Source organism: Acanthopagrus latus, chromosome 21 (assembly GCF_904848185.1).
Source record: "Acanthopagrus latus isolate v.2019 chromosome 21, fAcaLat1.1, whole genome shotgun sequence".
In the NCBI taxonomy this organism is placed as follows: domain Eukaryota; kingdom Metazoa; phylum Chordata; class Actinopteri; order Spariformes; family Sparidae; genus Acanthopagrus; species Acanthopagrus latus.
The window spans coordinates 5594073-5725825 of record NC_051059.1 but is presented as its reverse complement, the minus strand read 5'-3'; the positions used below and the strand labels follow the sequence as shown (position 1 = coordinate 5725825).

The 131753-nt window shown below is 41.9% G+C and overlaps 2 protein-coding genes across 5 annotated transcripts; both read right to left on the bottom strand.

Annotated features, from left to right (window-relative positions):
• Positions 1-12483: 12483 nt before the first annotated feature.
• lrrc24 (leucine rich repeat containing 24) lies at positions 12484-32044 on the bottom strand. 3 transcript variants are annotated; one of them, XR_005072004.1, is made up of 6 exons: positions 31563-32044; positions 19000-19194; positions 17781-18059; positions 17243-17411; positions 14797-16493; positions 12484-12654 (listed from the first exon to the last, which is right to left on the bottom strand). XR_005072004.1 is itself a non-coding variant. In XM_037082830.1 (5 exons), exons 2-5 carry the CDS (start codon positions 19159-19161, stop codon positions 15247-15249), a joined length of 1857 nt encoding a protein of 618 aa, XP_036938725.1. In that variant the 5' UTR covers positions 19162-19194; positions 31563-32044; the 3' UTR covers positions 14438-15246. The 3 variants fall into 3 exon arrangements, 2 of the variants coding, with proteins under 2 accessions (XP_036938725.1, XP_036938726.1); XM_037082830.1 differs by lacking the exon at positions 12484-12654 and having other exon boundaries at positions 14438-16493; XM_037082831.1 differs by lacking the exons at positions 12484-12654; positions 31563-32044 and adding an exon at positions 20824-20832 and having other exon boundaries at positions 14438-16493.
• A 13991-nt stretch (positions 32045-46035) lies between these two features.
• slc6a9 (solute carrier family 6 member 9) lies at positions 46036-122553 on the bottom strand. 2 transcript variants are annotated; one of them, XM_037085178.1, is made up of 15 exons: positions 122465-122553; positions 121521-121737; positions 110419-110707; positions 69159-69315; positions 64924-65055; positions 63732-64002; positions 61271-61403; positions 60899-61033; positions 60704-60807; positions 57694-57931; positions 56039-56173; positions 55854-55953; positions 54247-54347; positions 53152-53322; positions 51565-51813 (listed from the first exon to the last, which is right to left on the bottom strand). In XM_037085178.1, the coding sequence occupies exons 3-15, from the start codon at positions 110446-110448 to the stop codon at positions 51565-51567; spliced, it is 1956 nt and encodes a 651-aa protein (XP_036941073.1). In that variant the 5' UTR covers positions 110449-110707; positions 121521-121737; positions 122465-122553. The 2 variants fall into 2 exon arrangements, with proteins under 2 accessions (XP_036941071.1, XP_036941073.1); XM_037085176.1 differs by lacking the exons at positions 110419-110707; positions 121521-121737; positions 122465-122553 and adding an exon at positions 92945-93180 and having other exon boundaries at positions 46036-51813.
• Between the last annotated feature and the right edge of the window lie 9200 nt (positions 122554-131753).

Sequence of the window (131753 nt, the reverse complement as noted above, 5' to 3'; positions counted from 1 at the left end):
GGATTGATCAAGGTGTTACATATTCTTAATTTGACTGAGTTAGTTGTTCATGTGCATCCACTTTATGCACGCCGTAGGGCTGATTTCACAGCGTTATTCCCTGTCTTGGTTCAGGTACTCAATCACTGGTCCATAAGCTGCGTGGAGAAAGAGGCACAATTTCCCGCAGTGTTTCTATAGTAACGGTATGTCACAAACAAAACACAAACCAAATGAAATGGTACCCACTTGCCAGATCCTGCTCAGCCATAAGACCCTCTGTGACTTACCCTGCGTGCCTGCCGCCTGCTGAGAGAGCATGACGAGGCTGCAAATGAAGGGACCCGTCCTGCTGCGGTGCTGCTGCTCTGAACCCTCCTGTGTACATCACCGTTAAAGGTATATCTACAGAACACACATCCCATTAAACCCTCTGATGGGACATAAGCTTCGCCCATAAACATTTAATGAATTTAGATGAACTGCTATTTAACTCTGTGAATGTCAGCTGCCAACAGTAAACCAGCGGAACCAGAGGAGAACAAACCGAATGAATTTTTGAACATTGAACTATTTTCAACCAAATGTGTGCTTGCGTGGAAACTCCAACTGAGGACAAACATGTATTGTAATTCCGTTTGCTTGATTTGACCTAGTTTCAACAAAGACCCAAAGTACAGCCTTGATTTTTGAAAAGCAGTGCACTAATCCAATGTTGTCTTGTAAGAGCTATGACCACTGAAGCTGATACCTTGAGCTGCATTTTAAAGTGCACTCCGAAAAGGAGATCTGTTCATCTTCAGTATGCTACAGATGTATGATTAAATCAAACCAATGGATGAGTAGAGAGCCTGTGAAGGAAAGGCTGAATTTGGTGAAGGCTTTTCCTCCTTCTCTGGAAAATGGAAAATTTTATTCCTGCACTGTTACCTAGATTGATTAATTGATCCTGCTTAGAACTACACATCTCAGCCCAGACACCAGGATAAAATGTTGGCAGTTAACATTTCTGCAACCCACTGATATGTTTACGTTTTTCCATGGCATAGGCTACATACCACATTGACATTTCTACAAAATGTGTCATATACAGCTGTGTTTATGGCAACCAAAAAGTGTGTTTTAAGCATTTTAAGCATCATGTTCTCCCAGCCTCATCAAGTGTTATTTGTGCCTAGCCCTAACCTGAGAACAAGCCTCGCCTTGTTGCAACAACAAATTGAAAAGTGTACCTTGAAACAACTGAAAACTTGCAACATGAAGAAATAGATTCAACATATACATTTATTTTGGGGATTCATGCATATTTTTATTCTTTCATGGTTATTGTGCAGAAAAAGCTGTGGAGCATAGTGACTGTGTATAATTGTATTAACAGTGTGAATTAAAAGTTCATCAACAAACATCTACAGTATTTCTTAGCACACATTGTTGAAAGAGCTTTGAAGTTTGGCTGAACAAATCTAGAGAGTTTATCAGTCTGAGAGGGTCTAACATTAAACCCTGAGGTACACCACAAGGCACCTTGCACGTGCTAACATTGCTAACAGAGCCAGTAAATTAAAGGGGAATCAATGTTATCCTGCAAAAATACCAATATGCTTTTTTCTTTTGATACAATTTTGATTTGAGATCTATCAGTGTTTTCCGGCCGACCAGGACAAGCAAGAAGAAAAGTCACAGCCTAGATACTGTTTGTGTGCGTGTGTGTGTGTGTGTGTGTGTGTGTGTGTGTGTGTGTGTCTTAGGTCTCTTTCATGTTTTTTAGGCAAAACCAAGCAAGTATTACAAGTTCTGTAATTTTCAATAAGATCATTTGAATGTACAATATGTAATTTATGCCTCTGGGCGTCTTTCTATTTAAATAAAACAAAATACATTTGATGAGTGTTGTACAGGGACAGCTGGGCACATTTGGTTGACTGGCTGGCTCTGGAGGAGAGAGTCTGAAGAAAAGCCGGACCACCTGGAAGAAGAAACCTCCGGGATCACATCGGAGTCTGCTCTAATCTGGATTCTAATCCGGAGATTACCTTTTTAAACTTTTGGGATTAAAAAAATCGATTTATCTTCACTGCTGTTTGCTGTTGTTTGTTCATGACTGCGGCAGTGATCTGCGGAGGTGACCTCCATTGTCAAGCGGTAATGTTGTCTGCTGACAGGAGCAGGCAGGGACCCACTCCTCTCTGTAACACTAATGATACAGGGAGGAAGATCTGAATCCGTCTGTGAGGCACGGTCATGTTTTTGCCCTAAGGGCTGGACGTTTTAATGCAGAATTCTTACGTATTACATCTTAAACCAAGACAGCTATCTTTTACAGCAACACAACAGAACAGAAATGAGATAACGTCTTTGTTGTGTTATACTCCAGCGCCCGCACCTATCCGGACATTGACAACGCTGAAGATTGATGTCTGGCACTGCTGAGGTAATTTAACCAGTGAGTTATTGAAAAAAAAACACCTGAAGCAACAGATTAAGAATAGCAGCTTCAAGCATGCTACACACAAAGCTACGTCTTCTTTCCATAAAGATTCATAAGCACCTCGGAGATCCGATTATTAACAAAGATTCTAACAGTGAAGCGCATTTCTGCCTTGATTAGATTATAAATATGACTATAATGTGCTACGCTATTTCATTTAAGATTCATCTGGCATTTAATTGAGGTCAAGCTGTATTTCTTCAGGCCTAGCAGTCGCAGAATTGCTGCTTCTTATTGAACGATCTTGGGAAAATGCCAGACTGTTTTGACCATTCACTGATGGGGCTGCAGCAGGGTTCAGCTCCTTCAGCAAAGAGGATTGTGATTTTAAATGTCACTGTCGGCGTGAGGCGGCATTCCCGCAATGTGGTCCAACTGGGTCAAGAAGCATTGTGCTCACAAAGATAACAATGGGCAGCGAGCAGAGCGAGCTTATCAGGCATATGACATTGAATATCTCTACTTTCCTAAAAAAAAAAAAAAAAAAGTGAGAGAGAGAGACTGAGATTGACATATTCAGCATCTGTATTCCATAAATTGTCCGTTTACTTACACATCAGCAAATATGAACATCGGGAAACTTTTTCAACTGTTTGGCCCTCTTCCTCATTCTAGCAGAGGCACAATCTACGAAAAAGGAACTCAAACTGCGACTGAATAAAACATCAACTTTCAAATGAGCTGCTGCTCCTTGTAATCCTCATGAAAGAAACAAAACAACCGCTGAACTACTTTCAAAAGAAAAGAATCTGAAAGAGACCGAAACACACCAGAAGGATGTCTAGCTGTTTGAATGAGCAGTGCCTTTGATAACATAAATCAGTTATCCGAGTAATGTTTATCGTACTTTGGCGATTGCTGTTATCCATGTTGGCCTTGGAGGCTCGACTCTGACGGGTCTGATGTCCAAACAGCAACGACATTTGATTTTAGAATCCTATCAAATATATATCAATCCCTGATATTCGGCTATTTGCATATAAAAAACCTTTCTGCTCCAGAGAGAAGATTCACATGTTGAACACTATGCGCTGCAAACCCGTGCCAAATCTACAAAGTGTTAACAAACTGCTAAAATATTCTGTATCATGGACTGAATATCCAGGACAAACACATACAGCATGCTGTTTTTGATAAAGCAGACTGACCTTCCTCAAAACAAACTTAAAACAAAAAAAAAACAGTTATTCCTCATTTGCCATGTGAAAGTTGTTTGCTCGTACTTTGGCAGCAAACCGCAACGGCAAAAATCTCAAATCGGAGTAAATAAAAGTGGAGTCTGGTGGGAGTAGTACCCAAGGCTACAGTGTATGCCTAACATCTACAACCCCTGCCAGAGAGAAGATGCTGAAGAAAACAGAAGCACACGATGGGATCAATATCCATTTCATGCTTCTGTAGTACCGTTGGCACTGTACAAATTATTGGTGCAACAGCTCAATTCTGACCCGCTCGGACTGTGTAAGTGGATATTAAGCTGAGTTTGGTAATTCAGAGGCTGATCTTGCCTATTGTCTTTTCCTGTTGCACTCCAGAAAACAACAGAGTAATGTTGTCACGAGTACGACTCCGGCTCAGCAGGGGCTGATGTTTTCTGGGACAGGTCACTTTCTCTAGTGCTCCTGCTTCACTTTGTCACCGAGAAGCTACAGTGAAGCACACTTGGAAACATCATTGTGTGATTATCGAATTATAAGAGGTTGTTCTGCCTATGATGATTAAAGACTGTATGCATATGTGTATACGACACGAAATGAATCTCACAGATTAACCACCCACCCCCTTTGTCTCCGCTGCCTGAGGGATGCTCCCACTATGTAGAACACCGCTTAAAAAATACATGATCATGTAATCTATGCTGCCTTGAAAGCAGTCAGGCAGTGCAACAATTTCATAAATCCCTCAAAAAACTTTATGTAAGAGATTCAATGCAAAGGTCTAAGAATCAAAAATATTACATTGTTATGAAAGAGCTGTTCTAATTCCTGTTGTTTCGCCTCCACCGCAGGATAAACCCAACAGCCAGAATAAAGTCTGGCAATGTACCTTTCAAACCATGCATATGTTGGAACTCTATGGTCCTTCTTGTTACAACAGTTTTCTTTTTTTTCAACAACATTGTGCACATAGTCTGGTTACATTTAAGCTAACACAGCTCAAAAATTAAATTTCCAAGTAGAGACGGGTACCAAACTGAGTGGCGTTGGTTCATTGGCACTCCTAGGTACTGATTCATATGCAAAGAATCCTTACCAAATTTCTGTACCTGAGAGCACGTCTTTAGAGTGACATTATAGAAAGAACAATTGATTCAGATGGCATCCCTGCACCAAGTCCCGGTGAAAGTCAAAATAAAAACTAGAGCAGAACTTTACTTGAAAGCCAGATCGACCGCAGCCACCCAACTGACGCCAGCAGGCCTGCAGCCCACGCTGCGCTCGGTCACAGAGAGAGGAACCCCAAGGCCATTAGGGTTTAACCCTCCTCAACGACTGACGAGGCATCAGCAACGTCATCGACATCTTTATGTAATTAATTGACCGGTTGGAGAAGTTGTCGGAGATAACTGGGCTGTTTTTTTCTTCCGTCTTGGTTGATGTTATCTTAGCTTTTGTACTAGCGTGAGCCAAAACAAAGCCGCTGGCTGACTACAAAATTCCTTATCGGCGTGCTCCTAAATGCGCTAAAACATCAGTAGTAAGAGTAGTTTGCATACTGTTTTACGGGAAATGCTACAGTGTGAGAGCACTGCACAGATGATGCCAGTGGTCCTTCTTCTTTGGATTTGGTGTTTTGCTGCTGTTTTTACTGCTTGTCATTCACCTTTTATTCATATTCCTTTCAAACCATTATTTCTATCTTCTATACAGTCCAATACCGTGCTGGTGTTCCATCATTTTCTTCATTTAAGTCCAGTTATCCAGGTTGAGTAAAGTGCGCAGAGTAAAATCAGCTTCTCCAGCTGCTTCCAGGTCCGTGAACAGCTTCATCCTGTGAAGGAATGCTGAGCGTACTTGGTGACTTTTTCCAGGTCAATAGTTCATTTTCTTGTAATTGACTACATAATATTGAACAATAAAATGAAACTTGTAGTTCCTATGCTACACAAGAAAAAAAAAAAAATTCATGGTGGAGTGCTGAGATGACTTCTCTTTTATTACATAAAGAATACTGAAAAAAAAGATATAGCTGGGTGCTGCCACTAGAATTATTCTCTTCAAATGTGATGGTAGTAAGAAAATCCAGTGTTTTTTTTTTCATATATTGTAGAAGTTTTTCGGATGATGTGTATGAAAAGTACAAAATGAATGTATCCATGGTGAGCAGACACATAGAGTGCTGACATTTAACTCTGGTGACTGGGCTGGAGGATTATATGGTGCTCCGTAAAATGACACGATTCGTTTTCTATTCATACAAAAGCTTTTTTCAAATCCCATTAGAATTGGATACGTTGTAAAATGTGTATTATCCATATAAACAAGGCCAACAAGTCTTCAAAAAAGCTAACACTTTTTTTTCTACTTAACAACAGGGCATATATGTGGTGTATGACTGGCCATGACAAGGCAATTGCCTTCCCTCGTTAACCTCTCCTAACATATGGATTATGTTCTTGGCTACAGCCTATTTGCGTTGGTGTTCAGCATCAGACTGAGTGGAACAGAGGAAGGCAACATCACTGTTCAGTGTTCAGTGGCTCGACACTTAGCAGCTATCAAAAGCGCTGCCAAGGTCTGCAATCCCGCGCAGCCATTCACATTTCACTATGTGACACTCGCCTGCTGAGGGATGATGGGAAGGAAGCAGCCACCGTGACGGTGAGGGATGAAGGACACACACTGATGCTGGAATGTCTTTTCCATCAGCGTCACAAAGACAACCACGGCTTTCACCTACACTTTATTTACTGTCCACTGGCAACAATGAAGTGGGCTGGGGGGATCATTTAATCGCAGCCAGTTTTAGTCTTCACCAAACACAAGCAGTCCTTTACATGTGTTGTATTAGAGTGATTGCCAAGTTTGTCATACGTCTGTTAAGATTTTTTCTTGTTCTGTTTTGTATCAACACCGCCCATCATGTTCCAAATGTGTTCATTTGTACTTAGAGTTGATTTTTGTCCCTTTACAACCTGTCTACAACAGAAATGTAAATATGTCATGTTGTGCGTATCGACATCTGATACTTGCGATCAGCCTGCAGCTACATCTGAGCCAATATCTGCCATATTACACAGCGTGACAGTCTGTCACAGCTGGAGACAAATGAGACTTTCTTATATAGCAGTCAGACAAAACATGGAGACACATTTACATAGTGCCACTAGTTGGACCAGTTCTGTTGAAATAGTCATGGTGACTGAACATTGTTTTTGTTGTTTGTGTTTTATTACATATTTATGATATATAACTCAATAGGGTGTCTGACTGGTAGTTGCTGTATGCTTGTATGCTAAGATGCACCGTCCAGTGTCTCTATGACCTGGGGTCATGTGTTACAACTTAAATATTCAAAATTGTCTTCAATAAATGTGTTACATAGTAATTACATTCATAAGATAGTTTTAATGTATGTTAATGAAACAAACTTGAGACCAACCAAGTAAAAATCAGCTGGGTTAGTGATAGTGAAGAAGGCAAATAATGTTAATAATTAATATGCACTGACATACTGATAAGTTAGCTTCAAAACTCAATGCTAAGCTAATTCAGCTAGCTAGTTAAAGGTCTCATATTTTGAAAAATACATTTTATTTTCTGGTCTCTACATATGTAAACTGGAGGTAAAGGGTCAGTACAAAGCTGGCTTTGCCTCGACACTGACCCTCGTACCAGACCCAGCAACTGCACCCGAGCCACAGGTAAGTGTCGCCATGTTTTGATAGTATTTATAGTTGTCTACGAATACGGTGAAGTAGTCTAACTAGTTAGCTCTGCTTCGGTCCGCTATGCAATGGCGTTTGAAGCGAGTTTAATGTTAATAATATTACGATATTACGACATCATTCGGACACACTAACCATTCTGAAATGTCCTGCTGCAGCCGTAGAGAGATTCTGGGTCAAACTACTATGGTTTCATGACGGCATCTCGGGGAGCCAAAGCGATACATCCACAGTAAAACTTTAGCGTGTGCTATCGCTAGGGCAAGCACCATCCTCTCCCTGAGAGGGGCGTGTAGCAGGCAAGGCAGGCGTTGACAGATGGAGCTTATTAGCATTTAAAGGTGCAGGCGCAGAAACAGCCTGCTATCAGTATCAGCCTGCTCTTGAGCAAATTTTGGACAGCTGAAATTCAGGACCACGGATGGGTTTGGGGCAATGCATTTCGAATACAGTTTTGCTGGAACTCTGACAGCTGCGTGAAATTGATGAAAAACAGTATAATATGGGACCTTTAAGGCTCGGTGTAGCCTTGCTGAAGCTGGCATAACTATCTGCGGTGGATGCGGTAGCATTAGCTAACCATTTAAACCAAATGTGTTATACATTTAGCTGATTTAACTATTTATCCATCACTTTTACCCACTGTTATCATTTAATTCACCATGTATCCACCACTTTAACCTAAGTTCATTTAGCTAACCATTATCTATTTATCCACATACAGTAGATCAGGACCTACAGTGCCAGGAAATAAACAAGTCAGCAGCATTTGTTGCATGACTAATGCTGGGCACGTTAGCCTCAGAATATCATTACAAATACATTTGAGATTCTAATACAGATAACCGGCCAACATGATAATTTATAGTTAGCTGACTAGCTAACCATGATAGTCTGACCATGGGCAGACTATCATCAGTGCTTTGTTATACAGAATTATTTGTTTTATTTTTTATTTTGCTAATATGCAGGATTCATGTTAATGTGATTTCCAGACAGTTCCAAAAAACCCTTTCAAATTTTTATCAAATAATACTTACTTGCTATAACTCTAAGGACTTTTGTTGAAGACACAGGTATGAAATATTTAAACCGTCTATCAGTTACTTTTAGCAAACAGTCTGAACTATTGTTAATTGGAATTATTTCTACAATGGCACACTGGTCCTCTACAACCTACAAATAACCAACATACCTCTTAATGTACTCCCTGGCGACTCTCACCACGAAAGCACCCTTTGGCGTCCCTGGTGAAAATCTGTATATATGACAACTGCGACATGCTGAAGGAAATCAAATTCCAATATATGAATGGACAATAAGCACCCATGAAACATTGCACTGGCACTGCCATAACTGCGTGTCCACTGCGCTGTGAAAATCCATCAGTAGATGCACTCCTTTCCACAGGTGACCAATTACTGTGGTGTTTGTGTTGTGCAGAACTCAGATCCATTAGAGGAGAAAGCACAACGAAACAAAATGAAATTGCACTGCAGATATCAAGCAAGACACTCAAGTTCAGCATGATCCATTGACGTTTTTTCCGCAGGACTCTGACAGCCCTGTAGGCTTTCTGTGAGGGGGGAAAAGAAAGGGAGGCTTTTCTCAGATTTTTGTCTGTTGTCTGTTTGACAGACTTATTGTTGGTTTTAAAAAATATATACTTTTGACCTGAATTGATTTCCTTGGCTTTCGCTCGTCTTTCATCCCGGCAGTGAAATCACATGATGTTCATTCATGCTCTGAATAACAATTGCCATACGTGATCTATCTTTAAACAAAACCATACCTTCTCTTGGGAAGTGCAATCAACCACAAGAAATATAATAATAACGTGGGAGCTGAATCAGCCCACACGGGAGTTGATTGCAGTTTCTACTCTCTGTCTACTTTTGCTGCTCCTTCTCTGCAGGTACACTCAGTCCATTCCTGCTCTGATATGTATGTTTAAAAAAAATATATGTATCAACCTATTCCTCCGAGACAAAAATATGAGGAAAACGTCTAAGCTTGTGGCAAAGCACACATCAGGTAGAAATTTGTTCCATCCCATTCTTTTGGGAAAAGTCATTGTAGAAGCCATGCAGAAATGAATCAATATACACTCCCTATATAGCTCATATTTGACCTCATAAGAAAATTCATTCCCTTGTGTTGAGGCGAGCTGGAAGAGGGATGAGAACGGATAGTTGAAAGGAGGTGGACGAATTAAAAAAAAAAAAGAAAGAAGAAGAACAGCATCAGTATGAGAACCATGAGGTCTCACTCTTCTCCGCTCGCACCCTCGCTTCACATGTTGATTGATGGGATTGCGGACAACCTTCACCGTGAAAAAGAGAAAAGCGAAATCTCATTGGTGAAACGTCTCGGCAGTAAAGATCGGTATGCATCCGTCCTCTGTTGTGTCGAACATATATTTTTGATTGTTGCTTTCTTCTTTCTTACTATTTTCTAATGAAAAATCATTGGAATTTTATTGCTGACAGCTGTCCTTGACAGACCTTGAATGCTTTTAATACCCCGAATCTCCCAGACAAGCATATAAAACACACTCACATTTTGAAAACAGCTTTTAAATGTGCTTTCCAGAATCTTAAATATTGCATCTGTGGCCACTGACCACTTTCTGCATTCAAAATGTTTGAATAATGCACTGTGTTCATATCCCATATATGTGGCATTACAAAGTGTATTTTCGGGAAAGGGTAGAACAAGTCCAGTGTTTCCGACTTATTACTTTAATGCCTTGATTTTTCACATCGCTGCTATCATTAGTATTGTTTCTGCATAATTTTCCGGCTGCTCAATCAATTATGGAGGTCTCTAATCAGCAGCACATGCCTGCAGGTACACTGGCAGGGATCTCTGAAAAATAATATAAGGGTGATTAGAGGAGGTGCGCCCTGTATGAGAATCGAAACAACAGCTTAGTACGCTCAGCATGTAATCAGCGACGGAGGAGTTGTACAAAATAACAGGCACGCCTCAAAAGTGACAATCAAGCTGCCAGTCTCACCAAAAAAAAAAAAAACCTGGACATTCTGAGCTTGTGCTACTGTGCCCATGACAACCATTTTAAGTGAGGCTTTGTCGGACATGTAATGACACAGCCCGGGAATCGTATCACAGCAGACACAAAGGAAATCCATTTGCGACATAGGACGACCGGAAAAAGAGTATTTCACATTCCATTGTGCGAGATCAGGCGGCATAATGCATCTTCAGCCGTGATAAGAAGCGCTTGCGATGGGCTCCGGGGTCAGGACTGTTTTCTTTCAGTGTTTGGGAAATGTTCTAATTTTGGTCCTGGTATTAGCTCAGCTGGCGGCTGCGAGGCTGCCGCTGTTGAGTCTGTACATACGCTGTCATCTGACGTTCCCTGCCAAGTTTTTACAGAAATGTCACTCAGTAATTCTCTAAATCACTCTCCGTCCATCAAGCTAAATTCTGTCACAGGAGGCCTCTAGCCACAAACTACATATATAAGTCAGTGTTGCTGTGTTGCTGTGTTGTGTGTGTGTGTGTGTGTGTACTTTTTCATACTCAATGAAATGGATCAAGATCATTTTCAATCTTTGTGGACAAGTTTCATTACACTGTATTCTGCTTAGTTAATACCTATTATGCCTATTTAAAGCAACATTTCCAATTCCTCCTTTATATGATATTGATTGACTACTTTTAATCGGCTAATTTAGCTTGGTGTGAAGTAATAAAGTTGAAAACGTCCATCCAAAACGCATGAACGCAAACTACTATGTTACAACAATCTTGTGTTTATAAGGTGGTTGGGTTTAGGCACAAGGAAACACTCAGTTAGGGCTCAGAAAACATCATGTCTCGGCTTAAAATACTTACTCTGGTTGCCACAAGCACCGTCCTATTGTAGAAATGTCAAAATGGCACCGGGTTATCACTGTGGGCTAATTTGGGATTTCGACTGCCGAACCACGCAGCTCGCCCCGGTGTGTTCAGGGCACGTCCTCGGGGACATCAGAGGACTCAGTGACCTCAGTGGCAGAAAGACGGTTCATTTCAGGATGGAGCAGCTACCCATCTGATAAACTGCCACCAATAACACGTCCTCAGACATGGCCCAGGAAGAACTTCTCAACAAGAGAGACACCTGCATCTCAGATCCCAGGGTGGCTCAGCCTGTGTCAAAGCTAACCTTCACGCCTGTCTGTTAACTTGCACTACAGCCCCTCCCATTCTACAAGAAGAGTAGCAGCAATGATCCTTGGGTGAACAGCGTTTTGATTTGAATTCCTGTTTCATTTCACCGTGCCCTTTAACGATATCAGTGCATCAATACATGGCCGTATCTAACGCTAATGAGATGATTGCCACTCGTAACACTATCAAATAATGTTTATCATGTATTTCTGAATACACGATATCTTGTCTATTCATGTATTTGTCATTTGGTGTCATTGAGAAGCCGAGTTGCCAAGGTGCCAGGTTTTTAAATCTGTAAGCCTCAACCTCTTCACAGACTTTGATAACGATTTAATGAGAGTTAAAGTTAAAGGAAAGTTGATAAGAGAGAAAGGATGAAGCTCTCTTCACCTCTGGACCCCACCAGTTGTTGTGTTCTTGTGTTGTTCTTTGTTTAGTGATTTGTCACATAGTTCAGTTCAGTTTGAGTCACTGTTGCCTGATCAGTGAGAGGTTTTCAGTTTCAGTGTGTTCCTGTGTTCTTGACTATGAGGTCACATCGCTGGTTGAGTAATTTTCAGCAGTGAGTATAATAACTTTTATTCTCATTGTTGTAATATTCATGCCAACTATCACTGTTGTTGATCCCTACAGTGACAGGGATTGATGGCTTGCTAGCAAAGCACATCAATGTCATTGCTAACTGACAGCCTCGTATCTCACTCATATGGGAAAAAAAATCCACTGACGATTATCACAATGAGTTCTCACTGCTGTCAATCTAACATGTTGGCATTGTGAATTTTTGACTGCCCTACTCATCCACGAGCTAGCTAATACAGACAATAAATAATAAGTAGAAAAATTAAGACATGTTAACATCGAAGAATACAATGCTGTGGAAGAAATAAAACAAAAAGGCTTTCATTTGCATTCAAAATTAACCTCTTTAAACCATCCACCCACCTGCGCCCACTCACACATATGGGTAAAGCCAATGCCGTTTCAGTAAGAGGATTGGTGTAGGTCTAATTCTATTGGGAACTGCAACAAGGTCCACACAACAACTGTACTTCACAGTGAAAAGTAGCTTTGTTATATTTACACAAAACACTGACAAAACACACAAAACCAAAACCTGAAACAGAAAAAAAGATTAAGTATAAAATATGAATCATTGTGTCATGTCATGTCATTGTCCATAACCACTTATCCCTTTCCATGGGGTCACAGGGTGTTGCTGCTGGAGCCAATCCCAGCCTTGTCTCAGGGCGAGGGCAGGGTACTCCCTGGACAAGTCGCTAGCTCATCGCAGGGCCCTCACTGATGAGCAATGTGGGGTTCAGTATCTTGCTCAAGGACACTTCGACATGCAGCTCAGCCTTGCCCTGAGCCGGGATTTGAACTAGCGATTTCGATCTTTCGATCGCTAGTCGACCTGCTCTACCCACTGAGCTACAGCCGCCCCTATGAATCATTGTTTTAATCCGTATTGTTAGTTGCCTCTACGCGCTGCACAGTCTCAGCCTCTTCTGTGAGGATTTCAATTAGTCATAATTCTGAAAAGTGAGTTGCGTCAAATATGGTGGCTTGTAAATATAAGATATTATACTGTTACAATATTATTATTCATTCCCATGCACGCTGCTCAGAGTAAGCAGCGGAGGGAGAGAGAGCGGCCCACAGGCCTCTGCCTCTCCTCATGCTGTCAGTAGGTGTATGGTTATGGTGCCGGCAGGAGGATGCTGCACGCTGCACGAGTGGGAGTTCAGCTGTAGTGACATTCCGTGGTTATGTGGTACTCTCAGTGAGAGGCGCTCACTCTGACATTTTTCTCTGTAATGGAGCTTGTAAATATGTTAATAGTTTTTTTTTCTCCGTCTCTTTCTCTCCGAGTCAGGGTTTTCCAAAGCTTGTAAATATGTATCGTTCATCTCATCTCGTAAATATTTAAACGGGTGGTTTGATCTTCCCCCTTCCCTTTGTAGGTCGTTTTAGTCCAAATATACGTTGGCCTCGAAGTGCGAGGGTAAATATTTGGCCGAAGATGTCTGTGCTTTTTAAATGGCTTAAGGTGATCCTGCACCACCACTTAGCTTCATGCAAATGAGCGCATGATCGCATCATCGAGATGTAAATGACCCAATGACACTGGCAACTTTTAGCAACTTTGGGAGCTAGTGCTGAGTGGTTTCATTGGAAAATCAGTTGTTAAGACAGGGCGTCTTTGATTTTTACTGTATTTTTATGTAAGGGCATTTGATTCAGTTATTGCTCTCAGGATGTTTAGAGTTTTTCAATGAACATAACAAAAAACTCCTCTGAAATAACTTACAGATCCTGGAATGCCAACCCTAAAATGACCCTTTCTTTTTTGAGACGCATGCCTTTCAGTTGCGTTTCTTATTCAGCTAGCGTAACATGACCATGACATTTAATGCACTCATTGTGATGCAACCATTCAAACTGGAACAGCAACAGTCATCTTATAAGAGTATTGACTTGTTTTTGAATGTGAATTGATTTGCCCTCTCGGGTTTGGAATGAAGCACAGATTTCTAAACACTTTTCCAATAGCACTCTTCCATCTTAGTTCACAAGTAGCTCTGAAAGCACACCTGATGCTTCAGTGCTTAGCAGCAGAGGGAAAGAATACAGAGCGTATGAACCCGTGAACCTCCCAGACCTGACCTCTACATTGATTGAAAGCCTCAGTCTCTCTTTATGAACCACATCTTTCACACTCACACGCTCCATCCTGCAAGATGGGATAAGAACACAATACGCTCTCTTACAGTTCAGCTATAGAATATGGAATTAGCTGAATTGCCAAGCCTTGCAAGGAAAGAGACAATTAAACTTTTAAAATACATTTTATTATGTAGAAACTGAGGACAAAATGTACAATATTCACAGTAGAATGGTTCTTACAGACTGATGTTAATGGAATTAATTCTGCCAAAGATTCAAATACAGACAATAAATAATAAGTAGAAAAATTAAGACATGTTAACATCGAGGAATACAATGCTGTGGTGGAAATAAAACAAACAAACAAAAAGGCTTTCATTTGCATTCAAAATAAACCTCTTTAAACAATCCACCCACCTGCGCCCACTCACACATATGGGTAAAGCCAATGCCGTTTCAGTAAGAGGATTGGTGTAGGTCTAATTCTATTGGGAACTGCAACAAGGTCCACACAACAACTGTACTTCACAGTGAAAAGTAGCTTTGTTATATTTACACAAAACACTGACAAAACACACAAAACCAAAACCTGAAACAGAAAAAAAAAGATTAAGTATAAAATATGAATCATTGTTTTAATCCGTATTGTTAGTTGCCTCTACGCTCTGCACAGTCTCAGCCTCTTCTGTGAGGATTTCAGTTAGTCATACAAACCATTTCTGATAATGTTAGCAACTTTTAATTATCCTTAAAGGGGTGATTTTGAGACAGAAAGGTATGGTTCAGTTGTTATTTTCCCTTCAATTATAACTGTTCATCCCTCTCACCCATCTTAATGTCATACAACCAATCACACGAGGATCTCTGAGAGGCTGATTGTCATCCAGGTTTCCCCCAGCAACCGCTAACTCTCACTCTCTCTTCTTTTTAAGACCGCATAATAATCTGACGCTTCAAATCATTGCGCCAAGGTGATTCCCTTTAATGTCTTTAAATAAGTCCGTCATATTGTTTCACGTTAGAGAACAAGTAAAACCTCTTAGCAGTGGATCTCGTAGGCAACCTGAGATCCGAAGAGGAGGCTCTGACTGAGGAAGAGCTCCTCTGGGTCTGTTGTCAGGGGTCCCTCTCCTCCGTCTGCTGGGTTCCTGCGCAGCCCCATTCCCCCTGATCTGGTCAGAGTCTGCACCATTTCGTGGTCCAGTAGGGCCTCCTTCATACCTTTCTGCTGGACAAACCCGGTCATCATGGGACACCTGGATGAAGTGGAGCCCATGACAGGCTTGGTCCTGTTGAGTACGTACATCTCGTGGCCGTGGTCGTCGCGGTACTCCTCCAACTGCGCGAAGGTGGTGGGTCCGTCGGAGTAGTCGTTGACGTAGAGGATGCTCTCCTCCTTGCTCGTACAGTAGGAGCCGCCTTCTTCTTTGCGGTATTGCTGGTGACGAGTGTAGATCATGATCAAGAGGAGAATGGCAGTGAGTGCCAGCAAGGAGATGCCAACAGCAATAGCGGTCTGGGTAGCAGGACCCAAAGCGTTGAAGTCCATGCTGTCTTGTTCGTAGAGCGGCTCCTGGCTAACATCCAGAACCTCTGGCTGATAGAAGGTGTTTGATGAGGAGGAAACAAATGAGTGCGTGTTCACACGAGGCCAGAAATGGGATGAATAGGACGAAGAGGACATGTTGACGGCTAGATGAAAGGTAACCCTAGCGACACCACCGGGGTTCCAGGCTTCGCACTCGTAACGCCCAGCATGCGCTACAGTCACATTGCTGAGGAATAACATGCCGCTGCCCATGTCCGGATCGAAGCTGTCTCTCTCGCCGCCCTCTTCAGCCCCACGCACTAGACCCTGGACTCCTCCACCACCCTCGACCTTGATCCGTCCACTGCTGGGCAGGGCTGTCACCACTCCTCCAGTCCCAGGCCTGAAGAGCTCTCCGTTGGGTCCCAACTCTTGAACCAAGCCTCGAGGTGATAACTGGGGCTTGCCATGGGAGGCCTTTTTCCAGGTAACCTGCGGCTGAGGGTATCCTGAGGCTTGGCAGGAGACGCGGAGGCTCTCCCCCAGTCGCACAGTCAGGTGGCTAGGCTCGAGTTGCACCACGGGTGGGATGCACACCAGGCTGTTGGGAGCCACCTCCACCAGGCTTAGGTGGGAAAGGCGAGGCGGTTCAGAGCACATCAGGCGACGCTGTTCGGCAGAGCTCAGCAGACGCTGTCCATCTTCTCTGATCCAGGTTCTCAGCCAGCCCAGGGCACAGTCACAGCGCCATGGGTTCTCTGGAGGCAATAAATCAAAGTAGATTAGGGACAGGGATGAACCAAAGGTGTGATATTGTATGATGAAGACTTTTAAGTCACTTTTGTGCTCAGAAAGAACATTTGAGCAATTCCAAAACAACTGATCAAACACCATCTGCTCATAAAGATATCTGATAAGATTGAAAACACAGTCTAAAACACTGGGCTTAGTGGTGGGATAGTTTATGTCAACTGCTGTTTTCACCGTCAAGTATCAGATACAAGCCAAGATGGCTGAGAAGTCACTGAGGTAATCAGATTTTTTTTTTTCATTGAACATCTATGATTCCATGAAAACTGCGCAAAACTCCAAATAACCGAAAACCTAAAATGACTGAAAGCTCCTGAGCAGCTGCTGAACGGCCCTTGAGGTGACATAGTTTGTGCAGCTTTTCTTTTTTTGTGTATGATTTAAACTTTGTTTAAGCTCTTATTGTCCTGAATAGGAAGACTGTTACTTTGAGTTATGTATTTATTCTATTTTTTATTTGTGTCTTCAAGGGGTTTCTTTCTCATTAAATGTTATGGCTGGGTGAAACCCTTTGATGTGTAAAATATGTTTAAGGGCACTTCATTCTCACTGACACGAGCTTGTTTGGCTGTGGCTGTTGCAGTGCATTTTTTTGGGCAGCGTCAGTTCTTCAAACTCCTGCTGTTTCAGGGCACTCTGATGTCAATGAGTCTTGAAGGATCACGACATTAAGACATAATGCCTTCGCTCTGCATACCTGTGACACGGAGCACCTGCAGGCTGACGAGTGGTTTGAGCGACGAGGCACCCAGGGTGCGGAGGTGATTTTTGCTGAGGTCCAACAGAGCCAGGGATGACAAGCCAGACAGAGCTTGCTCCGCCAGCAGCTCGATGCTGTTTTCCTGCAGGTGGAGTTCTTGCAGACGCTGCAGACAGGGGGAAAAAAAAAAAGACGTAAAGCAGAGGAAGGAAAGTGTGAAAGTTAAAGTGGGAAAGAAAGGAAATGTCAAATGTGTGACTCATGTCCACCTGACTCAGTACTGTACTGTATTACTCTATGGTAGGGATTAGTCAGACATGTTGCTGTGAATTGGATTTACACTTGTAGGCGTCATTCTATATAATCCACGAAAAGGCATCCTATTTTGGAATAGCTTTAGCCTTCCTGGCAAATGCTTTTTTTCACTTAACCAAAAAGGATTACAGTGGAACACTTAAAATAAAATGAGCATTGAACGTAGCTGTTCATCCATCCATCATTTTGTCCATTCATTCCTCTCTGTCAGCTCGCCAACCTGCAGTCCCCTGAAGGTGTGATCTTGCACTCGGGTGATCTGGTTCCCGGCGAGGTACAGGATCCTGAGGTGCTCCAGACCCCGAAACATGTCCGGGGTGACCAGGTGGATGAGGTTGCCATTAAGCGCCAGCTCCAGCAGCTGGCTCTGGCTGAGAAACGCCCCAGGCTCCAGCGCTGAGATGCTATTATTCTGAAGATAGAGATAATGGAGGCTGCCCAGTCGAGTCAGGTCCTGAAGACGGATCTGCACTATGGCGTTGTCCTGGAGGAAGATGGTCTGAAGGCGAGACGAATGAAATTAGAAGAGCGGTCACGGTGCACAATGATTGCATTAGAGATGCAGAGGAGGAGATGCGGTGTTTGAGTTGGTGGTTTGTTTTGTATGAGAGAGCGAGCGTGGCCTGTTGCTGCGCCGTGCTCACCGGGTAGAAAAAAAACGTATTCTTGAGAGATTACATTAACAACGGGGCCACCTTTAGCGCTATCTGCACTCCGCGGGCTGTGCAGAGCTCTGGATATATGTTAATGTAGGCAAACAGACAATGTGGAATGAGCTAGTTGAGGATCATGATAATAAAGACTGACACTGCGGTTAGTGCAGCATTTTTTCCTTTTTATTGGTTCAGTGGTTCTTTTGCCAAATGCGGCAGAAATCACAGACCTTGTCAGCAAACATCTTGGAGAGAAAAACAGTTTGAGTGATTGGAGCAACACGCGAGTGTGTGTTTGATCCATAATGCATGCTTTGCTTGATTGGTAATGTGCATTCATTGGTGATGTTTTTCCAAAGAAGCAAACACAGGCCGTGAGGTAAAGTATGATCGACGAGATAGACCTGCTGATTGAGGTTAATGGAACAATTTATCCAGGACATGCTTCCCATTAATATTCATGAGCTGCGGTAATGTTGGGGGGGCCCGCACCCGAGAGGAAAAGACGGTGTAATGTTAAACATCTTCTCAGCAGATGATCAGAGGGTGTGCAAGAGTCACTTTCTGAGCAAGAATGAATAATTACACAGCCAGCAGCGCAGCCCCTCCCTCAGGCTTACATCAAAGGGGGTCACGGCGAATTGATTAACCACAATCATTTCAGCGTAATAAGAATGGATCAGAGAGGGAGTCAACTGATACAAAACCACTGAAGCAGGAGGGACGGGGTCGGCAGCAATGCTCCGGCAGCTAGCGCCCTAACTTAATGTCGATCGGCCAACTGACCTCAGTCACGGAGAGGACACCCTGTGGGATTTCTTTGAGCCCGAGGGATCCGCACTCCACCGTGAGGCTGTAGCAGCGGCAGCCGGACGGGCACCCCACGGACAGTTGAGGGATGAAGATCAGGAGGACTAGGGCGAGTCTGGAAAACCACAAGAGGGCCATGGTGGTTCCGCGGTCGACTGTCACAGACAAAACCTGGAGAGACAAGGTGGAGGAAGAGAGGAGAGTAAGCATCCATCACTCAGATCGATTACAGCGCCAGGCCTTTTTTCCTTCACAGCAGCATGGCCCAGTTGCGAGGATAAAACGTTGGCAGTGAATGGTGACAGTCCACATTTATACCTGTCATAGGCTACGTACCATATTGACATTTCTACATAGTGTGTCACATCATGTTAACATTACGACCAGACCACTTTAGATCAGGCGCTGGAAGGGAGGGTGGTTGAATTAAGTGAGAAGGCTGTTAAGCCTGTGACCATTTCAGCAAACCACAGTAACGTCCAAGGTTGACATGTGTGCCAAATGTTGCATATCACCTTCGCTTTATGTGCTTATTAGCCACCTGTCACAGAATAAGGTGAAGGGGAAGGTGGTGGTGTTATTACAAGCCAACAAGTCCCACCACTGGATACTGTCAAGGCCATTTCCAACTTAAGTGCTGACAAAACAGGGTGTGTTTTTAAGGAGTCGTCGAGACATTTCCATCTGTTTCCACGTCAAAACCGCGTTTTTTAAAAACTGCAGATATTTTCAGTGTTTTTTCTGATGACCAAAACCAGCCATTTTTCCCAGGATCCATCTCCATTCAACAGGTAACGAAGCAAACAAACAGAAAGTTGCCCCATAAAGAACCATCCAGTCTTAACTTCTCCGTGGTTTTGCAGAGAGGGACTTGGCTAACATTTACACTGGTGTTTGGGCTGATGCGAGGCATCACAGGTGATTTTCAAGAAGACCTTGGGACAATGTCCAGGTGTGTTTTTGGAGACAAAATCAGATGTTTTTGACAGGAAGTCGGCACATGTTCAGCTGTATTTTAAGCAAAGTCTTGATGTTTTCCTAACCCTAGCCTTTTCGTTTTTGTGACTCAACCTGGCCAGATCATAAGCACAGCAATGTCACAAGATGAAAAAAAAAAGTGATGGGATGTAAAAGCATCCTCACCGCAGCAGCCCAGGCTCCATTCCAGCCTGTGGCCCTTTGCAACAGGTGTCCCCCTTCTTTCTCCCTATGTCCTGTTACTCTTTGCCTGTCCTCTCTAAAAAAGCCATAAAAGGCCAATAATAATAACAATACTACTACCACTACTACTACTACTAACAAGAAGAAGAAGAAGAAGAAGAAATTACATTTTTCATCATGTTCATGGTTCACACAAACATAACATTTCCATCATATATTCTGGCAACTTAGTTTTGCATTGTGTTTTGTTGCCAAAGCAAAGATTGACATTAAGCAGACGACTGTGAAATGCCAAGAAAGGGTTGATTTAAAAACTGCAAGAGGGAGAGTATCTCCTCATCACAGCCCTTTTTTTTTTCTTCCATTCGGCTGCGTCTCTATTCAGTGGAATTGCAGCAGCTTCTATTATGGGCTTCAATTAATTAAAGATGTGATAAAAAGATGTGCAGGTTGCCTCAAGGACCTCTCTCTTGTCTTTTTAATGCATGCGCAAACACACACACACACGCACACACTCTGCCTCTATTTCGGGCTCTCTCTCTTTGTCTTTCGAAGACACGCACGCATGTGCAGATGCGCCGCAAAGAGGTTGATAGAGGCTGCTATTTAGACCCCCATAATCTCTGAAACCACACTTACCTCCTCAAAGCAAATCTCAAGTGGTAGCCAGCACTAATCATCTGATCAAAACCCATCAGCGTTGGCTTGCTCGCTGCACCTCGCAGCGATATCTCCCTTTGATATAAACCCATCACAGAGCAACTCACCCATGCACTTCTTTTTATTCCTATGCGGCCCGGAAGGGATTTTATTGTTCCGCTCGACTGTTCACATCAGACTTTGCTGCCCAGCATCATGTGGCCCGGCAGCGCTCAACATAGTTCATCTGCAGCGGATCTCATGAAAGATACCGCACGGCTGGAGATAGCACACGTGTCGAAATGTCGCACCGGATCCGTCACTCTGCTCCAGCGACAGCAGGTGGATTTACCGTGCTTTGCTGCTCGAGCGAGTCTCCATCCAGGAGAGAAGCAGACGTTTTACTGATCCGGTCTCAAGTCTCACATCGTCCCCATCAACATTCACGCGCGCCCGGGCCGTGCCTCGGTATCCCATTAAGCTTGTCTGTCTTGCGAAATCTCTAGTTTGCTTAAGATTGCGGAATCACCCAGACAGATAATTGATAGCATTTACACATCGCTCTGAATGATGGGGAGATCCTTCGAGTTTATTAATTGTTGGAATGCACACAGATCTCATTACAGCTAAGTGATGAAAGGGTCCTGCGTCTGAAATAAACTGTGGCTGATAAATATTCAGCTCGCTGGGTGTTTGAACTGCTCTGTCAGATTGATATCAAGCATGTCTCATTTACAATGTTCTAATCCAGAGCAGTAATTTAATGTCCAGGCGGGGGGAGAGAAGCCGGATCACTATTGCAGTCGCTCAGAAGTCATTCTGAGTGCAGACACACTTCATTATTGAGCAAATGAGCAATGAACTGGATTTTAATATGGCATGTTTGATTTAGGGCGCATTTAGGAGGATAGCCCACTAGATTAATACAATGTGACCTACATAAGCCGCTCAATCATCGGCTCTCAGCAAAAACAGAGAGACACTTATTAACAAAAGCATGCCATTTTCTCTCTGGAGCTCGCCAAACAGGCGTGGACTGAAATGATGTGTTCCATTGTTGGTGAGAGAAAGCAGCAGCAGAAAAAAAAAAAAAAAAAAAAAAAAAAAATGAATTGTGAATGAGGCCTTGGTCTGTCATTGAGCTCTCGTTACTTCTCACAGCGAGATGACTTTTAAATAGCTTTGACTTGAAAAGTGTCAGAAGGCAACCAGAGAGGGAGACACTCGCTCGCCCTCGGCTAAGAATAAACGCGAACAGGATGTTATTTGTTGTTAGAATATGAGACCAACATCAATGCAAAACGACACCCTGCCAGGTAGAGAAAATAGCTAATGCATTTTTCCCCCCCACCCGCTCGTCTCACTGTTACTTTGTCTTTCAAAAGCCTGAGCGGTAAAAAATGTGCGTCGCGTTCACTGTTGGCAAAAAAGCCTGACGAGACGTGGAGACGAGGACGACCTATGGAGTCATCGGGGTCTGCACGCCGAGAGGAGACGAAGACAAAAATACACCGCTCCTCGGATAGGCGGCTTCTTCAACTAATGCTGCTGACTGCGACTTCTCTCTTCAGACACAGTTTGCCCTCACGCTCATCTTTTGTGATGCTGATGTGGGATTTCAACAGTAAGAGGTCAATTTGTTCATTTCAGTCCCAGTAATCCTCTGCGGAACACGCGTAATCTGCACAATCAGATGCTTGTTAGTTAAGCCGCTCTCGGCGCCGTCGATGCTCGCATGGAAGTAGGTGGGGGGGGGGGGGGGCTTTGTTTGGTTTTAGAAAAAAACGAGGTCAGCAATATATCTCTACTGACTGTGTGAAAATGTGTAAATAGGATGATTAGGGCCCTAATGTTGTGTACATAGACTGGAGTGTTGAAAGGAAGCGACTGGGAGGACCAGCCGCGGCAGATGTCAGTCAACAAATGCCAAAGGAAATCTAATAAATTGCACATCACGCGGGAACCCGTTCAGCATTCAGAATCAGCCTCAGCCTTCCCTAACATCCATCCACACAGTGCGGCTCAGTAAACATCATTTTGCACCGGACTTCAGAGCAGCTCGGAGTTTGTTTATCTGGGCGTTCTCTGAAATTACACTGGTCTCTTTTATTCTTGACATAGTGCTTTGTTTTCACACCCCTCACAAATCATCCTCCGCTGAACAATCACAGCCCGGCTGGCCAAACAGTCGGGACACAGACATGACAGAAAAAAAAAAAAAAAAAAGAAGAAAGAAATCAGCATGGATCTGCGATGATTTTCTTCCATTCCATTTTTTTTTAAAGGAGGGTATGTGTTGATATGTCTGAGGTGCAGCAGGCAGCCAGAGTGCTGGAGGCAGAAGCAAAGTTCACATCCCTGCGCTGCCACCGGCACAGGTCGGCCTCATCCGTTGTTATGGTAACTCTTGTTATGAGGGAAGGTCTGCGCCTGAAGGCCGGGCACGGCTCCTGTGAGGTGGTGTTAGGCAAACAGCTCTACAGAAATAGAGGCTGTCATTTCCCGGAGGAAAATTGCTCACAGGGACTTGAGCTATGTGATCACCCAGAGCTAAATCGTAAATTCTCTTTTAGTCCAACTCTCTCTCTCTCTCTCTCCCCGCTTGAACTTTTTTGCCTCCGCTTTCTCCCATTTCCCCCACCCGCTTCCTCCACACTTTGTCCGTCAGCCTCCCATCATCCCCCCCCTTTCCTTCTCCGTCTCTGACCTCTTTCTTTTTCTCATCTCTCGTCCTTCTGCTCTTGACTGACAGGTGTTAAATCATTTGTCTCACAGCATCCTTTTGTCCGCAAATAGACTGAGGCCAAGGCAAAGGGAGAATGCTGTGGCACTAACCCAAGAGTAACACGCTGACTTTGAGCGATAGTCTCAAGCATGCACGCAGAAAACACACCCAGACGCGCACGCTCATAAACATGCAGAGCACGCTTACAAAGTAGCACTTGTACACGAGCACGCGTTCAGGGACACACACTCGCAGACACACACACACACACACACACACACACACACACACACACACACACACACACACACACACACACACACACACACATACACAGGCAGGAAGACACACACATGCTTATGCGCTCGCAAATCCCTCCAACAACCACCGGCAGCAGCCATCATCATTCACAGACGCAGACCGAGTAAGATACAAACTGGCAGCCGAACACGCACTCTTCACACACACGCTCACACATATTTTGGTGTCAGCGGTAAAGGAAGCTCTGCTCAGCTAATAAGCCTGCATTGATTTCTTTATTTTTCCACGACTACTTTGTCCAGCTGGGCTCTGCAGCCATTGATTTTCACCCATGAAAGCAGATGTGAGGGGGGGGGGGGTGGTCTCTCGTGGGGGCTGTATTTGTAAATGTCTGTGTTGAAGAGAAACAAAGTAAATGAGTGCATGTCGCCTCGAGCCAAGTTGCTTTTCTGTGTGTGTGTGTGTGTGTGTGTGTGTGGCTCGGTGTCAGGCTACTTCAAGCAGAATCACCCTGTGAGCAGCAGCAGCAGCAGCACTCCGCCACCTCTCTCTCTCTCTCTCTCTCTCCCCCCCCCCCAGCGGAGCATTTAGTGTAAAACCCTCACTCCGTCTCCCCGTGCTTAGACGAACTCGATAAATCTCCACATCTTCACATGACAAACTGCTGTGACAGCCCCGTCTGCGCTGTGGAGACTGTTGTTGTTGCTAATGTAAGCTGGCCGGCGCAAAAGCTCAGAGGTTATTGATATAAACTGCACGGAGGCTCACAGCAACCCAGAAAAAAAAAAAAAAGAAAAAAAAGAAAAAACTCTGACGTTGTCTGGGTCGACATGATGCTTCACAAGGCTTCACGCTTTTCATTGCGTGCACAGTGACCAGCTGAGCTCACACTGCCGCCATTAGTGCAACAACTCATGAGTGATTAAGAAAAATGAAACATTTTACAGCGAGGTTCGGCAAGTTTTTGTGTCGCCGTTCCCGGCACTCTAATTTGATTTGCATCTGATAATTGAGAAGTAAAAGCGCTATGGCAACTGCGCGACCGCACAGTCGATAGCCATTTTCCACACAGAATTTACTTTCCCGCACTTTTCTTTGTCCGGGTCCGTTAACGAGACGTCGTCAACGCTGGAAGGCCTAAAAAAAAAAGGAGAGATTTGAAACCTCTGGTTTGTTGGTCTGTGCTTCCTTTCCGCTAAAACGAGTTCTTTATCTGCACGACTAAGCAGAGGCAACACAACAAAAAGCTGTGTAAAAAATGTATGACTTCAAAAACAACTGAAGTAGAAACTACAGAAATCATATTGCTCTCTTGGAAAGGAGGATATTTGTATAGATAAAAAAAAAAAAAACAAAAAAAAAAAACAGGAGACAACATCTAATGAGGTTCCTTTTTTTTTTTCTTTTACAAGACACAATTTGTGAGAAACTGCTTGCCAGTCTGTTTGCTAAATGCCTGAATGGAATGAGAGGAAGAAGCCCACACAACCAGTCACATGTCTCGTACATTTTTGTTAGATCTCTAACAAGCTGCATTTTTGGAAACCACTGTTATTCCACATCCTTTACTAAAGATTTATAAATCGTACATGATGGCATTATTAAAGGTTAATAAGTCACTGACTAGAGCCTTACAGATCAATCAGAAGCCATTATTAAGGGCAATTATTTGGGTTGCGAGTTTATGAAAAATCCATCCGACCGATTGAACTGCATGACATTCACCCTCCAGAAAAGGGCTGCAGAAGATCTGAACCCAAATGAATTTGTTAACAACTCATTATATTTGTATCACAGGGCTCGAGACTAAGGGTGTCCCGTCGTCTCAGCGACGATAGAAAACGCGGATCTGATATGTATGAGTATTCGGTTGGCGAATGACAAACTGAACTGAGCGCTGTCACGTCACATGCTGTTGCAACAGTTACTAACACTGGCTGGCTACTTAGATCGGAAAATATGATGTGCTAAATCCGAAAAGGGTGCCGTAAACTCACCGACAACAGGAGACAGGAGGTGTTTTTTTCCCCCTGATAATTCTACATTGTGAACAACAAATCTGTGCTGACATTGGCTTGAGCAGAGCTAGTTAGCTGTTAGCTGTCAGCAGATGGTCAGCGGCAGTGACCCGTGTGGGTGTGTTTGGCGAAAGTACTAGCTTGAAACAGAGCTAAACACACAGCAGGACTGAGAGTGCTTTGGCGGAGTACGGTATGGTGGTAAAAAAAAGAAAAGGAGTGGTTATTAATGATAACAAACTACAGAAACAACAATTTGACTTCACAACCTGGCAACCCAGAATTCATTGTATGGATGTCTTCATCTATCTCATCAAATAAACATATTTACCAAAATGAGGATTTTGAGACCCCCCACCAAGAGGAATTTATAGAGGATTTATAAATTGTAAGTAATGGCATTATTAAGAGTTAAAACATCTTTTACTAATCCTTCTTATCCATTCCATTATCTATAACCACTTATCCTTTGGAGGGCCGCGGAGGGCTTGAGGTGTTCCCAGCTGACGTTGGGCGAGAGGTGAATTAGTCATGTGGCTACGCATAGAGACACAAAGTCCCACTGATCGGCAGAGTTAACCTAACCTAACCTAGCCTAACTCCAAAGAGAAAGGCTGAGAAAAGCTTCAGATTGAAATGACAGATGCATCTGTTGGCTGACAAATTGTTACAAGGGTTTTTAACAATTTAGAGTGGAGTCAGGTGGATTTTACCTGTTCACTGGCTCAGGATCACTGCTTCCCCTAGTTTCCAGTCTGCTGGTAACCTGCTGTCTGTCTGTCTGTCTGTCTGTCTGTCTGTCTGTCTGGCTGATAGATAGATAGATAGATAGATAGATAGATAGATAGATAGATAGATAGATAGATAGATAGATAGATAGATAGATAGATAGATAGAAAGAAACTCTCTTAACTTCCTGACAGCAATCGATGACTCAAAGCTCTGACAAAACAAAAAATAAAAAGTTCAGTGACTGTGGCTGCTGCAGTCCTCTTATAAGCCCATCCAATCATCTCATCCGGCCTGTGGGAAAAGACTGGACAGGCTAATTGCCTGTCTACCTATGTACCTTCTGCACGCACTCTACCCATTACTGGAGTCCTCCACAAAGCTCAGCTATATTGCTAAAGCTACTTAGTTAGTGGCACAAGAATGGCTCAAGAATTTCTCAATACTGACAAACTAACAATAACAATATCCATCTTTGTTTCGTTTACATTCAACATGATAATAATCGGTGTTTTCTGATCTGTACTTGGATGTGGTTAGTGATGACAATGCTGTGCTATGCTGACAGTGTGGTTAGCGCAAAGCAACCCCTGGCCCAGGCAAAGAACAAGCTGCTGCGGCAGGAGCAGACTCTAACCCCAGTCAGCACAAAGCGCACACCTAGGTGCTTCATTTTCTAACATGTGAGTGAGACGTTAGGAACTGCAGTAGGATAGGTGAGTGACGACAATGTTGGGCTGTGCTCACATTATACAGCCTCTAAACCTATTATTCAGCAGGTAGTTAACTCAGATGCACTAAGCACACAGTGCAGTGGGAGACTTTCGTTCAGCCGCTGAGTAGCACAAAGCACACAGCCCCCGAGTTAAAGAACTGAGCTGCTGCAGCTGCAACAGCCTCATTCAGCAGCCACTTTTAGCGACTAAAGAGTAGACTGTTTGGTTGTTTATTCATCTATTAATTAGACTAAGAAAGCTAAGAGAATGTGTCGAACTAGCCACAAACACGATCTCCTTGCTGGCTGGCGAGAGCTACAGAGAAGTCAATCTACACAGTGCACATGCATGTGTTCCGCAAAAGCGGATCTGGAGGGAAGCCTGAAGAGAAAAGGTGGTGGTGGTGGTGGGCGGTTTTCGGTCGGGTCCTTTCAAAATGTAGCTTGCTCCTGCTGGCTTTTACAATGTTACCATCCACCCCTTTAAACTGATAGGTGTGGATGGAAATTGAAATCAAAGTGAATGAAAGATCAACCAAGGTCTTTTTCACCTGTTTTATCCAGACCTACAGCAGAAACGCACCAGCAGTTTGATAAGAGGCTTCACCTTTTAAAATTGAACTGTCAGTGTTTCCTGCTCTTCAGACTTCAGAAGAAAGCTCTGTGTCAGCGTCACCTCGCTGACACTTAACCCCCCTCCTGTGTTCCCTGATGATTCCTTGCCGTCCCCCTTTTTCAAATGCCTATCTTCTCTGATCTCTTTCGAACATGCACACACGCACGCTGTCCATTCTTATTGTCAAGGTTGGTTGCTGCAATCGATCAGAGCCATTCCATTCACAGTAGCTTCATCTGACAGGCTGTGGGATTTATGAGTCAGTGGATTATGCCAAAGCAGAATGAGGGCTTTTATTTTTATATTTTGTTCGCTCCGTTTTCATCAATCTGGTGGCACCCCAGTTCCTGTTATGGCCTATATGTCATTGGCTGGCAATGGGGGACTGTTTGGAGGAAGCAAAAATGGACACACACACACACACACACACACACACACACACACACACACACACACACACACACACACACACACACACACACACACACACTCACATCTGATGGTTCACAATGGGATGGATGAATGAGAGCTGACAGGTTGGAAGATGGATGAAGGGGAGTCGCTTCCTCCTCTATTAAGAAGCAGGACAATCCCTTCCATTTTAATATTTTGCCCAGCTTTTAATAAAAGTTGCCACACGAATGAATTTGTATTCGATTCTGTTTTCTTTTAAGCTGTTGCGTTATTGTGTTTTCCCCCCAATGTTCCAGATGGGTAAATATTACTCCTTTTTTATGGCAGTTCAGCTGAAAGTGCAGGTATTACTCAGGCAGCAATAAATGCATGTGGGAAAGCGCGTGTGCGTGTGTGTCCAGAAATGAAATGAATGCTTTGCAATGCCTCGATAACGATTGCTTATCATCCCACTAGATTGCATTTCAGTTGTGAGTGCAGCAGTGTCTGCAGGAGTCACTGAATCCTCATAAATTACGTTTCTTTGTTGCCATGGAAGTGACGGGATCTGCTGACGGCAAAGTGATGGATGTCAGACGTATGTCAAATTACGCCCTGGCATGTTCCCCATATTGTGGTTATCTGTGAGTTCTGCCCTATAGATGGGAAATGGAGAAATTGCAAAAGTAATCAGTTTCGTCCTTTTTTTCTCATGCATTTCTTATTTCAGCTGATGCGCGCCGTCCCGCCCGTTTCATTGTCAGGTCAGGCCTAAATTAGGGGTGCTATACAATTACAGCCAAGAGAGATTTCGCTCATCATTGTCTGGCAGACAGTAACCAATGAAAAATTCAAGACTTCTGCAGGCATAAGAAGTCAACTTGTCCGTACGGATCCGTCCACACAAGACAGATACCCCACCCCACCCTCGGAGTTAAACAAACAAGGTCCTATCTGGGGGCTCAGTGCTGGTGCATGTGCAGAATAGCAATTAACAAGACTCTGACATTAAGGAAGAGACTGTGATGCTGAGAAGACGGAGGGAGAAAACATGACGCTCTAACTGCAGTGACACGTAGAATCCTTCCTGGCGTCTCCCACAGTGTCACTGTAGTATTCCTGCCAGATTCCCATTTGGAATAAACAGCAGCACTGCGGTGGTGATCACAGCCTTGCGTGCATGTTCACGTCAAGAAAGTAGTTTTCAAGACATAGCACTCATTGTTCTGACTTAATGAGTTTTCTTTGTAGTCAGTACCGACATTATATCTGAGAACTTGTTACAGGCCTGGGTTTTTTTGTTGCACTGAAAACCTTTTTTTTTTAACAAATGCATGCAGACAGCTCTTGAGCCCGACCGATTCTTGGCCAACATTATCGATACTGTCATAATATTATTACATTTTCATTTTCAAGTCCCCAATGAGCTTCCTTATATATGTCATCTCGCTTGCTTTACCTCCCAACCTGCCACCGCTGCAGATCACTAAACAGTGCTACCTTTAACTAATGTTTCTGTCTGCCACTCCTCTATTTTATACTTTTTTAACATTGATTCAGAGGTACCTAATGGTAGAGATTTGGAACATATAATGCAACCTCAATCCCTGACTATTTTTGAGAATTTCTAATTAATACTGACATTCATTAATATAGGGAAAAGAAAACTGTCACGGTGGCGGGTGACCTGAAATCCTCACTCGCCACAGCCAACATTTACCCCGTTTGGCAGGTTCGCAGGTACTAATTTGATTCCCCGGTTGTAGCACTGCAGTGTGTGGTGGTACACACAATCGCCACCGATGAGACACGGTTCATTTTCAAAAAAAGAAAAAAAAAAAAAAAAAGTATCTTTTGAATTGTGCGTTGATAAGAGAAACAGCAAGACCACTTAACACCAACACAGCAGCATGACTGGTTTGTTAACATTACAGGATGTGAGGCAGATACAGACCAGGTTGCCAGTGTAAAACCACTGCCTGCCCAAAATGAATGCAGACTAAAACAACAGCAACGTTAGAGATGCTTATAATGTTCAGGTTTTGTTACTGTTAAGCTGTTGAATCATGTACTATTACATGCATATATGCATATGTCCTCTTTATTGGGTCCACCTGTGCAGATGAGTGTAATCCAATGCAACAGTTATGCCATAAAAATCTACTTTTTAACATTCACTTTTGAGACACTGTTACAGACTGTAGATGCATAGACTGTGTAGATACACTATTTCATTCACTTCTATGTTGTAGCAGAGAGATTCTAGTCAGTGCTGTCTAACACTCTGGGCTGCCTAGGAAAATGAGAAAGACAAAAAAATGGAAACACCTTTCAATGAAACGCAGTCCAGTGTGCAGCACCATCTTTAACTGTGACCTTAATAATCCTATAACAATAATACAAAAGGGGGAAGACTGAGTCTATCTGCTTTATATCCTGTTACTGTATTCACACGCACACACATGCTGGATACACATTCACACGCACGCATGCGCGCGCGCGCACACACACACACACACACACACACACCAGACTATTATCAGAATAATGAATAATAACACAAGCGGATGTGCTGCTGTGGACAATCTACGGCAGTTGTCTTTAATTTCTGTTTTTTTTTTTTTTATTTATTTATTTTTTTATCTGCAGCCCTTGTATTTTATTGTAATTCTTTATACCGAGAGGCGTTTCGGATATTTTTGTCCACCCCCTTCATATCAATAAGACTAGACAAGATTTTACTTTAACACTGCCCTCATGTTCGACTGTTCACTATTAACCCACATCACCGTGACACAATGAGGGCAGTGGTTCTCAGTCCGAGGGCTTTTTCTCTGGACGCCTTCGGGGTTATCCGAGAGTCACGCGGCGACGTTTTCATTCCACTTCAACTTCTTCCGACGTGATTTTAATCCTCGCCGCAAATAAATAAATAAATAAATAAATAAATAAACAGATACATAAAAAAACACGTTCAGATCTTTTGTTCCACTCTCTCGTACTGTAATCTCCCAAAGTGCCTAGCGGCCAGCTCCGTACTTCAACAGAGGCAAACAAAAACAAATCTTCCTTTCATGCAGGATTAAAACATATCAGAGTTGCTGTGTGTGAGAGCGGGATCCCGATATTAGTACACAGCCTGTGTGTGTGTGTGTGTGTGTGTGTGGGGGGGGGGGGGGAGGTTCCCTGACAAACAACATTTTGGGAATGTGTCTCACTATCCCAGGCGCACACTGGTGTTTTTTTTTTCTTTCTCCCTCTAACGCACAACTGCAAACCTACCGTTTCTCCCCCCTGGCGTGCGTGGTGGACTTGATCCTGGCAGCGGTCTCCTCACTTGAAAAAAAAAGAAGAAGAAAAAAATACCAAAAAAATAAATAAATAAAAAATTAGATGAGAGAATCCCACTTCTGATCACTGCAGATAGATGATGAGCCGGAGCATTGTTGCCCCTCCGCTGCGCTCCGCTCTCTTCACTGGGCAGCAGCGCTTCACAGTCCGCTCGGGCTCAGCTCGTCCATTGTAAGTGGATGCTGAGCGCCGGGGAGAGGAGAAGAAAACACTGCTCGCATCTGCCAACGCCGGACGTCAACGTTGACGGTGGCCGACTCAGACTCAGATCTCCCCTCCTTACGATATTGTTGTGCGCCTTTGACGCGGTTTCCCTTTTCTTTCTTTCCTTTGTTTTTCTTCTTCTTGAATCTCCTCGCAGCGCGGATGTTATCTTCCAACAGTGACCCACTCCTTTAATTATCCCTGCTTGAACTGACTCCCTCCCCCTTCTCTCTCTCTCTCTCTCTCTCTCTCTCTCTCTCTCCCTCTCGCTCTCTCTGGAGCGAGCAAGAGAGAGGGAGAGGGAGAAAGAGAGAGAGATAGCACAGAGTCATATCTTCAACCCCGTTCATTCACTTTTTCAAAAATAAAAATCACGTTTTCCTCATCGCTGATCCCTATCCCGACATTTAACACAACTTATAGGCCCCCACACACTTCTAAAAGAAAGAAAAAAAAAACTGGGGTCACTTTATTCTGAAACAGTTCAAACCACCGTTCATTCGTTCGGCAGTGAGGCAGAGTGATTTCAGCACCACGGACAGCGTCGCCCCCGTCTTTTATTCTGAAAGGGTCAGGGGGCGCGTTGAGACTCGATCGCCGTCCAACCGCTTGTGTTGTGACACTGACGGCCGATCGTCCCCGATATTTTTTATATAATTCAATATTTTTATTTTTTGTCCCTGCGCGAATAAGCATGGAAAGAAAGGACAGAGTAGAGTTTAAAAAAAAAAGAAAAAAAGTACCATTTCCGTCTAGCCGAGGGGCGAGTGGATTCAAGCCGAGCTGCGGCGCTTCAATATCCCCCCCACACACACAAAAAACTATCTTGCTCAGTCATAGCGGGCGGCTTCAGTTCATTACCGCATGTGGAGAAAGAGGATGAATTTTTAGCAGAGGGTTTCATGCTATTTCGCTTGGGGCACCCTGTTGCTCGTCCAGCATTTGTTAAAAAAAAGAACTTTGTTGAACGGATTTTTCGGTCGGGCCACAATTTCCCATGTCTCTCAGAGCAGTGCCTTGTAACACAGCAGCAGCAGCACCTTTCATGTGCACAAAAGTAATTGAAATACAATGTTATCACAAGATTTGTACAAGTGCTGCGGTCAAGTCTGCATTCAGTGGCACTAGGCAGAGGGTTCACACCTTTATCCACGACGTCTAGACAACTGTTTGAACGGTTTTACACTTTTAACTAACAATTTCAGCCATTTGTAAGTGTAAATGTGGACATGTCAACTATGTTTCATCTCGTTTAGGCTGGCTAATTAGCTTGAAAAGGTAGGCTAACAGATAAAAAACGTTTTCAAATGTGTAGCCTTTCTGTCTTTTAGCTAACTGTTTAGCTTAGTTACTGAGCTAACTATTTCAACTGTTTATCTATTAGGTTTACCTAACTGTTTGAACCTTTTTTTAAATACGTTTTACTCGCACTGTTAGCCATTAAGTATACATGTAGCTATAACAACTATTTATCGGTTCATTTTAGCTGGCTAATTAGCTTGAGAGGTAGGCTAACAGATAAAAACATTCTCAACTGTGTAGCTCGATCTGTCTTTTAGGTAGCTCTCGCTTACTGTTACTGAGCTGACTATTTAGCCTACCAAATAGGCCTACATTGAAGCTAGGTAAGTTATAGCTAACTATTTCAACTGTCTATCCTTTACTTTTAGCTAACCATTTGACTGCTTATTAATTAGTTTTAGCTACCTTATTGAGATCGACCTTTTGCTAACAGATCTCCCTATTCCATTGCCATGTCTACTGAAATGAACTTAAGTCAAGTTGCCAGGTCTGTGTGACAAAGCCAACTCAAAGTCCAGTAAAACCAGCCAACAGACCTCAAAATGTTCCTCTGCTGCTTTTTGAAACCACCAGTTACTCTATCATTGACACATTTATGTTAATATATTCAAAGCATCACCTTAATATGTATTATGTGCCAGCATTAAAATCAGTTTTCCCTGAATATTTTCTTTCTGCTGTGGTACTGAAATGACCTTATGTAAGCAGAAACAGTGTATTATCATAAATAAAATATAGGCTAGCTTTATGTTTACCTTATTTCAGCTGTTACTATCCTGTTAATTCACAGCGTTTTAATAACATAGCCACGCAGTTGGTGTTTGCGTGAATAGGTTGTGTATTTGCTGAATTAACATTATCTCATTTAAATTGCAAAAAAGTTGACTTCACCGCCTTTTAGCAAAAAAAAAATGTTCTCTCTAGGGGTTGCTAGCTGGTTGTTAACGTATTTGCCTTCACCACAGAGGTTATAGTGCTGTGGTGATGGTATGTATCATGTGGCCTATTGTAGAAATTTTGATATAAAAAATGTGCCACAAAATGTATACATTTAACACATCCGCTGTTTGCAGAAATCTACAGTGCCAACATTTTATTCTTGTTACTGGCCTGCTAATGTAGTCTCGCCACGTACACCCTGGAACGTAATGAAATGCCCCCCTGGCTGTTGAACTATCACAAAGTTACGTGTCTAATGATGACATGATCACAGACTAGTCACGCGTTCAATCTGCCCCGACCCGCATTTAGCGCATTTGCCTGATTAACACTGTCGTTAGTGTGCATGCGCGCTGGTGCGTAGCTACGTGTGTGAAAAGGTTCCCATGCCTGAGCAGGTACATTAGTTTGTGTCTAATTGCGTGTCTTTGTGGTGCTGAGAGCACCGCAGTGTGTGTGTTTGAGCTTGGATTTTAATGATCTCCTCCTACTCCCTCTGGGCCAGCGTGGGCCTATTTCGACCCACATCAGGATAATTAACACCACACTCAAATGTCTGTAAGAGCAGAGGGCTCCTTTCACCGTCTTTCCTCTCATCCTGCTGCTCTGAAACTCTCTCTGTTTGGCTCACAGGAGAAGCAACAAATGTTAAATTACAACGCGCAGCCTATTTGTATGCACACGCGGTCCCATCCACATTTTATTTGCACATAAATTGGTCCATAAACTTTTCTAACAAGTTGTGTTCCCACTGCCATAAAGGCACAAAAGCACCTTATCAAACAATGCGAGAGCTGGATAGTTAGTCGGGCTCATAAAGTGGAGGTTGCCAGTTTGAATCTGCAAATCTGCAGGGAAACCAGTCCCTCTGCACCCGCACACCAAACCATCCAACTGTCTGAGTGCACTTGAAGTAGTCACAGCTCCATTAATGCTGCTCTGCGGCCATCCTTAGACGACTGAGGTTTTCCGGCCTTTTTCCAGGTGTGTGTGTGTGTGTGTGTGTGTGTGTGTGTGTGTGTGTGTGTGTGTGTGTGTGTACTTGAGAAAAAAAAAAAAACCTTCATCCCTATGCAGCTGCTCCCACAGGGATTGGCCATAATTAGGAATGCTCTCTTTCTCAACTCGCTTTGTAAATGAAAACACCTTCATATCAAAAAGGGAACATGTCGGGCGTGTGGCCCTCCTATGGATTTCCACCTCTAATGTTGAAATAATCTTTGTCGCCGCGCGCCTCCTTTTGTTGTGCAGGTAGCAAAACAAGAGCGTCTTTCTTTTGGATCACAGCGTGTAGGAAGAAGCAGTTTGAATTAAAAGACACAAGCTGGAGCATAAGTAGAGTGGAAGAACACGCTCCTTGTTCATTGTGAGAAATATAATTGTGACTGACTCATTTGTCTCTTTGTTGCTGAAATTGACAGGTTTGAGTCAGGGATAGAAGTTTGACGACTTGATTCCCAGTCAGACAGACAGATGGAGATGGAGTGATGTAGACTTAGCCAAATTACCAGCAGGGCAGTATAATTTTCCATTTGCATATCTTACGGTGCTGTATAAATGAGCACAATTTCCAGATAAATCTGTGAAAGAACCAAGGCGAGAAAATCAGGATCAGGATCAATAGCGTGTACTGGCAGATGCTGGCAAGATAACAGCGATTTAAAGCACACCTACACACACACACACACACACACACACACACACACACACACACACACACACATACACACCATGTAACATGATGATCTCCCGACAAAAAAAAGCATGCAGGAAACGAAAGCATTTACAAATGGCCGCCAGAACAACAGCTGTAATGCGACAGGCAGACATTTGTTCCACTAATCACCGTGCGGATTGTCAGATACAGCCGTATGGAGGCTAAGAGAGTCTTATGTTATTAGGGCCCTGCAACTGTGACTCCACAACACACACACACACGCACACACACACACACACACACTGCGGATGAGTTGGCTGTCCATCATCCCGTGCCTTGGCCCTCACACCTTGACAGCTGTCAGTGATTTTGACATGTGAGAGCAGAGCACAGAGGGATTACACTGATCTGTGGAGAAAAAGGCACGTTCCCCGCAGATATTTCTGAGGGTGTATGCATCAAGTAAACAACAGTGGCTTATACGCTAAAAACTCGCAGATTAAAGGGTAAGGTTCGTTCAAATTACCCCAAAACACATTTTCTCATTTAACACAACAGATTTTTTCTTTTTTATTTATTTCATTCGTGTCAAAAATGTTCTTTCTCCCACTGTGGCGCAACAGAGATTAATGGAATTTCATCTACAGTGCTCACAGTGTTGAAAAACGTCGTTTCTAAAATTCAACAGCAGCAGGTCCCAGAGACAATGTCCTGGTTAATCCTCTGACCTTGCTGTCAACACTTTTCAGTGGAACGACTTTCTAAGAAAGAAAATTGTTGACAGCATGTTTTATGGATTATCCTGGCAAACACTGCAGAGAGATATTGCTTTTCCTTTTCAAAGCGGCATTGTCAGTATTTTGATGTCATCAATGTATGACATCACTATGTATTATGTGAAATGGGCTGCTTACACTGATGGACCTGTACAGCACATGTGACAAACCTGCATAAGATTACAAACCATTCACCAGACAGGAACATCAGTATTGGACTGTTTGCATCATCACTGTGTTATTTGACAAACTGTTATTATAAAATATGATATGTAGCTACTTCATCATAGTAATGAACTCTGGTGAGTGATGTGGGTTGAAGGGTTTGGTGTAGATTGACCAGCTGAATCACACTTGGTAAAGGCATCACAGTAAGAGGATAAAACAAAGGTTCATGGAAGGTCTGTGACAGCAAATGAATGTACATTCCTTCAAATTATTGATATGTTAAAAATGTTGATTTGTTTCGGTTGCAACTTTACCTGAGGTTTAATTTTCAATGTTATGTTGCAAACAACCCTGTGTTCATGCTCTTGCCCTTGTTTTTTTTCTGTTCTGGTGGAGAAAAACACGGCTGAAGGACTTCCTGTCCAAAACTGTGGCACCATGCATGCAAAGTTGAAATGTCTACACGTGGTCTAAACTATCCAGTGGTTTCACGGTTACACATGCTGAAGCGCAGCCTCAAACTGCGGTCACTGACTTGGCAGCCCTCAGGCTTAATGGGCCTCTTAGAGTCTGAGTGTGGTTTGTGTGTGATAATCGCCCCCAAAAGTCTGATCTTGTCCTAAATGTTACTATTTCTCACCATTCTGAGCACTGCCGACACGGAGAGCGCAAAAATATTTTTTTGTGTTGTGGTGAACTGGTCCTTTAACAGCGTGCTTGTGCTCACCCTCTCAATCTGGACATGTTAATAGCCGAAAAAGTGCAAGCACACACAGGTCTACACAGATAACAAGGTGCTAACAGTCGGGGCAGAGGTGTCTCCCGCTTCCTGGATATCCCCCGATGGCTTTTCATCCGTGATTTCTCAGGAAGTCCATTACTATTGCAGACGGGTATCGTGCTTCTGCACCACAATCAATACTCTTCCATTAAGGTGATGAACGGTCCGTTTCCCCAACCCTCTGCAGTCAAGACAAATTCTCAGGAACCACTGATCCAAATCAGTCAGTGTGGGCATGACAGAGCTACACCCAGGACGATGTGAGGGGTGAAGAGAGTTGCTGACCAACCCCCCCCCCCCGCCCGCTGATGGACGGTTTCCTGAGGAATGCATGCTGTCCTTTACCTCACCCGCTGTCAACACAGGCGGTTGTATTCATTTTTCAAATTTAGAGTGAGGGAAAATCTTGTCTTCGGGGTAATTTCAGAACTAGATCTGAATTGATATCGCTCAGAGATCAAGTTATTTAGTCCGATATTGGGTGTTTTCTTGGGAGAGGTGAGGTGAAGATAAGACGAGAAAAGCTAATATTCGAAAAATGACACATCACTGCACGGATCAAAGTGTTGTGACACGATCAAACGATAAACACAAGGTGATTGGTGTCAGACGAATTTCACTTAGTTTCTTCCTATAAAACAATACATCATTTCGGTTTAAATGACAAATACGTAAAGGATGATCATTTTTCACCCCATTCTGGCACCAACAATGCGGCCTGCTAACCGACTTGGCACTTGAAGGAAAATTAAATACCAAGAGAACATAATTCCCCTCCGGAAACATTGGTATGCTTGCTTTACTGGCTGACAGAGACTCTGACTGTTAATAATTTATAGGAGAAATGCAAAGTCACCCTTCAGGAAACATGAATTAGCTTACTAATTTTTTACAGAGACGGACATGTTGTGAAAAGCTTGGCAGAGGCCGCTCCGTGTTAATTTAATAAAGTCAGCGCGCTTAGCTCCCTTCAGAAGCTGTTTTCCTTCAGTTCAACAGCTGACACATTCTACTATCTTTTTGTAATCTGAGGAGAAACGCAGAGTGCCAAAGCAATTACTGGGTGACTGACGGGCTCGCAGCCGAACAGTTAGTGAAGCCAACAAAGCAATTCCTGCATCACGTTCAAACAAAGTTCCCGTTTTTTTTTTCCCCCTGCGGAATGAAAAGAATGTCGTGAACACTGGTGATGAACAGTGTTGATTACTAAAAAGATGCACACTACATCACTGAATGAATCAAAGCGGTATGTGACTTGTTTCAGCTGTATCTGCTCTATGGAGTGGCCCAGTCGTTCGGCAGCTTGACCCATATTATTATTACCTTCTCTCAACTAAACAACTGCACAGGTCAGTTGCCAGTGACATTTTTAAATGACATATATGACCGCGACGACACAAATCCCACAACATCTATGTTGGCGAGTTCCAGAGGCAGTGTGATCCAGACTGGACTGTCATCGTCACGTGGTTATTGTTGTGGACCATCGCAGCTTGGTCAGGTTAAGGCACAAAAACAGCGTGGTTTGTTTAGGCTTACAATAGTGCTTGGTTAGGAAAAGTTTGGTAAAAGATCATGATTTGGGTTGAATTCAGTAAGCAATGTTAGTAACTTTAAAGATACATCACAAATGTGACTTATTTTAAGTACCTCTCTTAAGTTAAAAGAACTCACCAATAACTTTTGGTTTTGCACAGAACACGGACAGCGGAGTGGGAGTCCTGTACTCGTTTGTCCCAAACCAACCCCATCCTCCTCCATGTGTGGACTTTGTTCTCATACTACGACGCCTGACTTCCTCCTTTGCTCCCCTCAAAATGTCATGCGGTTGCTATGTTGCACAGACCACCTGTAGAGTTCTTACAGATGATGAGGACAGGCTGTAAAATTGGTCCTCAACTAACAATTTTATGAAGTACTACTTAATCGCTTAACCTTTCCAATGCAAAAGCCAACAACAAAAAACACATACCATCTGCTTGTGTTGACATGTTCTGGTCTTGCTCGTGCCTGTCAGAGTCTTCCAATCTTAATACACTTAGTTAGGTCCAGGGTAAATCGGTATACCCCGACAGCCACGCAACAGGTCACTGCTTTCACCACTCTCCTTGATAGGAAGCTTATTCTTCTTAAATCGACACACCCCTCCCCTCCTACTCGTAATAAATGGATTCCTTCGAGATGCTGCAGTGCATTAGGCTTAGAGGATTAGGTTCTCCCCGAGAGGTTCCCTAAAGAGCTTCCATAAAACCCAGCAACCCCTTTTGGAACACATTGACACCCTGGCTATCAGTGAAGAAATCAAATAAATAACTGAGCTGAATAACCCCCCCTACACTGACACTTATCTGATTTCCATTTCACCTCAATGATATGCTTAATGTGTTTTCTTTTCTTTTTATTTCTTACCCTGTTCTGGTTTGAATAAGCGTGAATCAGCGGATCAGTAACTGGTGTTGGTGGGGGTAGGGCCAATGAGAATGGCTGAGAGCAGATTGGAGTGGCAAGCACTTTCATCATGTTGAAGACTGAAACTGCCGAAGTAATCAATAAATGAGCGTTAATTGAGTTATGAATTACGTTCCCATTTAATTTTGCATTTAGTCTTTTTTTTTTTTTGATTTGATTCATTTCTAAATTTAAATGAGTTATTTCTGTAATCTTCTCCCTCTGCATTCATTACCCAGCTATTCATTTCCACAAACGTATCTATCCCTCCATCTAATGGCAATCATTAATTCATTTCTGTCTTATAGATTTTAGGGGAGGAAATGGTAGTTTGAGCTGCTAACATCGCATGCCACCGTGCACTGCATCCTTAGGTAATATGAAATGATATATATTGTCCTCTTAGACATCCTGGCATCATTCATCCATTAAAATACATTAAAAAAGCCAAAGTGCTTACATTCAGCTGTAATAACTGATGATGTTAATAAAACCAGTAGAAGTGGTATATTCCATAAATGTAGATTAACTACAAGATTGTACATGATAAAGTAAAAGTAAAAGCTGTGAAAGCCATAACTGCTTCTATTTAAAGCCTTGCTGGAAGACCGAACTCTCGACCAGAAGGGAAACACTGATATTTAGAGTGAAAGAGGCGTATGGGGTCATTCATTGTTTTCCAAGCCTCGCTGAGCAAGGACAATTCAATAAATAGATTGAAGAGAAGAGTTCAGGTATAAAGTTGACCATGGTTTTTGAAGCAAAGTTTAAGCGAGTTGGAATCTCGATTTAGGCATTCGGATTCATCCTCCGGGAATCATAAACATCCGTCTGAAATTGGCATCCACCATCGACATCCCTGGAGCGATGTGCACCTTACGTAAGTACCCAGGGCCCAAGGCGGCGACTATAGATGACATTTCTGGCCAGATTTACAATGAAAAGAGAGAGAGGCAACGTGGTGGAGTGGTTAGTGCTGTTCCCTCACGTGGTTCAAACCTGCCGGCCTGTTGGGTCCTTGACCCGAGCATGGTGTTCTGCAGTTTCATCCCACTGTTAAAGGATTTTTGTAAGGTTGAGTTCCAAAAATAAATATTCAGTCATTATCTACTCACCATGCTGATGGTCAGATCAGGTGAAGTTTCAAGTCCCTGAAAAAAATCTATTGGGCTTCACAGCAAAACAGCCTTGCGGCATTCTCCTAAATAACTGAAGTAGATGGGGACCAAAAAGAACCAAAACATAAAATGCCTCCATAGAGCTCATCCAGTGTGGTCCAAGTCTCTGCAAGCCCTGAGATCCCAAATTGCTGTCAAGCTTGCCCACTCACAACATGCAGGTTTTATGTTGTAGTGTAGGAGCTACAGTAAAGATTTCAGGGTGTAAATAATGTGCTGTAACGCTATTTTCAAGCTCCAGAAATGTTTTGTGGATTATGAAACTTCACCATCAGCACGAGGATCGGCAGATAATGACTGAATTTTCATTTAAGGGTGAACTTACCCTTTAATTGGGAAGTCCATAGGCCCTCCATAGGTGTGAAACTGAGTGTAAATAGCTGGCCGTCTCTGTGTGTGGGCCCTGTGATTGACTGGCGACCTGACGATTTAGCGACCTGTGTCGCCCAATGTCACCTGGGATTGGCTCCAGCCCCCAAGCGACCTTCAAGGTAAGTGGTTACAGCTGATGGATGGATGATATAAAACAGAGGAGTTGGAATTCCATACGATAAGCCGGAACCACAGTGTATGCTGTATGCTACTCTTGTTTGATCAATGACTTACAATTGATCGTCAAAAATGTTTCCGGTTAATTATCTGTCAATCAAGTAATCACACCGTATGTTTCTTTTTTGGAATAACTCCATGTCTTACAGGTTCTAGAGCACACTCCCTCACATTACCTCCTCATTAACCGAAACTTGAGCTTGAGCCTATGATGGTAAACCTCGCGGCTATGCCGGCGCCGCGTTGCATTTTGCATGACCACTCGGAACAAACAGATTGATCAACGATGGGCTGACACCAGGATGAAGGATTGCTCGGCGTATTCATGAATCTCCGGCTGGTGTCAGACGATCTGAATAGCAATAACAACTACTCCCACCCCCCACAACCTTATTAATGAAAGTATAACGCTGTGGTGTCATGCTGCAGACATGAGGTGTATTGCAGCTGACACAAGTGGAGGACCGGCAGCTCGCTCGCTGTGAAGTGGAGTGGAGGCTGTACTTCAGTTCCTGTAAAGAGAAAGGCGGTATTTCCCAGAACTGGAGTCACCTTTTCAAAAAAAAAGTGCAACAGTGGTGCTGCGAGCAGGAAAATTACTTTCTGTCAGAAAAACTCCAGTGTTGAAAATGTCCTTCAGCCACCCCTGACATCCAGGCTGCACCGCTCTCCAACAGAGTTGCTCTGAGGACTGCATGGAGTGCATTCGAGGACTGTGAGAACTCCACAGCTGTCCTCTGCCTGTCGCTGTTCGGATCACCATTATAATTCAGCTATTCTAAAAGGCAGATTCTCTGTGTCTTCTTGTTTCCTATCTTCCCCAAACAGCACTGTTGGAGCTGATGAGATCTGCTGATAGTGGGCTTAGGTAACAGCAAGCCAAGCCAGCACCGAGAATGAGACGTGCTGTGTATGTTGTGCTAACGCTGAACAAGCCCCTGACATACAGCCGTGTTCATTATGTTGCTTAGTCCTGTAACCTGGTGGCACCCATGATGGATGTTATTACCCGGTGCTAAAATGACTTGGCTGGAGGAGCCGGTGCTGTAAATAGAGGCTTTATTACCACAGTCATGCTGCCCTCTTCTGGTCCAACCTGGTAGTGCAGGACGGACCATATGGCTGTCACTTTGGTCTATGAGAAGGTGCCTTGAAATAACAGCTTTCTCAGTCCGTGTTGACATATACTTCAGTGTTCCTATTTTTATTTCCTTCTTTGGTTTTACTTTATATAGTGTGAAAAAAGAAAATCCAATATTCTGCGGCAGCTCATTCTTTAAAATATTGACAATACATGTTGAAGCAAAACATCTAGAATTTCAGTGGTAAACATTAAAAAATTGCAAATTGCACCTTTAATTACTCAGAACTAATAAATAAAATACTTTGATATTTGTTTATATATGTTCTAGTTTACACGTTGGTTGTGCATTCTTGTGTAACGACAAAAAATCTACATTGTGAATCTCGAAAATTATTACATTATTACAATTATCCACTGAGAACCCAGAGTGGGGTAATAAACATCACACAAAAGTTATAAAACTCATACATCTGGTTTAAGATGTGTTTGCTGGCTTGCTCGTGTCCACATCTGAAGTACTCTTCATGCCAGCGTTGCAGTGAAACCATGCCACGGTGCAGCTGTATCTGCAGTTAAACAAACTTTACCGTTTAAATAGTTGGACAGAAAACACAACATTTACTCGTCTGCTTTCTAAATTCAAAGAAAGTTGTTGTACAAAATTTGAATTAGACTAAAGCATAAATGTAAATGCTGGTATCAATGACATTTCCTCACTGACAAAAATACCGGACACTTGTATTTGTCTGGGACGAAAATGCATCAGCACATCAGTAATTGGCACACGTTACTTATTATCAGCAACAGCAGCTTTTAAACCATGACAGCCTCTTTCTATCAGTCCAACTGAAGAGAGCAGTCCTGTAATTATTGTCCACAAGAAAGCAGCTCATGAATTCTGGCTCTCCATCGCCATCTAGTGTGAAAGTCACTGTAAGTCATGACACTGTAACTACCTCCTGTGATCCACTGTCACACAGGGTTGAGGATGTGGAGCAGAAAAGTGCTCCGGTGCTGCAGCACATCTGGTCGAGCTTACACATCTGACCAGTACACTGTGCAATGAAACGCTGTAGTTTTCTTTTTATGAAGTCGTGTACAAAAAAAGTTTGTTGTGACCTAAAACATAAACTCCAGTGGGTCACAAGCTAGATGCGAGGACTTGGCAGATGGATTTAAGAAGAGGAGAGAAGAAAGATACTGTTCCGCTGCACACGTACAGAATAATCGGACCTTTTCTGGTTGGTAAAAATCCTTAAACCTGACCGTGTGAGTAGTTCTGCAGATGCTTTGTAAAAGTCATCTTTTTATGTTACAGGTGCCCTTCCAAGCCTTTTTTTTCATCACTCCTTTCTCACTGAAAGTAAATTAGAATTGTAATTTCCTCTGTACTGTAGGCCATCTGTATCGGGTGCCCTCTCGCTGATCTCCTGTGTGATTTCTGTGACCGTGTCCCCCTTTTGGCTCCCGTCTACACATTTTCATTTTCTACACGTCTTTCAGCTGAAGGTCTTGGGTGTCAGCCCTGCAATGTCAAAGACTTTTTATTAACCTCCGTCAAGACTTGAGATTGCCTTGAATATCAAATTTTTCCCGATCAGTTTCAATTCAAAGCACTTTTTTTTTTTTTTTTTAACCTTCAAATAACTGCTTTAGAATCATTCTGATGGTAAAAGAAAAATATTTTACCTTAAAATATGCCAGTAGTATTTGTCAATTCTTTTTTTTCCCCTCAGTTTATGTCTAGCTAATGTTAACTCGTCAGGAGGCAGGAAAACATCCTTTTATTTATTGGATATCTAGGTTCGCTCTGGTGCTTAATAAACAAATAGCACTACACAGCTTGATTTGTATTGACGACAGTGGTGATGCATTCAGAAAACTGTGGGGGGCACTAAATCTCACAAAATGCCAGTTTCTACATAATGTCGCTTTAATAACTGTACTGTAACTGCTGTAGATGCTGAGGTCACAAATGGAAATGAGTCAGTTGCTGTATGGATTCCATCATTACACAACACAACTGAACAGGACCGTGTTCGCAAAGGAAGTGTCACATGGTTACTTCTTGTTTTACTTTTTCAACCAAATTCTCAGACAGGCTATAAGTGGTGTCCTTGTAACATACCACAAGTAGTGTAGTCAGCAAACGGACCATCAGTAACATTTACATGTTTACAAGTCTGCTAACCTTAGCTAACATTATCCACCTTAAACAACTTGTCAGACCAGAAGAGCTAAGGCTTTAGCACCAAACCTCCCCAAGTGTGCTGATTTAAGTGTAAGTAATACGTTTAATTTGTTATGGCTTAGGGTTAGGGTAGGGTTTGCTGTTATGGATTCAGCTTTTAATTTGTTTTTTTGTTTTCCTTTTTTCAATAACTTATGTCGCCTCGCTGTATGGGGACACAAACCCGACAGGGCAGGTGAGATGCCTGCACAGAGCCCAAACAATACCTAAAGACACCACCAGTGTCCGTTCACCCTGCTGTCTGCTGAAACATAGACGCGTCCACTGCCGTACCACCAGACTACAGAGCTGCTGCTTTCTGCAAGCTGTACCTGAACACATCCTGCACACTGCACCAGAAATATTATTTTTTTTTTTAACTTTTACTTATCTGTTTATCATTTAATCATCCATTTATCTTTTTTTCAATTTATTTTACAACTAACATAAATAGCTGTGGTTCTTCATCTATCATCATCATGATTTAACTGATGGTGAATCTTGGTAAAAGTTTGGAATGGGACAATGTTGGTCCTGTAGAGTTCCATACTTCAACTACTACATTTCCATAGCACTGGTTTGTATTACGAGAATCTAAAACACAGCTTTACTTCTCACTCCTCAAACTAGCAATTGACTTTTTTTTCTGTTACCTTATCTTTCTGAAGTTAATACTGATTGCACAGCTAGTGGCTGTAGAAGAATGACACCATACACATATAGACAGATTGGTTCCCTCGTTCACCACCGTGTTTTATCTCTGGCCTTTTATAGCTCTGAGATCAGGGTTTCTAGGTCATATTGGGAACCGTATGGTGTTTTTTTTTTTGCTTTGGACAGTAGCCAGGCTTTTAGTGATCTGTAGGACAGCGGTGCCAACTGTAATTCCACAGGGTGAATGCAGATGTAGAGATGGGAAGTTGTCTGTTCCTGCCTTTTGATATGGTAACACACAAACCATCATAACAGAACCAATGAAAATAACCTGAAATAATACATTGTTACGAAATTCAGAAAATCATAATTATGCATTTTAAGTGGTATGAGGTCATTACACCATGAAACGAGACAAAAAGACGGCAGCACACTGATCTTTAAAATAGATTTTATTTACCATTTTGTAATTCAACAGTTTACGATATACAGCCGACAGGACTATAAGACATTTCAATGGATTTTGGCCCTAAAGGTTGAAGAACAAGAAGAACAGACATGGTTAGATAGATAGACAGATAGATATGATCGAGAGTACCAGAAGAACTGTGTTCTCTTTTCTCACTTGTGCTTTTCCTCTCCACTCCTCCCATGAAACAATTTACATTGGCATAGCAACAACACAGCATTTGTCCACTGCCACTCGGACAGCTTCTTTCAGCCTGACAGCTGTAAAAAACACATTTTCATTGTTTTTCTTTTTTTCAATACTGAAGTGTGGATTATTATTTTAATCATAGATTTTTTTTATTCCTGTTGCTTATAAAAAAAAAATGATTCCTTTAAAGTGCTGAAACATGAGATTATGCTTATATGAGCAGTAGTAGGAAATTCAAGAGGTAATGTTCTGTCATTTACAGAGAACCACAGAAACAAGGTAAAATCACAGTTTTCATTTTAGTACAGTGAAACAGTTGTGCTGTTAGTTTGTGTATAAAATGGTCTGGACCCCTCACCTAGTTCACGTTCTTCAACATCAGTGACTTTCTGCACAGCCACCTCAGTGTGAGATGATAGTAGGCAATAATATGTTAGTCAGGGGTCAGTCATTGACTTTTCTCAATTGTGTTTTTTAAGCTTTCCCAGAAGGAACAACTGGGGTCTCACTCTTGTGGCAGCCAGAAAATTTAAGTTTCACTTTGACAACAAGGGAATTAAATCCAAATATAATGGTAACTGGAGCCTGTCTGATACATATGCCATAAAACTGTTTTATGTGAATATTTCAGGCAATGTTCTGATATTAAGCATCAGAGCTGTGTGAGAATGAAAACGTGGTTAATGGGTCCTGACGCTTATTCGATCTTGGTTGAAGAGTAATTTTGGTGTTTTGATTTTAGCTGATTTTGTAACAACTAGACAGAAAAAAAAGCCAAACTGTTCGGGTTAAGGGCCACGGAAGATTAAAGGTCACAGCCATGTATGACTGTTGGCACTGCACCGTTTGTAAAACGTAGCTCTACGTTTATGCAATACTGTTCTTAAAAAAAAACAAAAAAAAACCCAAAACAAACAAACAAAAAAAAGCATTGTCAATATAGCTGCAGCTGCCATCTACGCCACAAACTAACCATTCTTGTGTAGTTCAAGTTTCGATCCAAAGCTTTTTGTTTGGAAATGCTTTTAATATTAACTGGCTTTTATCTTAATATTTTTTTTTCTACGAATACAACTTGTAAAACAAACAATGTCATTGAACATGGATAAACAATGATTAAAGTCTGAAGATAAAATATGTAGTTTTCTTTCTCTTCTTTTAGTACAAAAACATTTTTTTTTCTTCTTAAAAGATAGACTGTATATTATTAGCAGAATAGGACTTGGCTAGTTCTGATAGGTTAGAGGTACAATGACATCAATACCGACACTACACCTGCTCTACATGCAGGCTCAGCAGTAAGAGCTAATCCACTACACACAGAGTACACAGTGCACCTGACATCATCTACACTACACTACGAGAAAAATGACAAATCAAAAAAACAAAAAAAACAAAATCGAACAACACCCGCCCTCCCTCGACCCGCAAATACACACTTACCCACCCCCGGAATAAAAGCAAAAGGTAAACACACACATACGCACAGTCCGATTATATAGTTTTGTTTTTTTTTGTTTTTTTTTACATTACTGTACATAGGGAGGAAGAGTTGCGGGGTCAGCAGAGATGGTGAGGGCTGGGTTGTAAAGAGAGAGATAGCATGGTAACACGGTGGCTACGCTTCACTTACTACCACACTGAACGCACGAGACAGGCAATCACGAACAGGAGACGGTCTGAGCTACAAGCTGTCCAAATGTGCACTGAGAATAACAACTTCATATTCACCTTTATCAGCAAATAAACCTCATTTAGAAAGTCACTTAGAGTTCTACTCAGAGGAAGCGATGTGAGATACTCAAGAGTGTTTAGCAGACGGTGAGTGTATTGTTTCATAGAGCACCTGGTTTTTGCAGTAATAATAATAATAATAATAAAAAAAAAAAAAGATCACGACTGCAAAAATACGTTGTGTGTGATGGGAGTAGTTCAGGCGGTGGAATCAGAACGCTAGCTACCAGTCTCCACCAATGGGAGCAAGTATCTATAATCTTAGTTCCTGTAAATAAAAACACCTGGGTAGAACGGTGTGCTTGTTTCAGAAGGCTCACTGTGCTTGTCAGGAATATCTTCACTGTAGTCGAGCTTCTGTGCTTTGCATTGACCTCTGTCATTGTTACTTTTCTTAGCCGCAGGAAGTCTTGTCTCTTTGGCAACACTTCATAATAACCTTCATTAAAGGTGCAATATGTGAGAATTTAAGTTGAAAACCAAAACCGTGAAGAGATAGCAGTTTCAACGTTATGTCAAAGAAATCCATATGTCTTGTAATCCTTGCTAACCTCCTCCTCTTAGCGGTCCAAAGCTCCTGTGCTAGCCTCCGGTATTCTGGCTAGCTGTGTGGCTAACCGAGCTAACTTGCTAGCGACAGCTACAGTCGTGGGTGTGCGATTGCCGTGGTGATTTGCTGCCAGTTCTCACACTTTGCACCTTTAATAAATAGTACATTCACAGTTAATTAAACTCCAGTTAATGGTTATTTAACAATGACATTTTTTATCAACCATTTATTAAGCAATTGTTAAGTCTTATAAAGGCCATCTGAATAATGTTTATAGATGAACTACACAGTATTTATTAACCAACCAACTATCACTGCAGCTTTACAATACAATGCTTAATAATTGCATAATAACATTGCTTAATTTGCTTAAATAACTGGATAATAAAAGATTTATAAAGACTTAACCCATTGTTTGTGAAGTTTAATTAACTATAAATGTATCATGGGGTTAATGAGAGTTATTATAAAGTGTTAGCGTGTCTTTTGCATTTAGTTCACAGTTAAACATCTGTTGTGCCTTTACTACCCTGAGTGTCAGCAGCACCCCCCTCTTGTGGATTAAAGGAGCAACTTCACTGTTGTGCCAAATTCACTGTCCTCCTCCAGACATGATTGCGGGAATAGTGGTGAAAAACAAGAAGAAATGTTCAGATTGAGTCTAAAATTGTGCTTCAATATCTCTTAAAACTGTGTCAAAAAAAACAACCATGAACTCTTGGGATATCGGCCATGTTTGTATATTATGCTCACGCTGGTATCTCAGCTCTTAGTTCTCCAGACGTCTTTGATTTCACTGATGACCTGACAGCTCACAAACAAAGAAAACGTGAAACTATGATGTGAAGCAAACTGCACAGCCAGACCTGATGCAATCCCATGCCTGTGAAGCTAAAAAAAAACATCTCACTACCACCTGAGCGGGCGTCCAACAGAGAATCTTAGGATGAAAAGACAAAGAAGACATGTGACCTTCACGTGGCTGTCTCAATGACAAAAAAAAAACCAAAACAACCCACAACTCTTTTTCTTTTTTAACCTCTGCCGTCACACTGCTTTCCCGATCAGTTCCAGTTCCAATCAGACACTTTTGTGAAACCCAAACCCTGCGTGCTGAAAAAGACCCCTCTCCGTCCTGTCACACCCTCCAACGAAACAAATCAAATCACAGTCGAGGAATAGTAAACACGGTTAATCATGATTCTGTCGTTTTTATTTTTTGTACAAAATAAACATATGCTGTCTTTATAATTATTTACTAAGTTACTTTACAATAACGAGAGGTAAAAAGGAGAACTCTACCGAGAGAACGATACTATACAGCTACATTTAAAACTACGTAATTCATTTAAAATTGATTTTTTTTTTATATTCAGTTTTCTTCTGTGAAACAAGCCGCATCTCTCTGCTTCCCATCTCTCCACCAGTCACAGCACAGCTTGGCTCAGAGCTCTAAAAGAAATGCCTGTAAATACATTAAAGGTTCCACTGACTGTAAGAGACGCCACACAGGTCTCTCTGAGAAATACAGTATATATGTTACCAAAAACATGTGCAGGACTCAGGTAACTCAGGTACTGTTTTTGGTAACATGCCTTAAATGGGGCAGATTGCTACGACCCACGGGAGACACAGACTACAACACACCTACGATCCTTTCCGCCTGGCTACCTCCTTGCGCCCGGATCCTCCTTCATAGACCACGTCCCAAGATGCATTTCACTCAAAAAGAATGCCTGGAAGACTTATGAAGAGATGGCACTTCGATATACAGAGTTGCATCTACCTGTCTTTTTTTTTGTGTGTGTGTGCGTGTGGGAGTGTTTGGCGGTTTCAGTCCCCATAATCTTAACAGGCCACCTCGGTTCGAGACAAGGTTTCCATGGGCGAGAAACGACCATACGGTTTAACTTCGCTTGGACCCTGAGAAATGGGCACTGGGTTCACGTCTGTCCTAAAACTGGAAATAAATGCTTTGCGTGTGTGTGAATAAAGGCAGAGAGTACAGTAACAGTACAGTATCACTGATAATTTCTCTGCTGAGTTTAAGCAGCTTTAGTGGAAAAAAAAAAAAAGTTACAAATGGAGGAAACTTCCACAGAAAATCAGCCCTAAGTGTCATTCGCCATCTTGGGTGTTTGTTAAACATTTGTGCTCTGTGGAATATCTTTTTTTTTTTTTGTTTAAAAGAAGAAGCAGCATAAAAAACAACAGGCTTAGTCTTAAGCTGAGATCAACTATGGTTGAGGTCACTGTGTGCTGTCAAATGTACAATAGTGTGAGTGTATGAGTGTGAACGAGTGTATCCGCCTTCGTTTATTTTTTTTTCTGGCCAAAGGATTTGAGCCTCTTTCCATCTTTTCGGGCATCATCAAAAACTGTCAAATGGCCAGTTCAGGCACAGTTCGTCCTGCTCCTCTTTGTTACAGCACCACTGGGTATCACGTCGCAAACAACAAGTCTCCGGCTGTCACAACACTGCTGCTAGAAAGTCGCCAATCCCAAACCGAGCCAGCTAACAGAATAAAGTAGAACAGTGTGTGTCTCTATGTTGCTGCATGCACAAAAACAAAACACATGCAGCGTCACAATCTACCGTACCTCTAACTGCATATGAGGATGACATATACATGTTTTACAAAAAAAAAGGAAAGGAAAAAAACAAACTGCATTATTAAATTATGCGAAACAAATTAACAACCCACCCACGCACGCACATTGACATACACACAGATCTTTTGGATGATGACCCAATTTTTTTCTTCCTTTCGCTTTTTTTTTTTTTTCCTTCGTTTATCTAGAGTCGACACACAGATAGATAGAAGAGGTTAGGATAGATATAATAAGCCCTTACAATATGTAAAGGTCTCCAGTGAATGGGATCTCCCCCACAGAGGACTGTGGGAAAGCGGGGTGAGGATGGAGGAGAGGAGAGGATAAGGAAGGAAGAGAAGGAGGAAGATGGTGGGGCGCGACTGACGGGGGGCCGCGCCCGGTAGTGCTGACAGGGCAAGGTGCCGTCTATGCGCTGGGGTTGGGGCTGTTGTGTGTGTTGGTGGAGCCGTTGCTTCCCTGGATGGTGAGGCTGATCTCTTCCTTCCTCTCCTTCTCCTTCTCCTCCTCCTTCAGCTCTTCCTTCAGCTCCTCCTTCTCCTTGAGGGGGCGAGCCTCCACGGTGTCTTCAGAGGCCATGGGGGCGTAGCGGCCTGTCCGGTGCTCCTGCAGGGCGGGGCCCCACTTTGGATGTGCTCGGCAGGCGTGCTTCAACCGCTGATACAGGGAGAGACAAAAGGGGACGTCTGTCAGCAGGGGGGGAAACATTTCAACTGCTTTCACGGCTTACTCTTTAAAGGCCAGTCCAGGTCATTCAAATGTTTAGGTACCAACAGCCTCCAAACATCAACTGACACTGATTGTACTCTTCAACAAACAGCTCAAACAGGCATTTCAACTATTAACAGCACACACACTTCATGAAACGTTGACTTCAAATGACATTTCAACGGCTTTCATCCGACTGACACTTCGACTCATCCACCAACATTACAGCTGCTTCCAAGGCTGAGTCATCAAACAGACACTTCACCTGCTGTCAGCTCTCACTGTCCGACAGCTCTCGCTGTCAGTGTTTACATACAAAGTGACAATCCGCGTGCCTGCAGGGCATGGATAACATACGCTCCAACTTGAAACCCATTGTTCGAATTTTTTAAAGCAATTGCACTTCAATCACCATCTCCGCCAAGGTTTTCACCTTTTTGTCCATTTGTGTATTGGAGTGTGAGCAGTATAACACAAAAACTACAGACCAGATTTCCACACAACTTAGATGGAGGATGTGTCTCGGCGCAGAACAGACAGACCCCATTAACTAAATAATAATATAGGATGCATTTTGTTAATTTTCTCAGGGAATAATACATGGATCTAAATGAAACAAATCAGGTGTATTTAGGTGGCCGAGTATAGTAGTATCTGGATGAGACTTGATTGAATTAAACGGGACTGTAAGGTCTCGGCGGAGGTATGTGGTCTGATGAGTCACATTCTTGTTACAGCTGCCTTAATAGTAACAAAGTATTGAGAAAAAAGTGATTCCGTTATGCGATGAGAACTCCTGCCATAGTGTATATGTGAAGTCCTTTCCTACTAATTCATCTGTTGTTCCATGACACTACGTGTTAGTAAGTAATGGTACATGGATTCATATTTCTATAGCACTTTTCAATTCTACTGACTGCTCAAAGCTGCTTTTACACTTGTCAGATTCACCCATTCACACACACACACACAATCATACGCTGATGCCATTGTGCCATTTGGGGTTGACATACAGCTAGGGATTCGAACCAGTGACCTTCCGATTATGAGATGACCCGCTCTACCTCCTGAGCTACAACTGCCCCGTAATGCAAGCAGAAGAAATCATTCAATACAGGGAAGATACAAAGTGTGCAGATTAAATGAATGAATGAATGAATGACTGATGGTTACAGTTTAATGGGGATACTAGGTTGAAGTCCCACCATGTAAGCTCCCTGTATTTCAAAGCAGAAATGCCATAGGGTCTCTGTCCATTAGTAGAACCAGCTGTAGAAGGTACTGTACCTCTCTGAAGGTGGCTCCTGGGGACCTGGAGATCTTGTAGAGGGCATAGATAGGTATGCAGATCACTGAGGACATGGCCATGCAGAAGCCTATAGCCAGAGACCAGCCGGGATACACGTAGTCATTGTAGGTGATGGGTTTGTACTGGATCACTGTGAAGATCAGGATGAACTGCACAGACAGAAGACAGACAGGAGGAGTCAGGGCCTCATCATTTAGAGCAGTTGTTTGAAAAATTACCTTTGGTACCAAAGTCAGTGAAAATAAAACCTCATTTAAAAATATAGAAAGGAGGAAGAAAAGAAAAACAATATGAATTAAAAATATGTTTCACTGCATCCTAACAATTACACAATACTAGGTACAATATACAGCAATATACCACAATAATTACAGTCAAATCAATAACTGTTCCCCATCCAGGTTAGAATTAGTCCAAGCAACTGGCTGCTGTTGTGTGGTCAATACAAAAACCATTACTTCTTCTACAGCAGATCAGTTTTTCACAAGAAACCTACATCGACTCAGCACAGGTAAAATCATTGTAGCGGCACCGCCATCTGTTTTTGTTTAAAACTTCATCATAATTATGATTCTAAATCACGACTGTTCCCAGCAGCTGAGAGTTTAGTCACAGTTCTAGCAGTGGGCCTGCAGAGCAGGGCATTAATCTGTGTTGTGAAATGAAAGAGAGAACAAAAGTGGCTGAAATCTGACCAGTAATCCACAACAATGAATTTCTTGGTCGGCACAGCAGCTTAGTGAACTAATGCTGCCGCCTGCATGGGAAATACCATTGATAGCAGCTGCATGTGTCTGTTTCCCAGTCAGAAAGATTTGCTTTTAGAGGTTTATATTGGAAACGCAGCCAACAGTAGCCAAACAGATTAGCGGTGATAGCAGCTCGAATGTAGGTCAGGTCCCGAACAAATGTGTCAGCAACACAGGAAAAGTTTTGAACCTTGAACTGAACATCCATCAGATCAATACGTCAACATATATTTAGATGACTGCAACATGTTGTTTTGATTACAGGTTCAATCCCTCTGACCTGTGGAACCACAGCAGCAGCTGTGTTTGTCTACATTGACTTACAGAGATGATGACTGGGGAGATGAATCTCCAGCAGACTTTGAAGAAGAGAGGAGGAGGGAAGCCCAGCATCATCTCCACGTCTTTAAAGTAGTTCCTGTGACCTGTGATACAAACAAAGACAGGACTTAGGATGATGAGATGAACATCAAAGATCGAGCGCTCATTTCACATTTAAGTAATGACATACAACATTTATACCTTGCTTGTTTTTGGACAGGTACGCTTCATCAATCTGCGATATTGAAGCATTTCAGCAGTGAGTCTGAAGCTGACTGTTGTAACTAAACGTCCCTGGTTTCATTTATCCCTCCTTGTCGACTTCTACTACAGTTGAGGCTGCAGCTGATAGGCCCCAGACTGGCTGGACTGCTTTCAAAAAAAATCATCACATTAAACTAAGTGCCTCGTATGTGATTGGTTTTGAATATAGAGATATATAAATGATATCTCAGCAGCACTCACAGGGAGCAGGCTGGACTACGACTTTAATAGCCAGGGACATAAATCGCTGCTTGGACACAATAACATAAATCAAAGACAATCCCAGTTACCACTTAAAATACATAATGAGACTTGTGGAAAGTAAAAAAAAGAGAATTGACTTTAAATAACTGTGAGCTGTGTATTATTTTCAAGATAATATCAGCCCACTTATCTCCACTGCCTTTAAATGTTCCACTGTGAGCTTGTGTTAGTGTGCCTGTATCTGACCGCAGGCTAATCAACCGAAAAACTTCACGGGCGTAAAATTATTCTACGTTCGGCGATGGCGGATAAAGTCAGTAGATCAAACCTTTATTGCATGGTGTGCCGCTGTATTACAGGTTAATCTTCAGATCTCCTTTAGCAAAATGTGTCATAAGGTGCTGATCGTAACCTGTTCATATAAGCAGGAGACATCTGCCGAGGGGAAGATTCTCTCTTACAACCCTCACAGGGGATGCAATCTTTATGGCCATTAGAAGTAAGTGTTATTTTAGGACACCCCGCAAAAAGCAAAAAAAAAAAAAAAAATCCACTGTGCCATTTTGGGACACAAAGAGAAAGAGAAACTCTCGCATGTGTTATAATGAGGGGAAAGAAATGGAGATCAGCCGCATAGCCTTGAGTGTCGTCTGTCTATGCGTGTGCATGTTTGCCTGTACTCCCTGCACACATGATTGCCCTGTATCATGTTTCCAGCGGTGACACTAAATAGATGCCATGGGGCCCATAACTTTCTCAATCCACCACGCTAGGTATATTGACGAAAGAAAGAGGAGGAAAGGTTTTTTTTAGTCTCACAGCACATACTGAAAACATGTCCTGAGGCAGCGCTGTGTGCTGGCCTGTTCAGCTGCAGTTGGTGGAGAAAGATCCGTATCTCTGCTTCTGCTGTTTTTCTTTTTTGTGATGCATTTATTTGTGTTGACAATATTGCAGAAGCGGCTTTACTTCTTTAAATGAACATTCCTCTTCTATGGATCTGTCACCGGAGACACTCTTATTTGAATCAGACATACTGACATTTTGTCAGTTAAAAACATGAGGTTCTTGACAGAAATTCACACGAGGGCATTTTGAGAACACTTCACACATCGGGATAATCAGTCTGTTTCCCCACTTACCATAGACATACATGACGCAGATGCACATTATGCAGGAGATAATAACCAAAGAGAAACTAGCAGCGTAGTTGTCCATCAGCAGCAACCAATAGATCCCTGCCTGCAAACAGAAAACAGAGTCAAAACTGCATCTCCACGAGAGAAAACCACTTTAAACGTATGATCCAAATGTGTGTGGGACTTACCTGTGTTGTTAGTGGCACGCCCAGTAAGAATCCAACAATGGCCACTGACAGTGTGACCACAGTCTTGTTCCTAATGATCCAGTCTGTGCCGATCTCGTCGACAATGGCTGTCACCAGGGTCTCCAGCAGGCAGAACTATGAGAACAGGGATGAAAGGTTTCAGGATTCGATTACATGAGAGATGAAACTGGAAAGCTGTTGCTTAAATCTTGTTGCAGAATCTTGACACATGATTGAAGATGTTTTGTTTTTTTTATATTAACAGTCCACGGCTGAGTGATGATAAGCTATGGCTATTAGCATCATTGTGGGAAGGTTGAAATTTTAAAAAGTGAAACGTTTCTGATCTACATTAAATGTCCAGTATCCTCATGTTCTATGAGCAATTTACAATCCTCGGCTTCAGTATTTCCTGTGAGCAACCGCAGTTTTATCCAACACACTGGAATGTCCTCTATACACATTCATTGTTAAAACGGAAACAAAAATAACATGGAAATGCTTTGATAATCAACTATGGGTGGGTGGTCAGGAATAAAAAAAAGTTTTGTATATATGGCATGATACAGAAACATGAGAGCCTACAGCCATGCAAGCAGCCCTGTGAGGCTGTACTTGGGCAGAGCTACCAGCTAATGCTTCCATGCCACCAAATCTACAATGACGAGGCATAAATGTTGATGTTTAAAGGAATTATACGTATATTTCAATGTGCAAGCATGCACTGTACAGCTGACGCTTATGAGAAAGCAATACTTGTGCAGGTAATTGGACACTTAATAACTTTACCCTGCTTATGAAGGTGAATATTAGAACAAATTTCCCTGGAAATCCATCCACTAATTGCTTAGACATTTCACTGGATAAGTGAAAAATGTGACCTGTTGGTGGCGCTGGATGAAAAGTCAATGGGTCATCAGGAATCATGTTTTGGGCATATCTGTACTGAACTTCCTGGAAATCCATTCAGTGGTTGGAGATATTGCTGTCTGTCTTATGGACTGACCAACAAACACCAGCCATCCCTGAAGCCATGCTGCTCACATGGCATCAAATTCACCAATGTGTATCAGCACATTTGCTCCCCCTCAGTTGTCTTTTAACTTGACTCAACTCAGGTTGAAAAAAATCTTAAAAATGAAGCTAATATTAAAAAATATGGCAGACCAGTTGAGACAGTAAGCCTGTGTGAGACCTGGGAATGTTCATAACAGTCCTCAACTAAACCAGCACCACGTCATACCTATAGACAGACCTAGAGATGTGATCTAGATCAGGTCTAATCCTGAGTTCCTGAGGAATGCAATTCCTGTCAGTCAAATATGTTCACTGAGTCTGTTTACAACATTAACATAGAGCTGTGGATATTGAACAAAGTTACAGACTGAGGATTATAACTGCGCATCTTTTTACACAGATGTCTCACCAGGCTTAACAGCGTGGTATGAGTATCTGTGCAAATGATGACAGACATGTACAGTATGGAAAGTCTTTTCAGGACAGATTTTATCATCCATTCATGTCCATAACAGAGAGGCTGACCAGCTCCAAGACCAGAGAGTAATCATCCACTAATTCACATTAAAGTGCTGCATTAGTGTGGTCAGACATGATTCTATATTTGGGTGTTAACGCATCCTGTTTCCCAGCCTCACCTGAGTCCCCAGTCCCAGAAGGATAAGCATGAAGAAGAAGAGCAGTGACCAGAGGGGTGAGATGGGCAACAGGGTGAGGGCTTCTGGGTAGGCCACAAAGGCCAGTCCCGGGCCGTGGTCGGCCACCTCTGACACGGGGACGTTCAGGTTGTGCGCCATGAAGCCCAGGATGGAGAATATGACGAAGCCGGCATACACGCTGGTCGCACAGTTGGTGATACTGATGATGATGCTGTCTCTGTGTGCAGGATAAAAAGGAGAGAAAACATGTGGGGCATTAATTCAACTGGAAAACAAATGAGATACGTTTGCAATTTGACATCATTGTTGTTGTCCCTGCGCATACACAAAACTCCATTAATCCTCCATTAATTAATAAGTCATATGCAGGTTTACAGTACAGGAACTGCTGTGTGAGGAGTGATGATGTCTTCACAATGCAAAAGTTAGGTACCTGCTTTCGATCTGGCAACATCATAAAATTCGATGTCTTGAATTAAGTACGTTTTATTGAATACCACCTGACACAAGTACTACAAGGCTGGAGATGGGGGTTACTTACTTACAATCTAATTGTGTAATGCAAACTTGACTTGATCAAACAGCATCATACATTTTTCCTTTCAATGGCATTCCTTTCATTTTTTCCTTCCTTTCCACTTCAGTGCACTGGGGTTGTTGAGTTGTGAGAAATATGGCAAGAGAAAAAAAAAGATTCCAGAATCGAACATATATTTAGAGATTGGCTTCGTTAGTCAAGGAGAACCAACTGATTATCCCTCGTGACTTCAGACATTATTGTTTGATTGGTCTGTTCTGTGCTACTGAAGAATCATTGCAGACTCCCTGGACAAGCCTCTTCTCTCTCTGTAGATGTTAAAGGCTCATTCTACACGAAACACAAAACAGTTCCTAGTTTCAGTTCCTCCACATTTGCCCTTTAATATAAGAGACAGCTCAGATTCAGTTACACACCTTTGACCCTTGGATCAAATGTGAGCTGGGTTTACTCTCTGTGAGTCAAGATGACTTGTAGTGTGGACACATCGGTCTGTTTGCACTATTAAAGGGGGCAGCATTGCTCTGCTCCGCTCCTTTTCTCCCCTTGAAGATTGCTGTTCTTGTTCTGAGAAGCACTTGTTCCGTCTCTACTCTCCCTGACTCATACATGGACTTTGACTTTCTTCAGACGCAGTGAGGGAATACACAGCACTCTGTTTTCCCTGCACTTCCTGTTTGAGTTATCGCGGAGGATGTCTTTGATGACTTTGATGCCCTTTCTCAGCTCCTCACAAACTGCCGTCGAACCTACACTCGCTGCTCTTCTGCATGGGCACCGACTGGTGGTGTTACAGGAGAGCAGAAAGCGACTCCACAGGGATGGAGCTGCAGAACACAAGCTGATTAGGCCGCCATACAGCTGTGCGCGCAGATAGCCCAACCTCAAGCTCCTGGCAGAGGAACAAATTATATCTTCAGCTGTTTCCCTCGCCGACGCCCTCCCCTCCGTCAGCATGTGTGGACGAGCTCAGGAGAGCAAATGGCATCTCTCCTTCTCCTTATCTCCTGCTCAGTCCCCTCTCCTCTATCTTAACCTTCTCCTCGGCTTCTCGCTCGCTCCCCTGACATTCAAGCTGAGTGCAACCGGCTTCCTGAACACCAGTCGAAAAAACACATTATCTCTGTCCCTCCTCCTGTCTGTCCTACCTTATCGCACCTTCTCCCCCTTCTCTTTTTAGACCTGTAGCCTTGAAGATGCCTCCTGACTATTTTACCCTCTCCCTCTCACTTTCTCCATCGCTCTCTGGCCCTGACACATTAGGGGGGGGGGTTCCACACAGCCTGAACAACCTGAAACGACACCTCCTCTTCCTCTTGTGGTTGTCTCTTCCCTCTGTTGCACAAAGTTTGTTCTCTCTTTTCCTCTTTTCCTCCCCCTTCATCATCTCTCCTCTTCCCCCACACCTCCTCATCTTCGCTCTCCCTCCGCCTCGCTTCTCCGATTAGTGCAAATAATAAGATGCTGGTCTGTGTGGCTGAAACATTGAGGCAGCACAGCCCGACACACAATAAGCGTGGTAACATTTACACGGTCAGAGGCAGGCAGGACTCATTATAACTGCTGCAGCACTGCATTGTTTCTACGTACAATTCAACCACCTCTAATGTATGTTATTTCACTGCTGTAACAAGTTGAAGAGTTTCAGTGTAACTGTTTAAGCCTTGCACCGTGAATGCTTTGCAAAATCCAACAGCATGAATTCCTGCATGAGTGGTTATAAAGCTGTCTTTGTTTCTGGAAAGCCAACAAGTTTATTAACATATGTTGTACAGATTTTTGCTTGACTTTAGCATTAGTGTGAACACCATCATAAAATATTATGTTAAACGCAGATTAATTATGAGCACCATATGATAATATGATGAGCTATTAATCAGCTTTATTAAAAGTTGATGTTTGGTCATCCAACCTTGGAATTATAATCTACCTGATGAAGGCTGGAAGACCAAAAGATAAAAGGTGAGGAAGCTGATACGTAGCACACACACAGAAAAAAGCATTCCTTATGCAGGCTGCTGAGGTTGAGGTTTGGGGTTCAAATTCACCTCATGGCTTTTGCCGCATCAAGTTACATTTGGCTTTAAGACTTTTATTTTGAACCACAAGAACTTTTTTTTAGATATCTGTGATGGATTGAAGGATTTCAATTGGACATTAAAAGTGAATGCTGAGAAGATGTCACAGACAAGAAAAAAGTCTAGTAAAAAGTCTTGCTGTTCTCACATTATATGTGCAGGTATATAAACAAACTTTTACATCAGCAAGCCTCTTTGTGTGTTTGTAGACACTTCAGGATAGAGCCAGGCTAAATGTCTCCTGGCTCCAGGTACTTATTCATCGCATAAATACCAGATTCTGATCTCTTCTTCAGACAGCAAGAGAGCAAATAAGCATGTGTGACGAAAAAATGATCCTGTAAATTGTGTATCCCTTGTCTGGAGTACCAACCTGAAACAGTTGTTATGAAACTTGTTATAGGAAGCCATGGTGATGAGACCCCCCCAGGCACAGCCCAGGGAGTAGAAGATCTGCGACGCTGCGTCTCCCCACACCTACATCAAACCAACACACAGTCAGAAATAGCCAAAAGAAGGAAGACGTACATCTCTCTCTTTCCATCTGCCTGTTTATGTGACTGAATACCTTTGCATCAAGGACCTTCTGCCACTGTGGGGTCAGGTAGTACTTGATGCCGTTGATGGCTCCGTCCAGGGTGATGCCACGGATAAACAAGATGGTCAGAACGACATAGGGGAACGTAGCTGTGAAGTACACCACCTGGACACACACACATATAGATTCAGTCAAAGGATGTGGTGAAATCAGCTGGAAAGTTTCTCATTCAGCAGAAATAGTTTGAATATTATGCCTGTTTTGCATGTGATCAAGCGTTAAATGATAATGTTTGTGTGAGTATCTGTGTGTGTGTGTGTGTGTGTGTGTGTGTGTGTGTGTGTGTGTGTGTGTGTGTGTGTGTGTGTGTGTGTGTGTGTGTGTGTGACTAAGGTGGCTGACCTTTCCAGACGATTTGACGCCCCTGATGAGACAGAGGAAGACGACAAGCCAGGAGACTGCCAGGCAGCCAAGGATAGGCAAACGGACCTCTCCAAAGTTCCCGATGTCATCAGAGATGTTCAACACATAGTGTCTGAGAAAGAGACAGAGCCTGAAGTGAGGACTGGTGACTTTCTACGCTGGGGTTGGTTTTGATATTTGACATTTTTAAAGCAAAAAGTGAAAACAGTCTCAGCAGAAGAAACAACACTACTTCCTGTAGGGTTTTGGTCAAAGCGTCTGGGCCTGACCAAAGAAACCAACAGGGAAACGTTTTTCTTTGAGGTACTATTACTTATAGAATTATTAGTTTGTAATGCTGGCTTTTGGCCTGTGTTTCCCTATAACTAAGTAGGAATTAAACTAACAAGCATTAAATGTGTGGCTTAATGCAATGCTGGAAATTGGATCCATTGAAGTAACAAAAACTGTGCATTAGATTGCAAACATTGTTTTGCTCTGCAATCCCATTTAAAGCTGTCATTTGAAATGGAAATTATACTTAATGACAGTATGCCTGTGCGCGTGACACTGAGGATAATTATTAATAACTCTAGATTATACAACCTACACACCTTCTCATCTGCCTCAGTAATATTTCTCTTCCAATTATTTCAGTATTGTTGGTAGAAACAGAGAAAGACAGGTGAATGCATGCCTGAACAATGTGGCTAATTGGCGGTTCTATAGGGTTTTACTCAGGATTAGAACTTGTTACATGGGTGTCTGAAATGTGATGGTCTTGGTGGTATAAACGAATTATGATCAAAAACAGTTAGGTCAGTGTAGAGGGGAATGAGCTGCTAGCCAGGATTAGCAAAAACAAAAATTCCTCGACTTGTTTAATCTGTTCTGGCTTTAGCCAAAGAAAAAAAAAAAGGTCGTAGAGAAGCTGAATTGTTGTGTGTCCCTTACCAGAAATGTGATATTTGCTTGTGTTTGAAGGCGAAGTGATAAAACAATAACTCACAGAAGAGCAGTGCAACAACACTGATTATGTCCTGAACATGAAATGCACAAGACAAAACACTGGGGACAGGTGCATTAAGATGCGACAGTACATAGGGCATAGGGCTGCACAATGTATCGTTTCAGTATTGACATCGCAACATGTGCAACCACAATCTTCACACAGCAGGACTTAACAATGTGGAGGCAAGTAACTCAGCTCCTTCACATTTTAGATGTCTTTGTGTTTTTTTTTTCGTGGCACTCAAGCTCAATGTTAAAATTGCAGCACTTGACAGATAATGACAGTGTTGCCACTCACTGGTTGTAACCATGGTGACTTCTACTCATTGTGACATCACTCTCAATATGTATAACAGAAAACCAAGGAATTGCAGAGTCTGTTGTTTTCAATATCGTGCAGCCCTTGACGGGAATGTGCAGCAACTGAGACCTAACAGTGAAGAAGACACTTTTAATCAAACGCTCCATATACGGCGCACATTTAGACACAAAGGCAAGTTTAAAGCAAATAAAAAAGGCAGAGCTGTTTGTACTGAGCTGAGGATTCATGGTTAATTCAGAACGATATCAGCTGCTGCAACGCTGTAAGAACGCCTCCGTCTACAGTTGATTAAGTTCTTGCAGGCGGCTGCAAGGAGAAGAATGCATAGACCTTTTTCCATCTGAATGCACAGTATTGACTTTCTCTGAGTTCACATCTTCATTGCCAAGCCACCACCACTTGTGATTAAAATCTGTCTATGTGAGTCACACAGAAATGGTACAGACGAGGTCATTTTCGTTCACTTTATGTTAACGTCTTCTTCGACTTCCTTCCTCACTGTTTGCCGGAAGGTATAGCGATAGGCGAGCAAATCAAGCGCACCTCTTGAGTGAAATGATGGTTTTCCCAGGGTTAAAACATTGTTGGAAACATTTGGAATAAAGCGAGTGTACAAAACGACAATGTCAGGTCCGGCAGTTTGATGACTTTTTTAACGCAGAAATGTTACAGATTCTGCCTTTCATGCTGATTTGTTAAGTGCCATCAAAACAGCCCATGAGTTGACTGAACAACAGCTATCTGGGAAAACCTCCTGCATGTCACTGCTGATGACACTGTCAGAAAGCTTCTCAATTCCAGTCCAATCTAGTCCAAATATTTGGATGCCTTCTGCAAACACGAGGCATGTTTGATGCAAGCTTATCTCACAGGTGCAAGTCAATTTTAACCTCTGTGTCATGCACGATAAGCCTTCGGAACTGAGTCAAAAGAGGCTACTTGCATAACTTGGCAAAACGTACAAAACAAAGAGTGCTATGAAATGATTCTGGCGAAAGTAAAACTAAGGATTCTCTTGACTGTTTTCCTACATCTTCACTCTGGTGATCAGTACTGAAAAGAGTTGTAAATGCCCACCTGTTCTCACTTCGTCAATTAATCTAAAGTCCTCAATGTACTTTGACTTACTTCCAGTACTCCTCACTGGGGCTGGTCCTCTTGGTGCGGTTGACGACCTCAGTCACCCCCGCTACCAGGCTTGTGGTAGCGTTAGCCAGAGTGGCGTTAAGCGGGCTGCTGACCACCCCGCTGCAGTCCGGCGTGTTCCAGGGGTTGTTGCAGTATGTCCACGGCAGCAAGTTTGTCATGGACATGAAAAAGTAATAGAAGGCAATGCAAATGACCACGTTGTAATAGATCCCAATGTAGGTGGACACGACCATCATGCCGTAGCCCACACCTGAAGGCAGACGAAGACAGGATGGAGAAAAAAAAACAAAAAACGAGAGGAGACGTTAGAGTGTGGAGGAAATAGCCTTGTGCATGGTTAAGGCAACAGCTTTACAGTAGAAGTATCATCACAAGCATTGTGTAGTTGGGTAAATCATCATAGTCCTGTTGCTAACACATCTGGTCACAGGTGCATCTTATCAACCTTTCAGCTTCCTTCACCTCACACTTTTATACTCCCCATATCTACCAAGGGTGATCCATCACGACAACAAGCTGCTGAATATGGATCTATTATAATGAACACGCCTTCGGCTCACCTCGCACTTCAGCTTTTTATCATGCACTGAATCCTTCCACAGTAACAACACAGCTCTTTTTAGGTGTCCTGACCAAAGTAACCTCACAAAGGAAAAGCTGACCCACAAATGAAATTCCAGTCATCATCCACTCATGTTGATTGAATGTCTCTTGAATTAAATCCCAAGCTGATTTAAAAAGATGTCATTTTCACTCTTTTATAAAACAGTAAATACTTTCTGTGGCTACTAAGCTAAAAGCTCCAAAAAATGCAGCTATTATACATATTGTTTTTGTTTTTTTTCCCTAAGTTTTAAGTCCTAAAGTCCCAAACTACTTCAGTTGTTTAGGATAATGCCACAACGCTGTTTTACTGCGAAGCTTCAGAAACCTGACTCTCCATCATCACTGCAGTGAATTTAGCATGATGGGATTTTTGCTTTGAGTAAACTTGTCCTTTGAATCTGAACCATGGCAAACATTGTGATCTCTTTGTGTTGACACACTTGTGATTGTGATACATCATCACACGCGTGTGTGCCCCCGACCCTTGCCCTAACCAAAAATCTCAAATCACCATATTATGTATTTGTTCTCTGTATGCACTTTGCACAAACACACTGACACTAACCTTTGAACATGGGGCTGATCTTCCACACTCCCAGACACCCCTGGCTGGCGAACTGACCGAAGGATAGCTCGAGGAAGAAGAGGGGGATGCCGCAGAACACCAACATGATGAAGTATGGTAGCATGAAGGCACCTGAAGGGGAGAGACAAGAGGAAACAGAAAGTCACCCTCTAGGTCTGACTTGAAATTTATGTAAGCGTATTGCTTTACTACTGTAGATGTAAGGACACCTATGTTTCAGCTCAGAAGAAACCACAGTAGCTGAACAGGTGATACAATATAAGTAACATCCTGTACTGTTCTAGTGATCGGAAGGTCGCTGGTTAAAATCCCGGCTCCCCTGAGGTGGAACTGAGCTACGTGTCAAAGTGTACTTGAGCAAGATACTGAACCCCAAAATTGCTCCTGATGTTCAGTTGGCAGCTTGTGTGGCAGCCTCTGTCATCAGTAAGGGTCCTGCAATGAGCTGGAGAGTCATCTATGGTGTACCCTGGCTTTCGCCGATAGAGTTTACTGGATTTGGCCCCAGTAACCCCCGCGACCCCTTGAAAAAGGGGGATGAGCGGCAACATCCCTGCGACCCTCACAGAAAAGTGGAAGTGGAAGTGTCTGACAAAGAGTCTAACTCCTCCTAACTCCTGATTCTAATGGTAAGGATTTAGAGTAGTGATAATGAACTCAGTAAAGATATGATCGTTAGCTACACAAAAAATGTGTATAATCACATGCACGCAAGGCGAATACACAATGCTATCATTAGCGCAGTTGAAGCGCATGTCTGTGCAGACTCACAAAACAGAACATATCGCTATATGTTGCAACAACAATCACCTGAAGCTCAGCATCAGCAAAGCCAATGAGCTTGTGTTGGACTACTGCTGTACGTCGTTTATTGTGTGAGTTCATTAAGAGAAACAGAAAACAGTCAAGTTCCTTGTGTTCATGTCTGGCCAATAAAGCTGAAGCTGAAGAGGAAGAAATTGTAAAAATAGGATCCTTCACAGACACGCTCACTTCAGGATGGGAGTTCTGAGAGATCCACAGGAATGGGACGGACGGACGGACGGACGGACGGACGGACGGACAGACGGACAACCCAAAAACATAAAGCCTCCGGCCAATGCTGTCGCCGCTGCCGGGCATAAAAAGTAAACAGAAAAAAAAAACAATAAACCTCATCTGTGAGTGTAAGATCCCCTGAGTGAGCAGAGAGGTCACCGAATGTGCAGCTGAGTCTGTTCAGTGGTGCAGCAACTCTCTGGTGGCTCGGACTGGACCAGGAACCAGACAGTCATCTGTAGGGAATGTGTGTGTGCGCGTGTGTGTGTGTGTGCGCGCTTTTATATGAGTGTCTTTATGCGAACTAGGTCGGTGCAACCAGCTGATACTGCACAATACTAAAACCTTATCGCTGTGTGTGAGTTGCTGGTAAAGCTCAGCTCGCCTGTCCACTCTGCACTATCTGTAGCTGTGCGTGTGTGCGCGTGTGCAAATGTATGGCCTACTTATACTGAGTCCTTGTATGGGAATGCAGGTCCTCTACATGCATAACAGTAATCCAAATATTTGCAGCGTAAACATATGACCTGATGTGGGACACGGGTGGCGTGGAGAGGTCTGAGGTCCACACTCACAAGACTGTCACCAACCTCGCCACATTTCATTACACTTTCTAGTGCATCGTTTGTTTAGAGCACATTTTAGTTTATTTCATCTAGTGTCTTTAGACCCAATCTGACCAGAGGGAAAAAAGCCTCCAAAACAAACTGACAGCAGCGGAACTTGAATATTGCCTGCTCTCATCATATTCTTATACAGCGGCCGCTGAGCGAAAGCAGCACGTCAGCAGAAGAAGCAGGCAGCAGCTGGATGCATTCTGCTCACTCACACACATTTTAAACAGCATTCACACTTCAGTTACCAATAATGATGTTACACAAAACTAGATCTGACGCTTACAAAGATGTTTCGGATGATAGCTGCACTACATTCAAATAGAAGTTCAATTAGACAGATGAGTAAAAGTACAGGCTAATATGGAATATGGTTGTCACACTTGGCCTGTTTAATGATGCAAAATAATGCATTTATTTTTATTTTTTGTTTACAAAAACTCTTAATATATCTTAAATGACAATTTATCAAGCCAACAAACCAATTTAAGGCAGGTCGGTTGCATCCATCCAAGCCTATACTGGATGACTACAACTAACTCTGAAACACACATATTTCTTTTGTGTGCATGAGTACATTTCTATGTTGGCAAACGATGATTTCCACCCTTCAAGCTTCTGTTGCTACTGGAACCTCCAGTTTGCACAGTAGTTTATTGCATTTGACAGTGCGACAGATGTTTCCTATTGACTGTTTTACACATCACTAAAGTTTACAACCTGACACTTTCCTTTTTAAGTTTTTAACTTAATGCAGTAGGCTTGATAAATTAGATAGATATTAAAATAGCAATAAAAAATGCAATATACAAAAATGCATACAAATTTATAAAAAATGCATAATTAAGCAGAGTAATTGCAGTGCAAGATAAAATATAAAACCAAAAAGCGTAGAGACTATGTGTTATGACCAGAGTTTTAGCTGGTATTGTACAGTGTGATGGCATGTGGCAGGAAAGATTTCCTATATCTGTCCCTTCGACAGCAGAGCTGGTAGTCTGAGAGAGCAGGTACTTGGCTGTCTGTCTACTGTGTGATGGAGAGGGTGCTGATCATTGTCAATGATGGATAACAGTTTATTCAGCGTTCTCCGCTTCCTATATGTTGTGCCACTGTTCTCTTCAGGCTTAAAGCTGTACAGGAAACTCTAAACACCAGTGAACCAAAACATTACATTTGGTACAGGGAGCTTTAAATTCCTTCCTTCCTGACAGTTTACGGGTTTACCTGGCAATTTCTTCACTTTTAAAAGCTGCTGGACTGACAACATGCCCACTACACAGCCTGTTTTGACACATAATTATTTCAGGACTCAACTTAAAATATCCCCTCAGACGATGTCTTGTCGAAGGTAAGTGTATAAATAAAAAAATCCCCAAATTAAAAAACTGTATGTACCTCTCAATCTTCATAATTATCTTTCTACCTCTTATAACCTTACATTTACAAGTTAATGGAGACTGTTCAGTATTATGAATCAATTTCAGTTCATCTTCCTTTAATATACTGTAAGTATGTAAGTATGTATGTATTTATGTAGCATCCCTCACACACCTCATTTACATACTTACTTGAATCTTGTGTCTGTCTATTCATCTGGTTGTGTGTATCATACTATTGTTGTATATATTCTTACAATTTTATCTATTTTTCATACTTTACCATATTTTGTTTTCTATTCTATTCTATTCTATTCTATTGTCCATTACAAGCCTTTGTCACAACTATTTGAGGGATCATGGCAAAAAAATGTATATATCAGCTAATAAATCCAAATCTGAATGTTTAACTCTCTAATATCTCTATCAGCAATAGCCCCCAAAACAGAGTATGGGTCGGGCTCAAGTGTAATTGAAATGATGATAAATTATAAACAAAAAAAAATGTATGTATAAAATTCTTAATGACCTTTTTGTTCATGACTAATATTAGACAGTTACTCTGACTATGCTTACATGCAACTTTTTTGCAGAAGAACAGACTAAACTGTAGTTTGGTATGTAGACCACTGTAAGGCAAATACTGATGTTTCATCTAGATTGCAAGTGTTTTTCAAGCTGCAACTAAAAGCCGTACCTCCACCAAGGGGGTTGTATTTGTTCGTTGGTTGGTCTGTCAGCAGTATAACAAAAAAATGAGTCCAGAGTTATCCATGATACTTTGATGGAGGAAGTGTCCCAGCACAACATAGACCCCATCAGCTTTGGTGCAGATCTGTGTGAAGGTTTTTCCCTTACTTTCTACTTTATTAGTGGACAAGAAGTTTTTGTTTGTTTTTTTTTTTTTACATTTGTGTTAATTACTCAGGGAATAATACACACATGAATAAATGTGGACCTGGAATACAATTTGAAGTGGTTAAACGGGAACATTGGGCCTAGACGGAGGTATGAACTTCACTGAGTGCCATTCTAGTTCAGCATGTTTTTAGTGACATCAAAAAATTGTCTTTATTCGTCCAACACATTTACATCAAAATACATTATATTGTATGGTTATATGGTAAAGCCAACCACTACTAAATCAATCAAGATGAGCTCAGCTCTACATTGAAATGCTTACCTCCTCCGTTTCTGTAGCAGAGGTAGGGAAACCTCCAGACATTGCCCAGGCCCACTGCATAGCCCACGCTGGTGAGGACAAACTCAATCTGGTTGCCCCAGTTCCCTCTCCGGGAGTTTTCATCCTTCTTCACTGGCTCGCCTGGAACTGCTCCGTTCTACAACAAAGACAAAGACAGGGAGGTGACTTCAGGTGACAGAACAGTAGATGTGTTTCTGAGATAGCCAGGGAGTCCAACGACTAAAAGCACATTTAATCTAATAAAAAGGGAAGAGCTGATAGGCCTTATTTGCTCCATTTGGTCGGATCAGATTCTGACGTTGACTGTGTTTAAAGGATTATTTTCATCAGTAAATAACAAACATCTTTGAGGTGCATGTGGAGGTGAATTATTCATTAACCATGCTCACACTCATGGTTATTAAATATTTTCTTTAAATACTGTCTCCTCTACCCCAAAGACTAGCATAAGGTGGGTGCACTGGAGCAGACTGGATGTAAAGTGAAATCAGCGCCTTAAGAACAGCCGATAAGCATTTGGTCTTGTCGTTCTGATTTCGAGCCTCTCCTCTCCTCTCCTCCCTCCCTTCACCGCTCCATCTGCTGGCATCAGATGGTCCCTCTCTGCTGACCTCCTCCATAACCTCAGCTGTGTCTGTCTGTCTGTCTGTCTGTCTGTCTGTCTGTCTCTAACTGTCTGTCTGTCTCTGCGTGTTTGTGTGGAAGATACTCATGCTCTTGCAGAAAACTAAACACAGCTAATGTTGATTATTTGCACTCTTGTAAAGAAGACACATGACTTGACCTGTTGCTCTCTTACAAGCCATGAACAAACTGAAATCATCTAATTAACATGGTGACTTTACGCAAATGAGCCAGGGTCGGCACAACCACGATGTGAAATGATCCGATTGTGCCATCGCCCAATTAAAAATGGCAGATGATAAAAGCAATAGCAAAGGTATTTACATTTTGTGGAGCAAACCACAGAGCCCTTCATGGGCAAAAGAGCTCTGCTTTGTTTTAAAGGAGGTGGTTATAATGCACAACTACAGGAATACATTCTTGCAATTATAATTTGTTAAGTGTGAGCTCTTATTAAAGTTTAAAGAAATAGTGAAGAAAGAAAGACAAGTGAAAAAAGGACTGGGAGGGCCAGGCCATCAGTGGCATCATGGGAGATCTCTTTGGTGCACTGTCAGGTTGTGCTGGGGTGACTTGTGGGGTCCGTGCTGGCCCGGATGTGTGTGGTCATTCAAGTGGTAGGGTGAAATAATAGGGTATTCAGATAACCTGAGAAAACTGTATTCAGCTTCTCACTAAGATTGTTGAAGCGTTGTTGTCATTTGTAGTGAAGAGAGTGAGTGTTGTTGTGGGCGGATGCAGGGTGGAGCTGCTTTGACTGGTGACCTCAGACTTTTTGACCATATCTTATGTATTTTATTTAACTTTAAGCAATTTATTTTATGTGTGTGGTGTGTGTGGTTGTTTGTGTTGCTTGAAAAGTGTAAAACAAACAAAGTCTGATTGATTAATTATATAAGAGGTAAGGCTCCATGAGCTGACTTTACTAAATTATGTCCTTTCTGTGTGTACAGATTACAAAAATACAGATAATGAAAATTGAGCTGGTTGTTTCATTTTACATGTTAAAGTTGAATTCCTTTGCTGCAAATGTCTGGAAAATAAAGCAAGACAGACTATTTGACTGTTATTAACAGGACTCATTGTATTTTGGCTTATTTTGAATTTTGTTGTTGAAGAAGAAAGTGTGAAGACTTGATTGTGAAAGCTGGTTTGCTACTCATGGACTTTTTTATGTTTGAAATTTGACGATGAAGCACTCTGGCTCTGGCTTGTAAGGATTTATGGTGCAGTAATAACGACATTCACTCGTTCACACGGTCTACCGGTGCTATCTGTGTATAGCAGAGCCGGATTTTTCTGAGGCTCAATGAATAAACAGCTTCATATTTTTCAATATAAAGGCTTTCAACTGGACAAGAATGTGAATACTGGTCATATAAACACTTCTTCTTTGGCTTTTTAAAATGTTTCATGTGACAGAATTTGGTACAGAGTATGTGCCTATAGAAAGCGTGACATAGAATTATGAAGATTAACACGGAATGATCTGTGAAATGTTAATACCCAGCTGCCCATGATGTTGTTTGGTGTTAACAACATTTTCCTGTGAACAACGTGTTGAAGCAGAGTGTTCTAAGAGCAGCACAGTGACATTTATATTCAATTCTCCCAAAGTCCTGAGGATATTGTGCAGATACACACACACTCTGAGCACAACCTCTCCCAAAAGAGCGCACTGCCTCTGACAGTTAGTGCACGATCTTGTTCATCAGCAGAAAATGTCAACAGAAACAACCACAACAACTGAAAACAAAAAAACCTCCGCATTTCGCCCCCATGGTGCCGTAGTTCAACTTTGAGGCAGCGCCAAGCGTGACTAACGAGCGAAAGCGAAACTTTCGGACACCAAAAACAGCAACAACCACAGAAAACAAACAGCTGCCGTGTTTTCCCCCGGAGCTCCGTAGTTTGTCTTTGAGTCCGGCTGGGCTCGCATGTCAGGAGGGCGAGACAAAGAGCATTTCTCCAGCATCCTTGACCTTTCTTTGTGCAGGAGTGGAGGCCGCAGGTGGGACAGACAGGAAGATCAGCAAACACATGTGTTGTTGGCGAGGACGTGCTCAGAGTGAAGCCTCGGTCACAGCGGTGCGTGAGGAGAGACCCCCCAGCGGTGAGCCCGCCATCACAGCAGGCTGCACATTAAGACACGTCCGTCTGGAGTTGACTTTGGAAGGAAAATGAGCAGCGGAGACGCAGACAGCGTGCAGCTGTGTGTGTTCTTGTTGCAACCTGCTGTACATCTTGTACATCTGACTTTGCTATCAGTAACCAGGTGTGCGCCTTCAGACGATACACACACACGCATAAACAGGCAGGTTGTCAGCTTGACTGAGGTCTATAACCTGACAAACAGGAAGAAGAGAAAACACTGTGAATATCAATGACCCCTGAGTGTTTAGAGTACACTCTCTAAAGCTCAACCTGATGTTCAGTCAGTGTCAGATATATCGGACTTTAAATTCAGTGAGTGACTTCTAAAAAAAGGAGAATATGTGTGCAGGGGACGTTCACTCAAAGTGAAGAACAGGCACTGTGTAGTGTGCAGCGCACTTAATGCTGCATTTAAAAACACGTGTATTCAGCCTCATATCTAATCAGGAGAAATCTTTATTTACCATGAACCATAGCTTCTGCTAGCCCGACTGGATTGAACTCGATTAAGTCGACCACAACCATAATGCTACCGCTGGCATTAAATTGAGGAGAGGACATTGGTAACCATTAGAAAACTCTGTTAAGTTGTTCTCTTGTTTTAATTAAGGACTGTCTGTGCAGTTGTGCATCAAGTCAGTCGGCATGGAATGCTGCAGGCACGGAGTCAAAGGCCAGCACATGAAGCCAATTAAAGAATATTTCTTTTACAGTAACATACATATACCACTGATACACACTTTCAACTTAAAACCAATCATGATCATCATAAAAGCAGTTAATTGATTGAATGTGTATTAATATTGTTATAATGACGATGTTTTCTCACTGTCACAGACTGAGCCAGAATGTTTCTGGTGGATTGGATGCTGACCTACTTGAGTGGATCAGGTGTTGGACAGATGTGACCAACATCAGTTAATTCATTTGTTGACTGCTGATTGAACGAATCTTTCAATGATTTCAATGAATTTTCAGCAAGTAAATACTTTCGGGGGACATTTAGAACAGAGTGGGGAGGACAGAAAAACAGCAGCAGACATTCAACAAATTTGAATAAGATAGTTTAAGACTGCTGGGTTAATAAAAAAATAACTAATAACTGACATTTCTCACCTTTTTCTATTATTCAAATTGAATAATCGGGGAAATAGTTGCGAGATTAATCAATAAGGAAAACTGTTACTTGCAGCCCTAAATATAATTTTAAAATTCACATCATGATGTCTTATTCATCACTATCTATATGCTCCTCAAAGTGGGTTTGTACTCACTCTGAGTCATGCCGTTTCAAGATCCATATTGAAAGTGAATAAGTTGGGTGTGCGCATCGCTATTTTCCACCATAAATATGACCAATAAAGCACACTGATTTCTAAAGACACACACTGCATATTAAGTGCCAAATCTTAAAAACTCATTCCAAAAAACAAAGCTGTGAATACGAGCAGCCTCGTGGTACAGAAAGCAGCGCAGCTATCACAGTCACGTTGTAACTTGAAAAGCTTTCGCTGTGTTATTACTGTTGATCCATCCAGATACAGTCAGAAGATGATCCACACATTTTTCATAGCTTGTAAACTGGTTTTATTGGAAAACTAGTGCAGCGTTAAGTGGATAAAACAAACAAATTCACTGTCAGCAGAAAAGAATTCGTCGACAGAAATGAACGCCACAGATTAAAGATATTTAAAAGGAGTATCGGAGGTTTGAGGCTTGACTCCACAGCAGATCGACACGATCCAGAGGAAATCCGAGCCGTATCAAACAGTGTATTGGCTGAGCCCAAAACCATCCCTCTCTCCCATGACTGACCCCGATGTCTGCCTCTCTCCACCCAGGTGTTGTAGCCTTTGGTGTCGGCTCCCGCGAGCCCTCTGGTCAGTCAGTCAGACGGACAGACAGTCTCCTCTCCACATCCCTCCATTTCTCTCGTCACGTGCTTCTCTGGGACCATCTGGGCTTTATATAAGACCGCACATGCCTCCCCCCACCTCTCCTTCTATTTAGTTTGCAACTTTGCTCCCTTTCCAAGGTCTCTTTCGAGTCACAGCGTTGGGTTCGCTATGGCAGCTCCAGGGCTGTATTAGAGTACAATAAGACAGAAGAAGCGGCTAGAACACAGCGTTAGAGCAAGACGTGTTCCTTTCAAAGACTGAGTCATCTGGAGCAACATTTCACTGTGATTTTTCAGTCTGGCAGATCTTGAATGGCGTCTCGGTTCACAAATAACTGTTGCTCTGAAATTGCAGGTTACCTCGCGAGTCTGGTGCATGTTCATGTACAGGTTTAAGTATGCTATTATCAAGGTATCAAGGCGAGCATGAGGAGAAGAAATGATGTTGCGAAAGACTGCTGCCAATCAAAGCTGTGAGGGAAAAGTTAAGAATGGGGTCGCCTGAACAATGACAAAAGAAAGCCCACCACATCATAATTACCAGCGTGACACTGAGGCAGTTAAGTCGTCATGAGGTGACTCATGGAAACAGCAACTCCTTAATCAACATAAAAACTACAAAAACTACAACCAGAAGCAAAGTTTTGTGTTTAACAGCCTGACACCTGCGGCCCTGTGGCTCACAGCGCCTGTCTCTGTTTGCGCTATTCCGTCCTTCAATATGCAAAACTGATACAAGAAACGAGTTCTATATCTGGTTGATTAGAGTGTTTTTATTGAAGAACCACTCTGCTAATGAAGCAACACTTGCTTCGTGACAAACCCTGTGTATTTCCTTTAACTACTTCTAAAGCATATAGATAATATAGCTGGCAGTCCTCCAGTGGAAAGATCTGAATGCAAAGGAAAAGTTTGCATGGCTCTTTAGGAGTAACTCAACTTAGACTGGATGGTTGGAAGCATTAGTAAGTAAAGTAAGTCTGGAAGTACAAACAGGAGTCTGTACTACAAAGAAGAGCTGAACACAATCTCCTGTCTCCAGGACAAACACACAAGTTAAACTGCTGAAGACACAGAGACCAATATGTGTTGATCATGGTAGGGCCCAACTGCGCTGCTAGGCACAGAACGTGATCCTGTCACTTAATGTCAAAAAAAGATTCAGAAAAAAAATGGTATTCAAGTAGATAATTTGAATCTACACTACAGATGTAAAGGATTAATCTTTAATGGCTTAAGTATTTCAAACATGTATTAACTGACAATTAGAGAGGGGCATAAATACATCAGAAAGTATCTTGTTACAAATTATGAATACTTGTTTATCAAATATTTCAAACTGAATTAAAATGTACATAAAATTACAAAAATACAACCCATACAAACTGATATTATCATATTTAAACCAGATTATGTTGGACCACTTACTGAATAGCGAGAGGCAGAACTTAAACTTCAAGTCATTAATTACTGTTTGTCATTCAAATAACGTGGTGTTAACTTCATCTATTCTTTCAAAGTAGCCCACTCTGATTTTGCAGCACTCACTAGATCAAAATCGGTGGTTAAAGCCGTTTGCTAATAGGAAAACATTAAATATGGCTCATATTTTATTAATTATTAACCAATAAGCTATTGCTGAGGCAGCTCACTATCAATAAAACAAATGTGCATACCAAGTCTGCACAGTGGAACAGGTTGCATCACTCACCTTTTACCTTTTTGACTGCTGATAAATGTCAGTGTGAAAAAGCCTATGATAGGCTGGATACTCTTGTAGATCTACATTCCTCCGTAGATGGTAGACGTGTAGGGCTGGGGTTACAGGCAACAACAAGCATACCGTGCTATGAAACCTGACAGTGATCATACTGTGCAAATTTGCTAATATGACACATTGATTTCTGATCACTCAGTGATGTTAAATGTACATACATTCATTACATCATATTTTGTGGCCATTAAAAAAAGTTAAGTTCCTTTCAGGCTTGTTCTAATGAATATAGTAATTATATGAATAGTTATTGTCATCTAGTGTAACACTGCAACCCCAGGTAGGACTGTGATTATTTTGGTGCACTTTTCCTCATACTGAAAAATTGTCTTAGCAAAACTTTGTTCCTGATTTCTGATTATCACTACAGTCTGAGCCTACGACTACTGTATATTTAGCCCGAACAGTACATCCCTGCACAAAGCAGTCCGGTGGGCAAGTGATTCACTGCTCTGAAATCTTAATCTCGCAGGTTTGAGACCAACAGTCTGTCACAGTCCCTAACGCTTCCTTCTGCTAAGCTGAGCATCAAAAGACTGCCAGCTCAGCGCCTCGAGTGTGATTGTAAGGAGAAACACTGATCTGGGCTGTGCAGGCTCAAACTGGAAGTGACATAAGGTGGGATCAGTGCGATTTACCCAAAAGCATGTCACTCCACAAAGGCCTGCAGGTGTAATTTGAGGGGAATAAATGTACCTCGGTTTGTAGAACGGGAAGTTGAATGCACTTCCTTTCAAAAAACTATGGAGACTACTCTGATGGAGCTCTGACAGCACAGACAGTTCATATTTAAAAGTTTACTTCAAGTCAGTATCTTCGGCTTTGTTCAATGTGCCTCATCAGCGATCAGCAACACCGTGATATCCTATCGTGTACAGGTCTGTTAGTGGGCATGTGGACACAAGTCTGCATCAGTATTTCTAATCTGCCATGAATTTAACATGCCAATGATTGAAAGTTCATGCTTTTGCTCAGTTTATCCCCCTCCTGTGCTTACTCTCATCCTCCCTCATCTAACAGTCCAAAGAGGGCACTTCAGCTTCGGAGACAGACTGAGTTTGCACACACACACACACACACACACACACACACACACACACACACACACACACACACACACACACACACACACACACACACACACACACACACACACATGCACACACACACACCAGTAGGGGATATAAACACAATTTCACAAATGCATTAAAACACACACAGGACCAGTTTGACAGACAGCAGCACGGACCTTTCAAACGGGCGTCTCCTGACAGCTGCAGCCATGTCTGTAAGAGGCACTGTCCACTCGAGTGTAGCAAGACCCACAAACTTCCTTCCAGCTTACTTCAGCATACACACTGGATGTAACTTTCACTTCCTCTCCCTTCCTTTGATATTGATCTTTGAACTTTGCTGATTTCAAGCTTTGCATCACTAAAATGATTGTAGTATATGTACAGGAACAATGTTAAACTACACTGTTCCTGGATCCAGCAGAGCACGAACTAACAAAAATAGTAGGTGGAGCAAAATGTGTCACCTAAGGCATTCTAGGGCTGTTATTTCAACCAAATATTGATTTTAGTTCAGTTTTGCATTGTGTCAATTGTGTTGATACACCACAAACTAATATTATGTAACTACACTACTTAGCTCTTGTGTAAAATTGTCTCCAGAAACATAATTTATTGTGGACCATAATGGAAAAAAGGCTGTCATGAAGTTCCTATACAGAGAAAACTGGTGCTACAACTAATAAACAAAAAAGAAAGGATCATCCAAATTGCAGTATGTCATCCATCAACAGCAAGTGTTTACTGGTCCTGTGCTGTGTATTCTGGTTGTTGTAGGTTTTCTATCTTTTGGGCAAAGAATTCCACAGCCCTTTTTCTCTGGTCACAAAAATGTGTTTTGGAAATGATTACAAATGATTTGCATGTTTTGCACAGAGCATATGGCCATCTTTAGCAATTTGACAAAGGAATGCAAACGTTGCTCATACAACATCGGCATCCAGAAAATGTGACTTGTTAATATCATGTACCTGCTGACTGTGCGTGCCCTTTTTCTGTCTGACAGAATCTTATTTAACAACACCTCCTATCGGGCGATGACATTTTAATGACGTCTTACTGCGTGTCAGGGGAAGCTGTCTCAATGTAAATGCAAATCTCCGTTTGGCTTTGTGGGTGGATACACTGCAAAAATCCATATAGGAATTTAGTTGAGTCTATGGCTCTTTTGTCATTGACTTAATGTGAGTATAGAAGTTGTATTTTTTTTCAAGTTAATTACACACAAAACGCTTATTGTCAGACCACTTCAGAGCATGCAAACACATGCTCTTCTAACTTTAGGTCTTTTAGACTTGAGATGATGAGTTGGATGAATTAACTATGCAGATTATCATCTATTTATTAAAGAAACATGATCAGCATACTAGCAGATTTCCAAGCATGCAATGTTTAAAGGTTAAAACTCTCCTGAGAACCTTTTTTTAATAGATTTAAGAAAAAATGATGGAAACCTCTACGTGTCTCTACATGGCAACATTTCAAGACAAGTCAAAGTTTTTTACTTCTAAAATTGAAAAAATATTGCTAACCAGGAACATTTGAAGTTCAGACAAATACAATTGTACCAACATGTTAGCCGAAATGGGTCTAAAAAATTCATACATAGGAGTTGGAGAAGTTAAGAGAAAAACGATGTGATAAACAGGATTTTGCACTGAGGAACAGCAGGAGTGTGATATTTATATCTGAGGCATAATCACATATGTACCTCCACACCCGATTTCCACAGTTAATTACCCTGTTATCTTTAAACACGTCTAAGACATCTCACAGTTACTCTCTGTAAATACCTCTGAGGGCTCAACACACACATAGAAAAAGGCGTCTACACTTGCGCTTATAGATTTATGCACAAATGCACACATTCAAAAGCAACATTTTTTTATACTTAAAATTGCTCCTTTATTCTTAGAATCATCACACTTTGACTTTGAGGCAGTTTTTTGATGGAAATAATGATAACCTGCTCTGAGTCATGTCTGACAATTAATCCTAAAGATACACATCAGATGTCAGCTAAATGGATCCTGTTGACAGCTGACTCTCCCCCCTTTTAGCTGCTGAGTTAATGCTACGTTTCACAAATTTCACAAAATTTCCCAGACTGGCACAACTTGATTTTATTGGAGACAATTAGGGTCAGGGTGGTTTTAATGCGGTCAGTGTTGCAATGGTGTGCTCTGGCTCAAACCCTGGATCATCATTAGACACGAACAGCCAACTTTATAAACAGAGGTTTGCTATGTTTTGAGATAAGAATATTTATGATTAACCCAATGATCCATTTTTACTAAACTAAATCTTTTGACATATGACACTTCTGCTTATCTTCAGTGTTGTCCGACAATAGCTATAGCAGAAACTGAAACCATCCACAAACTTTATTTACTGCTATATCTGAGTTGCTAATCAAACACGTTAAAATAAGGACCAAATCATTTGTAGTTCAGTTTAGTTCCATTCTCATCCCTGTTTCAACCCAGGTTGCTCCTTTGTTTGTGTGTGTGTGTGTGTGTGTGTGTGTGTGTGTGTGTGTGTGTGTGTGTGTGTGTGTGTGTGTGTGTGTGTGTGTGTTGGGGTCAGAATAAGCGTGAGAGAGCGTGAGAGAACGATCACACCTGATCCAAAACCTTTTTGAAAAAGCATGCCTATCCTCAAACAAAGTGGGTTGTGTAACGTGCTATCTTGAGGGATAAATTTAAATTCTATTGAGCTAGTCACGAAAACACAATACTAAAACACTAAAATTTTGCTTTGGGCATTATTCAAAGTTCAAATGTAGTACATTAACGGGATATTGCTCTGCAAACATAGCATGGTAAGGAGAACATTTAGGTTGATCATATCTTGCAAATTCTGCTTATATCATTAATCATCAAGTACTACATTTAGCACTACTTGAGGTGAGAGATATAGTGACAGCATTAGGTACTTTTCTTAATACTACCTGTACACTTCAAAGTTGACCCTTTAATGCAGTCAGGGGCTCATTAACATTCACATGCTCCAAATGCAGCTCCAGCAATCTGATCTCTATGCACCCCTGATGCATTTAAGGTGCTGTATAGAGCTCTGCCAACGGTGAGACGGCTCACAGTTTGATGTTGCATCAGAGTCATGAGATTTTCTTGACAATATACAATAAACATAAAGGAGTACTGTGTCAAACATGTCAGGGTGAAGCAATAGTCTCTGCACAGAGGAAAACAAAAAAGTGGCTACATTCGGAAATGTTAAATCTGTCCAGTGTCCAATTCCTGCCTAGGAATGAGCTGTCCATGACAAATGTGTCTTTAACAGAGAAGAACTTCACAGAATGACCCTGTGTCTCTCTCTGACAGGAGCTCTCTGTGATACCAGATGTGAAAAATGACAGCAAATCTGGTTGAACGCACATGTTTATTTAACTGTCCCCTCCACACGAATACTCGAGGCGTAAGCGCCCGGCGTTTCACACAGCGCCATGCCTTTTGTTTAATGTCGCTCACTTTTCTTTCACCTCCAAACCACAAGACATGCAAATATATGTAATCAGAAAATGTGAAAACTCTTTTTAAAGGAGCCACCCATGAAACCGCCATGTCTAACAAACCAATTAGCTCAAAACAACACCCAGATCAAAGCAAAGATCTTTTTCTTGCAAGTCAAACACAAGAAAAACATGTTGTCATTTTGCAGACTTTCCCCAGGCAATAATCAGGCCCCGGTTATTCAAAGTGGCACACGTAATCTCCCTCACTCCACCTACGCAGAGTTTAGTAAACATGTCTGTCTGCAGTGACTGAATCCACTCGGCTATTATGGGACAAAAAGCCCACCGGATCCCCCCAAAAACAGGCCGTTCAAAGCTCTCTTTATGAGTGGGCTGTGAGGTGAGAGTAATAGGCCTAAAGACAGTGTAGACCGTGGCTTCTCAACCTGCTACCATTGGGGCCACATACCAAAGGATCCCATTGGGCAGTGACTGAATAAATCCCCCTCCACGGCTGATTAATTGAAACCAATGGATGGGGTGTCCGGAGGAGGAGAGAGGAGGAGGAGGAGGAGAGAGAGTTGAGCCCTGTCAGATGAAGGGTGGGAGAGATGGCCGTCCAGGAGCTAGGGGTCACGTACAGGTTACATCACTCCATACATCGAGAAAGTCGCTAAAAACAGGCATCTCCGGTTCTTACTTTAACCTCAAATGCAAATTAGAGTGGTGTAATGCATAAAGACTACTGTGCATTGTTGGCCAGGCACATACTTATGATGCTTATAGGTTACATCATTCAATACAGTGAAAAATGTCGCTCAGCAACACAAGAATCTCCAGTTCAGTACTTGAGACTGTGGTATGTAACTATGTCTACCAAACAAAGATTACTGTGCATTTTTTGTTGGGCATATACTTTGTGACTTAGGAGACAAAATGACACTGGTGTTATGGTGTCCTTGAGGTGTTCCATGAAAATTGGTCACCTCACTGAGTGTCCCTACATTTAGATGATTTCAATGTGCAACATCAGAAATTCCTGAGAGGAATATTCTTGCATGGTCCCCTGATGAATTTACCTTGATCTGCTCTCTGGTGGATGTAGCTTTTAATGCTTCAAGTATATACAAAGATAACATGCAAGTATATGAACAAAACTACCCAGGCTGCAGCTGTTTGTCGAAATGTTTGTAAAAAGAAGGTGCAAGTGGAGATCTAAATGCCGGTGTGATTCTACTCGGTGCACAGGTGGGATCTGATCGCTTAAGCTCAGTGGCTAGGGAAGCACTTGATTTGTAGTATGTTGTAGAGATAAAGGATGCCTGGGTGAACTGAACTGCCCCAAAGCAAATAAGTAGCGTGACAGTTCTCCCAAGCCATTAGTGCCCTTCAAGCAAAGCCGTTGTTGGATTGTCAAACATCACGTGAAATCCCTTCATCCAAAACTTTTCCAAGGGTTTAGGATTAGGGTTAGGGTCGCAAGTGGCTGGGGTACCAACAGCATTTATTTGCAGCTTTTAAAAAAAAAAAAACCCACAAATTGATGAGTATGCCCACTTCTAGTAGGGACTGGCCAAGCATGTACAGACAAAAAGTCTGTTTTGTTTGTTCAAGCGAGTGCAGACCCTCCAAGATGATCTACTTTATGACATCAGGATTTTCACCCCATCTTCCAGTGTGGTCATTTCCTGTGATAACAAGTGGACAGTGCTAACAATACATTTAAATGCAGCCCTTAAATTGCACTGATAACACATAGGGAGGTCCTGTTAGCAAACTGAACTGTAATCCATTTCAACTTGATCTATGCAAAATCCACCTTAGGCATTTAAGTCAATCAAGACAGATCCCTCAGACATCAAAACAACAGGTCAGTCTACCTGCATATCTTTAAAAGTATAGAATCTCTTGATTTTTTCTTATATTTTACCTCCAAGAAACCTACAACAGATTTTAAGGAAGCTACTAGCAGTCCGTGGTTACATTAAACAACTTCCAATCATTTATCATTAAGTGCTACATTTAGATCACTTCCACCACCTGTATAAACCTCATCCAGCTTCTTACCTTGCCATTACTTTCCATGGTGAGAAACCTGAAGCAAGAGCAGCATCAACCCTCAAACTGCCCCAATAGTGTGATGACTAACTTCTCTGTCTCCGTGATACTTATAGCACAAAAATTACCAGGCTGGAATCCTCAAATGCCTGCCTGGGAAGGAGGAGGAGGGGGAGGTGGACTAGTTTTGGACTTTGAAAGAGAGAAAGGGGGTGGGGCTCAGAAGGGCCAGGAAGGCCGGGTGTGGTGAAGGCAAATGGGAAGGGGTAGACATTTTCATGTCAGGAATCTCCAGGGATTTAAACTTTAAATTCCGGAGTGGACAAAGATATGGGTGTGTACCTGAGTCTCTTCATGTGTATACGGGTGTGAAGATATTTACATGTGATAGATTATCCTACTTATGTGTGAATGGACACATGTGCATGGAGGTACTGTGATCTGAGCGTTTCATTTTGGGAAAGATAATCACAATTCTAGAATTGTGGCTGGATTTTCAGGCCTGCTTGTGTATGTCAACCACATGCAAGATCCATGTTAATACCATGAATCAATTGTTAAGACTACTGGGAACAACGTAAAAGTCATTTTTACTGTCTTTTGTCTGTCAGCATAGGATGACAGCACCCTGTTAGTGCATCGTGAAGATAATCTCCCAATCCAATTCAGAAATAGGCTGTTCCCTAACAAAACAATGGGATTACGTGAGCACGAGCGCACGAGAGAGATGGAAAGAGACAGACTGAAATAGAGACGGAAACGGAGAGCTCTTTGAGAAAAAGATGCAGCGACAGGAAAGGGGAGAAGGAAAAGACGGAGGGACAAGGGGCAGTGATGGCTGATGTATGCAGACAGGCAGGCAGGTCTAGCTGGAGCTACTGCAGCCGTGTGAACCCCCCCTCCGCAACTCCACCCCTCCACCCTCCCTCGCTTGTTCACTCAGTTGCTTAACAAGTTCATTTGTGCGTAGGCCTTCATCGGGTATGGCTGTCAAGTGATGCGCAAGACTGGCCTGCGGAACTGTAGGCCCGCGCAAGCTGTTCACCTGCATCCCTCCCACCCCCACACACCCACACCCACACTAACATGTAGACTCACACACACACACACACACACAGGTGCACATATTTTTCAGCATACGCAAGGGCACACACGTAGCACTGGCATCCAATAAGGTCAGTAGTGAGAGCAAATGGTGTGTGAATTCTGAGCTCAAGCTGTTATATTTCCACGATATCAGCTGTGGAGATGAAATTAAAATGGTTTCACGGCCTGGTCTGTTTTCTTGTCTCTCTGTTTTGATAACCAACCGATTGTTTCAGTTATTTATCAAGCAAAAGTGCCAAATATTCTGTGTTTCCAGCAACAAAATCAAATATCAAGATATTTTTGAGCAAATATCTCGATATCCACACTGTGACACTGTTGAGAGATGTGCTCTCATTTAAGTTATTATTGTGCACCTTTGAATGAGTCTTGATTTATTTTTATGATGTAATGTGGTCATGTTCTGTTGATTACCTGCAGCTGAACAGAATAAAACCTGTGTGTGTGTGCCATGATTGCAGTTGCTCACACAAAGAGAGCAAACATGTGCAGTGCGATGTGACGTTAAAAGCTGTGGAAGAAGAACTCCGCAAACAGACACTATCGTTGGAATGACTCCTGGCAATCTCACTAAATATAAACACGATGGGTCCACATGTGTTTTTCAATTATAGCTTTCCTGGCTCTGTATTTCTGGCACACTATATACCAAGCTATTACTTGATTATTAACGAAAACCTCAAACGTTAATGATAATAATCGTTATACACAGTCCTATTTGATTTTGACTTTAGTTGTAGGGTTATTTAAGTGAAACAATACAGGAATAAATGATACTATTATCTACAACTGCCGCTCTTATTTTGTCCAATTACTATAGTATGTCAATTGACTGCTGATGTGAAGGATGAGTTACTGACATTTATTGTATCTGCATTACTTTCTTCTTTCTCCCAAATACGAACACACGTCAGACACCATCATCCGTCTTTCTCCACCTCTCTCGTTTGTCCTTGTTTCTCGTCATTGTTTTAGCCCTCTTCACTCGAGGCAGCATTAACAAGCGTCATCTCTGTGGAGTCGCCCTCAATCCTCACACTCCAAGTGTGCCGCTTCAACAAGAGTGGGCAAAAGCACACAAACACGCCACCACACAACACATATGCAGCCCTGACAAGCATTATTATCCCCCCCACACTCATTTTCCCCTACTAGCGCAGGGAGCACGCTGCCTCATCGAGCCTCATCATCAGCTCTTTTCTCTGCTGGTTTCTGCTTCCTACAAATCCATGACAAAGCTGATGAATAAGCCTCATCAGCCTTTTCTCCTCACCTCCTTTCACAGTTTTGCTTAAAGTTTCCCTTCTGTCAAGAAGGTGCACCACTGCACTTTAAACATGCACAGGTTGGAGCAGTACATCACATTTAACAACTGAAGAATGTCGACTGTTCTAACAACAGACTAACTAACATTCATTTTCAGACTAACAGTGTTTAAAAGCCATCGCTGACAAATGCGGACAAGACGTCGTTAGTGAATTCTGTTTTTAACCCTAGTTGCATAATGACTATAACTATATATAACCCAAACCCTAAAGACTGCCATTTTAGAGTGCAACAAAAAAACACCACTGTCAGTGAATCGACAAAAAAACAACAAAAGATAGAAACTCAGTTTGTTACAAAGTTTGGTTTCTCAAACCTGTCCTGAGTGAACCCTCTTCAAGCAAATCGATGAAGAATCTCCGGCATTGCCAACAGTTGTTCAGTTCTTCCCTCAAGAGTGAACCCTCTTCCCAAATAAATTAATAAAGGATCTGAAACATCTCTGAAGCTGTCAGAGTTACCTCCGGTACCAGTCAGAGATTGTCTTTGTGCACAGATAACTGTCTGGAAGTTATTTCTTTTCTTTTGGACACACGGCGGATGCATGTTACTCTGCGCCCATGGGTGGGGGACTGTTTTGTATTACTATTGCAGATTTTGAGTTTGATGATGGAATTCGAAAGCACATTGAAATTGATTTTCAATTTAGAATCAAAATGGTGACACATACTTACATGCGCACTAGTATTGTTCTAATTATTGGGTTTTTGTGTTGTTTCATAGAATGAAAGAGAGATACAGTGTAATGTATATGACCTCAACTGAAGCCACATATGAATAAATAACTTAATTTAGAAGCATACATTTTATCGTTGGTCACTTTATTCATCCATTAATTGCTAAAAGCCAATGCACGCACAATGGTAAGCAACAGAGGGCAGCCAGAAACTAAGCAAACTAAACTAACTCACTCAGTGCAGAAATGAAAACCACACCTCAACTGAAGCAGACCACAAGAAATCTGGATAACAAGTATGAATCATGTATCCCAAATATGATTTAAGTAAGGGAAAAAAGGGTTTTCACCACTGACAGGCAGCCAACTTCCTTTCACGACTCCAAAATAAGAAAAAGCTTGTAAACGAGACATGCCACTAACAAATTTGCTGATCGAAGCTGCGCATGACATGACAGATGCCATTGCGAAAATACAATTTACAATATGGAAATAAATATTGGCAGCACATCCAGAATAAATGAACCTATTTTATATTTATCATAATCCAGGCTTTTCCCAGTATTACCGTTAATATGCTGAAGGCTAAAAGCAAAGGCAATACAACAGCCAGCACACAGGATAGATGACTGTCTTTAAAGATGAACAAATGCTAGCTGTCATGAATCAGTCAGTCTCTGGAATGTCGGCAGAGTCAGTGGATGTGCCTGACTTGGAAAAGGAGCTGTCTCCAGCTGAAACTAACAAATGAGAGTAACACAAAAGCAATATATAAAATTGCATTCGAACTAAGAAGAGTGGGTCAGTAAGCCAGCCTGTTAGTAAAGACCATTCACTGTTACTTTGCAGCAAAAAACTTTAAATGAGGAATGCTTTTAAATAAATTTGCCTTTTCAAATTGAATTCTTAAGTGCACAAAATAATACATTTAAATCAATACATATTCATAACCTTGTAAATGTATATATTATATTTCATAAATTACTTTTGGAATTTAAAATAGGAAAATGACATTTAAGACTTGTTTTTCTGTGAATATTTGCCATTTGCAGATTCAAAACCTTGTTCGGGCTCTAGGCACAGTTTTGACTGTTGTATCTTTCATATGTGTGTACAAGTTTAAAATCTTATCTGAGTAAATTAACACTCTCTAAATTTGCCTTACAGGATGGCTCTAATAAGTAGGATGCATAAGCAGCACAGCATTTTTTTTTTTTTTTTTTTTTACAGCTGCTAGCATAACTTGAGCAACCTGCACAGTAAGTCATTTCAGTTACAGTAAAAGCTTGTGTCCATATCAGTACGGTAGGTAGGGTGACATTGACCTTCCATGCTTATATCCCACAGTGCCAGGGCTGCACTTCTAGCAACTCACTAGCCTGCATCTGAAGTGGCTTACTGCCATTTCACAGAGGAAGTAGATCTGAATTCACCACAATGGTCCAGTTAGTTCCGGTTTGTAATTAAGAGTCCCAGGAACTTAAAATGGGCAACCACTCCAGTGTGGCACAGTCAAAGGTCAAGGGCTTTTGAAAGCAAGCAAGCAAGCGGGCAAATATGGTTTTTTTTTTTGGAAAAACCCAAACTGGTTGATCTGGAAGTATCTGCCATAGCTTTTGGTATGTTTTTTTCTCGTTCTTCCTCTCTGTCTGTGTTTGTCTCATTACTGTTTCTGTTCTTTTGGCCCAAGGTCGGTACCGTACAAGCCTGCTCACACATGCTGGAATATAGCCTCTATCAAACCAGTGGCTAAAGGTTGGAAAATGTTGCCCTATGCCACTGAGGGCTTTGGACAGTTCAGCTTCAGTATGACCCCAACATTCTTCAATAGGGTGTTTTTGCCTGAGGACAGAAACTCTAGCTGGGCTAATAAACCACTGTGTCACCTACTCATATATACATCTTAATCATAGAGACTTACTACATGTGTCTGTGTATATTGATTCCATGTGGGGATGAGACACACTTATTTTTTCCCCCTTTTCTATGCATACATATAAACATCGGGTCAGCTTCTTATTCAAACATGATGGCCTCTTCCTAACACAAAACTAACCCAGTGACTCTTGACAGCCTTGGAGTGATACTGAATGAACAGTTGTAGCTGTTTCTACTCATTGTTGTGAAATGGAGTACTGGAGCATTATATAACTGCTTTTCATTGCAGGAAGACCTAAAATAACATGCTCAATGCTGAACCACCTAAAAGGTGAGCCCTTTAACCCCTCTCCTTTCCTTGTTGCCCCCAGCTGTTGTCTGAAACCCCATCCACGTCATTTTTAGCACCCCCATAGTAAGAAGCACATTCTAAGGAGCATTTTCTGCACAGACCAATTTAGTTATCAGTTATAGCACTTCAAAACCTACACAGATGACAAGCTCAATTCTAAAAACTAAAAGATATAAGCATGTCTGAATAAAAGCAAAGAAAAACTGAATTTCTCTGACATACTTATTTGCTTTCTTACCAAGTGTTAGCAGCCAGCTGTCCATTAGCTAAGCTTAGCATGAGGCCTGAAAATGGCAAAACACATATTTAAAACAACAGATTAAGTCAATTTGAGTGTGTTAGAGATGCTGGTTGACTGATTGGTTCACCTTCAGGCTCTGGTTGAGTTTTCCAATAATTTGGAAACTATAGCAACAGCAACAACTGCAACAGTAAAGAGGCTTCCTCTGCACAAGCTGAGGCTTATGGATGTTTTAGTGTTCTGACATACCAAACTGAATAAAATAAAATAAAATAAAATAATGATTTTGAAGTTCAAATGATACAAACTGATGACCATAGCATAAACCCATAGCATCATTAAATGTTCAGGTGGCAGATATGTTTCTGTGTTTCCATGAAAAATAATGAATATTCTCAGCAGCACCTCCAACTTCACAGCCCTGAGTCTGTAGCCATTTCTACAAAAACTCCCCCATTGGAGTATCTGCATATCTACGCCCATTTACGAACACAGGAGTTCATAAGCTACCAACTATGCACCTCTCCAGCCAGCCATTATCGATCATCAATTCTTCTAACTCGCCAGTCAACCCTGCAACCATCCGTCCGCCCAACCCTGCCCGTGTAGCTGTGCATTGTATGACCGTGTGCCTCTGCAGGCAGCTGTGAGCCCGCAAGCTTAAGTTAGTGAAGTCAGAGGGAGACTGAAGGTTGGAGTCACCACAGGGAGATGGACAAGGGGCACACATACACGAACACACACACACGCACACACATAAACTCTCTATATCTATTTCTGGCTCTCTATTTCCACATGTGTCTGTTCCCTTGCTTGCTAAGCCATAGCGCAGTGAGTAAACACAGCTACTTTGCACTTCCGCTCCATAAACTGCAACACCTGCCCCCAGATGGGCAGAGTTTGTGTGTGCGTGTGTGTGTGTGTGTGTGTGTGTGTGTGTGTGTGTGTGTGTGTGTGTGTGTGTGTGTGTGTGCGTGTGTGTGTGTGTGTGTGTGTGTGTGTGTGTGGGCCCCTGCTGGCTTCCTATGCAAGATGTAATGAATTGAAGTTTATATTAGCTGCTACCATTACAATAAATATGGCATCCATGGGTGTTTCACAGTCAATTCCATTTCACTAAGTTGCAAAACACTTTCCTGATGACATGTATATTTAAAAAATTCCTGCCAGAACTACACATGCGCTGTCACTGAGATATATAGAATAAGATAGAAGAATAAGCATAAACCTGTTAAACCCAAACTGAAACCATGACAGCCTCCAGGGCAGATGGGCTAAATATGTCTGCATATGTTCTTATAGGGGACATAAACAGAAAAGGTAGGTGTTTGAATGCGACAACTCTGGATAAATTCCACTACAGCCGAAGAATATGTACTTTTCTACATAACAGGCCTCATCAGCTTCTTGGCAAGGCACCCCGGGATTCATAAAATCTGCTTATATACAAAGAAATAATTTGGGTCAGTCTGCTGACGCCATTTCTTTGAGTTATGACTTTTTCCGACTGATAGTGATTGGCTAAGATTCAAAAATAAGAAAAAAGTAGTTCACTATCCAGCCTAATGGTCTCAAAGTGTATGGAGATAGCATGTAAATGTGCGGTTACCGTGAAATTAAAAAACACTCAAATATGTGAACAATGAAATGATGAAATGAATGAATAATTTCCCGAAATGTAACGGCAATGACTGCTGCTGTCGTCTGCAAATGGAAATGGTATCCGATCTGATCCTTTCTTTCAGTAAAAGGATGTCAAAGCCAATCACCAGCACTCACTTAGCAATTACCAGATCCATCTGAACTCCTTATTACTCCAATTATTAGTCAAGCATGCCTTTAAATCACACATGACCTCAGACTATTGTCCTAACACGGTGAGGTCGGTCTACTGCTGTGACGCAGGACGTGACCCGTGTAATGACAGAAGAAATGAAGGAGCGGGGCTTTGATTGGGCATTTTTTTTAATTGTGTGATTTTTGCAGTCAGACTACTTTTGAGGCCAGACACTGGGTCATTTTAGAATCAGGATAAGTATTTGTGATAAGGAAAATATCTGGGAGGAGTGGGGGCTAATGGAGGCCGGAGTCACCGAGGCAGCTACATGTTTCTCATTTCAGATCTTTCACAAAAAAAAAACTATTACAATTACAGTATCATTACTATTATTACCATTTTTACTATTTATTTTTTGTTAATAATAATAATCAACCAGAAAAAATCTCCATATAATAACTAGACTTTAAAGTAGATTCTGAAGTCAACCCAGCCTCAAAGCTGCAATTCAGCTCGTGCATCACTCCGTCAGGTGTCTTCAGGTATGTCTGCAATGTCTCAATTGCAGCTAGTGATTAAGTGAAGACTGTAGAGATTTTGAATTTGACGTGATGCCTAACATAAGCTTGACAACTAGCAACATTTACATTGATCGTCCTTCTTTTTCAATGAGTATTCCATCAGCTGAGCAAAGTCACATCCTGGAAAAAGGACAGTTGAGTGATAAATAGAATCAGTATTTGACAATCTGGGGCTGAGACCCAACAAATAACTTTCCTTCTCCAGGATGATACATGTTGTTGCTTTAAACACAAATAGGATGAACAATTAAAAAAACAGTTGGCAGGTGTTCAAACTTCAGCTTTTAAGATGTTTTACGGTATCTTTTCCACTCTGCAGTATAATCATACTTGTCATGTGTTATAGTTGTACAGCAGCATTTCATGTAGGTTTCTTTCTCTCAACGGCGACTCTGAAGTTTTATCGTCGCTTCCTCGCAGTTTAATTGATACTGTTTCACGCTGGTTTTCAGATACTGCTGAGATGCGTCCATCCAACACGTTTAAGCCGAGCAGAGGGGTTCCTTGCCAACAAAATTGATTTATAAAAGCAATTTGTGTTTCAGCGGATAAAAAAAGGTTCTCCCGCTAGGCAAACAGATGTACTTACAGTAGATAACAATAATGATATCTCAGGAGAGAATGAAGACATGACAACTGTCAAAGAACTGACCGTTTCAAAACTCATGGCACAAATTATTGTTATTCTGTTATTCTTGTGATTTGTGGTGGAACATAAAGCTGCATTCTCATCTGAAAGAAATGCACTACAGAGTCTCTGTTTCAACATAATCAAATTCAATGATGATTAACAAGGTATACTCATTTCTACTGTATACTCATCATTGAGACTGATCGTATCAACTAATTGCTTCATGATAAACCTGGATGTGTGCTGAGTGTTGAATATATTCCGCTTTCTGTCTTTCTAACATGTACATGTTAATGAATCTCTCTGGCTTTCTGTACCCCTGTGCAACAACTCTGAATGGAAAAGTACATCACAGATTATCTGAAAAAAAAAAAAAAAAAAAAACTAAACTAAAAAAACAAAACATTCTGGGTGGCTTTAAGATGACATCTTCCCTCTGCAGCATGTCACGAGGTGTGCTATGGAGTCATATAATGTACGGGATGAGGTTTGACTGTGGCATTAATCTCTTTTATCATATTTAAGATAAACGGCCCCAACCACAAACTCTGTACATCCAACAAATATGATAAGAGAAGGTGTGGCATGACAACTCTGTCTAGTTCACCGGGAAGATTTCATTTAAATTGAAAGGTTTCTTTCATCGTAGTCAATATTTATGGACCAAAAATTTGCACTCATATGCACATGCAGCTTCTGCTTGTAATTATGTTGTGCCTACACAGTCCTGTCAGTCAAAGCTTTGGGAGAAATACGGAGAGCGTGTGTTAACAAATCTAAATGGACCAGAATCAGCGGATTAGCATGCGGACTGCTGTAGAGGTGTCTGTTGTGAGTGCTGCTTTAGGGAATTGTTCTCACTCTACACACACACACACACACACACACACACACACAAGCACATGCACACCTGTGTATGTGTCACTGCCACATGTGCAGACACAGACTCTTTCTCTCTCTCTCTCACACACACACACACACACAAACTCTATGTAGCTTTAAATAACTTCAACCTTCCACCCACAATCCATCCCCGAATTTTGTTGTGCTATTGTGTTGGCGTGTGTGTGTGTATGTGTGAGTGTGTGTGTGCCCAAAACTTTCTGTGCCTGTGCTTATATGTGTGTTTCTACGTGTGTGCGCGTGTGTGTGTGTGTGTGTGTGTGTACTTGCCTACAGAACTATAGTGCGCTGACTCAGCCTTGACAGTAGCAATCGGAAACAGGAGACAAGAACTTGGCTAACAACATAAGCCGGCAGCAAGGTCGGAGGCACACACTCTCGCACACACACACACACACTTTTTTTGTCTTTACCTGCCGTAATGGAAGTGACTGTATATTTTATCTTGAACGGATCAGAGGATTTAATTGTCTCCGAGTGTTTCAAAGACAGTCGACAGTTAAGAAAAAGAAAGCTGAGTGAGGGATGTATGTGCCAAAGTGTGCGATTAAAGCGGCTTGTGGGGGAGGAGGGCTGGGGTGGGGGGGTGTGTGGGGGGCATAAATATCGGCCTTTTCTGGACACTTCTGCTTTTCTCCTCTGTCACTCTCTTTCACACACACGGCGGACCAGCCCACTTCCTTACCAACCCTACTCTCACAGCGCTGCCCGGACTTCCCACTGCAATTACTTATAAAAACTTTTCAGGGCCGCCACACGTGGTCTGGTTTTTAAAGAGCTGCATCCCCCTCCTCACGTGGTGCGGGGGGTATTGAGTCGTCACAGACCCCCTGAATGATCACCGAAAAATAAGGCGGCGTAGACAATAGCTCGTCTTGATGAATTCAATTCTTTCAGGACCCTGTACCGTTGTCCAGGCAGCTCCGGGCAAAACAATCGTTGCTTTGATAGTCCAAGAAACACACACTCACTCAGTTGCTCTTAGAAACTTCCTCTAACTACTTCCGAATTAGGATCTAAAGATATCATACATCCGACCGGAACTTGGGATACGCTCAGTTTTTCGTACTCCTAGAAAGTCTCGAAGTCTCGTTCCGAAGTCTTCTAGTGAGATGCTTCGGGCGGCTTAAGCCAGTGTGAGGCGCAACTAATAAAGGAGAGACAACAGCACGCTCTCTTGTGATGCGAGTCAAAGAACAGAACAAAAACAGACAAACAATATGACAGCTTGAACTGACCTGGTCTGCGGTGGAAGCGGCAATGGTGTTCGAATCGGACATGATTTGACGCTGTGACCCAGTGGTGCTTCTCTGCTGGCCACTGTAGGCTCCTTCATTCACACCTTGCCTTTCAGTTCCGCAGCGAAAGAGGGGGGAGAAAACACAGTATACCCTCCCTTTTGCCCTGGCTTGATTAATGCCTGAATTACTTTCACCTCATTTCATCTGATGGAGCTCTGCTTCCTCTCCGCCTCTCTTGCTCATTCGGCATGGTAGCCCACTCTCTCTCCCCTCTCTCTCTCTCTCTCTCTCTCTCTTTCTCTCCCTCGCTCTCCCCCCTCCCTTCCTTCTGTGATTCCAGCACTGCCTCCCCTCCATCCATCCCTCCCTCCTTTGCGCTCTTACTTTTTTAGTCACCCCTCCCTCGCTTTCTCCTCACGCTCTTTTACTTTCTCTTTTTCGGCCCCCTTCTTCTGTCGTATTTCACCATTTCGGGAATATGCGCCCTCCCTCCTTTTTCCTCCGCCGTCCACCGCCACCCCCCCCCTTTTCCCAACTCCCACCACCTCCCCAAGAAAAAAAGACACAGGAGAGATCCACAGTCTTTTCCCTCTACCTCCACAATGAATGGCTCGTTGTCACTCCAGCACCTAGGCTGAATACAGAGCAAGTAAGCGGGAGAGAGGAGGACCGATGGTGGTGGTGGTGGTGAAGGGGACAGGGGGGGTGTTAAACTTCTAGTTAAGCTGGCCGGAGTAAAGAGGGGGGAGGTCTGGAGCACCCATGGGCTACGGCCAAGCTCTCTCTCTCTCCCTCACTCTTTCTCCCAACAGATTAAAGCTGGGAGACAAAAAAAAAAAAAAAGTGAGGAGCCCACAAGTGAGAAGCCCGCACGCCTTCCACAGGACTCCCCTGTCCCCCCTTCCTTCTCCCTGTCTCTCTTATTTCTTCCGTTTGTTTTCAGGGGCAGCTGCTGCAACCCTGCAGACCACCAACAACTTCCCTTTCAGCGGCACTTGACTCTTCCAAATCCTCGTCCGTCTCTACACCCTGACATTGCCAATGCTCCCCCCCCATCCCCCCACTCCCCCAGCCTCTGCCGTGTCACACCGAGAGGCCGGTCGAGCCAAAGCCCTCCTCCCTCGCCTCGTCCACGACGTGTTCACAAAGTTACACCCTTTCAAATTCAAGCGCTTCCCTCCTGAGCCTCTGTTTTGTTGCGCACATTGTTGTGCCTGTTTGCCACCATATGGCTAATGGCTACCCACAACAAAAAGAGCGAGGAGAAAGAGAGGAAGTGAGGGTACGAGAGAAAAAAAAAGGTAAAAGTGCATCCGCAATAAGGGGCGCGATTGAGAGATCAACAAAAACATCACTCATGCAGCAGAACAAGACGAGGCGAGCTGTCTTTCAGCGCGTCACTCAGCGTCAGTCCTCTGACTGGATGCAGTGCGAGTAATGTCAAAAGTTGACAAGCAACTGGCGCCCGGCCTAATGGGTGTTTGATAGCCGTGGACAATAGCCGCTGCCGCTTGAGTGGAGGCCCTCCAGTTATGTTTAACACGAGACGAGCAACGCAGACAGGATGCCATTCATTTGTCTATCAATTCAGAGGATTAGAATCTCACAGGGATCCAATAAAAGAATCATTACCATATACCCGCCCTATTCAGTGTGCTGAGAGGAAGTGCTGAGGGCAATGGAAACAAGTGCACCCACAAATACCCTGACATGTTGACGCATTTATAACAGACAAATTATTGTTCAAGAGGTACTATTGCACTTGCTCCATTGCCTCTTCTCTACTGCAATTGATAACCGTCGTTTCGAATTATTTCGAGGACGTTATTTTGGTGGAAGTGGAAGTGAAAAACAAGACATTTGAACACAGAAACGCCAAGCCACGTTTGAAGTCATTCAGAAACTGTGTAACTTTTACACAGTTCATCAGCAAACATCACACTCAGTATGTGTCCTGGTCACACACTGTACACCTTTGAAAATCAAATGTAACAGATCTGAACTAAAAAAAAAAAAAACAAAAAAAAACAAAAAAAAGAATCTGCTATCACCTGAAATACTGTTCTATTGTATCTCTCTCTTAAGGCTCAAATATCGGCATCAGTGTTGGCTTCAAATACACAGTAGCAGTCAGGGCATAGCAATGGAAACACAGCCTGTACCCTGCGTAGCTATGCTGCAGAGTATGCATCAATATGTTGCAGGGTACACACCAGGGCTCCAGTGGCTACAGAGCTACCAGGTGGAAGCCTCATTTTCATTGCGTCAGCCTGATGCCGGTTGAGATTGTTGATTGTGAAGAATAAAAGGCTTGTAACTAGTAAAAGGCTACAGTAACATGGGACATAGTGTATTTTTGGCTCCATATATATGTGTATGTGTATATATATATATATATATATATATATATATACCTCTCTGCTTGATGTGAGCACTAATTTCTCTTACAGAGAAAAGGAAAAGGATGTTATCATGATTACTCCTTTCAGTGATAAAGAGCCTCCTGTATCACTTGGGGAGCTGCTGTCAGGCTTGCAAACAATGTGTATGTGTGTTACCATTTATTTCAATGTGAAAGCATTTCTGCGGTGTGAGGTCATTGAAGGCGCTCCTCATTTCTTTAAGGTGCTATTTTTGGGCTACGACAAAGAGTTATAATAATACAGATGAGTGTGTGTGCGGGCATGTGTGTGTGTGAGTGTGTGTGTGTGCATTTGAGGACTAAACTATGGCAGATCATTAGTTCCTCCACAGGGATACAGCCACTTCTTACTAGCTCTGCCTTAGGAGGGTCTGTCGGCCTCAGATTAGGTCATATCTAATGAAAGGCTTAACAAGTGCACCCACCCACACATACGTACATACACACACATTTAACTACACTTTAATCATGCAGGCATTAAGTGTGGGCGCATTCACTGAAAACTCAATACGAATTGGGTAGGGGACAAACAGATCCTAAAATAAATGCTTGTTGTGATTGCAGTTTGCTGTTTGTGGAGAGGGGATGACTTGTTTCGTTAAGTAATTGCTATATTATGTTTGGTCATTTAGCTCTAATTAGAGAAGCCCAGATGCTGCTGCTGATATTAAAGGCAACTTGTTAAAATTCTCACTTGTGTCTTCATATGCTGCGATAGTAAAACCTGCAAGAGAAACAATGTGCACACCGAGGATTTTAAAAGGTACCGAAGCCTGTTGTTACCGACACCAAGAGTCTGAACTGTTCTCACTGCTCACTTCCAACTTAAGTGCACCTCCACGTCCACCCACTGCATACACACACATCTTTATTGTGTGCATGGGGCTGCTTATTAAGTGCTGGGGGACTCAAATGAATCATCTATTTACATCTCAGGGAGTGGGTTCGTTCAATTTGGCTCTCCAGCTGACTAAAACTACTGCCTATGGATAAATAAAGAGCACACCTATTTGATCAACGCTGATTTGGCTTTGGTTGAAATCATTCCGACACAAGATTCCAACATAACTGTTTATAAGGTTGTGAGTGATTCAACAACACTGTGTGAGCCTTTTGACTACAGAGGCCTTCAACAATCCTTAAATCTTTTAAGAAAATGGTGTTTCATCCTGTTCCCAAGGTTACCTGCCCTGCAAGTTTTAGATGTTTCCCAGCTCCAACACACACGATTCAAATGGCTTGTTATCAAGCTTCAGCAGAGCTTGATGACGAACAGGACTGAAACCAGTGTTTTAAGATCCTGACAAAAAGATGTGAGACCACTTTTGCCACAAAGAAAGAATATATTTATTTAAGTTCTATTATTTTCTTATTGAGTGAATTATCAAAAGTTTACACCAACCCCATCAAACTGAATGAAATCAGCCTCTCCTGGTTGAGGAAGTTACATGAGAAACCTTGAATGTGACTGAGCTGTTATTCATGACAAATCAGTATGCTTTTCCAGTAATTTTCCTAAAGAAGATGTATTATATATATAAATTGATCATTTTGTTATTGTGGTTTAACTACCCCTATCCTTCTTTGAGGTACAGTCATTTTCTGTGAGGCGCTGATGATAAGACTCCAACTCTGTCTTAGCTGAAGGCCATGTATAGTCTCTCTTGAAGTACTCTCATATACACCCTCACAATGGACAAAAACACCCACAACATCTGGGTTCTGTATTTATCGGCTCCTGCTCTTACTGGCTGTGATGGAAACATGATTACTTGGCAGACACACTAATTTGAGCCACTTTGGTTTTTCAGTTATGTAAATGTAAACAGTACCGCCGGTACTGGCTAAATTAATAATTTAATCATTTTGTCTAAAAAAATGTTGGAAACAAGTGAAAAAATATCACAATTTTCACAAACCTTAAGATATTCAGTTTGTTATTATAGAAGACTAAGAGACTTGGTAGCTTCCCCTTGTTAAGACAAGCCAAAATAAACAGCCAAGAGCAGAGAGCAGAACAATCAGAATGGCACGGAGCAGATACACTGATAAGGTCAGAATGGATCTCCTCGTTTCCTTGAGGCATTCCTGTCAACTTCCACGCACATGCCAGCATCCATTACATCTAAACATAAGGCCAAACACATTGATCCTGAACACCTCTACAAAACATACAACAAAAACGACAGATGGCAACTGTTGACAACTTACAAAGGTAAAGGGAGAGTGAGGAATAAAAGGAAAGATAGAGGGTCTGGGTGGCTTCCTTTTTACCATTTCCCTTTTAAGCTCCTGTTCTGGCAAACCAATATCCTCACTGATGGCCGTGACAAATGTGCAGTCATTTGAAGATTAATGTAGCCTGGGTCTCGTATTTCCTTAATGAGCTTTTACAGTTGGACGTTTAAATCGAGCAGGTAATAACATGCGCTTGGGGCATGATTTCATGCACACTGTAATTAGGAGGCCAGTTGGAGCTCTAGCCACACAAACAAATGATGGAGACAGATGAGGTGGCAGCGCAATTTCAGTCGAGACTGAGCACAAGTGTATGTGTAGCAGTGGTTACAGTGCTTTAAGGACACTGACATCAAGACCTCATGTCCTTTTCATGTCGTTTCTGCACTGTTGACATATTGTTTGAGCTGTCATGGGTTGACAGACGTCGTGATTTTAACTTCAGTGGGGGATCAGTGTGATACTTGTGGCCCACAAAGTAGGAGCGACAGGCCGCTGATTAGCTCAGTTGGTAGAACAGGCACCCCATCTACAGAACCTTTGTCCTCGCCACAGCTTCCCCAGGTTCGAGTCTCAGCCTGGGGCAACACAGCACTGTTACAGCTGGTGTTGAAAAATACTAATAAGGATAATAGTTCTATAATAGATATCTAAAATGAACAAGGAACAAAACACACAAAATAGCAGGTGTCATTTTTCCATAATTTGTTTCCCAATGTTCAGTACCCTACACTAACAAAAGACTACTGAGAGAATCCATTTAAGGGTCTTCTGCGAAGTCAACAGTTTCAGAAACAGTGTTGGTAAAGTTATAAGAGTCCGAAGATAATCATCAACATTCCGCTGAAGGACAAAGGTTTTTTGGGGACAGATGATTATGTAAAAAGTGGACTATACAGTAGGTAGTAGTGGTGGAGTGGTTGAAAGTAAGAAAAAGGTGACAAAAAGATACACCACTCTTACATCACTCACAGTCTGAAAGGAATATAATCTCCTTTCTCTTTGAATTCTGTTCATTTCATCTCCTCTCTCATGTTTTTGGCTCCTTTTTCAAAGCCCTCTTATCTGTGTTGACAAATAAATTCAAATATCACCGCACACTCACGAAAGACGTATCTCTCCCAGGCCTTTCTTTTATGGGATGAGAAGGTTTTGTGATCCAAAAGGCCAATGAAACACAATTAATATTCACTGAAGAGTCACAAAACTGTCCACAATGGTGTCTCAATTGTTGCTTTGCTGACTATCTGCTGCTCAGTTTATTTTTTGTGTTTCCGTCAGCGGAATCCTATAGGTGTGAGTGGGACTGTGTTTTCACGAGTGTTTACACCTCGTCTCCTATACAATACAAACTGCAAATGAACCATCTGAGGTAGAATTAATTTGCTGTTTAAATAAATCTGAATAAGGCTCTTGGAATTATTCATGTCCAACGAAATATGACATACACAAGCTGAAAAGTTTAGGTCAAGCAAATTCAATTTCACCTGAAAACATCCTGCTTTGTGGCTGGACTAAAAAGAGAGGGAAGTAGGGGAGACAGAAGTGAATGGACAATGGCCCTTTCTGCTGTACTAGAACAACTGCAAGGTTCACTTGTTCTCTGGCTGAAGCACCCACATGTAATGCTGCTGTTGTTGCTGTTTCTTTTCTGTTAAATTCACGCTCCAGCTTTGAGATTGATCACACAGTGGGCTGTGCAGTGCCTCTACTCTGATTAAGGGGAGCTAGTTACAAACATTTGAAAATCATTTTGAAGCTCTCATTTTAGGATAAAAATGCTACATGATGTTGCTTTAATTGTGCAGTCTTGTGAGGGACTACAGGACGTGATCCATTTTGACGAATACAAAATGGATCACACTGACATACAGACTTCTAGCTGACCTGACCCAGGTTGGGCTCATCACAGTCATTTATCTAATATGGGGTGGGTTTGATACTATGAATGTACGGAGGAGTGCCATTGAGACAGGCTGATGTTGCTCTGTTGGTCACTCTCATTAAGGAACAGATTATCGAAATGAGCAAACTGAGAATCACTACCTTGAGGCTTCAGGTCTCTAATAAGGCAAAGATCAGCAGACATCCTGGCAGCTAAACAGCAATTGAGACGAATCTCTATCAATGGCTTACCAAGAATAACTTGTGGATTGTTAGAGAGTTAAGTACAAATGGTGAGCGTTGACTCCTAAATGTCAAACATCTGTGTATTATGTTAAACTAGACGCAATATGAATTGGGTGTTTCAACTACTGTACTATCCTGGTAGCCTACGAGTAGTTTCACAACCTTTTTCGCTGCCCTGATTGGTTGTTGGACTATCCAATTATGTCCAGAGATGTTTTGGTCGGTCATCATTGATAGGTTGAGGTTTGAGGTTTTAGACTAGTGTGAAGAAGCTCTAGCTGAACAAGTTGCCTCTGTCTCCTCTTCATTCAGACACTAATAAAACTGAAAACGCCCTCACAAACAGACGCCATGTCTCTTTACTGTAGTTGTCATGGAAACACTCTGATAAGCTCAATATCAAGTACAGGACTGATGTTTTTTACCTCAAGCTTTGCATTTAGCAAGTGTACTAATATATGAAAGACCACAGAATATTATATAATATTGAGTAAATGATTAAATAGTAAAAAATGGAATGACCAGCAGGGTTACTGTGGTGAGGGAGAGCCTCCCCCCCCCCCCGAATCTGCAATCGAGCTGTGAGGATAAGCAGTTTAATCAGATGTTTTGTGCAAGTTAAGAATGTCAAGATATGATCTGGGGTTGTGCATTTGTTGCCAGCAGGGCCGAGCACATCATTTGCATCGAATATTTGCATAGATCATGTTTGATAATATGAGGAGTCTTACAAAACATCTTGTAATTTTGTGCCCTTGGTGTTTTGATCTGAATTAACATGCAAAAATGTATTATATATAAACTGGTGTATAAAGCTGAGAGACTTCCAAATGTCTTCTTGTCTGTTAATATCTGTGGATCAACACCGAAAGGCTAATCTAACAGGGAGCCAGCACTCACGTCTGGGCTTATTACATCCTCCTCGATCTATATATCTGTCCCTTACAGCAATTAGGTTAATATCTCTTCACCTCTCATTAGCTCAGCACGCCTGTGATGGGACGTCTGACTGCGACACAGGCCTTGAACTGAAGGAAGTATCGACAGGCTCAACTCTGTCTTCCCTCCTGAGCAGTCCACATGAGGAAAAAGCTGAGAGTGGAAGGCAGAACGGTCGAGCGAAGGCACGGTAAGACCAAAGTGAAGTGAAGACAGGATGAAATAAGTAAAAGAGAAATGCAGCAAGGAGAGAACTTCACAGGGTTGAGATTCACAATAAAGGACAAGCACTGCAGGAGCCACAGAGCAGAAGAAAGGGGAAGAAACACAAAAAGCTCAGTTTTGCAACAGCAGGTCGGCTTTGTCCGGTGCAACAAAGGGACAAAATGTGTTGAGGAGCGGTTGGAGGGAAAATCAACCTTTCTTGTCCAGTCCAAAACAGCCACCTCTTTAATTGGAAGCGGGGGAAGAAAGTGTATTTCAGAGGGGGGAAATGCAGAGAAAAAACATAAGTTGCAGTGTGAATATAAAAAGAGAAAAGAACAGAGAGATAAATATGTGATTGCAAATGGGATGACAAACAAGTGAGCGATGTTTGTCTGGCGGTCCAGTTGACCTGAGTTGAACACAACCTGACCTGACCACTCTGGACACCCATGGGAGGGAGACAAATGACAGAGAGCAAGACAAGAGAGTAAAAAAGAGGAAACAGAGAGACATTTCCAACGCTTGGTTTAACCTGAAGTTTCCATGATAATTTCTCTCGCCATCCCTCACTGCTTTGGCTGGGAGGGCCCCAGCTGTTCGGTCTGTATAAATAGCGTGAGGCTTCGGCTCAGACCCCCGGGGAGAGCGGGGCTCATTGGAGAGAAGGCATGGGAACAAATCGGGCCGGAAAAAGCACACAACATACACATTTTGACAAACATATGGGACCATTGCTGGGGATGAAAGTGAGGAACATGTGACTGAAGTTGGCCTCACGTGGCAGAAGTCACTGTCGCGCTTCAAATGTGACAAGAGAGAAAGAGTGAACAGCAGAGAGAGAAAGAGATGTGAAATATGTCGTCTTCATTCCTCAAAGCAAATACAGCGACATCAAAAGCCATTAAAGCGTATCTACCTTTGTACCTACATTTCCTCGTCTCCGAGTCTAAAAAGAAAATTCAAAATCAAATGTTTTATGTTTTAATGTATTATTATTATTATTATTATTATTATTATTATTATTATTATTATTATTATTATTATTTCTATTTGCAAAGCAACCACATTTTTAGGGCAACATGGGTGAGATGTCCTAAAAGTTTCACATTTTTGATGTATGTAGAGTAAACTGTATCTTTTACACTGTTGTTTAGACCTAACAAACCATTTACATAGGTAAAGTTGGTCTTCTTTCTACCATTCTTTGACAAATGATGACTCAATTGTGATTCTAAATTAATAAAAACACACAACTTTGTAGATTTGGGTAATTATACACAAATAAAAACATGATTATGAATATTATATTTCATTATCCCTTTTCTGCTCATAAATCCCCTAAATCCCCTTATGTTTTACTCGTTGGACCTTTAATTCTGTGTTTTCTTTGAAGTGTGGGGGCACAAAGCAAGAAATCCAATTACCAGTCCCCAATTTTATTTTTTTGTTAGTGTTTATAGGAGGAAAATCCAGCAAACAGCTTTACCTAAAAATCAACAGCATGAGAGCAAAACAGGAATAAAGAGTAAGATATGAAACTTGAAATATTCTTTCATTTTCAAATAGCCTGACTGTAATGGCTTGCGCACTGGACGACTTCGTAAACAGTAAGACTGCAGAATGTTATATCATATTTAGTAAATGATTAAATACAAAGAAAACAGAATGACCAATGGGGTTACTGTAGCGAGGGGGAGCCTCCCCACGGCTCTGTGGATGGTCTGCAATCAAGCTGTGAGGACAGGCAGTCAGCATCAGAAAGTTTTATATTTCATCAGTGAGGCAGTGGTGTGATCACTCTTCGTGCTCGATGACATTATTTTCAAACAGCTGTTCTCCAGCAGAGCTGCACCCTCATCTATCACGACCTAGTCACATTTGACCACAGTCAACATGGAACTTTTCCATGATGTTTTGAGAACCAAAAAAACATTATTTTAGCCCAAATGTTACAGATCCCATGTCTGAAAGGGGCTTAAAGGGGGAAGAAACAGAGAGAAGTGATAAATAACTCAGAGGCGGTGTGTTACCAAGCAGGAGAGGGTGGTCTGGCCCTGAGAAAACCAGACCCCCCCTCGTCCCAGGCTTATAGCTGCCATTCAACACCCACATACACACAGAGCCAGGGAGCAGGTTGGGTTCAAGCGCAACAAATTACCTAAATATGGTTCTGAAAAGGCCTTAGAAAAGAGTTCAATTGGAAACCGTTGAAAATGATCGTAATACTAAAAGAAACCGGGGGAGATTTAAGAGCCCTGTTGTGTGGACACAATGTCAGGGCCCTGTCCATAATTTCACTGACTTCAGAGGATGAGAGAGGAAGAGTGTAGGATTGGAGGGAGGGAGACCCATTAAACCAAAAAAAGAAGGGAAGAGGAAGAAAATCAGAAGAACAAAATTTTCAGCCTGAGTGGCTTTTCCAAATGAAAGCTAAAGGTCCGCAACACAATGGAGTCCTTTTTTTTTTCTTAGCTGTGTGTGTGTGTGTGTGTGTGTGTGTGTGTGTGTGTGTGTGTGTGGGTGAGGGTGGGGGGTGGGGTTGGATGGTGGTGGGTTACCTTTTAAAGAGTGCCCAGCAGTGGACGTGTTTGGCATTTGTCGGCCTTGTTCCTCAATTGTGAGTTCGCCACAGTGACTGCCATTTAGCTGACATTGGGCGCTGCCTGTGCCCTGTACGGCTACTTGTAATTTCCCCCCCCCCCCCAACATTCAGCTGGTCAGTCGTGGGGGTGGTGGGGGGGGGATTATGTCAGACTCTTCTCCCGCCACTCTCTCTCTCTCTCTCGCTCTCTCTCGGTTCACATCTGTTTGTTGCCCTCCCGCCCCAGAGGCAGTCAACACGGTTGCTGAGCACTGCTGTTAACTAAACTAAGCTGGCTGACTGGCAACTCAGTATGTTTCTTACATAAGGGCGGAGCGATAAGGAGAGACACTGCGTAATTTCACCTGTAATAAATGTACTCTAGTTATGTGTGTAACATGATTCCAGACGGCATAAGCAATGATAACAATTTTTCAACATTTACAGACCCGAGGCAACCTCAGGTAATGTCAGGTTTAACCCTAGCCCTTTCGGGATTATGACGCCGGTTTCACAAATTACTGAGATAAATCGGCATGGTAATTTATGATGGGCACCTAACCCCCGGCAGAACAGGTTATGCTTGAAATAACAGTTCAGCTCATATCAATGCACCGCCTTCTGACCAATCAGTTCTCTAGGAAAATGGCAACCCCGTTCCATTCGTAGAACATCCCAAGGAGCTTAGTGCACAGATCATGAGTGTTCAGAGATCATCAGAGCCCTTTGGATTATCTTGACGCTGACCTAGCACTGTAGTACAGGCCCCTGCACAAGGGACGATGACTACAAACAGCCCAAGATGCCAGGGTAAACCAACTTTTCAAAAAAAACGGGTCAACGCATCCCTGGTGAGTTCAAAATGGCCCCTGGGTCACAGTTTAGGCGGCACAGTTTTATCACAGCTTGAGAGCAAAAGTCACAGCCCTGAGTCGCTAAACAGATTGTGTATTCATTATTTCATAAAATGAAACAGAACAAAGATCAGTTGCTTGCATACTTTCTTATTTCTCTACAAACAGACTGTGTTTACTGGGTGTGATGAGGTTTTGTCCATAGTTTTTGTCTGTGTGAGTGAGTGTAAATGTGATGATGTGTGCTTATGTGTCTGTGAGCAGGAATCTAAAATATGTAAATGTGATTATGCAATATTCTAATGTGTGGGCTTAACCTATAGTTGGGCCATCCATTATGTTTCCATGTGTGTGTGTGTGTGTGTGTGTGTGTGTGTGTGTGTATCCTGACCTCAGGGATGTTCTTGCTGTGGATTCTACTTTTTCTATACATTTCATTTCCACTCCAGCGCCTACAGCACACATTACACACACCACAGTTTAACTAGGAAAAATGGATGTGTCTGGGTGATTGTGGATACAAGCGGCTGAACTGAGTTTCATCTGCAGGGGTGGCTGGACTCCCCCTTAAGCTTTGGTTAAACTAGCGCTAGACACTGTGGCATGGGCTTCCACAGATGGTGCGTGAGCCACCGGCATGAACGGAGGCGTTTATTCTCAAAGCATTGTTCACTATAGTATTTTATGACATGCCAGGGATTGTACAAACAAAAAGTCAACAAGTGTTATCGGAAGATTGACATTACCCAACACTGGATATGAAATAAAGATACCTGAGTGCGTTAGTTGGTGCTTGACCAAAGGCCATAAAAACTTGAGAAGCCTTAACACTTGGTGCTAAAGTTGCATTTTTGGCTTACACACCCAGGAATATTGCAGCAGGCAGCCTTGGAACCATGGTTTTAGAGGTAGGATGAGAAGCTCAGACATTCATGGGAGGAAGCACGGAGTAGAGCCACTGTAACTTACAACATGACTGGGGAGAGGGACATGGATTAACTTGCTTGGTCTACCGCCACCTCAACACAGCCTTGGAAAAGCACAAGATAATAACAAAGTGGCTCTGCTAATTCAGTTGCAAGCCATTTTTTTATATAACATCTGCACAATAAAGCTCCTCGTTATTTAGTCATTTAAAAGATAAAGCAGCATTACAGGAAAGGTTATGTTGTTCTCACCAGTGGTAACTAAACACAACTCCTGAAACAGCTGAAAGCAAGCATGATAAAACTATGACAAAAACAACCGATGTTTGAAAGTACGAACAGGACGAGAGAAACTTAACATATTCAGTTAGAAGTTACAAAAGTACTGAGAGCTGAACACACAATGACTTTTAAAACCTCTCTTTCTCAGGTTTCCTGCAGAGATTGAGTTGAGTATCGATTTTAGGGAGAGACGGGTGCTTGTTAAGGGTTGGCCACAGTCAGGAGATGTCACCGCGGCCTGCTTGGCGGTAGAAGTTGCTTGGTTTGACTCAGTGCAGCCAAACGTGCTTGTGGAAAAACACCATGTGTGTCTGACATCGCCTATCTTCTCATCTCTTCTCCTCACAAAAGAACGGTGTGGAAAACATTCAGGTAGCAGCTTATCACAGTAAAAGCTGTTGATGACTGTCGCTTAACCCAGTTAAAATGGCATTGTTGGCGACAGATCATATCAGCTGCGGCTGTTTAGTGTTGATTCATTGACTAACTAGATGAAAGGCCTGAAATTAAGTTGTCCGTTTTTTGATTTGTGTGCTCTCTGCAGCCAGTGCCTGTATTAAAGGAGAACTTTGATCAATTTAAACATGCAGCTTCATTGCTCAAGCTGCCCTTGACTTGCCAGTACCAAAGACGTGAACACATTTGGTCCAACCATTACAGGGCTTTGTGAACAGAGAGTTAGCAGTGACAGCTAACAGCATGGGGTCAGAACAGAACTTAACATGCTCCAAATCTCACCCCAAAAGTTATGCAACATCAACAGACACCTTACAGCACAGCACTGTAGCATGTATGACTCAAAATGAATAAAAAAGTAGTTAAAACAGTCTGTTTGTGCAAGGAGCTACATACCAGTTTGTTGACATCCGTGTCTTCCGGTAGCTAGACCAAACTAGTATATCTATCGTGCGTGCGCTTAACAGGCTATTGTAAGGCTCATGGCTCATGACAGATTGTAACATGGACATGTACAACATGAACAGAAAAACAAAAATGCTGGAATGCATTTCTGTCTGCAAAATTCAATTTTCCATCTCTGCCAGTGAGGGAGTAAGCCCTGTAATGGTTGGACCAAATGTGTTTGCGTCTTCAGTGCTGGCAAGTCAAGGGTAGCTTGAGCAATGAAGCTGCATGTTTAAATCTACCGAAGTTCTCCTTTAAGCCAGAGATTTTACTGAGGGAAGAACTCTGCAAGTCCACTGTACACTGCAAATATTTACACTTCCGACACAGAGGTTATGTCTTTGCCAGTGCTTGTTTGTTGGTTGGTTGGTTTGAACCGATTTTTCATGAAAAATTGGATGAAGGATGGGTCAGAATAGACCACATTCACTTTTGCAGATGCAGACAAAGGGATGTGTCTAGGAATTTTACCTCATTTCCTTTAACACTACGAGGTAGGGAGTTTTTCAACCTTTTTTTTAAAATGTATTTTAATATTGTATGGATCTTGAGAAAAAAAGAGGAAAAAAACAGGCATATTTGGGTGACTTGTATCTGTATGTGAGTACAATTTGATGTAAATTAAAAAAATCTGCATCTAGCAGATTTATATACTTATATATGTTTCATCCAATACTATATATATATGTGTCTATATATATATATATATATATATATATATATATATATATATATATATATATATATATATATATATATATATATATATACCTATATATATATATTAAATCGAGAGATTTAAGTGTCTTATAGATGTCCAATTGTAATCAGTCCAAATGTTGCAAAGTAAAAGGCTAACATTACAAGACTTGCCAAGGTCAAACTTTGATCAGAAGCCAGACTTTCCAGACTTTGGTGACCTCCTCCTCCATTTGGCCTTCATAGTGATGGATTGGGCAGCAGTGGTCTGCACAGCCTGACATATGACCACAGCCATCCGTAGACAAATGATCAAAACCTCAGTCTAACTCCTCCTCCTCCTCCTCCTCCTCTCACATCCCTATACGTACATCCACACATCAGACATCTTAAAGACAAGTCAAAAAGAAGCAACTAAAGGGTAAAAACAAAGGGACAGGTATCCGCCCAGTAAAAACTAGTGCCAGGGCACCATCTGCTCATCCGCTCAGTGGAAGTGGTCGCTTCCAGGGCGGTCAAAGACAGCTCAGGAAGATTGAAGAGAAGGGGCTCCCTTTGAACGCTGCGAACGAGGAGGGGGATCACGTTTGGACAGAAGAGTCCTGGCAGAAGGCTACCAGCCAAGCCAAGCGGTAGCAGGAAGCAGGCGCCTTGTGTGTCGCGGGATTTACGCTGACGGGTCCATCCAACAACCATCTGGACCGGCATAAATAAATTTAATCAAACTGTAAAGAGAGGGCAGGGACTTTGCAAACAAAATGTGTTGAGAAAACACAGCAGCAAAGGGCTCTCCACTCCACTCCACTCTCCATACAGAGGTAAAGATGATGTGGATTACACAGGAAATGATCAAGAAAGAAAAGATTTTTACACATTCAACTGGATTTTGATACAAATGGAGGAAGTAGACAGAAAGGAGCTCAAGAACAGGGAGGAACTGAATAAACATGGTAGTGACAGTTGGCGATGGGAGAGCATGGTCTAAGATTCTCTCTCTCTCTCTCTCTCTCTCTCTCTCTCTCACACACACACACACACACACACACACACACACACACACGCACACACACACACACACACACACACACACTTTCTTTCACTCTTTGTTGATGTCTCTAAGCCACGACTGACATCACTGTCTACCCCCGCTGAAGACAACGGCCCCAGCCATGAGGAGCAACCAATCACAGGGGGCGAATTGTGTGTAAGTGTGCATGAGCAGTTGCCTGCTGTCACTGCTGAAGTTGTTGTACACTCTAGCAGCAGCTTTGTGCCATGTTTACCTTCATAGATAGGACGTGTGTGTGTGTGTCTTGCACTCTGACCTCTACCCTATTTTTTGAGAAAAAAAACAGGCGACAGGCGAACGGTATGAAAGCAAGAGCTCGTAGAGAAAAGATCACAGCTTCATGCCCTTATTATCTGGGACCTACAGTTGTGCACCTGTGCTTAATTTAGAGATATTCATTACTAAATGCAATTTTAAACATGGCATAGTCCCGTTTTCTTCTATTTGCCCATTTTAGATTGCTTTTTAAATTTGCATTCCCTGCCATATCAACTGAATTGACCTTAAAGCAGGCGCTCCATGTTGGCTGGGGAACAAAACTTTTGAGAGCAAACAAACTCTTTGCCTCCTAATGTGATGCCTTGAGCCAAATTAAATAAGCAATCATTTGTATTAGTGATAAGAGAAGGCTATGGCCAAAACAGATAGAAGGACTGATATGTAGTTAATAGCATCCCAATAGGATGTAACGTTTCTGTCCCTTTACACAATTTGAGTCAATAATATCCACAAAAAAAGCTAAAGGCAGCTTTTTAACTCTACTGATGAATTGAAGTGAACTTGAATAACTTAAGCTTTTACTTTAAACTGAATGATAAACTGTACTTCTCTTAATCAAAATTTGTCACCTGCTGCCAGATGCAAAACACCTCATTGTTGGCCTATATGCCCCTAGTGGCAGTGAGGAGGCACAGCTGACGTGTCCTGCTTGCCTTCCTCACAAACATTTTTAAGTGTGAAAGGCACTGAAAAGGTAACTAGTACCACTTAGATCCAGTAATAAACACACATATCCAAAACAAAACCTCTTCCGTGGTGAAACTATGCAAATTGTCCTTGTGACTACCGTTCTAATCACGTTTGCCATATCTGAACTCACAGAACTTTTTCATGCAACTCTCTGACATGCCTAACTATGCAAAAGTTTGATTGGCAAACTGTCACTGAGCTGAAACACAAAGACAAACCCACACAAATTGAGTTCTGAGAGCGAGACTCAAATCTCCATCCTCCAACCGCCTTGAAATGTTGTGAGAGAGTGAAAGGAGAGAGTGGGGCGAGCCTGATAACGCCCTCCTCCGAAGTTCAGACAAGATATATTCATTTTAACATGGATATGCATCTCAAAAGGACAGCAGAAGAAGAAGGAAAAAATACCATCGAGGAGGAAAGTGTGGCTTCAAATGAGCGAGAATGTCAGCAGAGAGTTGGAACTCTGAGTTTGTGTTTATCGCCGTCTCAAGATGGACTGAAGAACTTGGAAAGAGGGGAGAGAGAGAGAGAAGTGACCTGACTGCCAATGATGCCAAACCTCTATTTAAAGCCTCACCAGCAGCACAGGCCCAACACTGACACATTTACCTCTTGGCCTCATGTCTTATCAGCAGCCAAAGGACACTGTTTTATTGTTTGCCTAACACGCAAAGATCGTATGAGAGGTTGTGCCGTGGGAACAAAACAGTTTCTATGACTGCAAGTAAAGCCGCATTTTGGGGACGCTGGTGTTGATGATGTGTGCTTAACACTGCCATGGTGAACAGCAGGTGATGACAGCCCTGCCTGCTGCACTCCAACACCAACGCAAAGAACGCTCAGAAGACAAACTGCGGGCTTATCAGTCAGTGCAAACCTGTGTTTCAGTTGCTTCAGAGATGAATGAGATTAAGGTGTTGGGCAACTTGCAAAAGATGAATAAAGATTAAAACATGTGTTTCCAAGTTAGTTTGGAATCTAAAGGGAAAAAAAACAACATACAAATAAGAAGATAAAAGGCTGGAAAGGGGGGGAACGGGGTGACTCAACTGGTGGTCCTGCAGCTGCATCTCACCAGTAAGCTCAGAAGTGTGGCTGCCTCCATGTATTACATCTCTGTGTTCGTGATGTATATGTGCATTGCTGCTTTTTGAAGTGTGTGTGTGTGTGTGTGTGTGTGTGTGTGTGTGTGTGTGTGTGTGTGTGTGTGTGTGTGTGTGTGTGTTCACTGAACAAAAGTCACACTTACCAGGATCCCGGCAAACTGCTTCTCTTCCATCCTTCAGGATCTTGTCAGCAAAGATCCCCTGCCTCTCTGCTGCCGTCTCTCTCTCTCTCTCTCTCTCTCTCTCTCTCTCTCTCTCGCTCTCTGGGATGGACTCGTCCGCCTCTCGCTATCAGAGTTTGAAGTTTCTGGAGGTGGCTTTCGCTCGAGTGTCTCGGTCCCCCTCGTGCCTCTTCTGTGTCGTTTGCGAGTGTAGCTGGAGTGGCGTCGCTGCTTTGTGCTAATTCTGCCCTAATCCAGAAACTTTTCTATGCTGTGAAAGGAACATGTGACAGGCAGAGAGGGGTGGAGGGGAGGAGAGGGGTGGGGAAGGGAAGGGAAGGGGGGGAAGGCAAGGCAACACTTTTTAGTTACTTGTCCCCTTGGCCACAATCAAAACCATTCCGCGGTCTTTGTACATGACCTGCTGTGAGGTAAAAAAAAATTAAAAAATCACAAACACAAAAGAATCCTGTGCGCTCTGAAAGTTCGATAAACTGAGAGGTGGAAATCAAACTCCTCGGCAATCTGTTAGAATGGATGCAGAGAAAGAATTTAGAAAAACATGTAGTAACAGATTTGCATTTTGTAGCAAAGCAGCTGCCATAACAAAGTGGCCTTTTGTGTAAAGAGATTAACTGTTAGGGGAACGTTTTAGACTGCCTACTGACTACTGCCAAACTGGGAGAGAATACTCAAAAACACCCTGGGATTGGAAGAAAGTGGCAGGAAGTATTTCTGATTGGGGGAAATTTACCTGAAATAGGGCTGTGACTTACAAAGATTTTTATTGTTAATAAAGCCATCGATTACTTTCTTGATCAGTCAATTAGTTGTTTTGGTCGATAAAAAATGGCGAAAACTGTCAATTAGTGTTTCATAAAGCCTGAGATGACGTCTCTAAATGTATGACAAACTTGTTACACTGAAGTTGTTGGCGATTAATTTAATAGTTGACAACTAATCGATTAATCACTGCAGCTCTAACCTGAAATGCTCGTGTTGGCAAGTTACAACAGTTTTTTAACAACAGTTTTTTTTTCTCTATCATTGTAAATTTCAACGTAAAAAAAAAAAAAAAAATCATTGTATTAATGATTTTAAAAAGCGTATTTCTTTTATGGCCTTTAATTGAAAGTAATAAGCTGAAACTATTCTTGAGAACACTTGGATGAAGTACTGTGTACAAACTGGGGCTTTTACAAATAACTGTTTTCATTACTGACACATCTGCAGATTATTCTCTTAATTCATTAATTGATTGGGGGCACATCTTGGTATCGCTTGTTTTGGTCAATCAACAGTCTGAAAATCCCAACACATTAAGTTTACAGTAATTTAAAGCAGAGAAAAGCAGCACCTTCCCACATTTGAGACACTGGAGCCAAAGGTTCTTTGGTTGAATGCCATTAACAATTTAACCAATTTAATTGCCTGATCACACTGATATGGTTCATTTCTGAGTTAACTTGCTAAAATATAACAAGAAAGTTTCAGAAGTCACTGAGGTCTCCATCAGCTCATTCATACATGATGCAGTAAACCCTGTCAGCTGCCATGTGGAGACTGGGGATTAACTCAAACACGGGAACTCTGCTGCAGGTCTTCGCTCTTCGGACTCTAGCACTGACTCGGTGAATAAAAAACCCTGGACAGTGAATAAAAACCACCCAAGCAAATGCAAAGTGGCCAAATATAGCTCCCATTCAGTGTTATAAACATACAAACACACACACATGCACACACTCCACCTCTCACATGTACGGGAGCCTACGGGGACTCAAAAATGCCCCAGGATGTCCATCATACACAGCACGCTGCACATTGATGAAAAGGATGCCAAGAAACAAAACTAGGTTAAAAACTGAACCTTACCATCCATGTTATGAAGACTGAAGAAAGGAGAAAATAAAAAGGGAGACGCCAACTTCTACATCAGTGAAGGGGAGGCGGCTCAGCAGTGAGAAACTAACTGGTGTGAAGTCTGAAGCCTGCGATCAAGTCTCAGTGGTCTGGCTCCATCCCCCTGGTCGACTATACTAATGTATGTACACAAGGCAAGAGTTGAGCCAAGCCTATTGGGCCATCCCAGGAGGAGTGGCAGTATACACTAAAGTCACTTTGAGACCTGTCGTGTCTGGTTTAACGAGATGTTATCAGCCCTAAACAATCCGTTTGTTGTTATAGTTTCGATTATTCTCAGTGACATGAAGGTCAATTCAAGTGATCTCTGTGTTTTGGGCCTCTTGTTTGCTTTATGTAAGGAGAAAAATACGGTTTAAGGCCACAAGGCTTGCTAATCATCATTTGGTAATCAATTACTTGTTTCAGTTGTGGCATCAACCAAAAATGCCAAATATTCTCTCCCACTTTCTTTCATCTTATGTAGACCTTCTTTGCATTTTGGGCTTTGTTTTGCTTTTCATGGGCTGAGCGAATGATTATTTAATCAAGAATGGAATGAAATGCGCTTATTTGCAGGCCTATTTGCATGTACATCATCGAGAAACGTAGCCAATTACGTAATGCAAAGAGAGAGACACCGCAGAGGGACACAGGAGGTAATGCAGCTCGGAAACATGTTTTGGTTGCGGATGAGTCATGCGTAATGGTGCTGCACTTCTGAAAGTATTTCCCTCAGTACAGAAAGAGACTGCAGATGGAACAGACATATCTGTCCTGACCACACACCAGGATTGACAAGGACATAGAAGTGACTGCACTTACAAAGCTTTCATTTTAAATAAAAACTCTAACACCATATCTCGGCAGGAGTAACCTGTTTGCACTATGAGGAAGTGAAGAAGACACCGACTTCTTGCGCCAGATATGCAAGACCCCGCATGGGTACGGATGACATGTTTTGACCTAATGACAAGCCAAAGAGCAGACTGACACTGGCCAACAGTTCATCAGCCTGTTATATCACATATCATCTGCTGTTATATCACATATCATTTGCTGTTATATCATATATCATCTGCTGTTATATCACATATCATCTGCTGTTACATCGCACATCATCCGCTGCAATAGAATAACTTATTCATTTTCTTTACTCCATTCACTTGACTCTCCTGATTTAAATGTTAACATGTTATCACACTAAGCTAAAAAGGTCAACACAGCAAGAGAGGAGACGTTTCTCCTCAGGGCTTTCTGTCAGAATGCCATTCCAAGTGTTGCAGTTTGGTAAGGTTTAGACACCAAAACTACTTAAGTTATGATTAGGAAATGGTGTTGGTTTAGGTTAAAAATAACAAATCAATGCCAACGTTTTCACATGTGACACAAAAACAAAAAAACACCCCCTCTGGGAAAGTCCTGGTTTTCAACATCCGTCCACACCAACCTCCTCCCCATGCAGACTTTGTCATTCTTGACCTCCTAGACGCTTTCTTGCAGAAGGCTGAACCCTGGAGTCCTGTTCCAACATGCTGGTCATAGTAAACAACTGCTAGAGAGCTAACATTATCTAGACTATGGAGCTTCCAGAAAGCTTCATCAGGACCGCACTTTGGACTAAACTAAAGAACGCCCTTCTGATGTTGGATTGGGGAAAGCTGCGTCCAACTATATCTCTAACCAAAGATCTGACACTCACACTCTGACTTCACCCACTTACCAGCTGTGAGAGGATTCGAAAAAAGAGTCAGGAACTTCCCTCCAGCGCTCTTTTTGCGGTCTTTACATAACTATACCTGTCACTTTCCACATGAACAACCACATGAAAAACAAGGAATGTTTTTTTTTCTGAGAGAGACTGTCTGAAAATCTGCACTGCACTATAACCATAATAACGCAACGTTTCCCTGTTTATTCGCGGTTTGGACATTTAGGACGGGTGCAAACACTTTTGGTTTAACATGTCTCATTTGTTTTATCTTATCTCCTTATGGCGTTCCAGTTTTTAAGGGTGAGATAAGTCCAATAAGTGACAGAGGACTTTTACAGAGGTAGAGAAACTGGTGACTGATGTTGCACAGGGTTCAAAAGTCACTAAGCTCACCCCTCAAGGTATTTTTCACATGTCCTGATAAAACAATGGTTTGTTATCCAAATAACAAAATTGAGTTGACCCCATTACAAAGACTTGTGTGACCAGGACCATAGAAATATTAGCCTGCCATTGGTGAAAAAAAATGGGTGGAGGCCACACAGTTACACATTAACCACTTGGAGCAGTTCTTTGTTATGGCCCCATTTTTCTGATGACAGGGTGACCTTTTGAGCCAATGAAGTGGCACACATCTGTCTATCTTTGCAGCAGAAAATGTACTGGGCTTGAAGATATACAAGAGACTCAATAATTGCTTTCCGTTATCAAAAAATCAGATTCAAAACCATCCTCTTGCACTCATACAATTACACAAGCTCTTTCTCGATCTGCACTCAACATCTGAATTTCAGCAGTGCAAGGTCCCTCGGTTTCCTGTCTGACATGGTGCGCAACACAGCAGGTCCAGGACAAAACAGCAAACGTTATTGCAAGCCATATTTACAATGCATCATATTGTCAGGCGAAGCAGCTGTGTCTATTATCACTAATGTCAATATGCAGCAGTATGATTGGGACTCCACAAGCTCTGTTTTGTCATGATAGACAGCCTCTTTCTTTCACTGTGCACAGAAAGGTAAATATGACTTAGAAAATTGTGACAGTGCTCAAAGCAGCACTAACTAGCTTAGGCCTTTGTTCACCACCCAGAAAAAAAAAATAGAGCCAGCAAGCTATGTATCACTTTGGACTGCTGCAAAAATAAGAATTCTTACAATAAGGCAATGACACTGGGAATGAGAATATATGGGATTTTAATATGACGTGTACAAATCAGGATTTTTCTAATAATAGTATTTAATGATACTGACTTTGGTGGCACACATGTTGGAAAGGGAGGAGAGAGCAGCAAAAATACAAAATCTAACAGTAACTAACAGTAACAGTAAAAAAAAATACTGTAAATGCTGAATAATAGTGATAATGTTACTAGAACAGAGCAAACCTTTTGAAAGGTAAGTTCTGATGATAATTACTTTATAGACCCCATTACAACACAAACACAAGCAGGGCTTGACTTCTTTTCTGGTTTTTGGAGACCTTGGCCCAGCAAAGACCTGATTCTCACTGTCACAAACACACAGCAAACAACCCTGTACCCTGATAAAGAAGACCAACTAAGTGAGCATCTAAACAGAGTTTATTGCAGAGAAAGTCTGCTTGAATGTTTCACCTGGGTGCCATTAAGTTCAGTTATAAAGCTATACATGTGAAGTAATATTTACTCAATCTTTGATAATGCTTTTAGCGACAAACCCACAGATAATTATAGGCGACTTTCCACTTGCCCTCAACTCGTGTTCAATACTTCCTCCGTGTTGGACGTCTGAACAGACAAATGTTAGCTAACATGTTAGCTAGAACAACTTGAGGCAACAGCAGGAAGAGGCTGAGGGAAAAAAAAAAACGAAGCCTGTTGTTCCTCTTTCCTCAAGCAAAATAAAACTGACTCACAAAACTTTTAAACAACTTCCACGAACAAAGAGTAATATCCTCACTTGTTCACGCACTTTTCTTCCATTTCAGCAAAGCGCTGCGTTTCAGCATGAGGTCCATCCACAGGTTAATGGAAGTGAGGTCATAAGCGTTAAGACTAACTGTGCGTTCCATGCACTTGGATTGTACTACAGTGTGATAGGTGTTGGGATCCTTCTGTCCTGTCTTATTTAGGTGCTCTTAACTACTAAATGAGTGGCTGCAGTTGCTTGTGAAGTTCGCAGACTTGACATTCAAACATGCGTTCATGGCGGGTGTCCGTGTTTTCCGGAACTCACTATGCAATCAACTTTATACTAGGTAGTTAGTGATTACGGATTTTCAATATCTAGGCTTTTTCATTCTTTTCATACTAACCAGAAGTGCTGAAATCATTTATTTTTCAAAGAAATCAATCATCATATATTTAAAAATGCGTGAACAAAGTCTTTTTAAATTCTCAGGTTAAATGTATGAACCTTTTGCTGTAAAAATAAACAGTATCCGGACAGACGTGTCTTATAGCAGATATTTTAACTGGAAAAAAAAAGCACAGGTGTAACTAATAAAATTAATGATCTTTTTTAAAAGGCCCCATTAACTCATGACAGTGTGACAGCATGCACAACACCGGGACCCTGACACTGAAACTGCTACAAGGAATTCAGTCATTGTTAAGTTAATTTTATTATCAACACCTGTGCTTCTCCTGCTGCGAACATCTGCTTCTGATCTGAGGGACAGAGAGAGAGATCTGCGTTTCTACTGAATATGTGCACTGACTTTGAGGACACACGCTACCATGAAGATGGTGGTTAAGTTATTCTTCCAGACACACTGGGTAGTTTCAAGTCAGACTAGGCTGCACTTCGGCTCCGGTCAGGTGCAAAACCCGCCTTGAGATGTTGATACTGAACTGCTGAGCAAATACCAAACAGCTGAGCCCAACTATACTATGCAGCCCCCTAGTGGAGCCAGCATATAGATCCATCAGGTTCTTTCTGTTTATCGCCTCCTCTCATCACCATTGGGTTAAACAGAGAGCTTTTGTGTTAAACCTTGAGGGTGTGTGACTCAACTCTGACACTCTGACTGACTTGGTGGTGTCATTGTGTTTTGTTTTTTTTTACTGCAGATATGGAGCACAGTATGTACAGCATGGAGTAAACTTCTTCCATCTAATATTTCCTCAACCTTTTCAGCTGGGTTCCATTGGCAGATGCACTGCATCACACCTGAATTACCATGCCAGGTTTCTTTGCTTAGCTATATCATGAATTCTAACATATTAGTCTTGTGAAAAATTCAAGGTGATTATAAGTGTACAACCAATAAAAAACTGTCTGTTTTCATTCCTTTAAGGGTCATTAAAACATATATTTATAACAACTGTGTAATACTGTATACCATTGAACAATGAAACTGTGATACGTTCCAAGAAGGTTATTGTAATCTAAAAATATAGTACACAAGTACGCAACCCTACCTTCAGTGCATCTCTTTTGCTACAGTCCCACAGTATCTTGGCAATCTACCAGTCCAGTCTAAACTAATGCTCCACAAAAATAACAGTGAAATATCTCAGAGCCCACTGTAAAAACTGTCTGATCGGGCCATGGGAAACTGCCATCAAAATCAACTTAGCCAGCCTGGTCTTCCAAGATTTTTAGTTGTGTAGTTTACTGCACTTTTGGGGCTCTTCCATTGTCACTTTTGGCCACACCATGTCAAACCATGCCCAATTGATTTCCTTCCCTACTGCCAGTTTTGCCACACTGAGTTGAACTAGGCCGCGCCTGTGATGGACCCTCTCCAGAGTGTTGCCTGTTGAGTGTCACGGTGTACATGCTCCGCCTTCAAGCGGGCTGAGTTGACGTCTCGCAACCATGGCCGATCCACAATTGCCCCACTTCTCTGATGTGATACTCATGTAAGTAAGGCATTTCACCACCTCACCAATGTTACAGGTTCCCTCTACATTATTACTTCCATCCATTGACTCTACAGGGTAACTTCCTATTAATCAATAATCTGGCGAGTCTCACATCCTCTGCTGTTAGTGGAAGTAACTTAACCACAAATGGAGAGAATGATGAAAACGAAAATGAATGCGATACAAGCTGACAATTAGTAGTGACTATTTCAAGAGTCATAGAAAGTGACAAAGTTATGTTTCTTTTTGCTCTAAATTACACACGTACATAATAACCATCAGTAAGCAGCGGACCCTGTCTGTCTGGCTCTCACTCACAGGGAAGAGTGCTGTTTTCTGGAGGAAAGATCACTGAAGTCTTGGTAGAGAGGGCTGATCACCGCCGCAATCTTTTTCTATACAGGTTTCCAGAGATGGCAACTACAACAACACAATAGTGGAAGGTGACAAAGACATGGTGAGTTACACATAATCACCACCATGGCTCTGCTGTTTTTTTTGGGTAGAAATGTGATGAGTCAGGATAGGATGACAGAGGCCTTTCTACATATAACTGCAGTATAACTATAACTTTCTTTCCTCATATAAGTCGCCAAAGACACTACCAGTTACCACATTGCTGTTGTTGGGTCCTGTTGCTTTATGGGTTGAAATGTGGGAAATTTCCCTGTTATATGAAAAGTAAATGATCTGTTTAGCTGTCAGACTGTGAACACAATCAGAACAACACACTCCTACGGCTTTTTCCATTTACATAGATGCTGTCTCGCCTCTGCAGCGAAACTGTTCTCCCTCACTGCATCTGTAACTTTCACACAGACAGTGAGGTTGATTATCGGCGCATGATTTCCGTACTGAGAGGGCAGTGTGAATGGGGCTACAGTCTAATGGAGGTGTAACCGAGAAGCTTTTTCATATGATTTTGACAGTCACATGTAAGAAGACATTGTTGTGATTTGGCTGTGGAGTCCCTGTTCTTTTGACATATGATTGCAAAATTGTGTGTAACCTAAAGAGCCCCGCGTAAGGAGAGCAAACAGAAAACTCTAAGGCTTGAGAAGGACAGGCCCTCCTGTGTGTGGACAAGGATATAGTGGGAAGGGGGTTGTGTGTGTGTGTGTGTGTGTGTGTGTGTGTGTGTGTGTGTGTGTGTGTGCGCGCGCGCGCGTGTGTGTGTGCATGTTGGGGGCTGGGGTTGTTGCCATTCATGCATGCACAACCTCTGTTGACATACCCTACTTTTACCGTTCTGTCCAGCAACCAATTTGGTTATGCTATAGCAATACAAATGAAACATAAAGAACATGAGTACGTACCACAAACTACTATTTTCATGAATGCTCAGTCTGTCAATTACTGTTTTGATCAATTGTTTGACTATAAAAGAAGACAGTTAATGGTGATAAACGCCATCACAAATTCCTTAGTTTAGTCCTACGAACAAAAACAAACATATTCAACTTGTAATGATGAAAATGACCAAAGATTGACATTTGAGCAGCTGAACTCGAGATTTTTAATGAAGTACAAAGTTAAGAAATGTACTAAATTTGCAATCACATGGCCACGCACAAATTAGTCCGAAGGTCGTATGATAAGCATTAGTCTCATTAGCACACATAAGTGCCTTTAATTGCTGTCACTGGCCATCACATATGATCTTATATTGTTAGTTAGAGCCTGAGTAGTAAATTGGGCAGGCTGATCTATTGGCTGATATTAGATTACAACAAACGCGTAACTTAAGAGATCCTTACCGAAAGTGTTTGTCAAGGTTAGGGTTACAATAATCAAATACAGCAAATGTGGAATTGGCCAGATGTACCCGAAATAGGAACGTATGATATGTATTGGGCAGATATATCATTGGCTATTATTTGCTTTATCTCTGAAATTATAGCCAATTGCTAAACTGATTTCATGGATCAACACTATCTGATGCAGTAGGCTGCTGTATGTACCTTTACAGCTGCTTTGCAATCCATCAAAAAAAGAAGAGAAGAAGAATAACTAGGTATAAAAATTAAAAAATACAAACTCATGTTGTAACATGAGTTTGTATTTTTTTTACCAATACAGTGTGGTCAAATGATTTTCAAAAGAAAAAGTAATATCAGAAAACACAAATATACATTTTAGAACAGAAATCAGGAGCCAGTTAATAGAACCTCACTGATACATCAATTTAACCGATATTTGCCTATCACAGATAAAAAAAAACAAAAACAAAACTCTTTTCTTTACAGAACACGGATGTGTGGGGTAGGTTAAAAATCATTAAATTCACAGTAGAGTTTACATTTGCAGTGCCTTGATGTAATTTTGGACAATAAAGTGCATTGTTAAACTGTAAAATATCCTTCCTCCATTAGATAACTTTGTCACAAGTGTTCAACATTTGAGGGATCACTGCAAATTATTTGTGTTTATGTATGTAATCTGTGTATACAAGAATATCTATCAATGTTCAACAGAATTTTTGAACTTCATAATACTGGTTAAGGGAGATTGTGTGTTAAAGTTAAAAAATGAATTACGGTATTGAGGTTTCAAGGCTTCGAGGTAATATTTTTTGTATTTATAAAGCACAGGAACGAAATTAACATTTGTAAACACCTGCACACTAAACAAAGTACAGAACACATATGCGGCTATTAATAAGTATAATTTGGTTACCAGCTGCTGATACTTCATGCCACATCCGTGCCATAGCACTTAAAGGTGCAGTATTCACAAATCACAAATGATCAACAGAATGTGAAGAAAAGACACTTTGGTGATTATGGGCACTTGTGTATGGTGCCGCAGAGATTAAGTCTGACCCATCCTGGTCCGAAGCTCCTGTGCTAGCGGAGTCGTCAACACTAATATTTCCCCAGTGCTCCAAGATCCCAGTTGGGCACTAGCTGCACGTCTAATTGAGCTTACTAGCTACTATGCAAATATTTGAATTTGGGAGGGGTCGCCAATTCACACAAAATCCACCTTTAAATGATGAAATATCCTTATCAAAATTTGAACACTTTCAAATATGGACATTGGGATGACAGTCTGGTTCTAATGTCAATATAACTGTTGTAATAACAATGACTGTAGTACAAGGACATATACAGCTAGTCACCATAAAAACTACATTGTATTTAGGCTTACTATTGCTTGTGTGGAGATTCTCTTTTAGCAAACTGTGCTATTGATGTATATCACCTGTGAAACTCAACTACTCTCCATGACACGCAGTCAGAAACATAAGTCAACACAGAAGCGCCCCCCTTCACCACAACAAGGGGGGGAGGCCACGGCCAGTGCCACGTGGGACTAAACGGCAGCTCTCCAGCCTCCCTGCATCACACACCGTGGACCCCCCTGCTCTGTAGCGGTGTCCCCTTCACGGACACACGTTCGTGTTGTTATTTCCCCTTCCTTGTAGCCCAACGGTCATCCTGACGCATTTACAGCCCCCCGCGTAAAACCTGTGAGCAAAGTGGCCCATTTAGGGGGAGAATATAACCACAAAGCCAGCCAGCCCCAAGTATGTGCTCACCCTCCCGCGTATTACCCAGTTACACGCCAGTTCCAACGCAACAATCCCTCTCCCTCCTTGTGAGTGAGGCGCCGTCTTACCGTGGAGGTGAGCTCTCTCTTCATTTTTTACTTCGGAGGGCGCCGCAGCACATATAAGGTTTTTTCTTCCGCCAATATTGACTTTAAAAAAAAAGTTGCATCACCATAGGTCTTCCGTCACCGCTCGGTCACAGGCGGGCCAATAACTCCTCCTCAGGCCCCTCCTTTCTGAGCTCCTGAGCGCGGGGGTCCGAGGCAACATGTGGGTGAGGGCGACCTGCGGGTGAGACAGACGCTGCCTTAAAAACTGCGGCTCTCTGCCGGGGCACGTGCTGCAGGTGCCATTTGAGATAATGCCAGATGACGAGTTAATTGCGTGTAAAAGCAATTAAGCGTCAATCAAAGTACAATTTTACAATTTTTTAATTATTATTATTATTATTATTTTTTGTTTGTTTCATTCAAAGACTTAGTTCGAGTGTCACACACGGGGATGCTGGGGCGCAGTCAGCCGAACACACAATGATATCACAGACGTTTCACCGGCACGTGCTCAGTGGAGGAATGAACGCATGTGTTGCTCCTTCTTTTGTTGTAAGAGCATGCCGCAACGATTCTTCTCTCTCTCTCTCTCTCTCTCACACACACACACACACACACCTCCTGTGATTTTGGCTGTGCGGTGTGTGTGCCTGTGTGTGTGAGAGAGAGAGTGTTTGTAAGTGTGTTTGCAGGTGGTTTTGTAAATCACATGCCTGCATCCGATCATCTGTGCCCTGCGCTTTGATGATAATGCAAATTGAAATTCTGCAACAGCCCGGTGGAGGCAGAGGCACAACGAGTCAACGCGACGCTCCAGACAGGTGTGGTAGCCTCGGCTACAGTAATACTGGGAGCCTCCACGTTGTTTAACGGAATAGAGGACGTGTCACGGAATGAAAGATGCTGCTGGTGAATGGATGATGGCACTCCAGAGGTTTTGGCATGCAGATGCAGGGTTTTACCTTATTTGAGGACCGACCAGGTTGTTGGGGTTGTTGTAAGCGCGGAGGAGGAGGAGGAGGAGGAGGAGGAGGAGACACGCATGCAGGCGGTGGTGATGGTCAGGCTGGGGTGAGAGGAGGGAGGTGAGGGGTGGCGGTCAAAAAAAAAAAAAAAAAAATCTGCTGCTTATAGTGGTGTGTGCCACAGTCTAATGCTGCCTCACAGAAGATGGCATGAAGATGTGGGGAATAAAAATGCACTCATGTTAAAGTAATAAGATTGGAGATACATGGGCAGTGAGTTACTTCAATTAGATTATAGTTTGTTTTTTTTCCTCAATTGCCAACATGCACTGGTCAAAACTGGAGTCACATTGTCAAAACCATTCACGCACGACCAAACTGTGAATCAGCTTTTGTTGTATTAGCACTAAATACATTCAGATGACGTTCTCCCATACCCATGAACATTTCCCTCATTCGCACTCCTCCACCTGTAAAATACTTTGTATTTGCAGCACACTTTTGAAACATTAACGCCGTTTTCAAAGCTGTGAAAAAATGTATTCATATTATCCTATAGTTTAGAATAGTTATCCATATTGTGCTAAATATATATATATATATATATATATATATATATATATATATATATATATATATATATATATATATATATATATATATATATATATATCACTTGAGATTTTTTGCACTTCTGGTTCCATCTGGCAAAAGATACAGAAGTATCCTCTGCCGTGCCACCAGAATACAGAGCAGCTCCATTCCTCAGGCTGTGAGACTCCTCAGTTCATCATCAACACTCCATTTTCAGAAATAGACACAGCAGGAATCAAACATTGTTTCATTTGTTTTAATACTTGTAATAAAAAAATAATAAAATGGCCATAGTTTACCTTGTACCTATTTCTGAAATTGGGGTTTCAAGGTGTTGTTTTGGGGCATTTGAGTAAGGTGAATTTATACCAGATCAGTTCAAACTTGCAACAGCATATTTCAAAACAGTTTAATCTAACCACAAATCTTGCATCTAGGCATTGAGCACATTGCACATTGCATTGCACGTTTATACGGGTTAGACATGGTATGAGAATGCAGCCTGCTGATCTAATTCTATGCGTGATATTACAAAAACATTGTAGACAGGTCGGGTGATATTTGCATCAGTGTATGAAAGCTGTGTTTCAGTGTTTCCATGGCCTAGGTGCCTTTCACAGTTCTCACAGGCATTAAAAAGTTATCTTGAACATTTGACTACTTCCCTTTACAGGCTAAAGTAAGTAGCTTGTCAGCATGTGCTGGAAGTGCATTGCAATTTTTCGGTCCAATCTCAGGTTTTGGTCCCTCGCCATTTTTCAAAAGTTCTCAGAGACCAGTTTCAAGCGTCTCTACCATTATTCATTCTGGCCATGTACGAATACTAGTATGTTTTTTTCACCTCATTTGCATAAATGAACATTACACACGGGACATGACCCTAACCCTTTGATCATAATGTATTTGTTTGACTAACATAGTCATTTCCTGCAACAAAATGAGGGCAAGCTCTGGAAAGGTCTGTGGGTACGACTTCCTTAAAACTTTCAGATGTTTCAGAGGCTGGTTGTTCTTTCTGTTCCATTTGTCACCATGCTGGTTTCTCAGTGGCCCTTTCACAGATCAGAAAGTAAAAAATGTCACATGAAAAAAAAAGACAGACATGAGTCATAGCTCATCATGTTGGTCAAATGTGTCTTCATTGTATATAAAGCACTTGTGTTAGGAGAAGAAACACAGTTGAATGTAGTTACCTGACTGATCTAGACCATGCTGAAATATTGCAGATACAGTAACTTGTGGACAGATTGAGTAAATGAAGGCCTTGTATTCATTTTTAGTGTGGCTATTAGAGCTAAGAACAGGAGACCACACATGATTGATAATTATGTTTTCTGCTTTTATATTGTATTGGTCGTGAGCACTTGTGATAATTGAGTATGCCTTGGGGATGTGGACAAAGAGGACCCTTGTGGAATAATTCTGAATGAGCATTGATTGAATGAAGACATGTTACTACTGCATTTTGTGCAGCACATTCTTGCCACATAGTGGTAGTATGATAACAGATAAAGGGTTGTCATGTTATAGTTAGTTAGACTGTAGCAGTATATTATATAGGCTTCAGGAAAAGTAATAAGGGCCCCCAGAGTCAATCTTGTCTATAGGGACCCATGCTGTGGGGGGGGTATCGTCCCCACTGCACAGACCTTGCCGCTCTGTAATGCCACCTATGGGATTTTACGGCACTTCCTTTAAAGGGGACAGATGCTGTCACTGTTTCTGGAAAGAAGGTCAAAGCAAACAAAACAATGTGCTGCGAGATGCTAAAATGCTGATCATGGCCGCCCTGTGGACAAACGCTAAAAAAAAAATTGATAAAAATAAATAAATAAAAACGTGTATTAGCGCAATACCACCAGACTACAGAGCAGCATCGTCTTTCAGGCTATGACACTGAAGTTTCTTTTTTTTTTTTTTTTCTTGTTTCACTGACATACTCGACTGTTGGGCATATACCAGGATTCGAAAACTGATTCTTTTTGGAGCAGTGTGAAAATCGGCAGATGCTGTGCTCTTTCGTGAAATCCGAGCTCATCTGGAAATTTGCCCTCAGTTCACAGTGCCAGGCAGTGTCGATTCAGCTTTGCAGCATCATTGACGGTGCCCAGAAATACAGGGAATTTTTGAGCTCCTCCTGACACCAGAAGCTACCGCAAACCCTTTTAATTAACTACCAGACTGGTATTTCACCCATCTTCTCCCAATTTGCCCATATCCCACGTTTGCCCTCTGTTGCTTGTGTTCTCACATCCTCTCACCTTCCTTATCTTTCTTTTTATTTCATTTTGGGATGTCCTACCTCGGCCTGAATGCCTGTCAGCCACACTCTAACATGGGTAGAGGGTTGTTACATTCCGCTGAAGTGTTTATTTGCAGCTTGGGAAAGTGAAAACGATAACCACAGCATATGAACACCAGGTATTTCCAGCTGCCAAATATAGCACAGGTGGACACAGATGACTCACAATGTTAATTTTACAACTACGTATGTATTCAACCCTGTTTGTCACAAATAGTTCATAAATGAGCCGGCGCCCCTAGTATCTGCTATGGTAACAACTAGTTTTTCCCATGCCCTTTCAATGACCTAGGAGATAATAGTTGAGTGTTTAGGGAGTGGCGTGTCCGAGAGAAACCCCCCTCAATAAGTCTGTGTTTCCTTTAAGGAGTAGTCCGTATGCTTGATTTTTCCTTGTGTCCGCTGATGGTGTAAATAGAGGCATACATGTCAGTTAAACGTCAACCATTCTCAATGAAGAAGTTCTGATTTCTGCCCTATTTCGTTCCTGAAACACGGGCGGTGGAGTTTGACTTCTGACCCAGTGACAGTTGACAAAACCCAGAATCCTCTGGGTTAGGTAAACAAGGCTTACAGGGGCTCACGTAGCTTTGCCTCCCTGGCGACACACGCACGCGCGCACACACACAGAATACTAATCTACCGTCGCCTCTAAAGTGAGCTATAACGGTGCCCTGTCACAAAGTGGTTCAGTACACAACATTGATTTTTATTGACAATTGAAAAAATAGTTGAGTTAGTTGTTTTCTTGCATTAACAGTGTGAATAACTTAATACAATATATAAATGTTCTTTTCTCCACTGTTTTTGGGGTCTTTTTTTTAATAATTTACTTTATTACTGATTACCAGTTGTTTCTCTTTATCTTTTTTTGTATGAATATATATTTATGTTACATAGTTGTGTGGTTATATATATTTTGCCTGTTTTAAAGCACTTTTGTGTGATGTTTTTAAAATCACCGTTAATCTCCCAGTGCATCAATAGTGCTGTTGTCGATATGTACGTATAACATTGCCATGGATGTATTTGGTCTACAGCTGCTGGAACTCTAACTATGAGACTCCTCTAAACTGCAAATCTGGGACAGGGTCAGGGTCACAGGGGGCTGGAGCCTGTCCCAGCATGCATGGGGACAGGGAGAGCGCACCCTGGACAGGTCGCCAGTCAAAAAACAGTACCTTATACATATAACATAACCACGTTCACATGTAACTGAAAATGAAAACTCTTTTTCCACATCAGGAATATTTCCAGGAACCCAGGGTCTGCTTTAAGAATTCGGAAAGCTTCCCTGCATTTTGATTGGAGGAAGCAGAGTTGAAAAATGTTCCATGCACTTGGACTAGTTCTTATTGATTGGTTAAAGAACTACAAGGGTGGGTTTTACAGTGCTGAATGTTCTTGTGAAACATTCTGTTAAACAACATTTACTATTTGTCGACTATACAAAACCTTATTGACTTTGAATCCTGTGAGCATAATGTTGTTGGCTCGTATCCAAGCCAAAAGGCTGTACGAGCTTTGCATACTGGTTCATTGCCTGTGGTATCTAAGGTTAATGCTATTTTCTATTGACATTAGCCATTTTCCTCCGTCATCACACTCAGGGTGGGAAGCTCAAATATCATACTGCTGTGTTCGAGAGCACATGTCATATAAGCGTAGGCAGTCTAACAACTTGTTATCATTTCACTGATGCCAGATTGATTAGCAACTGTGAAGACAATGGATAGATAGGGTCATCAGGCCATATTTCAATGTACAAGGACAAGTGTACATTGATTCAGAAACAACACATATCTTGTAATGAAATGGTAATGTTAGCTCGGAAGTATTTGAATGCTAACATCAGCTAACACCTCGAAATATGGCCTCCAGATTTTCACTGTTCATAATCTATTCAGTTGCTGATCCACTGGGAAGCTGTAAGATGCCAACACTTTGTCAGATAAGACACATTTATATGACTTTAAACCTGAAATGTCAGGTTGGGGAAAAAGGGAAAACTATGGAAGGGAAAAGGTGGACCCAAACGCAGTAGACACGTGAGGCAGAGATGGGGAGGAACAAAAGGCGAGCTTTATTAAAAGCTGATTACAAAAACAAAACAGACCAAAACAGGGCAAAAAAGCAAAGTAACAAGACAAGACAAAGTAGCAACAGAAAACAGCTAGACAAAGTTCAAACAAAAATTCAAAGTTCAACTTAAACATGGAAAAACTCAAAACCAAGACATACCAAAACGGGACAGAAGCGCATGGACAAGCGCATGGACAGGAGCATGGATCAGGAGCATGGATCAAGAAACAGAGAACCGCAAACAGAATACAATGACTGGACAAAGAGTGAGGGGAAACACAGAGACTAAATACACAGACACTAATGACATGACGAGGCACAGGTGAGGAGAGAGGAGGAAGGAAACCAGGTGAGATAACGAGGGGGAGGAGCACAGAGGAACAGACCAGGAGGGAACAAGACAACAGACAGAGGGAGCCAGAGGAGAGAACATAGGAGAACTTAAAGGACACATGAGGGCATGGAAAAATCAGAACATGAGACACGAGACAAGGAAAAACCAAAACACAGAACACAACAAGACATAGAAAAAAGGACATGAATCAAAACCAAAAACCAGATACAAGAACAAACAGAAAAAAGAGTCATGACATGAAAAATGGTAGCATTACATGATATCATCAATAATCCCAGCATCCAATTAAAAGACACTATGCTCTGATAGAGGGGAAGAAGATTGACCATTTAGACATTAATTGAAGCCATTTCCTCAGATAATTGCAGAGAAAAGTCATGCAGTGTGGTAAGATCCCTACGGATGGATAAAGAAGGCGGTCTCCAAACAGTTCACATCTCCAGGGAGGATATAACTATACATACACTCATTAACTTAAGAACTCTTAACTTCTGGAGGTAACAGGTGGGGATTGCTATGTTTCCAAACTGTTGACAGTAACAGACAGCTGGTATTGTGGAAAAACTCGTTGTTAAAGACACCAGCAGTCACATTATTTGGAATAATCCCACAATCTTATACAATTTTATACAAATATTAGTTAGTTAGTTCTAAGGAATAAAGATGAATTATTTTATGTAGTCTCCTATCTTTTTCTCTTTATGTTAATTAATTATTTGCTCATGACTTGTATTGCAAGGTTGCTTAATTATTAGAGCAATAGCATTTTTGGGCAAGGAAATATTCATCATATTTGGTTTATAAAATTTACAATTACAGACGGAAGGAAAATGTGTTCTGTTCGATCAGCAATATTCTGGATTTAACCCAATGTGCTTGATAGTTATTGTTTAAATCAATTTAATCTAACTGTTTATGGTACCAATACTATATTTTTGTATAGTCACAAATGATTTTGACTGTCTATCACTTCCTCATTTAAGGAATCTGAAACACACTTCAAAGTTCTTGTTATTTACTTGTGAGAGCTACTTCATTACTTCATCCTTTTATTTTTGATGGATTTTCAGTTTGATTCTCTAACGGTTATGTTATGTCATAAGAGCTAAGAGCCACTTTTCTATTCTGTAAAAATAGTGGGGCTGACTTAATACTTTTACAAGAAACACATTCAAGTGAGTTGGATGTAAAGTTCTGGAAAGGGCAGTGGGGAAATAAGATTTACTGTAGTCATGGTACCAACCGCTCTGCTGGAGTCTCAATTTTTTTTTGCATAAATTTAAAGGGGAAACCTTAAAGGTGGTGTCTTCACATGATGGAAGATGGATTCTCATAATTTTCAAGCATGATAATTCAAATTTCATGGTGTGTAATATTTATGGGCATAATTCTCATTCGTCTGGTAAGATACTCTTTCATCAGATAACCTCAAAGATAAATGATCTATCACACAAATATCCTAACTCTTACGTAATTTTAAGATTTGAATGAGTGTCCTGATGATGCAATAGATAGATTCCCCCAAAAACTGCATCAATCTTCTCTGAACAACAATATTGTTTCGAAACTTTCCTCAGATCTCTCCCTGACTGACACATGGCATTTTTTTTTTTTAATCCAGATATGCAGGATTTTACATGGTCTAAGAGCAGTGGCGTAAGTATCGGCGGTGCAACCGGTGCAACTGCACCGGGGCCCAGACGCCGTCAGGGGCCAAGAGGGATAATTTTCCTATACCTTTCAAGGAATATGACTAGGTGATGAAAGTCATTCACTCTGGCTTGATTAATTTAATGAGAAGCCACTCATCCTTCTGCGAAAGAATTAGACCAGAGGGCACATCTGTTTTGCTTTTGAATGGTATTAATATACAAGACGAAAATAAAATGTAACAATAAACACATAAGGAGGATTTTTCAAGATAAACAGAGGTTTTCTCCAAGAGGAAAGTTTTATCGGCGCTCTCATTTAGAGGACATAAACTGGGAAAAAGCATGGCTTTTACCTTACAAATACTGTATTCATAACAAAGTAAAAGAAACTCATTTCAAAATTCTTCACAAAATACATCCTGTTAACTCCTTCATTTCGAAATTCATGGATGTGGACAGCTCGTGTGTTTTTTGTGGGCATGCTGATGAAACTTTAATCCATTTGTTTTTATTGAATGTAATGTCACACTGAAATTTTGGCCAGACTTGGGTTCGTATGTCTTCACCCATGTTAACATGTCGTATTGTTTTTCCCTAAAATATGTTATATGTTATCAAGAAAATAAGAAGTGTCTTCAATATTTAGTTAAATTTTTCATTTTGTTAGGAAAATGTTTTATTCATTGAATTTAACTCACTCTATAAATCCCTAGCCCTGGTTAAAAATAAAAAGAATACACAATTTTTAGATAATTATGAAAAGATATTTGATATACCCTCTGGCAGTTAATGGAATTTAGGATTGCAAAGATTGTTACATACATTTATGTGGTGACAGAAGGATAATGTATTAGCTATTAGTATTTACGTTTTTTTTTTTTGTTTTTTTTGTTTTTTATCATTATACTACCTCATGAGATCTCAGGAATGTATTTTGTACATGTATTATTCTATTTATTGTCTTTTTGCTTTCGTATCCGTGAAACAGCTCTTATGTATTGTGTTCTGAGTTAATGTTTGATATAATGTGTAAACTAGATATTCAAATAAAGTTCATATAAAAAAAAGACTTAAACAAAATAGAGATTAGCATAATGCAACAAGTTGTTGCAAGTGAGAGAAAAACAAGACACAGAAGGTTAAATTAGATTTCTCATCAATGAGATCTGGAGGTGAGATTTTAAGTTTCTGTCAACAGTGGTGTGCTAGCTTACGTCCCTCCAAGGTCAACAATGTTTACTTTTGCCTGGCAGCATTGCCAGCTGCCCTGGGATGCCTCTCTCACTGACTGTTGTGGTCCAGCTCAAAAAGTAACCCACAGATGTAATCATGCACATTTTAAATTGTAAATATGGAATGTGTTTGATACTATTTGGGCCACCTTGATGAGTCTGTTCAAGAGATCTGTGAACCCCTCACACTACCAGATTATCTGTGCAGAACAGTATGTTTTGAGCAGGCGCTACATATGCAGTACAAAAGAGTGTAACATATTGATTGCCCATAAGCAGTCATACTTGTGTCGCCTGTCTCTAAAAGCACATCGCTGATGAAACAGAGGCGATCAGTGTAGTTCACCACTGAGGATGCAGATGAAGGAATGCGAGAGATGATGGAACAATGTGAGAAGAACAGAAACTGGCCACAATTGCCCAATAAGCGATTGCACAGTGTTATTATCGGACTCTTCAAAAGTCCAGCTGCGTGATCAGACTCTTTCACTTTCATTATGAAAGAGGGGAAGGCCGATCACGAGACATCACAGCAGCTGCTGGTTACTTCTTTTTATGAGCACTACTTCAACTTCTTCAGTCTAAAAAGCTGTGAAAATCTGGAAGGAACTCATCCTTCCTCCATGTTACTAATGTCTCAAAATCAAGACAGACACAAAAAACTGCTTTTGCTAATAGCTATTCTCTACACGCTGCTCAGAGGATAAGTCTAATCCATGTCTGCAGATTTGTGTACAGAATAACAGATAAGGACTGAAGGCTTCAGCACACTCTGTTTGAAATTTAATTAGGCATTTCTCCAAAAGCTGTCAGTGTTTCCTGCGACAGATGAGGAGAATGGATGGGAAGGTGAACGTGTGCCAGTCAGTCTGATTTTTAACACCCTAATTAAGAGTCATTTATTTTGATTTAGTTCACTGTATGAAAAATGTATTTAAATTAGGGACCTCATCGAGGCTGCTTCAGGATTAGCTTTGACGCCAGCTTTTAGTTCCTTCACTTAACAGTTATTAGAGCACCTGTGCAGCTGTGTGAGGTGGTTAAAAGTGCTGATAGATTCTAAGCACTC

What these genes read in the sequence shown, in the direction of transcription:
- lrrc24 (XM_037082830.1), bottom strand. Translation starts at nt 19,161, where the DNA reads ATGGCCCTCTTGTGGTTTTCCAGACTCGCCCTAGTCCTCCTGATCTTC. An exon ending in GTGTCCTCTCCGTGACTGAG is followed by an intron (nt 18,060 to 18,999) that starts GTCAGTTGGCCG and finishes TCTCGCCTTCAG; the next exon opens with ACCATCTTCCTCCAGGACAA. An exon ending in GCAGGTGCTCCGTGTCACAG is followed by an intron (nt 16,494 to 17,242) that starts GTATGCAGAGCG and finishes TATTGCCTCCAG; the next exon opens with AGAACCCATGGCGCTGTGAC.
- slc6a9 (XM_037085176.1), bottom strand. Translation starts at nt 92,986, where the DNA reads ATGTCCGATTCGAACACCATTGCCGCTTCCACCGCAGACCAG. An exon ending in CCCAGTGAGGAGTACTGGAA is followed by an intron (nt 61,404 to 63,731) that starts GTAAGTCAAAGT and finishes TCTCTTTCTCAG; the next exon opens with ACACTATGTGTTGAACATCT. An exon ending in TTTCATAACAACTGTTTCAG is followed by an intron (nt 57,932 to 60,703) that starts GTTGGTACTCCA and finishes TCCTGCACACAG; the next exon opens with AGACAGCATCATCATCAGTA.